Source organism: Danio aesculapii, chromosome 2, assembly GCF_903798145.1.
Source record: "Danio aesculapii chromosome 2, fDanAes4.1, whole genome shotgun sequence".
Classification (NCBI taxonomy): Eukaryota; Metazoa; Chordata; class Actinopteri; order Cypriniformes; family Danionidae; genus Danio; species Danio aesculapii.
In genome coordinates, this window is record NC_079436.1 from 29,988,849 (window position 1) to 30,094,639 (window position 105,791).

Consider the following 105,791-nt stretch of genomic DNA (forward strand, 5'->3'; position numbering starts at 1 on the left):
ACATTTTTGCCTGCCTGCACTCTCTCATTGCAGGATTCAATGTGACTACGATCATTTTAATTCACCAATTTATTTTTTGTTAAGCAAATTAACTAAACTAAAAAGTAACTCGCTTTACATTTTTAAAAACGTAATTAAAATATTATTACGTAATTTGGAAAAAAGTCATGTGTTACTTTACTTGCTACTTAGAAAAGTAACATAATTACATAGCTCTCATTACTGGTAATGTGTTGGGCACTGATCAGACATCACAATTATTTGTGAAAGCTATTTGTATGTTTTCAAAATGTGTATTAAAAAATCCAACGTCTGTTCTTCAAGTGTTAATTCAACCAAAAATAAAAATAGTCAATACTCACCCTCATGTCATTCTAAACCAGAGACCCTTATTCATCTTACATGAAGATATTCTGGATGAAATCTGAGAGCTCCCTTAACCTTCATAGACAGCAATGCTGCTGATTGGTTCAATAAGGGGTTACAATAACCAGGCTATTGGTTATTACAAATATGGACAAAACCCAACGTTGGGTTAAAAATGTCAACATAGGCTCATTCTGAAAACATAGCCCTATATACATTTCTGAAGATCACGAGTTATGCAGCCAGAGCTACATAAAGGTATGATGTCAATCCTTTTCTTGCATACCAGCTGACTGCTTACCTCCTTATGGATATTCCACTATTAGTTTGTCCGTTAGCTTAGCATGTACGTCGGCGGACTTGGAACGTGGAGCGGAGTTGATCACGACAATGGGAGTTGAGTCCGGTGAAGAACGGTTCCAGAAAGCAGGTAAGACAAAACCAAAAGCTAAACATAAAATAAACAAGTAAATAACGGTGAGAATGTGGGAAAAATCAGGGGGCTTTTCCTTTTCTGTATTGCTTTTTAAAACACTGTGGTTGGGTTAAGGGAGGTGAGTGGGCAGGTCAATCATTGCTTCTTAAAGTACTTTTGATTGGGTTTAGCAAAGCGGAGAGTGGGGGGATTTGTCGGTTGGTCAGTCAGTCAACCAGTAAACAGCGGCCTCTGGTGGATTTATGTGAGAACAGCTGGCGGGAATGGAAATTTTAAATCTGAAAAAGGGTATACAGTGGCCTTTGGTGGATTTGCAAAAACAAAAACTGCAAAAAACGTAGCTCCTGGGATGTATTTTGCTCTCTCCAGAATGTATATAGGGAAACGTAATCAGAATGAGCCTGGGTTGAAAAATTTTGTGTAAAAGTTTGTTTAAAATACCAGTACTTTTTCGTATTTATCTGTACACAAATTGTGGTTGACAACACCCTGTAATTTTTAGCGTACAGAATTACAGAACTGTGTTGTGCATCAATCAGAATGTCCAACCTTCACGCTACCGTTTAAATGAAAAACAAGGTTTTAAACTGAAGCTATGAGATTGTTTCAAAGTCGTCAGCCTACAATGTGCTCATCAGTTTGACAATAACTAGAAGTGAGGTGTGCTCAGACTCGCTGACTTAATGAGAAGTAAGTAAAGGGTACATAACAGGAACCAGCAGATGCTCTTATTTATTATTTACATACAGCCACTGACATCCTTTAGAAACAGCTCCTCATAAGAGTTGGCATCAAGGTCTACAGCTTACAAGACAGCCAGGAGCCTCACAGAACACAGGACAACTGCTCAAACTGCTCTCTGGTGCAGTATAGATCCTCCAAACAGTAGCATTTGATAAAATAACTAAATTACTGAGACGATGTTTACTTCATTCGAATAGCTGACACTGCCCTGGACGAGATTTGTTTGTATTGTCTGAGCATTCAAAGCTGGATTGCTCCTCCGGGGACTATTTTAAAAAATCTAATATTACAGCTGATTGTGGGACATTACTCTGCTACAATTGCTGTCCCACACGTTTCAAACCGGAGTAAATTTATGAGCAACTTTTTCAACAGATTGGACATAAATTTTATGATGGGCCACACTCTGTTAAGCGGTCTGAAAATCACAGCAGATGGGGTACGAAAAAGCGCTTTAGATGCAGAAAAGTGAACGCTGGAATGTCAATATGCTCTGGCCAAGTTTGACAGCATAAAGCATCGTCTGCGATAGAGCCAGCATGCAAAGTGAACTATTGCATTCAAACAACCTGTTCAGAGGCCATAAACGGAGAGTCTATTTGAAGACGCATGCAGACAAAGAATACACAATGATTTTTACATACACTTTATATGACCTAAACAATATTGGTAATGCTTTAGTTTAGTGTCCTTGACACATGTAACATTTACTTACTGAAGTATTTAAATTATGCATAATTAAATGCAGCTAATTCTAAACCAAAAATTTACCTTAAAGGGGTGGTCTACTACGGTATCATATTTTAAACTTTAGATGATGTGTAATGTAGATATGTGAACATAAACAACATCTCTTAATGTAATATGCTCAAAGTTCAATGCGAAGGAAGACATTGGCTTTTACAGACTTAGCTTAGCAAAGCCTACAGCAAACAAAGTTTAGGCACTACAAAAAAAAAAATACATCCAGGCTAGTGAGATCACAAACACTTCATGTTACACACATTCACCATGTGTATACACCATGCACAATGAAGGGGCGTGGCCAGAGGCGCTGTAATGAAGCAGAGAAAGCTAAAATGCCGCCCAAACGCTGCTATTTCCACAGAGCTTGTTCTGTTTCTATTTTTGGGCTTCCGAAGGACACGACGCAAAGAGAGAAGTGCTTACAGTTTAATTTTAATTATGTTCCAGAGAATTATAAAAAATATATAGCTAGCATTTGACAAGGGATAGCTTCCAGAATCTCTCCCAGTTCAGTGCAGGGTTCGGCTAAAAACTCCTTAAAGAAGGAGCGGCTCCAACCATAATAGACAAAGCTATGGATTATGAGCCACAACCTGTAAGTATTTTTATTTGTTGAAATTGATCTATTACATGTATAGTTTCTAGCATTATCTGTATGTTGTAGCAAGGATGTGAACAACGGGAAATGCTGTTTGGCATTTTGCTACAAATTCATATTTATCCATCAAACCAGCCTGAGCTCACGAGAAAATGTAAGTATTTTATGTTTTGTCAGTTTAGTGGCTAATTTAAATGAATTCGTACGAGTTCAGATGTATGAAAATGTACAATTTTAAAAAGGAGGCGTAGCACCCAACCCCACCCATAAATCCAACCATCATTGGGTGATGAGCAAATCGTACGAAATAGTATGAATTAGATCATATGAATTGATACAAATTAGCCACTAAAGCAAAAAGTTAGAAAATGTCATGGGATTCTGATTCAGGCACAAACTGATATTCTGACAGACGATATTTACACAGCAGAGGCACACCGCTTGTAGGGGCATGACACTTTTCCTGGTGATGTGGAGCCGATCCGTGAAGCACAGAACATTATATTAGCTGACCAATCAGAGCCTCTTGAGAGCGGGTCTTTCGGAAAAAAATAGGAAATATGACAGTATTTTTCATGTTGGCAGAGTAGCAGAATATAATCAAAGTAAGATCAGTGGTGGAAAGAGTACTGAAAAATCATACTCAAGTAAAAGTATCATTACTTGCCTAAAAATATAGTGCGAGTAGAGTAAAAGTATCTGTTGTAAATATTACTAGTAAAAAGCAGACATTTCAAAAGTACTCAAGAGTAGTGAGTATTATTCTGTGAAAAGCTGATGCATTTACATGTAATTTGTGGATGTGTGTAAACGTTACATTCTGTAGTGCACCAGGCACACAACATCATAAGATGCTAATATAAGGTTAGATTTAGGTCATGGCATCAAGTGACCAAAATTCAATCCAGCATCTAATGACAATCTTATTTTGATGTCCAATAACGACGTCAAATGATTTCAGATGTCAGATGATTGATTTTAGTTTGTAATTGAAAGTGACCAAAATCCAACATCTTAAACCAGCGTCATACTGAAGTCAAATACTGACATTTATTCGTCAGGTATTACAACTAAATTCCAACGTCTGATAGATGTCATAGTGGTAACGTCCACACAACATCAAGCTGTAACATCAATAGACGTTAATATTTGGTTGCTTTTAGGTTGGACATTGGACACTGACATCGACCTGACGTTGATTTCTGACGTCAACCCGATTTTCATTTCATTTGTAAAAATGTACTCAAGGGAAAGTAAAAGTACACATTTTTAATACTACTTAGTAAATTACAATTTCTGCAAAAAAAATAAACTCAATTACAGTAATTTAAGTATTTGTAATTTGTTACTTTATACCACTGAGTAAGATATATGAAAAAATAACATGATTTTTTACAAATGAAGCATGATTGCTTTGCATCTTATAAACAAAACTAAGCCTTAAAAATACACTCGGGACCACCCCTTTAACTTTACAATAAGTAGGCCTACATTATATTACTCAGTTCTTAAATATAAAAATAAATGGTGGCAAGGACATTGTATAATAAAGGGTAAATGTAACCCAATGTTTAGTATAATGGGTTTTGTCATACATGATTAAAAAATCTAAATCTCAGAAAAAGATTATTAAATTAGCTAGATTTTAGGTTAACGTTATCTGAATATTGTTTAAATGATAATTATAATTTTGTATAAAACAGCATAAAATATATAGAAATATAAAAATGAAATTATAGATTGATTAAAAAAATATTAATATTAACTTAATTTTACTTAAGTGATGATAATAATAATAATTCATTTCTAAACATTAAAATATTTTATGTTATTTATTTAAACACATGCTATTTTTTCATTTATTCCCAAAAAGTAAACTCATGACCTTCTACATAATTATTACTCTGAAAAAAAAACCATGTTATTTGGAAAACACTGTAAGCTCAGCTGATTACAGTGTAGCTTAATACAATATCAAATTAAGGTGTAATGAAGATTGATGGCAGCATTCCAGGTGTAATGGAGGCACACCGGAGCTCAGAAGCTAATTATCTTTTAATTATAATAACTGTAACTATCATGCCATCAGCAACATCACCTTCTCTTACAAGCATCTCTGCATGCTTATCATTTCATCATCGTCTTTAGAAAAATACTCATTTTAAGACAATATATATACTCCAAAATTAAAGCTGTCACTAGGGTGTTTATTTCTTCAAAAGGTACAGTACGTTTATGGATGTGTAGTAAATTCCACACTTAACAGAAGGTAATTTTTTTTTATTTGCTTTCAATGGTATAAAAGGGAAATTGGGCTCCAAAGCTTGCTTTGCTGGGGGTTCACTGTGAACCTTTCTTTGATAGATTTGAACACTAAACTATGTCTTTCTCTATAAATCTTGGAAAGAGGTTGATCCTTCAGAGATGGAAACAATATTTGTTCCAACATTTAATGTGGGGTTTAATAAACTAGTGAACAGTATAAGAGATTACTATTATTATTATTAATTTACCATAAATAAAAATATGACTGGGCAGCACAGTGGCTCAGTGGTTAGCACTGTTCCCTTACAGCAAGAAAGTTGTTCATTCGAGTCCTGGCAGGGCTAGTTGGCATTTCTGTGTTGAGTTTGTCTGTTCTTCCCAAGTTTGGCTGGGTTTCCTCCGGGTGCTCCGGTTTCCCCCACACTCCAAAGACATGTGCTATAGGTGAATTAGATGAACTAAATTGGGTATAGTGTCTGAATGGGTGTGTGTGTTTGTGTGTGAATGAGTGTGTATGGTTGGAGGGGCATCCGCTGCGTAAAACATATGCCGGAATGGTTGGCAGTTCATTCCGTTGGGGTGACCTCTGATAAAAATCAGAGACTGAGCCAAAGGAAAATGAATGAATGAAAAAGATGACTGTTCAAGAGAATTTGGGAATCTACCTGGTTTATGTGTTGTTTTTATTGTTTTTTGTTTGTTAACTTATGCTATTTCTTTCTGTTTTATTTCATGATATAATCATTGTGGATTTTTGTTTTACTAATTATTTTGTATCTTATCCCTGACAACTGCTTTATTCTGAATATTTTATTTAACCAAACTTCTGTTCCTCCTTCTGGAGTTATAAATCATACACATTTGGAACTTTATAGTTGCTAATGCATGCACATAATGTACCAGTTTGAACAAAGATACAAATACCTTTTGAAAAATGATAATTTGCTTTAGGCTACTTTTATTTTTCATCAATAAAACTATTATTTGAGACACAAAATGCTACACTGTAAAGAAAAATCCTGGTTGCTTTACATTTTTTAGCTGAATCAAAGCAACTTTGAGTTCATTGAACTTATATTATGTTAAACTGCCTTAAATTGCTTGTGAAACTTATAAAATTAAGTTAGAATATGAGTTGGGACTTTCACGACTAATTGATCGTATAATTTTTTACAGTGTAGGATAAAATCTCAATGGCAATATGTTAAACCACTTAGTCACACGTTACAATATAAGGTTTTATCAATTGATGTTAGTTAATATAATTATTAACATTAACTAAGAATGAACAACACTTGTAGTACATTTATTCAGTTACTTATTCAACATTCAAATGAAACGTTGTGTTTGTTATCATAGTTAATTCTCCGAGTTAACACAAACAATGAACAACTTTTACTTTAACTTTTGCATGAACTAATAAGATGAAAAAATACATGATTAAATGTGTTGCTCATTGATTGTTCGTGTTATAAATACATTAACAAACATTACCTGGAACCTTATTGTGAAATATTACCAACCAATTGTTGACCATTGGCCGCTTTTGTACTTTTATTTCTGACGGTGTAGATTCTAACACCCTTTTTCTACCCTCACAATGTTCTAATAATCTACCTCTCGGTCTCTAATCTTGCTCGGCACCGGAAGCGGCTGATCTCCTGATGCAGTTAAATGCCCGGCCGAGATGGCGGTGGCTTCTTCTGGAGCCGTTTCTGTCCCTCTTGCCTGTAAAGGGCAGCTTGGCGTGAGTCCGCAGCGCTCGGGCTGATTACGGAGCGGCGTATGCCATGTGTCAGTGGGTCACAGATTGGACCGGTGCATTGCCACTCGGGCTCTCCCAGCATGCATCTCCCACAAGGGGCACGGACATCAAAAAGCGCCCGTGTTGCTCTCATGCTGGAGAGATGAGGAGGCTGTGCCTTTACCATCTGAACGGAGACACAAACACACATACCGCAGCCCAAAGATAGATGCGGCGACATGAAATCTGTTCCCGCTGATACCGAGAGAGAGAGAGAGAGAGAGAGAGAGAGAGAGAGAGAGGAAGACAAAAGCAGAGCCAGAAAACTGATTTGCATTTGCTTAGTGGGTCATTTAGGATTTCTCACCCTAAGTAACACGTTTAATTGAGATAACAAATGAGAATGTGTTTGTGATGAGGTGTTAAGTGCAGAATATGGTCATTAAATCATTCCTGTCACTGCATAAAACATACTCGCAGCAATTTCTCTTTCCTCTCTGTAGGACAATAATTGTTCAGTGCATTATGCTCAATGCCAGAGATCTGAAGAAAATTTCTGGGATGAGCCCACGCATGAATTCAGTTACTGAAGCTGTTTCTGTTTTCGGAGAAATTGAGTAAAAATGCGTGCCAGACTATGGCAACACAGTGGCTCATTAGCAAGTCAGGTTTGTGGCCTTTCATGTCTGAAGTTACAAAGATCTCATATTCCTGCTCACTTGTGCCCCATTTCCACTGAGTGGTACGGTATGGTTTGGTTCGGTATGGTTCGGTTCGGTATGCTTTTATGGTCGTTTCCACTGTCAAAAGGTTGTAAAAATGCATGCCAGACTATGGCAACACAGTGGCACTCACTGTAAAAAATTTATCTTGAGGCTTGTAATTTTCATAAAAAAAATTGATGAGGTCATTAAAAATAATGTGCATATTTTCTTTAAGAAATTTATATTCTGGATTTATTATAAAATATTGAGAAGATTTAGCTAATATAACGGTTATATATATATATATATATATATATATATATATATATATATATATATATATATATATATATATATATATATATATATATATATATATATATATTATACATACGGTTCGGTTCGGTTTGCTTTATGGTTGTTTCCACTGTCAAAATGTTCCTAAAAGCAAACCATACCATACCACTTTGCAAAGGGTGCCAAGCAGGACAAAGGGTACCAAAAGGCGGAGCTAGACGCGCAGCTGAACGCTATTGGTTTACAGAGATACGTCACTCGCAGAAGCAAAGAATGAAGACAAAGGAACCGCCATTTTTAAAAACACAGCCGAGACATTACACCATTATAAATAATATATACATATAACAAGCTATGGTTGACCCGAGCTCAATCAAACATTGTCATCGTCTTGATAAACACCCACAAAGCCAAGAAGGACAAAATCTGCCGTGTCCTGTTGTTGTTTTACGAGCCCATCTAAAGGTGTGATCGGTTTGACTTTCTCCAGGAAGCTCACGATCGTGTCTATATTTGAAATGATGAACTTCTTGAGCTGATGATAATAATGTGCACATGATTTCAGGAGTGTTTTTGACACCCAATCCTTTCAGAAATGGACAAACGCGAGAGTGAAGTGCACTCTCTGATCTGCAGTTATAATCAATTTATGTTCATAGAAAAGTTAGTAATGAACATTTATACACAAATATTTATGTGTCTAAAGCATGTTGTGAGAAGTACTGTTTGTACCCTTTAGTACCCTTTACTGGTCAGTGAAAAAAGGCCATTGGGTTCTGGCTTGCCACCATCTATGACATCCGATCAAACCATTTTCAGTAGAAATCAAATCAAAAGTCAAATATCTTGATACCCAAAGAGTATCATGATGTTTATTCATCTAATGCACAGTAAATATGCAGCAAACTGACACATATACACATGTTTTTAGGGGAAGTTGGATATTTTTTTAAAAGAAATTAATACTTTTATTAATCAAGGAAGCGTCAAATTGATCAAAAGTGACTTTAAAAAATTACAATACCACATCAAGATTGCAGATGGCACAACTGCGGTAAAAGCAAAGGCTATAAATCAGCAGAGAGTGAATTAATTGGCTTACAGACTTGTGTAAAGTCAACAACCTGTTTCTAAAGGTGAACAAAACAAATTAGATGTTTGTTGACTTCAAGAGATCATGTATCTGATGGTGGGTCTGATTTTGTCAAGTAGGATGCGATCCTGCATTAGCATGTTGATCCTGGAACGTCATTTTTGTTCGAATGTGTCAATACCTACTCCCTATACCCCTAAACCAACTCTAACTGTCAATTATTCCAAAAATCAGAGCGAAATAATAATTGGATAACAATCATGTTGAAGAACTGTAAGCCTAAACTTAACGTAAACCATATCAATTAATTCTGACAGGCTAACTGGAATGCTGTTCCAAGATCAACAGATGTTAATCCAGGAACATGTCCTACTTGGTGAAATCATACTAACCCTCTGCTGATGGCACCATTATGTAAAGATCGTAAAGAGCATTCAATTCCTTGATGTTCTTCCGGTCTCTTAACACCAGAAGCAAAGAAAGCTCAGCCTCTTCTCTACTCTCTACAGAGACTGAAGAAAGCCCATCATCCACCCTTCTCCTCCTCCCCCCTCAGAGTATCTGCATTATACCAGGGTTGAGAATTACACATCACAAATGGCAAAACCCTACAGTGGGTCAGGATGGCTAAAAAAGATCATCGAAGTCCCTCTCTCCTATCACAGATTTATACAGCACCTACTGAAATTGGAGGGACGCACACCCCTCACACCAGCTCTTCAGCCTTCTGTCATCCAGCAGAAGGAAGCATTCAGGCCCTCACAGTCAGACTGTGGGACAGTTTCTTCCCACATGCCATCAGAATACTCAACTCAATGTGTTCTGGCCTTACAGCTATTCACAAAAATACATCCCACTATAAATAACTGAACATATACAATTTAACGCAAACTTGCAAATTTTCTAGCAGGCCTGCACAATCAGTAGCTCATACAATATTCACAAAAAGCTTATACTGTGCTTTGTCCAGTAACGTTGTTTTATGTATGATTGTTTGATGTTCTTTAAGATATGCACACAAACTTTATGTACTTGTTCCATGTTCAAAATATAGATACTACAGAATAGTTTAATAGTTAAGATGCAAAAAAAACATCTGAAATCTATCTGCCATCTGATTTTTTTGAAGAAAGAGCATTTGTCTTGGCCTCTTTTGTGTAGGTTCAGTAATTTAACTTTTATGAATAGGTTATTTTCATTCATGTAAAATAACTGAACAAAAACGACTGAGAAAAATGCTCATTTTAGAAGAACATTTCAGATGGTACTTAGAGATTTTTGTATCTAAACTGTTCATAAAGATAATATACAGTTGAAGTCAGAATTATTAGCCACCCTGAATTATCAGCCCCCTTGTTTATTTTTTTTCCCCAATTTCTGTTTAACGGAGAGAAGATTTGTTCAACACATTTGTAAACATAATAGTTTTAATAACTCATCTCTAATAACTGATTTATTTTATCTTTGCCATGATGACAGTAAATAATATTTTACTAGATATTTTTCAAGACACTTCTATACAGCTTAAAGTGACATTTAAAGGCTTAACTAGGTTAATTAGGGTAACTAGGCAGGTTAGGGTAATTAGGCAAGTTATTGTATAACGATGGTTTCTTCTGTACTATATCGGGAAAAAAATTGCTTAAAGGGGCAAATAATTTTGACCTTAAATGTTTATAAAAAAATTAAAAACTTAAATTAAAGAAATAAAAAAATAAGACTTTCTCCAGAATGAAAAATATTATCAGACATACTGTGAAAATGTCCTTGCTCTGTTAAACATCATTTGGGAAAATTTAAAAAAGAAAAAAATTTCAAACGGCTGCTAATAATTCTGACTTCAACTGTAAATATATAATTCTGCTGTTATATAGATATTATAATTTCTTTTCTCTTACATATGCTAGTTTAAGATAATTTAAGTATATAAGATAATATTAAGATAATTTTCCTACACGTATTCCATGTACTTAATATCATTTCAGTTCTATACAGCTTGTTCTACCCATTAAAACAAAATAGTCCAGGCAAATATAGTTTAAAGCCTAGTCCTGGAGATTTTTTTAGCTGTGTACGAGCTATATAGAGCTAAAATGATAATAAAGCCTCTCTTCCTTATATAATTGTATTTTTTTAAAACTTGTTCATGTTAAGAAATGCTTCTTGAGCATCAAATCAACATATTAAAATAATCTCTGAAGGAATCAGTGACACTTAAGACTAAAGCAATGAGGAATTAATAATATTTGAAGATAACAAAATAGAAAACAGTTTGGTTACACTTTTTAAGGTGTCCTTGTTACAAAATAATTCTGTATTGTACAAATTGAGAAGTTAGATTTATGATAAGAGGTTGCTTCTTATTTTACAGTATGTCTACTTAACACTTTTATAGTGTAACTAAGCAAGCACTGGATAATGCAAGGAACCTAAATGGGTTAAGGTTAGCTTCACTAGTTTAGAGAAAGTACCTAGTTATAATCCACGTTTTGTAAAAACTATGATAAGTTCATAATATACACACGGAACAGGACCCTGTAAAATGTAATAGACTTAAAGGGTTTTTAGATGTAATTTTGCATAATTTGCTGTTAATACTTGTAATACGAAGAGAGCTTTTGAACATTAAAATCTTTATCATTACTCCTGTTTTAAATGGATCTTGAACAATTAGAGGCGTCACGGTGGCGCAGTGGGTAGCACAATCGCCTCACAGCAAGAACATCACTGGTTCGAGCCTCAGCTGGGTCAGCTGGCATTTCTGTGTGGAGTTTGCATGTACTCCCTGTGTTCACGTGGGTTTCCTCCAGGTGCTCCGGTTTCACCCACAAGTCCAAAGACATGTGGTATAGGTGAATTGGGTAAGCTAAATTGTCCGTAGTGTATGTGTGTGAATGGGTGTGTGTTGATGTTTCCCAGTGATAGGTTGCAACTGGAAGGGCATCCACTGTGTAAAACATTTGCTAGGTAAGTTGGCGGTTCATTCCACTGTGGTGGCATCACATTAATAAAGGGACTAAGCTAAAAAAAAATGAATGAAATCAATGAACAAGTAGATACATTCTTAATAAGCACATTACACATCTGTTATACGTTTCATACTAGTAACTACATTTAATTTTGCATAACTATGTGCAACTAACTCTAACCTAACTTGTTTTATTAAAATCTGAATTATGAGATTCAGTATCTTACAAGTTAATTTTCAAGGTTTATATTTAAATGCTTCAGATTCGTTTTGTAAACTAATAAAAATTCAGTCCTCATATAAATATGGCAAAATACTATTTCAAATATGAATGTGGCCAGAAAGTGATGCCACAACAGCCAGCAAGTGTCCAGCTAACCAGGCCAAATGTTGCTTAAAAACCTCCCCACCATGCACCTCGGGGAGATGTTTGAAAGAAGCCCAAGCTTTAACCTAGACAAAGCGTGGCTCCTTCACAAACGATTTGATTTGTTGAACATTTTGAAGTCACACCACCATTCGCATTTTCATATGCGTTTAATTTCTTAGTCATGGTTCTCATAATTGGGCATATGTGCAGTATGATATTGATAGCATAAACAGTTTAATGATTAAGTACACCGACCTTGCTTCACTTTTGCATATGAGATTAAAAAAAAGACCGCCAGCAGGCAGATTCATTATCAGCCCGTTTAATTCACACCAGCACCCAAGACATGAGTAAACAGTGAACTGTCTATGAAATCATGATATTTCATATTCAACACAGTAATTACATAATTGATTTAAGACTGCTGCGGGTAATATCTCATAGTATGAGTTGTTTATATACTTGCATTGCTAATGATGCAGCATTTGGCTTTGGATATCCACTTAGAATTCTTAATATTTTAGTGACATTTTAAAAATATATTTAAAATATATAGGAATTCAGTTTGATTTAGCAACTTTCTATGAAGATTTATGTTCGTAAAAGACAAATGAGAGAATTATGCGCAGAAACATTTTCTGCATTTTGTTCCCCAAATCCAAAGTCATGTTTAGTGACCTAGCAGCGACATGTGCTGTTGAGTCATGTTTTCATTCTTAATCATCTTTATGAAAAAGAAAGGTCAGAAACATGCATTAGACAGCTTTTAGCCTTTGGGCGATGTTACTTACTTCCAAGCCAAATCAAATGACAGGAAGACAGACAGGAGAAGGAAAATGTTTTTCTTTCCTCTTTTTTTTATTTAAATATATTTGCAATAGAAGGTCCATGTTCTCAACATGAGGTCAAACATCAAATCAAATTTTTTAAATATTATCTAGCATAATCACTGGATACCCACTGATATCTCACACTATGTATACTATTATACAATGACACTGTCTTGATCGCTGAAAATATGTGCTAGTGTCTTTTTAAGCTCTGCTTTTGGAAGGAATATTCTACTGTTTAACACTTAACACCCACATCATTCTCATACCTCATCACATTTGCATTTCACCTCCAAATAATGCTGTCTTCACAGTTTTTAATTGTGCCCATGGTAATAAATTGCCTAATTTCCATCTCGTTTCCTAGCCATGCTTTGAAAAATACATAAATGCTATAAATGTTAAACCTTTAAAGTTCACTCTAGCGTTAGACAGAGTCTTAAAAAACATGTCATGCCTTAACTGCAGTTACAACAAATCTGGATGACATCTCGTATTGATCTCTATAGGAGGGTGTTGCTTTCATCCTTTCTGAATCTGCACCCTATCAATAGGCTTAATCAGATATATCTGAAGATTTTAAATAATGTTTATAAATATACTCTTAAAAATACAAATTTCTAGATTATGAAGTCTGTAGAGGTTGCTAGTGTGCATTAAATATCTGTGTGGGGCTCAATATGTATGCTGTATGAATGTAACTGATAATTGTTTTGTATGTTTATAGGTTAGCATAAATAATAATGCACTTTTTGACTGACAGCATTTGTTCAGGACCACGGACAGCGACACATTCTTCTCCTTCCACCACTCGCTCTTAAATTACTTTATTCCCTTCTTGCCAAAATGTTTTATATACAAACATTAAATACATTCCTTGTGTTTGTGATATGGCATATTTACATTCAAGTAATATAAAAACGCAAGATATCATTGCTCATCTATTCATTAAGCCAAACAACATCGATTAAAGAGAAATGGCTGTTTTTGTACTTTGCTCATATTGAACATCAAATTTATATAAGGTTTATACGAAAAATAAATACAGTGACGAGCCCATAACGAAACACGATTCGTGCAAAATATGCTCCTGAATGCAAAAAAGTCATTGACAATAACATCACACTCTTTCCCAAAGCAATATGCACATTAGTTAGTCCAGATATTGTCACTGTCCTACTTTCTTTTGAATCTTACATATAGTTAAACGCAGACACACACACACACATACACACATACATACATACATACATACATACATACATACATACATACAAACTTGTTCCTTCATATCCTAACAATAATCATAGCATTCCATGTGCTCTCTTCTAAATGTCTCTTGGTCTTCATTCTGGGCTTTTTCAGTTAAAGAGGGAAAACAAGAAAGCCGGAGAACGTGGAGTATTTCCAGCCGCCCATAAGGTTTCCTCTCTCCAGTTTGAGATAGAGTCTGTCTTCACGCTCCAGGTGAAGCAGAACGCTGTTACTCGCTGCCTCCCGGGTCACGTCTTGATCACCGGCAAACGCTGATATTATTGGATATTCATTATGCATCAGATTGACCTAATGAGCACATTGGAAACACATGATGTGAGCAGATGCATTGCAACAATTCAGATCAACCTTTAATCTATTAAAGTGAGTAGTATCTGTTATGATTAATATATGAGTTTCTAGAAAATATTTTTAATTGCAGATGACAATTACCTTTAGGTTTCCTTCATTAATACTGGTCATTTTTATAGATACTAGTCATCACTAGTTTAATCATTAGTATTTTTTCCAACACTGAAAACAAGTGACTTCGCTTCTTTTAAGTTGCTAGAAATGATCAATGTACTCACTACCATCTATTTAGTACATGCATAATGTGTAAGACATGAAAGTCTACCCTATATTATACTAACAGGCTGTATCTCATTTACCATTGCTTTAGTCATAGAAAATGACTAGTCAAAAATGACATACAGTTTAATTAAAATCCCAAATAACTATTACATTTGTAATAAAGTTTCTAATTTATGCTAATGTTTATTCAATTTGAATGAATTAATTAAGAAACTAGGCTAATACGTTAAAAGTATGAACAGTAATTACCTATTAGTAAAACTGAAAAAGGGCATCAGAAGCAGAAGCAATACAGTCAGAAATGAATAATTAATATCAGCACTGATCCATGTAATTAAACGGCGAAAACGTTCCGTTTGCTAACAAAATTCAATTAGTTTGTGATTAGTTTCGTTTAAAAAAGTAAACAAACCCACTCACCTGAATTGTCTGTCGGTTGTACACCTTCACAACGTGAAAGCTGAAGCTGTAAATGCCTCGCCGAGGGGCTTGGAAAACACTCGCCTTTAAATCGAAATGATTTCCAATATTCACAAGTACCTGCAAAAAGGTGTTTGTTCACTTAGTTAACGTGGGGACAACTGTATGCCATGGCGCACAAATATGCGCAAATGTGAAAGCAGGGTCTGACCTGATCAAAGTAGATTGTCATGGACTTGTTACTCATTTCTGACGGTTCATGGTTAGTTCCTCTGACTGCAGAAAATGCCACTTTAGCACCAGCAGCTCGGACGGATATCCCAAACGACGAGGTCACTCCTCCTTCGGCGGACGGGTTCGAGTCACAAACAACTAAACATTTCCCTTCCAAAACTACGGGTTCCGTCTCATTCTGTCCGAGGGAAAACGCCACACCGCATCCCAGAAGAAGGGTGGAGGCCAGCACGGCCAATGAGCCCGGTTCCCTGGCTCTCAACATGACTGTGAAAGACCTGAGCCGAAATACTAACGAGCACTCTTTGGAGATCTGTGAAGACGACAGTACCTCTCTCTCTTTCTCTCTCCCCACTCTCTCACTCTCTACTTCCTCTCTCCTCTCTACACACTCTCTCTCTTCTCATCCACATTTAGCATATATTGGAAAACGCCCTGATTTTTAGCATGTGCTAAAGATTATTGCGCAATAATCTCAGTGGGTAAAAGTATGTATTAAACTACACGTAAGCATAACATTTGAGAATCGATTAATTGATAAAGCATTGCTATTAATGTAGTCACATATTAGCGCTTAATTCCATAATACTGTATTCAATTAAATGTAAAATTCTACACTGTCATTTTTTTGCATTTATTAAAGCATGTAAAGCATTTATTAATGACTTAATAAATGGTCATGTAATTTATTACAATAAAAAATAAATAAATAAATAAAAGTGGCTGTCCACTGGCGATATCCCACCGTTTGGAGCAGAGGTTCATAAAGTAATATGATACTATTGCTCCATCCAGTGGTTGTAAAAAGATATTAAAGCATGATGTTAAAACATGAGGAGATTCATAACTGTTTAGCACTTTGAGCAAATTCACACATGCAAAAAAAAAATGTTTATTAAATTCAATATGTTAAACCAGGCAAGATAATGACTAATCATAAACTCAAGCTAAAGACTAACAGTAGTTGACATTTAGTCTAACACATTTAGAGTTTTATTTTAGCAACATTAATGCTTTAGCTTAAAAGTTATGTAAGAGAAAGTATTGGGTCTGTTAATGCTCATCAATTTGGCAATTTTATGTTCAGTGGTCTTGCAGTGCAAGTTTGAAAAAAATTATATAAATATATACATACATATATATGAATAGCATGATGAATAGCATTATACAACAGGACAATTTTCCAAGTCAACCTGAGCTGCAGGAAAAAAAGAAAGGTAGCATCTACTAAAACTATGGTTATACTGATAATTAAATGAAAAACTGCAGCCATCATTTGTATAAATGTTGAAGAGATAACATGACAGAATTATTATTTTTTTAAAATTTTATCTTAAGCCTCATGGAAGATTCAGAATTTACATTTGTTTACACATACATACATTTTATTTTACCAGTCTACGTCTAAATTCTTATGACATATTGTAAAATTTTTACACTAACTACCTTAAATATGTAATAAAAGTCAGCACTAAATGCTGTGGCAAATTTACAGAAATATATATTAATTAAACTTGCAGACCACAAAGCGCCATCAATTTTTAATTAATAGCTTTGTTCTTGGCTAATTTGGTCATTGTCCAAATGAAAGATTAGAAATGTAGCAAACAAAAGCAAGGTCTCTTGTAGTGTTTCCTTGTGTTCTGCAGCAGCATTGTTTCTTCTGTTTTAACAAGATGCTGATGAAAAGCAGCACCACAAGGAACAGCAGTTAAGCAGAAGGCAACTGGGACCATATTAGTGTCTTATTATTCACTTTTTCCTCCACATTTTTTGTACATGAAGTTTCAGCTTTAACCGCAGTCTTGTCTTTTGCTACGGCTAATATGCTGCAATACAGTGGAGACGAAACCTATTGTTCTATTTTCATTTCTTGTCTTGTTTAGTAGCATAAAATATTAAACAGTCAATTTAAAAATATATTAAAATTAGTATTTTGTAAAACCAAATTACCTGTCTGTAAAGGGTGGGCAATATGGTAAAGTGCAGGCAAACATATGCGTTCACTATATTGTTTTATTTCTTGCATCAAAACAAAGTATAACAAAGCCTTATTTTCGCTATATTATTTCAAGATCGTGTCCTGTATTGTTATTTGTTTTCTGCACAAAGAAAATAAGATTGCCATGCATTTTTCCATGTTCACAGATGACTAAAACATCATGAAGTGTATTAATTTATAGAGGTATACCAAAAACACCTGTATTTGAGCATCACAGTGCAGCCTCAGAATATTAATTGTTATTTTAAATCTTTATACTTTGCCATTTTTTTCAAAGCATTTGTTTAGGCCAGGTTTTTAATAATTTACAATATTATAGCAGTTAGTTTGATCACTAGACTGGCTATTTTAATAAGATCTGAAATGAATGTTTTTAATTTGATCAAAAATATAGTTTACCCTAAGTGAGCATGTTGCATGTATTTTCACATTTTATGTTAACAAAAGATATGTGAATTGAAACATTAAGTAATCACTTTTTGTGAATTTAATTTCCTCTCTATCAGACCATAGCAAATGAGAAAAACATGTGCATTTACTGCTATTCAGAAGTTATATTAACCTATAGGCCTATAATAATTTTGAGTCTTACGGGTCCTTGATAATTTTTAACTCTGAAACACTTCCCTAAACACTTTTTGTTGTTTGTCAGTGTAGTTTGAAATTAATCTGATTATTTATTATTAGCAATGAATTAAGTTGTAGATTTATGTCACTTGATTGGATGAAAATTGCCAAGTAAAGTCATTTAAAAATGTTTTTTTTTCACTAAAATATCTTAACTACATCTTATGTAGTTACTTATTTATATGGAGCCAGTTCAGTCTCAAAAATAATGCATTTGCAAAAATAAAACTCATACGCACAGCAGTTCACGTTTACAAAATTCAATTCATAAATTAAAAACACAATGTGTGAATTCACAAGTAAAACAATAAATATTTTCCCAAATGAATTCGATTTGTGCAATTATTAATTGTAATTTCAATTTATGAATTTGTTTTTTAAATGTGAATTGTGTATGCATTTTTTTATTTTGTAAATGTATTATTTTTTATTTTGTAAATGTATTATTTTTGAGACGGATCTAGTTCTATATATTTCATATTTGACAAATTGTGTTTTGAAATTATAAATGAAATTTGCATATTTATGAATTGTGTTTTGAAATAATGAATTGAGTTTTGAATTTACTAATTGTGCTTTGTATATTTATAAATTGTTTTGAAATTACTAATTGGATTTGTGCATTTATGCATTGTGTTTTGAATTAACAATTTCAATTGTTTAAATGTGAATTGTGTTTGATTTTTTTATTTTGTAATTTCATTATTTTTGAGACTGATCTAGCTCCATATATGTCATATTTGACATATATGTCACAATAGACAATTTGTATAGACGTCATGTTTAATTTATCACGATTCAAAACGAGGCTATGTGGCAAAATTGTAGATGTATACAATTTCTATCAGAACATTATCTGAAGTCTTCACAATTCAATATTCCTTCAGCTGAACAATGTTAAACCAGCATAAGCTCCCTCAGCCTCGTTTTAACAATCTATTGAGGGTTTTGTCTAATAAATATTTTGATTCTATATATGCCTAGTTAAATCATATTTACAATTTGTACTAATGACGTGAGTTTACCACAAACAACTGAACAAAGTAGGTTATGCCATCATTGCACGACAAGTAAACAAAGGGTTAACATCACCTGAACAAACTACAAAAACAAATTCACGAGCATTTCAGCAAAATCTTGCCAAATATGAGAAAAAGGGATCGTGTTAATCCACTCAGGGTGTCCGCAGGTCTTCAGTGCACAGACGCGGATTACGCAGATGTGCTCAACCTGTTCCATCAAACAAGACTTCAACTACCGTGAGTTCGCGAAAGAGCCACAACAGTTTTTGCAATGAATCTCACAAAATCTGGATCGTATCCTGTATTCTTCTAAAGACGGGCAGCTTTATAGGCTAGTGTAATCACATTTCCTTAAATTCATCTTTCGCTTCGCCACTTCAATTCGCATTTCATGGAATTCAAAGTTGAAGCCCTTGCGGAGAATCATGGTGCCGCGGGTGAAACTGCTTGTTGGTGAGTAAATATCAAAACAAAGCTTGAACCTATGATAACGAGCATAAATGTGAAGCTTCAAGTTACTGCCTTCGACCAAGTAGCCAATTGTCTGATTACGTAGCTACCTTATTATATAGTTAATGCCTAATTTTGTATGTTTTGTGTGGTTATGTTTGCAATATTCACATGAACATAAACATACACATCCGAAGTAATGATAAAGTTGCAAAACGCAGATCAGCATGTTATTGCTCGTAGTTGAAAGACTACTAGCCTATTTGGTTATAACTAATATATACTGTTTTTGCTGAATTTGATTTACTGAACCCATTATGTTATAATTGACTGAGAATAGTTTTTACATGATGCACTGTCAAGACAAATATATACACATACATGTGATAGAGTGAGAGATCTCATTATACAAATACAATAGATAGCATACATAGAGTACACTAGAGATGTATTTAGACATTTTATATTTGAAAACTGCTTAAAGATTAAGCATGCTATTCTGACCATTATTAATTCTAACAGTTGTTGCAAGTATTGTCAATCTTGGATTTTCTGGAGCACCAACAGCACCCCCGAAGAAAGCTATAGGTAATTTTCCTTCATTAACACTCACCTCTAAGTAAGACAGGTATTGTGACCTCATGCAAAAGAAGTACTGGTTTATTTCAATACTTAATATTGTCTAATACAAATCCTTTTGAGCAAATACTTAAATTTTTTTGTTTGTTTTAATGCTTTGTTTCTTAAGTTAAAAATAACTCAGGTGTGACTCCTGTGGGACTGTGTGGTTCTTGGATCAAAGAAACCAGCGGAGGAATTTTCACATCTCCTAATTATCCTGAAAAATATCCTCCTGACAGAGAATGCATATACATAATTGAAGGTTAGCGAGCTTTCCTTTTGACCCCTTTTAATCAGCTACTTATGAACATCTAACTAGAGGTTTTTCTTATTCCATAGCTGCTCCAAGGCAATGTATCGACCTGTATTTTGACTATAAGTATGCTATTGAGCCGTCATGGGAGTGTAAGTTTGACCACATTGAAGTCAGAGATGGCCCCTTCAGTTTTTCTCCTATCATCGGCCGCTACTGTGGACAAGTGAGCCCGAACTATGTAAGGTCCAGTGGACGATACCTTTGGATAAAGTTTGTAGCAGATAGCGAACTGGAAGCCACTGGATTTTCTGCTCGGTACAATTTCAGTCAAGGTAAGAATTCTAGTACTATCATCAGTATGTGCATTTTAATTTCAACAAAGTGTTCATCCATTATTGTTATTTATTTATTTATTTTTTGCAAAACCTGATAGTCATGTTGTTAAGCTTGATTTGAGAATGATCTAAAGAGCTTCTTCTGTTCTTCTGCTCTGAAAATTTACTTTGCTTAATGACAAATATGCAGACTTTGAAATATTTAATTTTAGATCTTAAATTGTTTTGTTTTAAAAATATCTAGATGTGTGCAGCGGTATAATGTTGGTTTGATAGTGGTGGTTTATTCTTAGCAAGATTCTCCGTGTTTTGGTAAATGTGGTGTTCTGTGCTCAGGTCAGATGGCCCTGCATTTGTAGTGCAGGCACACATGCAGCAGCTGAGTGGGGGAGGTTTGTGATGTCTCTGATCCCAGTTAATGAAAGCTTGTCTTCAGAAGAGCACACTCGGTCTGCTCCATGTCCTGAGCTCTGTCCTTCTACTTCAGCGTGGCCAAATCCTATTGAAATTTACACTCTTTAAATTAAAGCTTCCAAAAGTAGCTTTTACAGAGAGATGAGTTAGAGGAACTGTTTTGGGTTTCCTTTATAACTGTGGGTTCATGGTTTCCCACAGATGACAGAAATTAATCTTTATTATTAAAAGTGTAAGTCTTTTGTAAAAAATATATCTGAGTACATATTTTGCTTAGTTAAATGTTCTCTGACTACTCCAGTGACGGTGATCTCCGCCTTGACTAAATTTGGTTGATCTTCACGGTTATGTGATGTGTGGTTGATCGTAATTTGCGATTATGAAAGTGTTCATCAGAGCTCCTTATTAGACATTGAACAGTAATGCTAATCTCCTGTGTCAAGAAGTTGCTAACTAAATTTGTGGACGAGAAGGTCCAGCAATAAGATTATTATTCCCAGCTTCTGTATGTAATGATCACCTTTTAATGAAATAACCATAGAAAAAAATGCTCAATTATTTCAATCCAAATTTGGCTAAAATATAAACCTACCCAAACACTGGGTTCAAAATTGGTGGGAATTTTTTAACCCAAGTGGGAAAGTGATATTATACCCAAATTTATGTTGCATTGTATGTGTGCTTACTGTATTTAACAACCCAGCATTTTTCAGTGTGCCCTAACTTCATTTTCACCAATGCTGTGACATTTACGCACTGCAGAAATTCAGCCACCTTCGTTATTTATATATAAATACTATTTAAATAATAAACACACTTTTATTAAATCTTAAAAACATTAAAAGCAATTATTTTAAAGTCATTTCTGGGTTACATGTAGATATGAAAAACTGTAAAATATCATCCTGCACATCATAAATCAGAGATTTGTCAGAGACCTACATCCATGCATGCTGTTACATCAGTATAAATATTAATCTTAGTTGAGCTGTACCAGAGGTAAGAAAACACGAGAGGATTACTGAGAATCCCAGAATGATTTTAAGTTGAAACCCAAAAGGACCCTGACAAATCATATTGATTATTTCTGTAAATGATGGATCAGATCTACATAGATATAATCAACTGGCCAGAGCCTATTAACTGGTCAAGCTTGAAATACTGTGCAAAATAATAAGTTCAGACAGCCTCCTGAAAACACACCTAGATCTTATTACTTTGCTTCCTGTCACATTGGGCAGCCTAATCTGTGTGAGGCTGGTGCAGGGATTATTAATCCATGCACAATCATGACTCAAGCCTCAGGACATCATTCTCATTCCCTAATCCTGGGGGGTTCAGTTATTATGCTAAAAGAAAATGATTGCGTTGGGACAGAAGTTCCTCAGGGTCAGAAAGAGAAACACACCATATGTTTTATTTAACTTTGTCTGTGAAATCATTTAAGTTATATAAAATGTTCCTGGTAGGGAATAATGCAGTTTTATTCTAAAATTTGGGATCAGTAATATTTGTATCTGAAAGAAGTGTATAGAGTTCATTTATTTGATTAAATTTACAGTAAAACAGTAGTATCGTAAAATGTTACTTTAATTGTATCAACGCTGTATTTTTGTATATTACTGAATTTCATTTATTTATGTGATGGCAAACACTTTGTTATTGCTTTGTTGTCATATGATCATTTTGAAATCATTTGAATATGCTGATTCGGTGCAGAAGAAACATTTCTGACTACAGTCAATGATGAAAACATTATAAATATTTTCACTGTTAACTTTAATCAATTTCATTCATTCATTCATTTTCTTTTTGGCTTAGTCCCTTTATTAATCTGGGGTTGCCACAGCGGAATGAACTGCCAACTTATCCAGCATGTTTTATGCAGCGGATGCCCTTCCAGCTTCCGGGGGGGAGGGGGGGATGAAAGTAGCTGGGCGGGGGTGTCGTGGATGACAGGGAAGAGGGTTGGGGAGGCGCGGAAAAAGTGAACAGCGAACGGGGGAGAAGGGCAGATGAGGAGGGGGATCGGTAAAATGAGGTGCCGGATCAGATTTCAGAGGTGCCGGATCCGGCGTGTTCTGGCACAAATTAAGCCTTGCTCTTACGTCAGATAGTCTCTTGCACAGCTGGATTTTATACTCTTGAAAAATAATTGTTTGCATTGGCCAAAACTGATTGGCTGAAGTCACACGAGGATTTAGCTTGGTCTTAAAGCATTTTTTCGATGGGTTATTTTTACTATTTATGATGGCATAGCAGTCAAAATAGGACAAATGAGCTCATCTATGGGACAAATTCTTGAACTTTGTCAGTGAGGGCTGGGTTTTTCGAACCCCCCCTGGCTACGGGCCTGAGATAATTTTTTGGTTATAATGGCATTATTCAAAACGTTTTTATAACGTTTCAGTCTCATGTTATATTAAAGTTCTCAGAAATGTTATCAGAATATTCCATCCATATTATATTAATGTTCTAAGAATGTTTTTCTATCAGCATTATGAGAACATTCATCAAGAATATCTAACGTTCTAAAGGCATTCCATGAACATTGTTCTAAGAATGTTTTTCTATCAATGTTACAAGAATGTTCTAAAAACAATATTTTAATAAATGTATGTGCCACTATTTGCATTTAACTTTTAAGAAATGTCACAGAATGTTCGGAGAACAATGCCTGTTAGCTGAGTCTAGTCTATTTTGCATGCTGATTTCCAACATAAAATACGGATGTCCTGGCCAGACGAGAATGTTTAACGAGAATGACTTCTCTGAAACCATCTTCAACAGAAAAATTATTAGTGATATCCGTTGTTTTGTTTTGCTTTTGTCATCACGACATAAACCAGCTTTTAAACTCATGCTAATCTGTGAGGATCCAACAAGACGTCAACACCTTTTGACAGTTTTGACAATATTTTATGTTAATTATTGTATGTGAAAATAACATTAGTTGCTATTTTTTTGAGTCTTGTAAATAAACAGGTTCAAATCCTTAATCACTTTTTTCTGTTTGTTTCACAGATCCTGAGTTCAAAGACCTTGGTTCTCAACCACCTCTTCCAAGTGAGTGAAATGTTTTATGAGTTTATCTTCTCTACATATCGAAACTAGTTCACAATGATACATTACTGTGTTTTCATGGTGTAGTTTGTGAGTTTGAGATGAGCGGGCCAGAGGGGATTGTGGAGTCCGCCATGGTTTCCAAAGAAGGCAAAGCGCTACAGACAGAGGCTGTAGACTGCAGGTGGTTCATCAGAGCTCCTCCTGGCTCCAAGGTAAACTATCATTCATATATTAAATAAATTAAGTTGATCTTTATCAATTTGTGCACTGACAACAACACACAAAAATAATTCTTAATTAAAGTTTTTTTCTGAGTGTACAATCTCAAAATACTCATAGAAATTAATATAAACTGACTAGTTAAAGCAGTGTTCTTTTATCTGTCAGATACACACAGCAAGGTTATACTTAAAGCACACTGAAAATGAACAAACTCACAATGTTTATGCAGACTAAACTGATATCTTTATATGCAGTTTACTTACTCTCAGGGCCGTTTATATCAAAGTTGATATTTAGCCACAACATATTGGTATTTCGTAACATCAAATTTTTACGAGGTGAGTCGTTAGCCCAACACTCAACTCACTAGAGGACCAGGACATACACACAGACCATAGACAATTTAGCTTACCAAATTCACTTATAGCGCATGTCTTTGGACTTTTGGGGGAAACCAGTGCACCCGGAGGAAACCTACGCCAACACTGGGAGAACATGCAAAATCCAAAAGAAATGCCAACTGACCCAGCCAGGGCTCGAACCAGTGACCTTCTTGCTGTGAGGCAACAGTGCTGACCACTGAGCCACCATGCTGCCTAATATTCAGTTTATTGTTTGTATTTTTTAATTATCAATTTTATGCACAAATAAATGCAAGTACTGTGGATTGGTTCTAGAAAACAGATGAAGTACATATAAAGCTTTATAATAATAATAATAATAATTATTATTATTATTATTATTATTATAAGTTAAATTATTATTATTATTATTATTATTATTATATATTATAATTATTATTTTCTTTATTCAGCCAGAAGATCACATTGAGACAGTACTGTCTCTTTTTCCAGGGAGACCTGGAAGAAGAGCACATGAAGTTTCCCATAAAAATCACTAAAACCAATACCACAAAATCACCATTCGTAAAAAGATCAGATCATAAAAAACAATTACAAGTATCCTTTAAGACGTTGTACAGAAGATGTTTAAAAGAGTCGGAAGTGTGTCCAGATTAAGCTGATTTTGCATGTCATTCCAAGCCCTAGAAGCATAAAAGGGAAAAGCATGTTTACCAAGTTCTGACAATACTCATGGGACTGTTAAACGAATACAGGAACCAAATCTAGTGCGTTAGTTATTTATGTGAAATGTCAGCAAATTAGAAAGATAGGATGGTAGTTTACCTAAGAGAGCCTTTAAAGTAAATAAGTACAAATGTAATTTTCTCCTTAGATATAAAGATAACCAATCAAAGGAATCCTAAAAAATAGAGTGATTCGTCTGTGAGTCTGCACCTGTGACAAAGCGTAATGCAGAAAGCGTAAAACAGAGTCTAGTTTTCTGAGTAGCGGGTGCATGCATACTGTATATAGATGATCACCATAATCGATTATAGACAAAAATGTACTCTCTACTAATTTCTTACAGGCCTTATAAAGAAAACATTTTTTGACTAGTATAAGAAACATCATTTTGGCCTAAGCTTTTTTAATATGTTGTCAATGTGTATATTAAAGGCTAATCTCTCGTCAATCCAAATACCTAGATATTTATAAGAGCTAACTCTTTCTATTTGTACACCGTTCGCAGATGTAATTGTCTGGTCTGTTACCTTAGTGCGGCCACTAAAGTCTTTTTTAATTTAAAACCAATTTTAAATCCTGCAACATACACTGTAATACTTGAAAAGCGCTCTGTAAATACTGTAAAGCTTGGTTTAATAAAGAGTGTGCTGCTGTATATATTGTATCATCTGCATACAGGTGTATTTTAGCTGAATCTATTCCATGACCTAAATCGTTAATGTAAACAGAAAATAACAACGAAGCTAAAACAGATCCTTGGGGAACCCCAGTGTTGACTTTAAGAAAGGATCAATTATAATTTTCAACAGTCACACATTGAGTGTGTTCTAAAAAATAATTTCAAACTTATATCTTATGACTTTCCTGGTTTCTGAAACAAATATAATCTTTAAACTCTAAATTGTTAAAGAACAATAATAGAGAACCATTGGGAGTGTTGTGAACCAAGCGGACTGAGCAAGTTTATCATAAGCTGCCTTTCTATTTATAATAATGCCTGAATATGGAGTAAAATTGTCAAATTGAAGGGTAAGTTCACCCCAAAAATGACATTTGTGCCATTAATAGTTACTCACCATTTATGTTGTTCCACAATTACCATTCCTTAAATTCAGATATTAATTGTATGTAATTTTAGATACAGATTTTAAATTTGGAGTATATGGCAGCAGTGCAACACACATTTAAGTGCACAGCGCTATCTAGAATGCACCTCCTGAACTGACGCTGAAGAGATCAAAAAAGTCTTCTTGTATTTTCATAACATTACGATTGAATGTATAATGTATTTGGTATTCTGGTTCCATTGCTTTCTATGAAGGATCAGAGAGCTCTCTGAATTGTAAATGTATATTAATTTGTGTTCTCATCGTTGATTTGTTTTTTTCTCTAATAGATGTCAGAACATAGACGCTGTGGCTAAAACAAGACTAAATTTGGAGTGTCAGTGATAGGCCTCTAACAATAGTCCAGAAATTGACCAATCATTAAATAGACAGTAATGAATAAGACGACTACATAGACGACTAGACTATTTTGGAACTATGTTTAGACTTCTTTTTTTTCCAGAAGATTATTACTGACAGCCAAAATTCAGCCTTGTTAATATTAGACATCTATTAAATATAAAATTGCAAAAAATATAAAAAAACAAATCTATTCCACCACCATCATCATCATCTCAGTTACAAATAAATGCAAATTTAAATGAAACTGAAAATGACACAAAAAAAAGATGTCTGCAAAATTGGTGCAAATAATTTATTTGAGTTGAATTTAAACAAACAAATTAAATTTAGTAATGTTCAACTTAATTTGTTTGTTTAAATTCTGCCCAAATAAATTGTTCACAATCACTTAAAAAAATAGTAAATCCAAGGAATCATCTTTGAATAATGTTTTTAAGTGTACTTGTTTTTATGTTGAAAGAAAAAATCAAGATTTCTGTTCCACCCCAGACTGGTTGCTGGCCTAAAAACAAACACAAATGTCTTCTGTACAGATCTTTTTGCGCTTCCTGGATTACGAGATGCAGAACTCGAATGAGTGTAAACGTAACTTTGTGGCGGTGTATGACGGGAGCAGCTCGGTGGAGCACCTGAAGAATAAGTTCTGCAGCACGGTGGCCAATGATGTGATGCTGCTGAATTCATTAGGTGTGATTCGCATGTGGGCTGATGAGACGAGCCGCAGGAGCCGATTCCGTATCCTCTTCACCACCTTCCACGAGCGTGAGTCATTCAGTCAGGTTTTTTTTAACATAACACATTTCTGTAGCACATATAGCTTGCTTTCTAGCATTGATGTCGTGATATATGCCTTATCTATTTATTTCTTTGCTTTATATTTGGATTATAGCCGTTCTGAGTCACTTTAACAGATATTGTCCTTTTGCTTTTCAGCTCCATGTGGAAGTGACACATTCTTTTGCCATAGCAACATGTGCATAAACCACACTTTGGTGTGCAATGGCATCCAAAACTGTGTCTATCCCTGGGATGAAAATGGCTGCAAAGGTATATATTCCAGTTCATATATTCCAAAATGAATTAATAAGAAATTAAATGAGCAGAAATGTATTTACAAAGCTACTTAATGTAAGTTTAAACAGCTAGGCATGTTCATGAAAATACTGTCCAAAAATTTAAAAGATGTTTACTAATTCCAAACCTGTACATCTTTCCTTCTTATGTGCACTCTGGTCAATGAGATTTTTGTATGTAACTTGTGTTAAAGGAAAACTACTTTTGTTTAATTTATTTTTAAATCCCCTAGAGATGAACAGTTGAGTTTTAGCATTTATTTTGAATTCTTTAGGCCCAATCCCAATTAAATTTTTTTTACCCCTACCAATTTCCCTTGGCCTTTGAAACAGAGTGTGACGTGGAAGGGCTTCAAATTTACCCCAAAGAAATGAAACACCACTACAACACCCACACAAGTCATCATATGTCCTCATGAGATCGATGAGATCGACTGCTGTAGTTATTCCAGTTGCATTATTTTTGGTATATATCTTAAGGAAATCACAGAAAGCAACGTTATCAAGTTATCATGACAATATAATGTGGCAATAAGCTCGTAACTGTACTGTGCATTTACACCGTGGCCATATTCATCTATGTAAACACAAGAAAACAACATTAACATTATACCAGACACTGTAATTCCCAGGTAATTTTCAGTCACTAGACTTTTCTGTAAGGGTATTGGAGTGTCATCGAGTGACAGATGTGAAAGTATGTTGTGGGTCTACTATACAATAGGTATTATTATTGATTATAGATAGCAAAATTAATCTTTTTTTTTTTTGTTTCTTGTTAAGTGTGGCCATAAAACTCGAACACCGTTATCACGTGTGCAGCCATGCTGCCGTTGTAGAAAAAAAAAATGTCATAGCCCTTGTTTTCTAGTGTGGTCTTGGAAAATCTCTGTTTCAAAGGCTATCTAGCCCATCCTCTTAGCCCTATGCCTTCAAGCTAAAGAGAATTGAGACACCCCTACCCCTTCACGTGAATACGCAAAAAGGGGTAAGGGCAGCCAGCTAAGGAGTAGAATTGGGAATGGGCCTAATCGTAGTTTAACCCATAGATCAATAAATCATATTAGACCAGTATCTCGGTCCAAAAGGACCAATGTGTTTCGATAATTTTCCTATTTAAAGCTTCTGTTGTCACATTGTGTACTAAGCAAGGGCGTAGGTTTGCATTAGACATTGGTGGGGATGGGTGAATGAAAACCCCCCATATATATATATATATATATATATATATATATATATATATATATAATAATAATAGCATATATATATGCTATTAATTATATAACTGCTATTAAAATATAGTATTAATTAATCCTCTCTTACACAATTTATTAAGTTAAATAAATAGTCAGGCCCATAGCCAATGGTGGTTTGAAAGACCAAAAGTTGGATTATTCATATTTGTAATTTTTTTTTATTATTCAAATGGACAAATTCTAACTGAGGAAAGTTGAATGTGCTATGTAAATTTTTTTATTTACGTATAGGCATCAGTTTTTAATTTAAAACAAATTTTAATAGATTTCTAAAAAAATGTAAATGTATTGATAGATGATAATAAATTTGTATTTTAAAAATAAGTATCTCTTCAATATTCCTTTATTCAAAATTTCATTATTTATTTACCTGTAATATAAAACTTACAGTTTAAATGCCCTTTTGTAAATAAACAAATTTAACTTTAACTTAAAATAGTATGCTAAGCAATTTGACAAAATGGTTGGAAATATTTTTGGTACATCAAAAAGTGTGGTTATGATAACCAACCGACAAGGTAATCCAGCAAAAATTAGTTCTTAATATCTCACTAAAATGTAATATTTATACCTTATTATTAAATAGAAAATCAGGCAAATAACTGCAAAAAGGTTCAGTTTTTAAGGAAAAAATAACCATCCCTTTCCATAAGCTGGCTATGGGCCTGATAGTGTAATGTTAAAAGAATATTTATTAACTGATAAAGAGAGTTTAATAAAGACTTCCGTTTATTTTAGCCATATTGCAAACGAAACATGTCTCATATATCAGTATTATGCCTATACACAGGCTGTATTTTTTCTGACAAACTGTTTCAACCGAAAATGGACATGCTACTCTGAGAGATTAAAGAACTGGCAGGGATCATATACTTTTACATTTAGCTGTTTATACTGCAGTTATTTTTCAGGCCATAGTATTCACATTATTCACTATATCAGTCTACTTTAATGATAGACAGTGCGTTAAAGCTGGGGAAAAAAACACGAGCATTACCAGCATTATCATGATGGACTCATTCAGTAGCGAACTTATTTATGTGACTTACACTTTTCGTTGAAAAAACCTAATGACTACCTTTTTTTGCTGCCTCCATCATCGCTTGTGTGTGTCACCCAACACACCTTATTCTTGCATGAGAAAAAAACCAATCCATTGCATTTGGCGCTGCTTGTATCCTAACGCAGCCACACCCCTCACATGACAGAAGGGAAAGGCACAGCCAATCAAAATGTTCATATGTGTTTTGGGGGCGGTAGGACTCGATGAGAGAACCTCACTTAACCCTTTTTGCATGTCTAAATTAACGCTGACAGCGCAATTTTATTTATTTTTTTTGAGCTGATTAAATTATTGGTGGGGACATTTCAGTGGTCGGTGGATATTGGTGGGGACACATCCCCTCCGTCCACCCTAAATCTACGCCCCTGGTACTAAGACAGATGGCGTTGTTATTTTCTAGGCAAATAAGGCTAGGAATTATGTAATAACCAAGGTATTTTGCTGCCCCACCATGGCTGCAGCAGACATTATGATATTACACAGCATCTGAAAAAAGTCCCCAGCATCAAGCCCTACACTTGCCACGGTGTCTGCTAGGTCTTAAAAAGTCTTACATTTCAAAAACACAATCATAGGCCCTAAAAAGTCTTTAATTCACAAAAATGTTGTGTTGTAGTTCCTTAATAATTTTAAACAGGTCTTAATTTTCCAGTGTTCAAAGTTACCTAATCGGGCTGACACCCATCCAGTCACCAACAATCATTCTCAATATAACTTATTTTGTATTTAAGTTTTTTTTTTACAAAGAGATACAATTCACAACAGCTGTTAGACATTTTTCCAGCAAATTCTCCAAATTAGATTCCCAAATCAAGGAAAACAAATTACACAATTTCTCATGATAATTACAGTGCAATATTTCCCTTTACATAATCTTGCATTTATGCAAAATCTGTTTACAGAAGAAACGGGGACATAATATTTATAAATAGGCGTGAAACTTAGGTTTTATATAGCAGAAACGCATTAGGTTTTGTAGGAGTTATATACTCAATCCATTTGAACTAAAAATCAGCACATATATTTTTGATTATTCACGATATATATGCTTTTAACAAAGTTAAACTTTCCATTTTTTAAAAAGGAAACTTTATGTTGAAAAAAGTATGTATACAACTAGAGTTTGCTTGTTTTGACACATTATGTAAAATATGTAGGTGAAAAATAACTAGGCTGCACGGTGGTGCAGTGGGTAGCACGTTCACCTCGCAGCAAGAAGGTTGCTGAATCAAGCCTCAGCTGGGCTAGTTAGTGGTTCTGTGTGCATGTTCTGCAGTTCATTCCGCTGTGGCGACCACAGATCAATAAAAGGACTAGGCTGAAAAGAAAATGAATGAATGAAGAAATAATTAAGTTAGTTTTTTTATGAGGAATGTGAAAGATCTTTTCCACTAAGTTAAATCGTGTTTAATAAGGCAAGTAAAAATCTTTTCCATTTCATTCCTAAAAGGTCTTTAAAAGTCTTACATTTATTTCACTTGATGAAACTTCCACCAGTTATGAATCTGTGTAATATCATTGCATCTGCTGCAGCCATGGCATGTTAACATGTAACAGTTGTGAAATTCCCTTATTATACAATAAATCATTTATCTGTAAGTTTAATTTTCAAAACACTGCACCACACACACTATTTCTGCTCCTCTTGCACAGAGAAAAGAAAAGCCACGATCCTGGACAGCCTTGACAACACCAACGTGACCATAATTGGCGTGACCTGCGGAGTGGTCCTCATCCTGCTCACCGTGTCCATAATCATTCAGATAAAACAGCCACGCAAGAGGTACATCATCCGCAGAGACGAATTCGACCCCACTTTGCTTCACGAGGCCTTTGAACCGCCACATTATGAACTTTGCACATTACGACAGACGACCGCATGTGATAATGAGGATTTACCCGAGGACTTCCCCAACCTCCAGCGCACGTCCTCCAAATGCATTCACGGCCACCACTGCGGCTCTCAGGTATCCAGCACTCGGGGCAGTCGCAGTGACCTCAGCCTGCGAGACGCAGCCGCCATTCTCTCCGATATGGAGACGTCCGCACAAACCCCTTTCCCTTTGCAAGCCACCCCAAATGTCCGCAGGAACATCGTAGTGATGAAGCACAGCTACTCGCATGACGGGGCTGAAGAGTGTGACCTGGATGATGAGTTTTATGACGGTCCCACCACCAGCCGTGGCCGATCAATGGATAGAACTGTGCACCGCTCAATATCCAATGACTTTTGATGGTCGCACATGCACAGTGAAGGAGGTTTTTGTCTCTGTTCTACTTGTAGACTTGCTCTTGTTTTATGCTTGTTGATAAAATGTCCTTATCTAGTTTTCATCGTTTTGCATCCATAGGAGAATATCATCACCGTATCAGGCCCGTAGCCAGCCTGGTGAAATGGGTGGTTCTTTTTTCTCAAAAACCAGACCTTTCTGCAGTTATTCGCCATATTTTTTTTTATTTTTTATTTAATTCTGATGTTCAAAAACTGCATTTTAGTCACATTTTAAACTCTATTGTTTAGCTGGATTAGCTTGGCGAGTGATCATCCTAACCGCACTTTTTGAGGTACCAAAACACTTTCTAAATATTTAGAATAAAGAAATATGAAAAAAATGCCTATTTTTAAAACCCAAATGTGTTACATCATATATCAATAACTAAAGGGAGTCTGTTAAAGTTTTAAATAAAAAAAAAGAAGAAGCCAATTCTCATTTATTGGGCAAATAACAAACTGGTCAGCACATTCAACTTTCCTCAGTCAGAATTTGTTTATTTGAGTAATAAAAAAATGTAAACATAATGATATTAATATTGTACAGCTTCGGAAAGTACATTTTGAAGGTTCATGGATAACAAAAATAGCCTTAAAGGAGTATTAAAGGGCACCTATTTTACCCCCTTTTCAATATTTAAGGTAAGTCTTTTGTGTCTCCAGAATATGTCTGTAAAGTTTCAGCTCAAAACACCCATCAGATTATTTATTATAGCTTTCAGAATATTGGATTTTCTGCTCTGAACAACAATGTAGCTGTTTTTGTTCCCACGTGCCTGTCAGAGTGTGCCTCAATCTCCGCCTTGACTGCGTCAGATAAACAGCACAGTGACATGAAGGAAGCAGATCTACCGTAACGTTTGTAAGAAATACTACAGGAAGAACTTTCCCATTGATTATTAGATGTATGTGTTGTGGAGTTGCAACGATGAGTTGCACACATTGTCGTTACAAAGTACACACACGGGGACACACACACAGCGTACAGACACACACACACACACACACATCGTGTGCGTTTAACTTAGCCCTGTTTTTGCATGGCAAATGTGACAGGGATACACATTAAAATCCACTGCTGTATGGATATCCATTATGTTAATGTACAAAATAAATCTAATTTAACGTCCACAAACCGGGATTGAAGCTTCTTTTATCATTTTAATGACATGCGGCTGTGGTGATAAAGTAAAGACTGTAAAATCTTTGTAATTCATTACAAACATGCACTGTTTTAAAAACGTTTTAAACTTGTAAAGCTCACTCTTGATCACATTTGATGATTGATGATCACAGTGAGCTGAACAGATCTTTTAATGCCGGTTGCTTTGAACAGGTCCTGTCTTGTTGATTTGATTATACGTGTTACTATAGAGAAATGTTAATACACAGCTGTCAATCAATTTGGTGAGCCAGGAAACCACACTCCTGCATCACGTTTCAGTCGGCCTCAAAATGGAAGGGATTTCGATTCTATTTTAACGGCAGGAAATTTTTAAAAAGAGACTTATTGTCTTTATGTCACCCCAATATGACTGTGGACACACTGTACCTACACACACTTCTGTTCAAACAACTTAAAAAAGGTGACTTTCATCATAGATGCCCTTTAATAGCTTTAATATGGGCCGGTTTTGGTGCTTCGAATTGTTTTATTTCTAATTTGTTCTATCAAGAAGAAGGTTTAAGATTCAGAATAGAAGTTACTTGTAGTAAAAGATGACCTCACTTATGTTAGATTGTATGTTTTCTTGCACTGTTCATGAAAAATAATTGTTTGCATTCATTGGAAGCCTTCTTTGATGGGTTATTTAATATGATAATTGATTTATGATGACACAGTAGTCAAAATGGGACAAATAAGCTCATGTATGAAATAAATTCTGGACCTTTATCAGTGCTGGGTGCGTCTTTTGAACCACTTGACCCCCTCTTGGCTACGGGCATGATATGCATTCAGTTAATATTAAAAGTCAGTTTTCCTTTTATGTTTTATTTAATCCATATATTTTGGTCCTTTGATGCACTCCTGATCCTAATATTGAAAAGTGGTATTAGGGCTTTATTGCATATGCTTGATGTAAATAATTTTGTTTGTTTGTTTGTTTGTTTGTTTGATGATGTTTGATTGAGGATATTATTTAAATCATAAAACAGGTCATTCTTGTTATGGTTATTTTCACCATTGTGTGTTTTGTGGTGCAGAACAGACCTTTTTTCGTTCTTTGAACTGTGTGGTTCAGTTATGACGCATTTATTTGTATTTTCATTGCTTTTATGTATGGAAAATCAGTGCTTACACTTTGTTACCCTTCATGTTCAAGTTTTTCTTTCTCATATAACATTACTGATAAAATGGCAAACAGCTGCTCATTTTATTTCACAATGTTATGTAGAGCAAATGGTGCTCTTTTTAAATATATATATATATATATATATATATATATATATATATATATATATATATATATATGCCTTTCCACTTCATGTCTCCTCTTTCCTTGCTTTCTGCTGTGATTTCAATCATATAAACATTTCTAAAACTTTTCAACTTTATCATAGTAACATTTCAAGGTCTTTTAAAAGTAGTGTTTCTTTATTACAAACCTCATTTAAAATAGAAAAAGCGGCAGCAGACTATGGCAAGCTGAATTAGCATTTAATGTTCTCATTATTACCTATTCAACTGCATTCTTGATAGTTGTTAATAGTTCTTAAACGTCTAACAGTATTCTAAAAATCGACTAGGCATCAAATTGATAGGAATGAATGACTACACATATTGTCTGTAATTTGTCTATTTGATGACTAAGAATATCTCTGAGGAAGATGAACTGTGATTGGTTGTATTACATGTCAGTCAGATAGCTTCTAGGTGCTCCCTGACCAATGAAAGCTGCTGTAGAGTTCAAACTCAAACGAATGTTCCATTTCAACATCATCATCCAGTAACAGTCATGTGTTTATACCCTTTTGCTTCATTTATAATTTTTCTAAAGCACATTAAAGCCCTGCTCATGCTGAGATTTCAGCCACGAATTTGAAAAATCCTAAAAGATTCCTGACATCCTAGGCTAAAATCTGTGATCGGTGATCATTGGTTTGACATGTTTACAGACAGCCACTTAATGGCTTTTGCGATCAGATTTTTCCTCCGATGAAGTTCTGGTAATGTCAGAAGATTTCAGACACTTTCCTGCAGTGTGACAACGCTCTGCGATGAGCGTCAATCCAAGAACCAATAGGAGCGCCGAATCTGATGGCACAATCCATGCAACAATTTAAATGACCATGGGAAAATGTCAACGGACCAGGGGGGCCAAGTCGGAGTACTCACTCTAGGCTCTGCGCTGGTTCAGCCTGATATCACGAGAAAGTTTGGTGGCTAATTCATACGAGTTCAGTCGTATGAAATTGTACAATTTTAAAAAGGAGTCGTGGCACCTAACCCCACCCCTAAACCCAACCGTCATTGGGGGATGAGCAAATCGTACTAAATTGTACGAAGTAGATCATACAAATACATACGAATTAGCCACTAAAGCAAAAAGTTACGAATTGCCATGAGATTGTGTTGGCTGGTTGGGAAAATTCCAAATTGAACCAAAACACTCCATTACAATTGGCTTAAGATTTGCAAGCAAAATTCAGGACATTGCAACCTGCAGAACCTGGGAACTTAAAAAAAAAATGGGGAAATGGCAATACAGTTTTTCTATTCTGGTTTTATTATTGAGACACGCTGAGTGCAAAATTGCCACTACAGATTGATTATACTTTCTGTGAGTATTCATTTCAGAACGCGGGATAGTGAAAATGTCATGGATGGATGACGTCAAACTCCGGGGGCGGTCTCCAAACTCCGGGGGTGTCTGATTTTATGACAGCTGAAATCGTACAGTGTGACATGGGAGCCATGTTCGTGCAGTTTGACATGCTACAATCATTTAGGATTATAAAGCAATCACACTGTGTGAGCCGGCCTTAAAGCTGAAAAGCAACATGAGAATCCTTAGAAACCTTATAATCATTAGACTAGTGATCATCAAACTTTTACGTTTATTTTACAGACTTAGAGTTTAAGTATTCCAATTATACCACACTTTTGTTCTCTCAAGACTGCATGTCACTTTCAGTTAAAGTTATTTTAAAATAATTCTTAGTTTAACTATTAGAATAATGCACAGTAATACTGATATATTACAAAATCTAAAAAAAAAAAAAAAAAAAAAAATATATATATATATATATATATATATACATATATACATATATATATATATATATATATATATATATATATATATATATATATATATATATATATATATATATATATATATATATATATAAACCTAAAAAAGGATGTTTGACAATGTTTAACAGACAGTACACTGTATTCAGTGTTATATTATTTCATTATATTATTGTAGCGAGTAGGGCGGTGCTGAGAGCCATGAGAACAAAGCGAGGTCGTTGAGTGATATGTTTCACGCACCGGACTCAAGTCCCACAGTGAAGCTCTGGATCATAAAAGGAGAGACAGCAGTGAAAGACGAGAGAGGACTATGCCTGGATATTTTGTTTGTTTGCTTTTGATTTCAGTTTGGTGGCAGTCTTCATGAGAAGCTGCTACTGTTTGGTTTATTTTTCACTAAACTATTTGAAAGTTTGTCGGTTCTTCACCTCCTTCCCGATGGCCAGGTTCATTACAATTATATTATTTAATTAAAGCAAGACATAAAACATACATAGAGACAGACAGACATACATATATGTAATATTCATTCATCGTGTTTTTATGTTGGCAAAAACAAACATGATTTAAAGCTACTTTGGCTTGCCATTTGGAGTTACATCTGCACAATAGTGCCTCCCTCTGGAACGTCAAAATAGTTACAGTTATTTATTTTTATTTTTTTAAATATAATAGGACTTTAAATAATAAATAAATAAATAAATACAGAAAATATTGAACCAATGTTTGTTATATATCTGTAAGTTTCGAATTTTATTTTCTCATAAATTAATACTAGTTGCATAAATGACACAAAGCGGAACTAATGTCGCTTTATTCTGTCATCGGACAGAAAACGAGGTGCACCGATTCACATGGCTATCGTCTCGTTAAATAACGTTGACGTTTTGTGGTAGTTTTAAAAATATCAGTGCAATAAATAGACAATATATTTATTTGTATATTGCACCATGAAATCAGTACAATGATTTGCTGTTTTCTCATATGACGGCTTTGATGAAGTCTGTGAAAAGCTGCGTGCTGTCATTGGGCATTCAGTGAGGAGGTCACTGCTTATTTTCATTCCAGTATGTCTGAGATGACAGAATCAGATCTGTCCACAGAGTCTTATAAGCAGGGATCATCCGGTGAAGGTTCTTTTAAAAAAAGACTCGGTATTATTGCAACTTGTGCCGTGGGAGGCTCGTTGGTGGCTCTGTATGCGGTGACCGGTCCGTTTGTTGCACCAGCACTGAGGAAAGTTTGTCTTCCGTTCGTACCTGCAACCGGGACACAGTTAGAAAATGTTTTCGGTGTTTTAAAAGGTAGATCGGGGTCCCTGGTGGATATTGGAAGCGGAGATGGACGGATAGTGAGTATCTTGATCTTAAACATTTCATTTTTGCATTTACAGTGTCATTCAAGTGTCACAGACCTAAAAGCTGTTTTTCTTCTGTCTGGTTTGGTGAAGGTTATTGCTGCTGCAAAAAGAGGCTTTAAGGCAGTTGGCTTTGAATTGAACCCATGGCTGGTGTTGTACTCCCGTTACAAAGCCTGGAGGGAAGGTGTTCATCACAGCACATCTTTTTATATTTCAGACCTTTGGAAGGTGAGAACAGACATCATATTAATGTTGTTAGAATGTTTTTTATCAGCATTATGAGAACGTTCATCAAGAACATCAAACGATCTAAAGACATTCCATGAATATTTTTCTAAGAATGTTTTTCTAAAATTATGCTAAAAGAATGTATGGCATAAACCAGCTTTTAAGTTAATTTTTTGCAGACTCATATGTTTATATTAATTTTTTATTTTTATTAATCTCATAAATTTAACTTCAAAAAAAGTTAAGTCAATATTCAGTCGAATAACCCTGATTTTCATATCGTACAACAACTAAAAACATTACATTGCATAATAATAATAGCGATGTTTTAAATTGAAATTTGGAAGAATTAATAAATAATCCATATTTGTTATAAACTATACATAATACACTAGGAAAATCCAGTGAAATCGATTTTTAGCGGTCTATTAATTTTGTCATAGCTGTATGCACAAAAGTCAAGGTGTCACAAGTACGGTGGCTGAGAGAGCTTTACGTGCTGCAATTCAAGAAAACACATGCAATTACAAAAAATGCGACCAAATTAAGAAACGATCTTCATCCGTTCGACAGCACACGTGCTCCAAATCTTCACAACGCATACACTGTTAAAAAAAGGCACTGCATTTTCCCACTATGCAAACAATTTACTAAAACACGCTGCAAAGAATGGAACACTGTTTCAAGTGGACCCAAATACATAGGTGATCTTTTAAAGGTGAGTTTTCTGTTTGTCTACATAAACAGATTAACCTAAAATATTAGCCTAAATAACCTAAGCAGCCGGGTGCGCCATGTTTTATGGTCCCCTTGAAACATTTCTGTTGTCTTCCGAGCTATTTGAAAGCGCTGTTAGAAAATGCAGTGTGCTTTCGTAAATTGTTGGCATTGTGAGAAAATGCAGCGTGTTTTATTAATTTGTTTATAGTGTGGGGAAATGCAGCATGTTTTTTTTTTACTGGGGTTCTTTGTAATTGCATGCGTTTTCTTAAATTGCAGCATGTTAAGCTCTCTCGGCCACCGTACACAAGTTTGTTTTAATTTTTTCTTCTTTCATAGGTCAGTTTTTCAGAGTACACCAACGTGGTCATCTTTGGAGTTCCTCAAATGGTAATATCTTGAATTTTTAATATTAGTATAAAAACTGATGCAAAAACCTGAAAATATGTCTTATATATATTATTTTTTATTTTTATTTTAAAAAATGTAAGTCCTTAAACACCAGAGCCTATGTTTTCATAAATATTTTTTTTAAGTATGCATGTTTACTAACTGACTAATATTATTTTTTTACTTATGTAATATTGCACCTGAGAGACATTGTAATTGTTTTCTCCACAGATGGAGCTGCTTGAAGTCAAACTCCAAACAGAGCTCCAGAGTTCAGCCAAAGTAGTAGCTTGTCGCTTTCCTTTTCCCACATGGACTCCTAATGATGTAGCTGGAGAAGGAATTGACACTGTGTGGGTCTATAATGCCAAAACATTCAAACTTCCCAGAAATGGTAAAGACAGTGAAAGACAAGAGGTGCCACTTCACCAGCAGTGAACTACCACAACAGTTGCTTCTTTCTTCAAAACCTTTGTCTGTCATGTAAGCTTGTAACATTCAATTTTGCATTTAAAATTCAATGTCCTTTGTTTTAATATAATATTCCTTATTAAAAAGTTTTGGGGGGAATTTGTATTTCAGAATTAAATAGATTTAGTATATTTTATCATAATCTAAGAGATGTATTATGTGATATTTAAATAAGGATGACATAGACTTGTCTATTCAACATGACAACATCCTTATTCTAACCTGTACTTATTAAAAACTGATCGAAGATGCATCATTTTGCTGATAACTTGTGTAACCTGATTGGTTGAAAGATGGCAGCAAAGAATAAAAGTAAGTAATTACAATGAATAAGTTTGGGATATAAAGCCCTCAATAGTCACAGTTAAATGGAGAGCTGATTTTTTGTTGTTTTGAGTCTGTTTTTGGTCCTGGACATTAGTTCAGTTACATGGCAGTATGGATTCTACTAAAAACCAACCAACCAAAAAAAAACAACAACAACCTGACTGATTCTGTTGGAATTCTTATAATAGGCTATGGTTGGATCATCTAGAAAGACAATGATCCAAAACAAACATTAAAATCGACAACAAAAAATGGGTCACAGCACAGAAGCCATGCCATCTAAGTCTGCTGACCTTTAACTCTACATAAAACGAGTGGGTGAATTGAGGAGGAAAGAGCACCAATGTGGACCAGAGAACCTAAAAATCATGCAGCGATTGAAAAATTGTCCATGACCTCTTTTCAGGTTTTCCACAAAAAGTTCGGTCATGTCAGAAAATCAAGACTGCAAAACTGAATGAATAAGCGGGTATCAATAATTTTGGACAACATATACAGTTGAAGGCAAAATTCTATAATATAGCACTATAATATCCAAGTTTCCCAGTGATGGGATGCAGCTGGAAGGGCATCCACTGTGTAAAACATATGCTGGATAAGTTGCTGGTTCATTCTGCTGTGGCATGTATAATTAATAAAGGGACTAAGCCGAAAATGATTGAATGAATTTAAGATTTAAGAAACTGTAATATTTTTCTCTCTTCCATTATTGAATTAATAATGACTTTGTGTTCAATATATTATTTCTGTATTGTTTATATATTCTATTGAGTCATGTGACCATAGAGTGAACTCTGTTACCCTGGGGGCAAGTGTTTGCTGCAGTTCTAATAGAATAGCCATGTTAATGGCTTTTTAAAATATATTTTCACTTTTTTTGAGTGCCTTGAACTTATAATTTTGCAGTTTCTCTTCATGTATCCCTTATTCAAAGAGTAGACACATTAATTACCCCTGAAACACTTTTTGTTTGATAATTTGGATTTTCCAAGCACTGTTTAATAGAGCAAAGTTTTCACAGTATTTCCTACAATATTTTCTTCTAGAGGATGTTTTATTTCTTTTAGTTTAGCATTTTTTATTGATAAAATAAACATTTTGAAAAGTCAATATTATTAGCAATAAGAAAATATTTTTTTTCTGATTGGCTACAGAACAAACCATTGTTTTCTAATGACTTGTCTAATTAACCAAGTTAACCTCTTGAAGTCAAGTGCTATTTTGGGGATTCCGTCTGGATTTTGCCTATACCCAAATGAAAAGGCTTCCAAAATCCACATGCAGAGGTGAAAATTTGGTATCATTAAAAAAAAAAAAACTTTGAATTTTCATAAAACACTGCAGTGTTGAAAGTGCAATAAAAAAAAAAATGTTGAAAGTGAAATTGAATAAAACAATTGTATATGTTGTCTGCGTTATAATAAACCCCTCCAAAAAGAGGCGCTTTATAATTTTATTTTGTAAACTCAACTTTGAAAGTGTACCTTTTAGGTTCTGTGTGGTCTAGGTTACTGTAATTCATTTTGTTGGTTCCTGCACATGTCAGTAATCATAGGAAAAAAGAAAAAATGTGTTTATCACAATCTATGCAAAAGTTATTCTATTCCAGCTGATGAGAGAACAGAACCACTTATGAGGGTATTGAGCCAGTACTGACCGTTAAAATTTAAAGAATGCAGAAGTAAATGACATCACGGAGCCGTTAAGGAGGTTAAGCCATTCACTTTAAAAGAAATCAGTATTTCATGAAATAAGCCTGATTTTCAATCACAGAAAATCCTCAATGTTATTCTGACAAATGGTCATTTTACAAATAAATAAATATACTACTAGACTGACATACCAACAGATTAACTAGTCTACATTGTAGGGATCAAATGTCAGTACACAGTACTTTCTATATTTTTCTTTTGGAGAATGTCTTATTTCTTTTAGTTTAGCTGGAATTAATGAAGTTCTTAATAAAAACAAATATTTTTAAAGGTAAAAATTATTAGCCCCATTAGGAAAATATGTATTTTCTGATTGGCAACATAACAAACCATTGTTTTCATATAACTTGCCCATTTGGCATAACTTAATTAACCAAGTGAAGCCATTAAATTGCAGTTTACCATCTAGTAACTGGTAAAATGTGGTGTATTGTCATCATGGCAAAGACAAAAGAAATTACTATATTGTTAAATGTGTTAAAATAATGTTAAAATGTGAAAAAAAAAGTTAAACAGCTCTTGAGAAATATTTGAAAAAGAATGATCAAAATATTATACATGATACTGTACACTTCTTATATATTCTCCTCTGAAAACATTTATATTTATAAATATTTGTAAAGTTTATATTCACTTTAAAAGAATGAAATAAGCCTGATTTCCAATCACAGAAAATCCTCATTGTTATTCTGAGAAATTTTACAAATAAATTAATATACCACTAGACTGACACACAAACAGATTAACTAGTCTACATTGTGGGGATCAAATGTCCACATGCAAAACGTTGCTAACAAACCTATTACAAAAATAAGCACATGCAAATGTCTATCATGATAAAAGAAAGGTGTGTATGTGTGTTTGAACCACATGCCCTGGTGTGACCAGATTCAAAGTCCCCTGCCTCACCCCCTTAACGTATACGTAAACTACAAACATTACAAATTCGTATTGTGTTCATATAAATAATGATAATTAAATCTTAAATACACGGTTACATAAATTACGCACACCAAACAAAAGTGGTGAATGCAAATGCATCGAGTCACCAACGGAAAACGCCAGAAAGTGTCGCGTTCTTTGCGCATGCGCACTGCACTGCCGTAAATCGAAACCGTAGCAGCACATTCACATCCAGAGGCCACAAACATGTTCAGCCGAGCAGTAATGTAGTCGGCCAACAAGTAGCTGGATCAGCGCTATCCGCGAGCACTACACAAAGAAAAGGCTTCCAGTCCGGGGTTATGCGGCGTTCATGCTTGGATCGATGTCGTCATGCTGTATTTTAGCCTGGTTGTGAGCTGATAATTGTGTTTTGTTTCGCGGCGAGTGTTATGTGTTGACTGTAAAGAGGACAGTGCGTCACCGTTCAAGATGGACACTGCCGAAGAAGGTAAGCTGTCTAGACACGGAGGCTTTCAGGCTGCTGTCTGTTTGCTCGTTTTTGCTTTTTAAATGTTTCTTGACTGAAGTTTATTTGTCGTTATGTTTTGATTTGGACGCTACGCTCAACAAAAATCTGCATCTGTTCTGATCTGGCCTTTGCAAGCTAACGAGCTAATGTTTTCCTGCCAGCTTGGTCTTTAGTACAGCTGTCATCCTCCTAGCACGTCCAAATAAAGACACTCATTTGCGTTTGAACTTGATTTTAAATTCATGAGATGTCATTTATATTTTCAAAACCACATTATTCCTGTTAGCTTAACTGTAGCCCTTGTAGTGAAGTGTAATGTGACGCGCTTGTTTGTGTTATTTTGACCAGGTGTAAACGCACCTGAAACACGATAGCATAAATGTAATATATTAGATCAGTGATATCACGTATACCACGTTTGAAACACTGCTTACAATGACATCTCATTGATTTTTGAAAATGACTTGTGTCAGAGTTATAGTTGTTTTAGATTATATTCATTGTTATCCAGTTAAGATTTATGCTATTATTATTATTATTATTATTATTATTATTATTATTATTATAGCAGGAGGGCTAAGATAAGCAAGAGGTGGACTGACAAAATTGTAAGTTATACTCTTGCAAGCGTTAAATTGTTTTGATTGTATCTTAATATATTACATGTGATAGTAAGTATCAGAAAGCCTGTTTTGTGTTGTTGTGGAATTCAGTCCTTTTCATCCTTAGTTAGTTTAATGTATTGTACATGTATTTGTTTAATTTTTTTTATTTTGTGCATCTTTTCTGGTAGCTGATATATGTAGGGTTTGTCGATCTGAGGGAACCCAAGACAAACCCCTCTACCATCCCTGTGTGTGTACTGGAAGTATTAAGTTCATCCACCAAGAATGGTAAGAGCTTTGCTCTTTTTCAAATTCCTTGTCTTTATGATGTTTTTTTGGGGTCAAACGGTATGAAATGACTGTCAGCATGCCAGATTTAGAGTTTGTTTTTGTTAAACCCAGGAATAGGATATAAAAAAGTCTACAAAAACACGTGGCTTATGCCTAAAGGCACTTTATTATTAGTTTAATGTGGCTGCTATAAAAATTTAGAATATTGTAATTTGAGCAGTTACCAGTGCTGAATGTCCTGCAGTGATAATAATTCTGTGTCCTGTAATTGCAAAAATTGGGCTGCATGAAATTGATAGCACTTGCAAAAAGGGATTGCTAGCCTTAAAATAATAATAATAATAATAATAATAAAATTAGAGTATGATCTGTTGGTCACAAATGGCTTGCTGTGCACTAACAAGTGTACAAAACCTAAGCATGGCTAAGATGATTTGGTGGAAATCTAGGTAATGCACAACTTTTGGAAAGATTTTATGTTTTTCAAATGATATTTTATCTATTCAAGTCTGCATTTATTTGATCAAAATACAGAAAAAGCAGTAATATTGTGAAATGTTATTACAGTTTAAATGAAATAATAATGTGCTGGCAAATTATCCTTCAGTAAGTAGTCTAATATACAGATTTTTATGCTCAAGTAATATTTGTTATTAATTGCCTATGTTGAAAATTGGTGTGCTGCCTTATCAGTTTTTCAGGATTATTAATGAAAATGTTAGAAGAGCAGCATTTTTAATCTTAAATCCTTATATACATGAATAAAAGTGTTTTTAAAGGGACAGTTCACCCAACTATTAAATTAATTTAGTCAAAATGGGTACAGTGTCAGATTACCATCTTATTTTAAATGAATCCTGTGGTGTGATTAACAGTAGTACACACTTTTATATCAAGACACAAACAAGTTAAATACACAAGTTTTTGGATAGGTCAAAGTAGACTGTCCATGCTGTTGATCTAACTTTTGTATTTGAACAGAAGCTATTTTATGAGTTAAGACAGCAGTCTTTATCAGACAAATTTTTTAAAGATGCATTTATAGACCCAGAAAAAACATTTATAGGTGTTTTTTTTATTGATTAATTTAAATAATTTAAAAGATTTTTATTTAACCTAAGCATTTGATCTTTGATCTACTTTGATCTATTACATATTTTTAAAAGCATTGCAGTTATCATATTATGTTGATAATATGTATTGTCCAAGTAAAAGTCAATAAAACCATCCAAAATGCTGTATTCTCCTCAAACCATTAGAAATGCATGTTCATTTTTTCAAGTAAAGCATTTTTATTTGAAACTGTGGACCAATGCTTTGATATAAAAACTGTATAAGCAAAACAAAAGTTATATCTATGGCTGCTTATTAGAGCTACACAATATTTGAAAAGATATTATGATATTATGTATTTCTATGATACATATTGTGATTTTTTTTTTTTGAGGATAATTTCACCAGAAGAAATGAATAGTTCTGTTTGGAAAGAATTCATAAAACTACATTCAATAAGATCAAGGTGATTGCATCTGCAAAGAAAATATTATCAACCTATCACAAGCATTGATTAATACAAAAGAGTGAAAATTCAAATGTAATAAATCATAATTTATGGTTGTCTGGAAGTCTGGCAGGACTGCCTGCCAGGAGTAATCAAATGTAAAATAAGTGGATAGTGTATCTTCGTCATATATGCACATAAATGAAATCAATCTTTCTTAAAGTTACAAACAATTTATTTTGCCTAAATTATTTAAAAAGACTTGAAATGCTTACACAGTCACATGCCTTAAAAACACTTGCAGACGATAAACCAATTAATCAAATTATGGTTAAAATTTGCGATGACTCAATATTATGTATGCTTTGAACCGTGGTTCTTGTTCAGCTATAATATTGTAATCCTGTGTAACCCTGCAATGTGACTATTGCGGATACACACATTGCGATATAGATTCTAAAACGATATATTGTGCAGCAATTACTGCTTATGATATATTGCAGTATTATTAAGTAGAATGAAAAAATGTAAGAAAAAAGGCACCTGCAATTTGGATGACCTGAGTATGAGCAAATTATCTATTTTTATTTTTTGGTTAACTATCATTTTAAAAACACTGATCCAAACTATAACATGAATAGCATGTTAAATTGCTGTGACGGCAGCAAGAGAAAGACTGAAGCATTTTTATTGTATTGAAATGAATATATCATAAGCAGTAGGGCTGCACAATACATCACATTTTTATTGTATGGAAACGAATGAGAATTAAGCATTTTAATACATTTTTTTTTTTAACAATTCGGCTTTTCTTTCTAGGACTAAATGTCTGTCAGCACAGCAGATTGTTCCCTCTGATAGCGAGATATAGGTTAACCTTTCTATTGGGGCCAGTTATTTTTGTTAGGCTTTGTCTTCGTTTTTTGTTCTTTTCGGTTGCTGAATGGAAACAGCCAGCAACGTTTATTTGACAACTGACAAGCTGTAACTCACAAGCTCAGGGGTCCACGTCAGTTTAAAACTCACCAACTATTGAAGTCCAGCTGTTGTTATTCCTTCCATGTGGAAATGGGAAAATGAAGCAGGATTTTCAGTTCTGTTTCAGGCACGTCTGATCATCACCCTAACGCCCGCTTCCTGCCCCCCTCTTATGTTTTCACAGCTTGGTGCAGTGGCTTAAACACAGCAGAAAAGAATACTGCGAATTATGCAAGCACAGATTTGCTTTCACGCCAAGTAAGTAACCCATTCTCATTACATTCTTCAGGGGAGGTAAAGCCATGAACGACTCTATACAGTCACAATGACCTCGACCAGCCTGTTCAATAGCAGCGTTTGTGTGCTTCAGAGCGATAGGCTTCTATGGGTTGAGTCATGTGATCTGAAAGCACCGCACTCGTGTTTGTCTGACGTAGACACTTGCTGAGGTGAAAAACACTTTTTACGCCCACAGTGGGTCCAGAGTGAATCCTAATGGGTTTTAATTTAGATTTTGGCAATGCTCTTCAATCGCTTCTAGAAAAATGTAAACACAAGTGCATTTATTTGTAAAGACCTTGCATTTTAATAGGAAACTAAATATGATATGGCATGAAAAGTAGAACTTATGTGAAAAATTGTGATTATGGGGTAGTGCAGTTAGTTTGACATGAGTGTGATTGATTTAAATGTATACGCTGCAAGTAAAAGGAGGCTCAAGTTCCTTTGTTTTTATTCGGAAGGTTTTTAAAGCAACACTGCGTTACAGAATGTAAAATTGTAGAAATTGGCTGTTGACAACAAAAAAGATTAAGTATTGTGGATATTCAGCATTTTTCTGCTAAAATTGCAGAAAAATCAAAAACCAGAAATGAGTTCTGGTATAATAAATGGAAAAAATATTTAAGGGAATGTATTTTTCTTAAATTTTTCCCTAACTTTGCTACAGTAACAGCGCACAGTAGTAATACATAATTTTGTAGTAAATATTCATTGTTGTAAATATTTTAGTAGTCAAACACTTTCTATAGTTCTAATTTTGTGTTCATATTAATATACAGATGTGTAATAATTAAAAGACCTCCTGTAAATTCTCATTTTCTCTGTATTAAAGTTATATTTGGCTAGAAAAATAAAAAAATTTTGGTTCTGAAAGCTGCAAAGATATTTCACAAATATACAAAGATATTTGTTAGGGGTGTGAACCTACTCTGGTCTCACGGTTTAGTTTGGTTATGATTATCATGTCATCGATTCAATTCGATATCTCGGTGCGTTGACGATGCTTTCCATCCACAATTATATATTTTTCTTCAAGACACAATCTTTATTTAAAATTTTAAAATGTATTTATATTTATACAGTATATTATTTGTAATACAATTTTGTCCTTTAATACAAGCAGTCAGACATATGAACTGTACCTTTAATTTGACCTGCTCAAAGAAAACACTCTTGACTCTACAGACACACTTATGTCAGGATCCACAAATATCACTTTAATAGCGATAGAGGAGAGGAAAAGTTACCTTACAAACATGCAAGCAGTTCAAAGGTCCAAAGTGAGAGAAAGGCAGAGAGAGAGGGAGAGCTTTCATTTTTTTCCCTAGCAGTGAAATAGTGTCTCCTGGTTATGCTGTACTTCAGAGTAGGGCTGCACGATTAATCGAAAAAAGATCATGATCTCTATTCGACCCTACACACAATCTTAATTCAGCTTTTTCTACGATTAAGCCAGTTATATTTTCAAGGTCAGGAGAGAAGCAAGGCAGTCACACAATTCTTCACAGCAACATTGACACCTTCAAATGGCGTTAAAAGTGTAATATTGTATTTATAAGGCATAATTTACCCAAAAATGTCATTTCTGTCTTCATGTAATGATGTGTTCGTGGCTGCGAAATCAGACGTGAGCTGACCGCCAGCTGCTTCCGAGAACTAGTGTTGCCAGATGTAGCTGACTGTTTCCAGCCTAAAACCCACTGAAAACTAAAAGGCACCACTCAACAGTCTGTAGTCTCGTTGGGAGATCACAACTGTTGTAAGCGTTTGTATGTGGAGAACGGGGGCTATAGCACCTCTTTGGGGGATCATAACAGGTTTATAAGTGAAGACCGGGGCTGGCGGGCACGCCGTTACAAAACTGCCCAGTTTTACACTACTTGCCTATGGCATTTTTTTTAGGAAGTGAAAGTGAAACCTGTGCACACATTTAAATGATCATATCACATTTTACAATTATGATTACAACAAACATTGGATATGTTTTTTTTCTTTCATAGCGAACACAAAGTGTTGTGCACGAAAATAAATGTTTACTGTGTCAATATAACAACCCTAGCCTATATATAATGTTGAGTATAATGCAAGAAGGAGTCTAATAATGACAAAGTTCTAAGTTCACCAGTGAAAACAATGAATGGTCTAATAATGTTGTCAATGGCAGATGACAAGCACATGTCTTAAACATAATAAATCAACTTTATAATTATGAATGGTTATATTCAATGTCATCATTTTATGGTGAATTAACAAACAGGACATTGAAAGTCCACCATTATGACTGTACAAAATTTAGCATTTTAAGCAACAGTATACCTACACACAGGCCTAATATTATTATTGTTGTTTTACCATATGTTTGAGAATTAACAATAATAATAGGCTAATCATATTAACCTTTATTTTACATTTACAGAATCTTGAGAAAAATCGTGATCTTGATTTTAAGAAAAAAAACATGATTCACATTTTTGCCAGAATCGTGCAGCCCTACTTCAGAGTCAGTGAAACACTGTTCCGCAAGCTCACAAGCAGTGAATTGTGCGCAGTTTTCTGCGTTTTTAAGTAGTAGCATTTGAATTATTCCCTCTTGCCTCGTTAGAACAGTATTCTACCGTGACATAGCGCATATGAAATAAATAATGTCAGTTCGTAAGGTTTTGTTGATTTAAATTGCGAGCTCAGTGTTTATTTATTATAAAAGTTGGAATTCAGGTTTTTGTTAATTCTAATCATGGATCATTTAAGGAATGATCTTACGCTGGGTTATCACCAAAAGCAAAATTAAGTATTCATGTAAATAGATTACATCAATGCATACGTGCGAATATAGACAAATGTCGATCGGACACAGTGACTTATGAGAATGTGCGACATTCATGTTTAAAATAACTCAACTCAAGTGGAAAATTACGTGAAAAACAAACTAGAGCAAGCAACCTGGTGCTCGGCGTTTGGTGTGAACCCAGCATTAGACACTATTGTCAACAGTTTGTTTGCTTCCCATCTGTGTTTATGCAGGCAGTAATTGTTGCTTTGATTCTGAGGTCTTTGATGAGATAATTGAGACGCTTCTGCCTCTTCTGTGTTTCTATTTGTAGAGTTATGGCTTGTGCCATTTCAGAGCTCTGATTTGATAGAAAGATACACATTGAACAACTGTGAAAATAACTCGATAATCCTAATAAGTCTGCACTCCAGTAGTTTGTAAAGGATCTAGAGCATCTTAAATCGAAAATCCCCAGTTCTCAGTACTGAATATTACTCTTTTTCTTATTGAAATGTTTACCTATGATTAATTATAAGTCCTTTTCTCTTCTCCTTTCAGTCTACTCTCCAGACATGCCTTCACGGCTCCCAGTGCAGGACATTTTCGCAGGACTGGTCACCAGTATAGGCACAGCAATCCGATACTGGTTTCATTACACGCTTGTTGCCTTTGCTTGGCTGGGGGTTGTACCATTAACAGCATGTAAGTGATGCTGAAAGGCCGCAGTCTATCTGTGTTTTGTGCATTGCATGCTGTGTTACTCATATAATGTTCACCTTTTCCTGCAGGTCGCATCTATAAGTGTCTGTTCACTGGATCTGTAAGCTCGCTCCTGACTCTGCCGTTAGACATGCTCTCCACGTACGTACCAGACAGGACAGCTCTCAGGTTTTCTTTTTAAAATATTCATTTACGTTGCAGATCAGCTCATTGTGAACTCTGGGTATGAGGGGTTATTTCAATCCCCACTGCAGTCCCGGGTTTAACTGTGGACATGTGGTTGCGTGGTGAATTGTAATGGTTAGATATTTCTGAAGTGATGGTAAGTGAATGCTCATCCTCTGCAGAGAGAACTTGCTGGCCGACTGCCTGCAGGGCTGTTTTGTGGTGACCTGCACCCTCTGCGCCTTCATCAGTCTGGTGTGGCTGCGGGAGCAGATTGTTCACGGTGGAGCCCCTTTATGGTTGGAGCAGAACCAGCAGCAACCTGCCAATGCCGCAGGACCGCCCAATGAGGTAAAATATCAATGCAGCATTTCGTCAGACTGAATGCAGATCAGCCTCAAAATTAAACGGCCTTAGAATGCTTAATAGACTAGCTATTAAAGTTGTGTTATTAGATTGAGTAATTAAACAAATTTCATTATTACTATTATTGTACAGTTTCTTTTACTTTGTCCTCGCTACACTCGGGTGTTTACTAGCATTAAAACATTTCAGCAAAAGTTTGAAAATGGTTTTAAAAGAAGTCTCGTCACCAAAGCAGAGCTGAATTCTTTCAGTTTTCAGTGTCATAAGATTTTTCATCACTTAATTATGCTGAATAGGTGTTCCATAAGCAGTTTTTTTTCTTAATTTTTCTGATCATGATAATAGCCATAGTAGCATAGCATGGTGCTAAACACAATTTACATTTTTGTGCCTAATAGCTTTATTTTATACTATATTTTACCACACATTTCCTGCTGTTAAGTAACTATTTACTATGCTTCAATAAACTCTTAATTTGCTGCTTATGTATAGTAGTTAAAGTAGCTTAAGCTAATGTAGTTTAACATGTAGAATAGGATCATGCAGAATGTGTAAATGTACTAATAAACAGCCAGTATCTTTATAATAGGTAGGTAATAAGTAGGGCCAGACAGAATCTGCGGAAAGTTTTGCTACTTCTGCTCAGAATTTTGAAAAAATCTGTGGATTTATGTGGAACGATTTTGGGAGTATCATAAGTAAAAGCTTGAAAATGAATATAAACTTGTATATGAAGTAAAAAATAATTACTTTTATTTAATTATTACAATGCAAATGCAGCTTGATTCATTAATTGGTAAACAAAGCAAGTCTCTTATATAATATTTCTACTAAGAGACCCAAAATATTACTTTTCAAAACCGTATTGTAAATGAATCACATTTTCATATTTGTCAATAATATTAATGAAATTATTTTCAAAACTGAATTAATAGAAATTTACACAAGTACATAAATAGACTTGATGGGCGAAAAATCTGCAGAAATTTCTGCATGTGTAGATTCCGTGTGGGGCTAGAAGCCACTAGTTAATAGTCAGAATTGGGTACTTGAACTAAAGTATTACCTTTTGTATTTCAGCAAATAAAACATTCACATCTAGAACTAAGTACAGGGAGGGCCATTTGAATGAATACACCTTAATAAACTTATTGGGAATTTCACAAGAAAAAACAATGGTGTGCTTTGGTTTTAACGTAACTTTATTCTTTCATGAGTTATTTACAAGCCCCCTCACATATATTAATGCACCACAAACAGGACGTTAATATCACCAACTATTCCCATTTTATTAAGGTGCATCCATATAAATGGCCCACCCTGTAGAATATTTGTTTAATTCATTGAAATTGCAAATGGTAGTGTAACTGCAGTGGCTTAAATATGATAGAATAGAAATATTTAAAGTAAAAGCATTACAATTTGCACTGGAAAAAGTTATAACCTGGAAGTGTTACTCTAAAGAACTAAATGCCCATTTAAACAATATTTTTTGTTAGAATAAACTGGTGCATGGTCAGCGATTTTTAATTGTCTTTTTGTCTTGAAATAAGCAAATTTAGAAATCTATATTTTTTTGTCATCGAAGCTGGCATAGCATTAAAAATAAACCTTTTTTTGTGCATACAGATCATTGTTTGGCACATAAATGTGATGTGCAGAATTTTTTAAAATCCTTTTTTTGGCCAAAGAATGAACATGGTCTTTTTAGGTGGCCAATTCTTCCTTAATAAACCTTTCCACCAGCAACTTCTTTTTTTTTTGTATACAATGAGAATGACGCTCTAGTTGCTGCTTATGTCAGCTAAACTTTCTGAAGCTTGATATTCTTTAGAGACTAATTACAGAGGTTGCGCCATGACCCGCTTTGTTTACTTTGCGTCCTACTATAATTATCATTTTGATTTGAGCTCAACACAGTAGCCTGCCTGACCTTCTGTCATCCTCAAATCCCTCATTATCCCCTGAATCTCTGGAGACCATTCTCCAACTAGAATAGCTGCTCATTTCCACTTGGATTGAATCGGATTCAGTTTTCTCTCATGTCAGTGCTTTACCGCAAGTTGACTCAGTCACAGGGGACGATTCTCTTCATTATTAATATAATATCTCATCCATCAGGCCCCTGGCCAGGGTAATGGAGGTGCTGAGAACCAGCCCATGCCAGCTCCGGCTGAACCTCCAGCAGAAAATGCTGCAGCTGCTGAGGCTCCTGACCTCCCCGCTGATCCTGCTGAAGAGATGGAGCTGGATAATGAGGATGAGGATGATGGAGGAGCTGAAGATGTGGCGGATGCTAACAATGGAGCACAAGGTACAACAGGATACTTTAAACTAATTAGGAATCTCCTCAAAGGGCATACATTGATAATGATGTTTTTAAAAATGTAAAGTTATTTATCAAAAATGTAACTGAAAATGATATCTAATGTTTTAATGTAAATGTATTTATATATGTATTTTTATTTTGTATCAACTATTATTGAAATACGAAGTTGTTATTGAAGTTATTATTATGTAATGTTTCTATGTTGATCTTGCCATGAAATAGCCATAAGTTGGTGATGTGAAAATAAATAGACAGACAGAATGAATGGTGTGACTGGTGCAGGAACCCATAGGAACGTTGTATGTTTTGTGCAGATGATATGAACTGGAATGCTCTGGAATGGGATCGTGCAGCTGAAGAGCTTACTTGGGAAAGGGTGAGAATATCTATGTGCTTTATGTCACTAAATTGTAAAACAAACCAAATTCTTTCAGAGAAACAAAAATAAAAATCTGTTCTTTCCTCTTTCCAGATGCTTGGGCTTGATGGCTCTCTGGTTTTCCTGGTGAGTGAGTAATGGCATAACTCTCTAAATTGCCAATAATGATTTAATTCAGAAGAACAGAAAATCAATGGATTTGCTTTTTTATGCTTTAGGAGCATGTGTTCTGGGTGGTCTCACTCAACACTCTCTTCATTTTGGTGTTTGGTAAGCATTCATGCACATTTGTTTAAACCATATTATCGTTTAAATTAGGGCTACTTGATATTGGAAGAATTACACATTGCAATATTTTTTTTATTCTGCGACTATAAATTACGATATGAATACAATTTCTCTAGAAGAGTTGAAAAACTGGAAAGAATTTATCATTTTAAATTCATTGGGACGATTTCATTGTGGGTGCATAACAAACAATCTATAAGCATAGATAAAATCAATAAGGAAAAAATATGCTAATTAAATAAACGTTTTATTGTTTTCTGAAGAGTCGAAATGTATTCAGGTATACAGTAAGTGAATAATCAAATGTACAATAATACTGCATAGTCCTTGTTTTATAAACAATTCAATAAAATTAATCCTTATTAATTTTTCAAAGTTACAAATGGTACATTTTCTTATGCCTGAATACTTTTAAAACATTTACACCGCCACAGGCCTCAAAAAACACTTGCAAAATAATAATTTATGATCCAGACTCATTGTGTATACTCAAGATGTGACTATTGCGATATTGATGCTGAAATTATATGTTGTGCAGCCCTATTTTAAATATAGTTATGTGCAGTGGCCCATTATGAAAACTTTACCAGTGTAAACGTTTGATTAAATATTTCAAATCTAAAATATTTTCTTCTCAGCTTTCTGCCCCTACCATATTGGCCACTTCTCAGTGGTTGGTCTTGGGTTTGAAGAATATGTAAGTATCACGTTAGTTTCTTTAATAAACTGAAAGGTTTCAAAGGTTCAACATTGATAGTGATCTCTCATCTTTCTTTAGGTCCGTGCCTCACACTTTGAGGGACTCATCACCACTATTGTTGGATATGTTCTTTTAGCCATCACACTCATTGTGTGTCATGTATCCTTTCATGATCAGCAACACCTGAAATTAAAACAAAATCTTAATATCAGGAGGTTACAGAACTAACATAACGAGAATTTTTTCATGTCAACCTCTCATTGTTATGTTAGTTTTAGTCGCAAATACCAATAATTACACTGTGAAATTTCATGTTAGGGAAATTTCACAATGGGTTTTGGTCACACTTTACAAAAAGGTTTCATTTGTTAATTTTTGTTAATGCATTTACTAAAAGGAACTAATAATGAGCAATACTTGTACAGCATTAATTAATAATAGTTCATAGGCCTGTGCGATATTGCAAAAAAATGATCAAGCTATCGTGTTTCATATCATTCGATATCTGTAATTATTTAATTTTTTTTAAACAATATAATTAGGAATATTAGGATTTTTTTTTTATTTAACCACGTTTTTTTTAATTTACCAACATTACTAAGGCAAATAGTTGTAATTGTCAAAACAAGAATATTTAAACAAAATATATCTTTATAATAAAATAAAGGTAAGTGTTAAAGAGACTCTTAAACTTGATAAATAAAATGTTATGAAGTGTGTGTAATGGTAAAGTGTAAATACTGAACAATCAAAGCAAACTTTAAGGTGTGAATAATAATGATACAGTAAACCTCCAAACTCTGTCAACAACACAAATTATGATAATCAAATCTGAGCCTTCAAGTAAACAAACTAACCATGATTATTCAAATACATTACAAATTGTGTTTGTTCGCAGTGTTTGGGTGCGCTGTGTTTGTCTGAGGTAATTAGTCTGCCGTTACTGGTTCATTCGCACGCGTCCATTGGAAATGACTCCATTGGAAACCTATACCATAAGCTTAGTGGCACTGCTTCCAAGGTGCGCACTGGCCAGCCACATTTTTAAAAAAACTATAACGCTTCATACCGAAACTACTTATCGAATCTTTTTTTTTTATTATTGATATTAACAATTGTGTTTGGTCAATAAATATCGACACAGATTTTATCGCCCAGCCCTAATAGTTCAATATTTACTAATGTATTATTGAAATTCAAATTTGTGCTTCTTAACATATTCAATCCACTGTGAGTTAACATGAACAGCTTTATTTTAATAATTGTTAACAAAGATGATTAAATTGACTTATTTTACTGTATTGTTCATTGTTTGTTCATGTTAGTTAATCCATTAACTAATGGAACCTTATTGTAAAGAACCCTATTTGCTGCTAAAATGCTGCTTTCTTGACTACGCCTAAACTATTCCGTTTAATAGCTGTGATTATTTCAGTGAGAGATTTTGTTTATAAAAGCTCTAGCATTTTATTGGTTCTCACCACAGTCATGCTGTTGTAAATAATTAAGTCTACCAAAGCATCTTCTCATTGGATAAAGACATGATTGTGTCGTGATTGAATAATTCTGAAATGCAAGTGTTTCAACAATTACTAAAGCCATTTGATGTTAACTTAATGTAGATTTAATCCTAGAAACGTAAAGGCGTAATTGTAACCTGAAAACATACATTTTTCTACAGTCTTTTGAGTTATGCATGTAATAAACCTCTGTTAAATGATTAGAAACTGTACTTTAGAACTTTGTGACCTTTAAAAACACAAGATGGGATGTTTCTGTAATACAGACCTTGATGTTCCTTTCCTTAATTCAGATCTCAGGGATTAGCAGCGCTTGTGAGATTTCAAAGATCACGCCGCTTGTTAGGCGTCTGCTACATAGTTGTAAAGGTCAGTTACTGTGTATCCGCAGTAAGCATGTTCTGTTCTCTCACAACAGGTTTGCTAAACAAGTTGAGTAATCGTAAAAATAACAACTTAATACTGGTGCGGAACATTTATTGCAACAACTGGTTTTGCATAAGGTCTTCAGGATTTACTCTAATGCTGTGTTTTCAATCACACTAATACTATAATTAGGTTCCATTATCTAAGCTTGGATTACAGGCGTTGACCTAATACACATATATGCTGTGTGTGTGGTTATACTTCCGGCTAGTTTAGTATTATTCATGGATGTCTTTGTTGGGTTTCGTTTTAAATGATCATCTTTGGTTTCTTCCAGGTGTCTCTTCTAGTAGTCGTAGAGATTGGTGTGTTCCCCCTCATCTGCGGCTGGTGGCTTGATATCTGCTCTTTGGTATTTTATTTCCACTTGTTTAGGATGTGCTGAATGATTTTTGTTCATTTTGACCTTGTGAGGTCTGTAATATCTGGAAAATGCTGTTATCAGCATTCTCATTCATGTCAGTGACAGATGTTAAACCCAATTTCTACATTTAAATATTTCTAAATGAGCATTACAATTAATAGGTGCATCATTAAAGCCTTAATAAACTTAATGTAGATTTTATTTAACTCAGAATTTGTCACAAAGTTACTATGAATGTTTGTTTACCTTTTTGTAGGAAATGTTTGACGCTTCATTGAAAGACAGAGAGTTGAGTTTCGAATCAGCTCCGGGGACCACCATGTTTCTTCACTGGCTGGTGGGAATGGTCTATGTCTTCTATTTTGCATCTTTCATTCTTTTACTCCGAGAGGTGGGCATTTCTATATCAGTTTGACCACATAAAAGAACTTTCAGTTCACTTTTGAGAGATCTAAAAAAATCCTCTTATCTCTCAGGTACTGAGGCCTGGAGTGTTATGGTTTCTCAGAAATCTGAATGATCCAGATTTCAACCCTGTGCAGGAAATGATTCACCTGCCAATATACAGACACCTGAGACGATTCATATTATCTGTGGTAAGCAAACGTTGACCTCCTTTCTTTCGAACCTTATCTAAGGAGGCCATTTTACATTCACAAGTAGACATGGGAGGATAACCGGTTTCAAGGTTTACCACTGTTTGGAAAAGTGAAAGTTTTAATGCCGCTAAAATTTTCTGTTATACCATTCCTAAAGTGTATGTAAGGTTTTTTTTTTCATATATTTTTTTTATGTGTTGTAAAGAAATCAGTGTTATTGAAACTAATGAAGAGAGCAGAAGTCAATGATTTATTGTAACTATTTAGCCTGATATCATCCAAAATATTATAAATGTTTCTTAAAATAAAATAAATTGTATTCAATGGGGAATTCCTTTTTTTATTACCCAGACATTTAAAAAGAACTTATTTTAGAGCAGTAATCACAGTACCGTGAAACCGTGGTATTCTGATCCAGGGTTATCATACCGTCAGAAACTTATACCGGCCCATGCCTATTCACCAGCAGTGTTTAGTTTCAAGAATTTAGCCTTAACCTGAAAAATTTGAGTTCGCTCACAAAATGTAAGGAAATACTTTTTTAAATACAACATTTCAGCGCTTTTTGTAGATAATGCACTTTTGCACCAGACACTTTCTTACAATCACTCCATACCTCTTAAAAACCATTGTGCATTTCTGAGTGTGCTTCACACAGGTGAGTGGGCTTGACAAGTCACTCATCTAAACACTCTTCTTGCTATATGCACTGGACACTTTACTTAAACTCCATCTTGCGAGGACTCAATAAGGAAAACAATGGTTACTTGTAAACGTACCACATTTTCATATTGCACTACTTGTTTTCTTCAACCTTAAATACCCATTTTACACAATATTTTGTACGATTTTGTTCTGTCTTATGTAAAAGACCTTGTATAGTCTGTCTTACTGTGCACTCACACTGAAAGTGTCGAGAGCATCAAAGTAGCTGAAAGCCATTTATTTTTACTGGGAGTTGACGGCGATAAGCAGCAAGAAGCGTCATGGCACGTCTTCGCCAGTGTGGGTGTCGAGGAGAGTTGAAATCAAGTCAACCCTATTGTAATGAGCTATGAAGCGGTTCGGCAGCAAACAATCAGAATTTAGAAATCAACCGCTTGAGAGGAGCCCAGAGAACACAAGTCCTGTGAACTTTGGTTTCAACCACACTTGTTTGTTCCAATTATTTACGATGTTTTCTAACAGGGACATACATTTAAAAAGTTACTGGCGAGTTACTAATGTACATTAATGTTATATATATATATATATTTTTTTTTTTCTTAAAAACAGCGGGAATCTCATGCTAACTATAACGACAGTACAAAACAGTATTGATGCTTCAGGATATTTTAGACATATAGACACATATTGAATAAGTGGAGCAAAGCCACACCACAGGCAGCAGCTAGATCTTCCATTGTTAAATGAATTTGATAAAAAGTGCGGCACATTTTCACACTAGAAACCATGTTTTATGTGGGAATGTAACTGATTTGCTGCAATGGCTCCATTAAATGAGAGATCAATGTAGCGAATTTTGACGCTCTTGCCGGCGGAGCTGTGAAGGCAGACAGTGTTGTTGCCAGGCTGGCCAGAGTGAACTTTGATGCTCTCACCGCCTTCGATGTGAAAGCACAGTTAGGTTATGTGTATAGTTAAATATTTATAGTATATGTATAGTTAGTAGTATACTTCGATTACTGCTCTGGTATGTTAGTTATGTATAAAATAAATATAATATATATTTAAAATGGCTAAGTTGTCCAGTTTTGTTGATATTTATTCAATTTCATTTAAGTAGCATTGTGGTCCTATGTGGTCCGTTCCTTGCTCTTGAATGGAAAATTAAAGTTTGCTCTCTTTCTTTGTTTTTTGCTTAGGTTGTGTTTGGCTCAATAGTTCTTCTTATGTTGTGGCTTCCTATCCGGATAATCAAGCACATCTTTCCTTCATTTCTACCCTACAATGTGATGCTTTACAGGTAAATAAGCTGCATTTCCATCTCATTATCCTGAAGCCCTAAAGCTTAATATCCCCTTGTGATAGCTGCTAATCATAACTTTGTGTAAACGTATTCAGAGGTTGAACTTAAAGTCAATTGTTTCTTTTGCTCTTATTAATCTGCTCAGAGATTGAAGAACAGAAAGAGGCAAAGTTCTTTCTTAGCGTGAGATCATGTTTAAAAGAAAGGGCCATAAAATGTTAACTAATTACTGCTGTCAGGTCAGACCTTTGCTTCTTTACCTAATGAGTGTCAGAGACTCTCTGTAGTGTCAGGTGGGCTCGTTGCATCATTTGCCAGGTGTGTTACACCTGATGTCATCATTCATTCCCAGCAGACATTTCCATAGTGTGATCTTGCAGGGAGCTGTTAATGTAGTGTCCACAACAATAATGGCTTAGAAAGTGCCTTCGCTGAGTGTTTGCGTAGGGTGTTTTACCCCATTTAACCCTGCTGTGCTTTCGGCTCCGCTGAGATTTACATTCGTCACTTTGAGAGTACTTTGAACAGCTCTAGTGTTTGTTGGAGCACCGACTCTGACTTCTGTGGACATAGGCCATACCTCAAGTGTTACATAATGTTTTTTTCCTCTTTTTATATTGTTTAGAAAAAAATGATATGGAGACTTAGAAACTCAATTTTATATATATATATATATATATATATATATATATATATATATATATATATATATATATGTATGTATGTATGTATGTATGTATGTATGTATGTATGTATGTATGTATGTATGTATGTATGTATGTATATATATATATATATATATATATATGTGTTTGTATGCAATGAAAATCATTGGGGTCTAAAATGGTGGACTTTTAAGTATGATTGAATAAAAAACACTGAGATATCCTTCAGAAGAGAAGAACCTCTTTTGTCATACTGGATTGTAATGATGTGAGAGTGACAGATTTATTTATTTATTTTTTTACTTTTAATGTGTAATGAAGTTTAATGTGTAATTTCTCTTGATTGCTTTAAACTTAACATCCTGTTCTTAAGTATTTGTCTAATGGGTTTAGAATGATAGGATAGTATAAGATGGGATTTTCTCACCAAGGACTGCGACTTTGCTGATGATAAAGTAATTTTTAAAAATCAACAATATATTAGCAATGTGTTTATTTAATAACTGAAGGGTGCAGCCATTTGAAACTTCTGGTGTCATTCCCTGCCAGCTACTTTTACCAGTACAAAAGCAGTCCCTTATTCTGCTTGATATTGCAAATTGATGTTTCATATAATATTATAAATGAATGTTCATCAGAATCATGAAAATGCTGTTTTGTCACAGAAAATGTTTTACTGATTATTTCCCTGGTTTCTTTTATATTTCCTGTTTGTTTACCTATCTGAACACCCCCTTTGTGTGGTCAAATTACTTGCTGAAGCTTTTCCATTTTCTTCTTTCTTTTCTTTTCCTTTTTTTTTTTCATTTTCTTTTAATTTTTTCATTTTCTTTTAACTTCAAGAACATAAATTAAATAGCTTTTTCATGATTTAAAGCCTTAAAAGCTCTCAAATCTGAAAATTAAGGGCCCTATAACATATTGGTGCAATAAGGCACAACACGTGTTTGGTGCGATTTGTTCCTATTTTCAGATCAGTGCAACCCTAATTTTCACATTTTGCACCATGTTGTTTAAATTGCAAATCCATTTGCGCCCCTTTGTGGTCTCATGGGTGTTCTGGTCTAAAAAGGAGGTGTGTTAGGGCGCATTGTTGGCGCGTTGCTATTTTGAGGAACTGAAATAGACTGCGCCATTGATCAACTAAAAGCTGGTCTAAAGTCCAGCGCAGAGCACGTTAGTTATGCGCCTATGCAGGTCCAAGCGCTTACACATTGCTTCATACACACAGGATGTGCAGCAATACACAAATATCTTTACATATGAAAAAGTTTAAGGATTAAAATGTTACAAAAAATTATTATTTTCTATAGATAAAAAACACTACCTTCATGTCATGGGGCTTTTTCAGTTTATTCATGACAATTTGGGTTTGTATAATGTTGTTATTGTTATTAGCAGTATTATTTATTATATGCATATTTATATTAGTTTTTTTTTTTATAAAAACAAGTTTAGATTTGTCCATCTGTCGGGTTTTGGAGACATTCACCATATGAGGCATAAGAATAGGATGTGTGTTAGGATATAACTCATTATTATTGTTCATTTATTCATTTGCTAGAAATTAGAACGGAATGTAGAAATCTTTGTGCTCGGCAAACAAAATTAAATATGCAGGCTAATGGATGTCTTTAGTGGAGTGCGTATGACACCGTTTTGTAATCTGTGAAAGTAAAGGAGTAAGAAAAGAGTAAAAGTAAAATAAAGGGAAAGTATGGTCGAATGGAGGAGGCTCATTCTTTATCCTCACGCTGCAGATGGTCTGTTTAACTTTTCTTGCTAGTGAAGTGTTTAGTTTTTCCACTTACAAAGTCTGCCATGTAAATAAAAAAATGCGCCATGTGCTTTAGACTTTGCGCCTAGATTGTTAAAATGTAGCCTTAAGACTTATTCATATGATCATGGCAATTATTATATGAGGAGTTGTTGAAATGTTTCATTTTAAAGTGAAGCGATGGAGTAATTTCTGTGCTACAAGTTTAGCTAACTTCCATAAATCAAAACATGAAGATTGAAAATTGTGTGGCCAAGTATTAAATATTTATATAAAGTTATAATATTATTTGATAATAGTATATATAAACTTGTTTGCCCCCCACATGCTTTTTTTACTACATGTAATGTCTACGTTCCACATAAAGAGTTGTATTTATAGCAGCAGGTCTGACAACCACGGTCGTGTATACAGACATACAATGAGTCTGATCAGAAGGTAAAAGTTATTTCCGCATTCATCAGAGTTATTCATATACTTAATGTAAATGTCATTCAAAATGAAGTAAGATCAGATTTTATGTGCTCCCTTTACATTATATGTAGTTCTCAAGATATTATTGTATAGTTTGTCCTTCCAAAAATTTTCCCTCAAATCTTTGGTCTTAAAAAGGTCTTTATAGTATTATTAATGCTCACATGAATCTAGATATGTAAGAATTCAAAATGTTTGAAATGGATTTAAGAGTGACCGTGTGACCTTGCTATTCAAGGATGACCAGAAGAGTGTTGAAAAGGGTAAAAATTGCTGGCAAAAATGACTCAAGGTTTTTTAATCCTAAAAACCAATTAGTTATTCCTTAGGGAACCCATGAAGATATAGTCCTATGGGTGGCCTACAAATTGATGTCATGCCTGAACAGCTCTATTGCTAATTGAGAACATTGATTCTACTATTATATGTATAAATGTAATGTCTTGGGTTCTCTCCTCTCTCTATTTTAGTGACGCTCCAGTGAGCGAGTTGTCTCTGGAGCTGCTGTTGTTGCAGGTCGTTCTTCCTGCACTGTTGGAACAGGGACACACACGGCAATGGCTCAAAGGTCTAGTGCGAGCCTGGACCGTGACCGCTGGATACTTGCTGTAAGTCTCCCATACATATTTACCCTGCTGCTCAGTACGTCCATTAACCTCATGAACTCATGAATTTTCCTCCTGTGTTGTCTTGAAAAAATTGTATTGAAGAACTGGACTTTGTGTTAGGGATTGTTGAGTATTTATAAATAATTAGCTTTGATTTAATAGATTTTAGGTCAAAACACTTGCCGTGGTACATACTTTTGTTATTCATGTAACTATTTGTGCCATGCAGTTCAACCGGAGTTCACTACAGCCCCGTTTCCACCTTTGGTCTCCCAAGGCACACTACCATTTCCACCAGCTTTATATTAACATGCTTTCAAATATCTCAAGTGATCATAGATTTTGTTGACCCATTTAATTTCATCATGCTCTATATTAGTGGTCCCCACGTGTTTATAGAAGTAAATAGACCCTAATCTATTCTAATAGTATTTTGACTACATCTGGAAGTGGTTCAAAAGCTAAAAACATTTTAAATCCATTTAATGCTGTCTCCTTGTGAATGAATGAGCACGAATACATAAAGCTTTAGTTTGAGGGTTTTCATTTATATTTTTCTTGCGTCTTTTGAATTTCTTGAAGCTGTAATGTTAATCTCCATCTACCTTACTTGTGCCACACATTTTAGAGATTTGCACTCGTACTTGCTGGGAGACCAGGAAGACAATGAGAACAATGCCAACCAGCAAGCCAATAACAATAACCAACAGGCCCGTAACAATGCTATTCCTGTGGTGGGAGAAGGGCTGCATGCTGCCCACCAAGCCATACTGCAGCAGGGCGGCCCGGTAGGGTTCCAACCCTACCACCGGCCCATGAAATTTCCTCTAAGGGTACGCCAAGTCTCTCATTTGTACATTTACTTTTTTATGGTTGTCTAGATTTGATATACTTGATTTTCAGCTTAATGGCTGTTTTTCTTCTTTTTCCCCACTGTAGATTGTCTTGCTGATATTGTTCATGTGCGTGACGCTACTTTTGGCCAGTTTGGTGTGTCTTACGTTACCAGGTGAGAAGCAAACAAATGGAGTTTAAACTATTAGTTCACACTTAAATAAAAATTGACTTGAAATGACTTTTTCCCTTTCTGGATCACAAAAAAAGTGTATTGATTTCTGAGCTTACAGGATTCAAAAATGAACACAATAAAAGTGGTCAGTGAATAAAATGTAGACATAAAATAAAAGAGTTCACCACTTGAAGCTATTATATAGAGTCAGGAGCACATTAGTCTATGGACCTTTTAATGATGCTTTAAAGCTGCTTTTATATATATATATATATATATATATATATATATATATATATATATATATATATATATATATATATATATATATATATATATATATATATATATATATATATATATATATATATATATATATATATATATATATATATATATATTTTTTTTTGTCATGTATTAATTTGTCATGAATTTCTATTGTTTTACATATACTTCTCAGATTTCAGTGTTTTCTTTCATTTTATTCATTTAAACCGCTTTCTTTTTTTTTTTTTTTAGAAAAGTGCTACTTAAAACTGTAACACTTTACAATAAGGTTGTATTAGTCAGTGCTATTTAATGCAGTGCTTCTCACACATAGACTTGTGTGGGCTGCCCAGTTGTATTAACGGCCGCCCAAGTATATTTATTGACATTTATTTTTTTTTACCCTTATCAACATCCTTTACATTTGTTTTTGTATCCGCCCAATATAACCAAACATCCGCTATCGATTAGCCTAAGTAGTGGAAAATCTTGTCTTGCATACTCGTTTCGTTATGTGTCTGTGAGATCAACACTCCCACACATCTTCTGTAGACCCACAGAGGTGCGCCGGCCGGGTTCTAAATCTCGTAAAATGTCCGGGATTCAACTTTTGCTTTCGTTTTCTAAAGCTCGTATGCGTTTTTCCATAACCTTTTTACTTGAGCCTACTTTCGCTTGGCTTTGCAGCTGACTGTGTGCATACAGTTGTGAGAACAAGAGAAACATTACATAATTAATTTTTTAATCCAAATGACTCAGAATAACTTTACTACTGTATATACTCTGAGTACGAAATGACTGGTCTAAACTGGCTGCAAAATATATGTACACTATTAGTAATGGTTGATCAACGCATTTGCCTTATTTAAGTAATCTACACGTTTTAATCTTGTAATTATGGTCATTTTTAGAGATATTGTCTGTTTTTATTTCTTTTTCTGTGATTTATTTTTCATTTGCTGATTATTTTATTATTTGATGATGTTAATATATTAGGCTATTTTATTTAAATATCTAAAATGCTTTGGCATTCAAGTTTGCTTTGAACGCGAAGAGAGGGCGAAGCAGATTTTAGCTGTCAGTGGGTGCACATGGCTCCTGAATAGCATAAAAATAAGAGATATTTTGGATGTATTTTTTTACTTTAACCCATTGAAAAGAATCAGTGTATAACAGTGTCATTATAAATCAAATCAAGTATTTACTTCCATGAACAATGCATTTATTATAGTGTTTATTCTTGGACAAATAAAGCTGTTCATTTTTTTAGTTCATGTTAACTTACAGTGCATCTACCATCAACAATCATGATGTTAATAATGCTTTAATAATTCTGATTAATAAAGGCTGGTACTGTACAAGTGTTGTGCAGTCTTGGTTCATGTTAGTAAACTTTAACATTAAATAATGACCAAAAAAAAGGTGACTGTACTCTTAATAATATAAATATTTCAAAATAATTCAAATGTGTTTGATCAAATAAAGAAATGCAGCTATAATGAGACGTTCCATTTAACTTTTACCTTAACAAGTATTAGCTGTTAATAAATATTATGTAATAACATTTCATTACGGAAAACCTATATTTACTACTCTTTCATATTGAGGGAGAGAGAGCGAATGGTGATGTTGCCTCATGATTTTATCAGATCTCTGAATTGTCTGTTTGTGTTTATTGCAGTGTTCACTGGACGCTGGCTGATGTCCTTCTGGACGGGCAGTGCAAAGATACACGAACTGTACACTGCAGCATGTGGCCTCTATGTGTGCTGGCTCTCCATCAGAGCGATCACCGTACTGCTGGCCTGGATGCCTCAGGGTCGCAGAGTCATCCTGCTAAAGATTCAGGAGTGGACCCTCATGGTACTCAGTTCAATGCTGTCACAGTCTTATAAGTGTAAACATTAGCTTTTAAACTGAGAGCTTGGGGTTAATTCACTGTAACATATGTGACTTTAAAATGCTCTTATTCTATCTTTAAAAGGGTCTGATTTTGTTTTGATGTCAATAGGGTTATATGTATCAAATAGCAAAAACAGTTTAATTTTAGATATAACAGAAATTGGGGACAAAAATATACAGGGGGCATAATAATTCAGGAATGCTAATAATTCTGACTTCAGCAGTACATTGCAGTTTTACCTCTTCTGTCACTTCTCTTACATCCCTAATAATTCATTTGAATTTCCACTCTTTCAAAACCTCTCCAGATGGCCCAGTCGGTTTTAATTTGACCACTTACAATACATGTTGGAAATGAAACCTCTATTAAAGCTCTGGAGACCTTTTCAGCACTTTTGCATATACATTGATATGAACAGCAATGATCGTATTGGTTTTACTGTGTTAATTCTAACCCCGTGAGTCCTCATGCTTTCATGCAAATTGAAATTGCTTTAGCAGTGCAGAAAACAAACCCTGCTTTTCCAGAAAAAAGCCATATGACCCAATGGACCACTGAATCAAATCACACCGTGTGATGAGCTATTATGTACACTGTGTGGAAAAATATGCAGATATTCAATAGATCAGTAAAATAATGATCATACACATTCTTGAAATTATGGGCACTTTAAAATAGAGTAAAAATATTATTTAAACAATTACAGTGCTTTTTAAGAATATTCAGATCGCTGTATTGGAAGTGGTGTTCTTCACAGCAGCAAATGCTTAAACTTAATAGGTGATTTATTTTCAAACATTAATATTTCATATGTTAATCTGGCACACAACCTTAAATTCTCTGCCCATTTATAGCCTATTGGTTGTTAATTCTGTACAGTAAGGTTTCGTTTGTTAACATCAGTTAATTTAACTAAAGTCAATTTTATGACAGTCTCAGGTGATCAATAAATAATAATATTAAGTTGTATTTTTATTAACTGTTTCTCACTGCTTATCTTAATGCATTAACTAATATTTACTAATGAAACTATTGTAAAGTGTTACTGTTACCTATTCATTGTACTTTGTCATCCTTTTGCAATTAAATTTTTAAAAATGTTTGTTTACTCAGAACATGTACAGCGGGTAAAATAAGTATTGAGTTTGTGATGATTTTCCCTGGTGAATATATTTCTAATGAAGCTGTTGACATGACCCAGATTTTGGTTTAAAGCAAACATAGAAACAAACGACAAAAAAATAATAATTTAATTGTGTAACAACAATGGTATGACACAAGGACATTGAACTACCGAAATGTATTTAATACTTTGTAAAAAAGCCTCTTTTTTTGGTAATGACAGCTTCAAGACAGCTCGTGTATGAAGAATGGAGTCACATGCATTGCTCAGGTGTGATTTATTTAATTTTTTTCCTCCAGTACTTCATCAGAGTCTAAAAATCTTGACTATTCTCTGGGTCACATCTATCAACTCTGATATTTAGTTCTTATTTTCTTTTGGATTGAGCTTAGGTGATTTGCTTGGCCATTCTAGCAGCTATATTTTCTTTTCTGCCACCAGTTGAGAGTTTCTTCGGCTTTGTTTGCGATCATTGTTATGCTTAAATGTCCACTCTGGTTTCATCTTCATTCTTCTAGCCATCTAATTGGTGGGACTGAAACTTCTAATATTTATTTACACTGTAGAGAGGGAGGGCTACTGAGAGATTTCAGCTGCTGTCTGGGCTTTCCATGCCTTTCTACACCTTCATTTTTTCATGTGTTTAATACTTTGTCCTTGTGTCATTTTATTTTACTACACGTAACTTGATTTCTAAACAAATTAGTTTTGTTTTCTTTTTATGTATGGATTACTATAGCTGTTACTGACATCTGGTAAACATTTCAAGTCCACAGCACCTTTAGAAATATGTTTTCTGATAAAAGTGCTGATATGTCAATACTTATTTTACCCGCTGTGTATATTTTGCATAAACTTGTTGAAGTAATTTTCTTTGCAGCTTACCAACAGAAGCCTACCCCACAGAATGATTGTGGGTTTATCTAGAGCAAAGTCTATGTAAAATTATATATTGTAATTTGGTCAGAGAAACAGTTCAGAGCAGCGTTCTAAAACACACAAAATACCTTGATGGCCTTGATTCTTGTTCAAAATGATTAAATAGCCCAATCAGTTATAAAAAAGAAAGCCATGATAAGAGACATACTGTAGATGTTTTCTATTCATTCTGGTATATGACCAATGTGAGACGATTACAGGAACATAAATGGGTGCACTGACCAATGAGATGGGAGTTTACCTGCTTGTGAGAAATTTTAGTCTGTTTAGAAATAAAAAGTAGGAATTGTAATGTTTTTTTAACCATGTTTTCTTTTTGACAAAACAGTTGACCTACAGGTGTGAAAACCCCTTGAAATTGTTGTTGTTTCAAGAAAAACCTTATGCAAAGGAAAAACTGAGACACAGATGATTATATAATCAGCCGTGTTGGTAATTGATGATTTCTGTGTGAATTCAGATTATGAAGACCCTGATTGTGGCTGTGCTGTTGGCTGGAGTGATTCCTCTGCTCTTGGGACTGCTGTTTGAGCTGGTGATTGTAGCTCCTCTCAGAGTGCCGCTGGATCAGACTCCTTTGTTCTACCCCTGGCAGGTGAGCCATGATTAGAAGTGCTGCTCTTAAAGGTGCAGTTCACCTAAAATGATAAATGATTTACTGACAAGTTTCCTCCGTGTAATGCAGAAGGTTAATTTATGATAAATATATATATATTTTTAAATTAACCTAAATTAACAAACTTTTTTTCATGCTATTTCATTGACAAAAATCTACAATTAATATATCAAAAGCAGTCCAAATACTATCATTTATTTTAGTATTTACATAAGGTCACATACTTATAGAAACAACCTCCTAAAGGGCAAACAAGACTTTCCTTCTTTGACTGGCAACTATCTCATCTGTTCACTGGTTGTCAGTACACAAAATAGAGGATATACAGATTCGGAAAGCAAATGCACTTAAACAACTCTTAAAAAACTTTTATTTTTGGCTGTGTTTTCATGCAGATTAACCACACAAAATTTCATTATAAATACATCCATGTCAGCCACATTTTTCAAGTATAATTATAATTTAGTCTATATTTCTTCCATAACAAAACTCAGGAGCAAATTACATTTTTCTGGTGTCCTAAAGGTAACACTTTCACTTCTTCTAGCTCAAATAACCCCTTTAGCACTTTATAGTCATTTAACTAGGAATCTACTCAATTTTAAAAACTTTTTTTAACAACTGGAGTAGGTTTATTTAGCACAAATGTGTGTTTGTGTGTGTGAGCATCAGGCACTGAGATGACCATCTGAGCAGAGCTCATTAATATTCACGAACACTCCAAATATGCTCAAAACCAACCATATCATTTATTCATTCATTTTCTTTTCGGCTTGGTCTCTTTATTAATCTGGGGTCGCCACAGTGGATTGAACCACCAACTTATCCAGCATATGTTTTATATAGCAGATGCCTTTCCAGCTGCAACCCATCACTGGGAAACACTCATACACTCTCATTTACACACATACACTACGGCCAATTTAGCTTACCCAATTCATCTATAGTGCATGTCTTTGGACTTGGGTTCCTTGGGTTGGAAATGAAATTATAAAACCATTTGTAGATATTTTTTACAATTATCTACTCCAAATACCTTCTATTTAGATATCAGAGAACAATTTAACATGCTGTATTAATGCATTCCATGGCACTTTTAATGTTGTTTGTTTTTATACACAGATGAAAATGACCTTATTTTCATCTGCCATGTCCACTGTGTGTCAGTATTGATTTGACCCAGCACTTGTTTTAATGCTGTGTACTGTTCTCTATTGGGAGCTAATGAGCTGTGTCGCTGATGTTTTCCGGAAAACAGATTTTGGCTGGATTTACTCCAGCAGCAGGCAGTTTTTCAAAAGACTCCTTTGCCCTGCTAATCTAATCCATCCTGTTTGGAGATCTTAATTTCCACAGGTGCTAAGTGGGGCACAGAGGTATGGCCGTGTCAGTGGTATTGACTCTTAATTCTTCTCTGTGTCGTTAAGGACTGGGCTTTAGGAGTGCTTCATGCCAAAATCATTGCTGCCATCACCCTCATGGGTCCCCAGTGGTGGCTGAAGACCGTTATTGAGCAGGTCAGTGGCTGCTGTGACCTATTGTTTGTTCATGATCTCTGTGGTGCTTTGATGGCTGTAGATGCTTTACTGCACAAACTAAATGATTTACCTCTTTTTAGGTGTATGCCAATGGAATCAGGAACATTGACCTTCATTTCATCATCAGGAAGCTGGCGGCGCCGGTCATTGCTGTATTGCTGCTGTCTCTTTGCATCCCTTATGTGATTGCTGTGGGCATCGTGCCCCTGCTTGGTGAGTAGAAATAAATAAAAAAAACAGAGGGTTTAAACAACATTGGTGATTTTGTCATTAGACAAATTTAGGGTACGATATCTTTGTCATAATAATTAAGATTCTCACCCTGCTCTCAAGTTTTTATAAGAGAAATGCATCATAAACTAGTTTTAAAGTCATTTTAGGTCAAGCGATTTTTATTATCATTTTTTTTTTATTTGTGTCACCATGCCAATCCTGAGGAGAGCATTCAGAATAGGGTGACCCTAAATTCAATTTATTATGGGACAAGTCCTGGCTAAGATTCCTGAATTCGGCTTGGTTTTCCTGTTCTTTTCATACCTGCAGATGGTAACGATTGAAAGTAGTTTGTCCAAAAATGTGCAGATCTTGTACATAAATAATTGACCAATAGACCAATATAGTCATACAATGATCAATCTACTCTGCTTGGTCCAACCATCAAAAATCTTGATGTTTACAATATAAAAATCCTGGACAGGAAGTATCCCATAAAAATGGAGCATGTTGTGTCACCCTAATTCAGTATGAAAACTAAACTGTACTTGACATTCTCAGTAGATTGGAATGCTAAGCAAACAGAGCTGCTAGGTAGGGAAGTCAGAATTAATTGTTTCTTTGATGCACCGCGATGCAGAGGCAAACAGTTCAGTATCGGTTCAGTAATAATCATAAACAGTTATTATGTACTGATGTCATTTATCACATATGCGTTATATTGCAGTTGCTTACTATGACGAGGGAGGAGACCGCATGTAATTTAAAACGCTCCGACTACTTAAAAAGCAGCTAACTGTGCACAATTTACTGTTTGTGAGTTTGCTGGACAGTCTTACTGACAGGGTACATCAGACCCAGCTAGGAAAAAATGAAAGCTGTAAACTCTCTCTCACTCTCTGGCCCCTTTGACTTGCTGGCATGTTTGTGAGGTAATGTTTTATTTCCTCTCTTGGCTGTTAAAAAATAACGTTACTTGTGGATCCAGACACGAGCGTGGCTGCAGAGCGAGTTTTCTCCACCGCATCGCCATCTACATTAGATCAGCTGATTGCCGTGGCCGTTTAACATCAGTGTCCATGTCACTGTTCGCTGAACATTGCCAGAGCCGCGCTTACCGTTAGAGCCAATCGCAGCCTTTTTTGTTGAGCGCGTGACCAATCATAGGTGTTTAAGAACTCTTGATTAATTTAATCTGTCTTTGATAAATCTTTTTCTCGAAGAAATTTAACATTAAAAATGTATAAAATAGATGTTTAATTGTATTTTTGATCAAATAAATGCAGCCTTGATGAGCAGAAGAGACATTTATAAATCTATTGAAAGTCTAGCAATTCAAAGCCTTTGACAGGCCGTGTATATATAACAGAAATGTAAAATTTCCGTTCATCCAGGAGTCACAGAATAAACTATTCAGTTGTTGTAACAGGACTTTTTTGATTGGTTGATCCTCATGTTGAAGAGGTTTCAGCACCCACTCGAGTAGCTCCGCCATGTGTGGATTCGAGTGGTCTTCAATCAATGAGGAAAAAGTCCTGTTGTAACAGCTGCATTGTGAATGACTACTTGAGCTCTTTAAGATCAAAATTTAAATGAGATGTGAATGGATGGATGACATTGATAAGTGCTGTAAGTTGAGTTATGCAGCATTTATAAATCAGCTTTGCAAAAAAATACCAGTTTGTTGAAGTCGGAATACTTCCAGCTTTCTTTGTGGTTATTAAAGAGATCAGTGTTTTACAGCATATTCACATTTTCTGACCAATTTGTGTCAACGACGTATCAGTGAAAGCTTTTCGGCTGCATCAGTGGCTGTTTCTGGGAGTAAAGTGGTAAAATTAGCTCATCTCTGGCTGTGCTGCTGAATGTTACAGATATCCTAAATGCCTCAAAGCCAGGTGTGTTCTCAGGAACCTTCCAAAAATAAAATCTGTCTGAAAACTCAAACCATACAAATCCACGTTGTATATTTAAGTTCATCCAAAAATTCTCGTTCTGTGAGCATCATCTACTCATTCTCCACTTGTTTCAGTTTCTTCTGCTGAGTATGGTCAAAACCAGTAGCCATTGACTTCCATAGTTTTGCTGTTTGTGTTTGTTTTTGCTAAGTATGTCAGTGGTGGCTTCAAAATATTTTCTTTTCTGTTTAATTGAAATAAACTCATAAAGGTTTTGAAGAACTTCAGAGTTTGTTATTGGTTCATAAATTTTCACTATAGGTACTGTCCCTTTAAGATTTAAACTCATGCTATGGTACACCATTAAAGTCAATCACTCTTTCGTGTTCTAACAAGCTCTTGACTCTCGCCATAGGGGTCACGATGGAGATGCAGAATCTTGTGCAGAGGAGAATCTACCCCTTCCTCCTGATGGTGGTGTTCCTGATGGGGATCCTCTCTTTTCAAATCCGACAATTCAAGCGCCTTTATGAGCACATCAAGAATGACAAGTGAGTCTCAAGGAGTGTCAAGTAATACACTCCTTAGGAGTTAGTACTAGTGGATTTAATTTTAAATACAATTTTAGAAACTGATAGTTTTATCAAGGAAGTATGCATTTGAATTAAAAAATGACAGAAAAAACTCTTGTACTCTTGCAAAACATCTATAGTAATAATATGTAATCAAATATATTATTATAACTGAGGTTCATCATCATCAAAGAAGACAATTTTTGGTTTGCACTGTCATTGTTCATTATTATGCACAAGAAAGAGCAGTAACCGCTTCATTTCGGATGCCATTCAGGGATGAGCTATTAGGCTACTGTGTATATAATGTAATGATATTGTGCAGTCCTATAATGTGCATGTATGATGAAGCCGCTGACAATATGCAAGATTATGAAATCGCTTTAAATGTGCGCTCGACTGCATTTCACGCCACGTGCAATCTATGTACATTACAAATTAAGCTAGGATACACATTTGTTATTATTCTCTGCAAGTCATCTGTCCTCATGTCGTCATTTATTCAGTGCTACAGCCTAATAATAATAATAACAATAATAATTCCTTACATTTATGCTAGACACTTAAAGCGCTTTACACAGAGGGGGAATCTCCTAATCCACCAACAGTGTGCAGCATCCACGTTGATGATGCGACGGCAGCCGTATTGCTCCAGACCACACACCAACTGATTGGTGGAGAGGAGACGGAGTGATGAAGCCAATTTTAATATAGGGATCCTCTTTTTTTCGAAGGACATTCTGGGATTTTTAATGACCACAGAGAGTCAGGACCTCGGTTAATGTCTTATCCGAAAGACAGCACTCACTGAGCAGTATAGAGTTCCTATTAATATACTAGGCCGTTAGGACCCACGCAGGTTGAGAGCCCCCTGCTGGCCTCACTAACACCACTTCGACAGTAGCCTAGCCTTCCGTGTAGTCTCCCATCCAGTTAATGACTGGGTGCAGCCCTGCTTCAATTCAGTGGGAACCATGTGGGCCTAGAACCTCAAATGTAATACCTAAAAGTTTTATAAGTTTATAAATTTATACAAAATATAATTTATAATTAATTAAAACTATTAAAATGCCGGGACTAAACCGAAGGAAAGGGAAAGTGATAAACTTTTTTTAGGGATATGATATTTTTGTCAGGGTGTAATGTTAAAGTATATTAGGCTACTCAATTCCACTGGACGTAATATTTTTAATATTTGGAATTGTTGTCTGACTAGGAATAAAGAGCCACTAAATTACAGGAAAAATTATATTCTTTGGATTCAAGATTCTTTGGACTCGTCTTCCGTCTTTTTTGTCCTTGGCTGATCACATTCCTGATTTATCTTATTAAGTGCAGTATATTGAAGACTTTGTTCCTAATACATAAAATAAAACTTTTAAAAAAAGTTTTAATGTAATTAAATCAAGTTAAGCTGATTAAATCAAATAAATTACATTCAAATAAATTACAATAAAGTACATATTAAAACAATATTTGATTGTTAAATGAAGATGTTGCATATGAATGAATACATTACATTACAGTTTCTGAAATTTCTCTCGTAAGGAACTTTTTTTGTCAGTGATTTTACTTTAAAATGTAGTTTAGTTTTAATAATTTTAACTTCTATAAAATTTGTATAAATATATTGATGCATTGTATTGCTAATGTTATGATGCATACTTTTTGTTCTCATTTTGAAAATATTTCAGACATTTTTCCAATTTATGTTTTTTGTAAGTTTTGTTTACACTACATTTTTCTTTTCAACTTGTTATGCTTTCTTGCATTTCTCTATTTGCACGTTGACATGTGTTTTATGGGTTGGAAAATGCAAACATAAAAAAAAAAATAGGTTTCAAAATGAAAGTATTTGAAAAAGCCTTTGTCATCTCAATGTAAACTACACAAAGCTCATTACTGACAGCCTTTTTTATCAAGGCTTTGTGTTTTGTGCTGATGTGTCCTCTGGTTCTTATTTGCAGGTACCTGGTTGGACAGAGACTAGTGAACTATGAACGGAAGGCCGGGAAAGCCAGCGCCAGCACACACAGCAGTTCAGTTCAGGAGTAAAGAGCTGGATTGAGCATGTTCGAATGACTGAATGAGCCTTCCTCTCCTGCTCCCTCTGCTTACCCGTGATGTGTGCATTCAAACATCCATCACATCCACTAAAAGACTCCAAAAACTGATCTCTGGCCTCTCTGAGCCTGCCAGCGAAAAGGGGCGAAAGAGCCATGTACATAAACAGGTCTGCAGCCAACCAACCAACCAACCACGGACTCAACAAAACAATGTCTCACTCCTTAAAAAAGAAAAAAAAAAAGAGAAAAAAATGAAGTATGTGTATTAATTTATTAAATCTAGTTGTTACTTTGTTTGTGCTAAGACTCGACCCTCTTGGGTCCTTTCATCACCCCTCATTGAGAGGCCGGTCAGACTTCAGGTCTCTGAACAAACGTCTGGATCATAATGGAGCTGGACTGTCGCATTAGTACTTTTGTTTTGTTTTTTTATTTATTAGTTTTGAGGTTTCGATGAAATGATATGATCTTAAAGTTTTCAAATGAGAGGCTCTTGTTGATTTGATGCTATGGATAGTGTGTCTTGCGTTCATTTTTCCAATGCTTTACCCTCTCTGATTTTTTGTGCAGAGCTGATAAGGCGGGGTTTAACGGTTAAGCCACACCCATCCACTTCCTGTCATGTGGAAAAGAGGGAATTTCATTCAGCAACAGTTTGCGCGGGACTGTTGTTGACCAGTTTAAGAATATTGAAGCACAGAGTCAGTATCTAGCAGCCGAAAGCCTAGATTGCCGGTAGTGTTTATGGCTCACAGTGAGCCGCAAAGCCTACCTCTGTCTGCTAGCACTTCTTTAACTCTGGAAAAAGTCCTTTGAGTAGCTTAGAAGAGTGCTAATCGTGTCAGTGGTTGAGCTAGCATATTTGTTTGCTGTTCAAGTTGATATTGACCGTCGTACGTCCGTCTCGTTCTCAGCATGGCCTACTCAACACTTTCTCATTAATGTAACACTGGCACGTACACAAGTTGCACTTTTTTAAAAAAATCAAAAAACAAAAGAAGCGTCTTTTAAGAGCAGCAATAGTTCAGAAACCCTTTAGACCAAATTTTTTTTAACTCGCTATAATTCATCAAACTGATCAAATCGGCCGAAGCGTATGGTTTATTATGATTCTTGGTGAAAGAGGTGTCTGTTTTGTGTCTGTAGATAAAGAGGAGATCCACAACACACATTTGTAAATAATGTAACTTTACGATTGTTCGTAGCAGAGTATTTTTTTTTTTTCTTCTTCATTTCAGATTTGCTGCGTCTGTTACAGGTTCACGATTCCCTGAAGGATTTGTCTCAGACGGCTTTAGACATAGTGTTAATCAGCGCTGAGATTCTATAAGTGACCTTATAGTATCTTATTACACTGAAACTGATACTGTACGCTTCTTGATAGCTTGCGCTCCTCTGGAAGGCAAATGTTCTATTTTTATATGTGCAACTAGTGACACCGTTTTCATCTTTGATCGTCCATCGATTTGATTTCCTCAAGTTTTTTTGTTTTGTTTTCCTGAGGTCAGCTAGAATCCAGGTTAAGGTAGTGGTCCAGAACTAAACGCCTTTGTTTGTCTGGTTTGCTAAGCCTTTTCTTTTTTCATAGCATGTTTGTGTGAGAAATATTCAGTATTCTGAATGTTTTCAAACCTTCTGCTGGGAGGCTCTCGCTGTAATTACATCCTTAAAGGCAGACCTTTTTTTTTTTTGAAAACTTTTATTACAAATATTAAATCACAAAGTGTGGTATGCACTGTGCGTTTGTGTCTTCAATCAATTTAGAAATAGTTAGTGTACATATTTTGAACGATTGAAGGAGATACTCAGGGTTTACACTCAGCGGCCACTTGATGGTACCTGGTTTGACCTCATTTTGCCTGACTGATTCTTCATGCCATAGTCAGCAAGAAGTTGCAAATATTCCTCTGAGATTTTGCTCCGTTTTGACATGAGTGCATCACGTGGTAGCTCCAGATTCACAAAATGGGCACTGTGGTCATAGAGAGGTGGACACGGACAACAATACTTCTGCTGTGGTGTTTACAGTCCGCACTGTAAAAAATCCTGGGTTCCACATAATCTATTTGTGTTGGGATGACATGATGAAATTAAGTTGGCTTTTTTTCTTTTTTTTTTTAAACAAATTTAAGGGAATTGAACATAAAACAATTTAGTTACCTAAAAGAAAAAACCTCAAGAGTTGTGTTTCAGATCATTTTAAATGAGGATTTTAAACAAACATCAAGCATATTTTGTTTTGAGTGCAAGTGAAATTGAAATTTACAATGTTTATTTTGCTAACTCGCATTGTTATCCTTAATGTTTTCTATATGTAAAATATACATAAATATACAAAAATGTTTTGTAATCTTCAATCAAAGTCTGACCAATTGCTTCCACATTTGAAGTGGTGGACATTTTGTTCACGTCAACCTGAGGGCTTCCATAGCAACTGCGCTTACTGACAAGCCACACATCAATTTCAGAAGAAAGCGTCATTAACTTTATAGCTCACTGATAGACATTTACTCACTGGGAGCTGTGTTTCAGTGCATGGGCATACATTAAACACACACAAAACCAGTTGGGAGAGTAATTAAAGGAAGAGGAAAAATGTTAAATATTTTAAATTCGAATGCAGAAGCGAAAAACCACAATTTCTGTATGCGTATTGAACTGTGGAGGTCGTACCTAATGGTTCGACATTATATTGAGTATTGCGGCATCCCTAATGTTCAATATACAATACCTCAGGAAACCAGGTTTTATTCATCACTGTAGTGATGTCTGAAACCTCACTAAAAGTTCTAAAGGTCGAGAACATCACTGGATGCTCTTTTTTTTTTGTCAACAATAATAATAATAATAATTAATAAAATAAAACATTTTATTTTTTTGTCCTCTTAAGAAAAAACAAAACAAGAAACTGTCATTTATACAGATTAACAGTCAAAATCTGTAAAAAAAAAAATAAATAATAATAATAATAAGATACCTCAAAATGTCACTTAATTTTGACATTAGTTTTCAGTATTGCAAGTTTATTCTCTGTCTAAAAGAATGTTATATAATTAACCATAATTCCAAATTATAATGTTCCAAATATATGTATGTATGTGGAACGTCATAATTTTAATTCTAGTTTATATCTCACAATAATTTGAGATCTAAACTAGTTCATAACTTAAAGATTGTGATGTTCTTTGGCTCTGGTTTTCAATTATAAATTAATGTTAATTCTGGTTACATCAGGTGGGCATGTTTGTTGTAGGCATGATCTACAGTATGTCTTGCATTACTATTAAAATAGGAACTTTTCATGCAAAAATAAAACTAAGCTTTAGTAAATACATTCATGTCAATGTACACATAATATGGATGCTCAAAGTTCATGACCTTCAGCCTTAATATACAATTATGGGTTAGTCACATAATCTGACCAGTTATGTAACAGATGTATCAGATGAAAGTGACCTGCTTTTACAGTTTTTCTCAGTACATTTCTCAGATCAGAATTGAAATTCGCAAAACAGTAAGTCCATTTCCCAAAACAATGTGTACAACTATCAAAACAGCATGGATGACCTGCAAACTCTTGCTCAAAAACTTCAGTTCATCTCCCAAAACTACATTTCTGTGTAAATGAACAGAATAAATATATATTTATAATTTATTTTGCCCCACACAGAACTAATGCATGACTGCTGTTTGTGCGTGACAGTCTTACTAGCTAATAAAGTAAGCACAATTCATTCTGCCCAATCAGAATTGCGCAACTGTACTATGTGGAACGCCCACAGTAAAACAAACAAACGTAGACGAATGGTGTGAGGGCGTCTACCGCTTCAGAAGCATTAATAAACGAATTAATATCAAAGAAAAACAGCACGTAAGTAATATGTGAATATCTTGGTTTTAAAGTCACAGACACCGAACAAAAACTTGTCATTTGTAAGAGCTGTTTCAGAATTGTTGCCAGAACGAGGAAATACAACAACCAGCAACTAAACAGCACCACAGACGGCTGAATGAAGTGTCTTGCAAAGAAGTCAAATGAAAGTATTGCCAGTGACACTCAGTTTAGTAGCAAGCAATAGCAAAGTACAATTTCAGAGTTGTTTAAAGCTGTTACACGGTATGAAAAAAACACCCTAAAGGCACCAGGAGATAACTAACGCCATAACTCACTACTGTTTGCTCTAGAGAAAAAATAGTGTTTAATTTCTGAATATTTAAAAACAAATTGAAATAAATTAATATCTGTATTACTTGCTTTTTTAATTTAACTAACACACTGCATTTTAGCAAGAAGCTATACAGAATATTAAGCTGAAGCTTGAGTACAAAATTAAATTGCAAATCAAATCGAAATCAGTATATGATATATATATATATATATATATATATGTTACGTGTTTAAGTTGTTAAGATATTAAAGAGGATGAAACGTAACATTCAGTGAGTCTACTGATGCTGGATGACAGAGAATACAACGACCACTTGTTAAGTGAAACAAATTAAGTATTTAATATTTAGTGAATGTCAGACAATGAGAGAATGCATTATAAATGTAATGTTAAATAATTAAATTAAAGAAAATAGGAGTGTTGCCAAAACAAAGAAATAAATATAACAAAACGATCTAACTAAACCCCAACCCACTAAACTGACTAACCAAAGAAAAATGCAGAAACAAAACCGTAATCTTCAGCACGAAGCTTAACTAAACTTCATAACCTCAAACAAAATTACACATGTGGCAACGCCTCCTTAAACTAACTAACAAATAAATATCATAAACTGCTCACCTTACTAGAGTTCTCATAAAGTACACACTGTTAGCCATTAGCAAAACACAATTCTCATATAATCCAATTCTCACAAAGATCGTTCAATTTCTCACTAGATAATACTGAGCTGCACAAGCATATCTAATAAAGTGGTCTCTTGATAAAGAGAAAACTAGAATACAGCAAATTGTAAGCAAAACATAAGCAAAACACAGATGAACAGGCTGGCCGACACAAGTGAGGAGTCTGGCTGTAAGCCAAGCGCTCCTCAAGAACAGCGCAAGCGCACGGCTTTTATACGGAGCGGACCCGGTTCTGATTGGCGTGTCGATGGTGATTGACAGCTCCTTGGACCAATGGTTGCACACCTAGAACCAGCACATGACACACAGCGGAAGAGAAAGAAGAGCACGCAAAACAGAACAAACAAAACATACGTGAAACGTAACACTTCCCCCCTCAAAAAAAAATTATATACATAATTACAATGTATATAATTTACTCACTCCAACCCCCAACACTGCAAGCTCTGGATAGCGCATCAGCCATGACGTTCTCGGACCCCCTCTTGTGTTTGATCACCAGGTTATATCCCTGGGTTACCAAGGACCAACGCATCAGTCTCTGGTTATGGTTGTACATTCTACCTAAAAACACTAGAGGATTATGGTCAGTAAACACTGTAACAGGAAAACCACTTGAACTCACATACACATCAAAAAACTGCAAAGACATTAACAATGCCAGTGTTTCCTTCTCAATGGTCGAATAGTTTACTTGATGCTTGTTGAACTTGCGAGAAAAATAACATACTGGATGTTCAATACCCCGGGCGTCTTCTTGTATGAGCACTGCACCTGCTCCAACAGCGCTCGCATCAATCTCCAGCGTAAAAGGTTTCGTGACATCTGGTGCGGCCAACACAGGTGCGCTACATAAGAGAGCTTTTATGTTTTCAAATGCCTGCTGACAATCATCAGACCATGCGAATTTGCAAGATGGACTAAGCAATGATGTTAACGGATTCGCAACGGTTGAGAAATTCTTACAGAAATTGCGATAATAACCCGCCATTCCTAAAAATCGACGCAGTTCTTTTCGCGTAGTTGGAATGGGGAATTCTGCAATGGCATTTATTTTCGCATTCACCGGTTTCACTTGACCATGACCTACCTCTTTACCTAAATATGTGACTGTAGCTTGTCCGAAATCACATTTGGCAAGATTTATCGTGAGAGATGCTTTCTCAAAACGCATGAAAACTTCCCTGAGAGTGGAAATATGATTTTCCCAGCTATGGGAATAAATCACGACATCATCCAAGTATGCATTACAATTTTCAACTCCAGCTAACACGCAGTTAATGAGTCTCTGAAATGTGGCTGGCGCGTTACGCATGCCGAAAGCCATTACGCAATATTGCATAAAATTATCCGGAGTCACAAAAGCAGACAAATCGGATGCACGAGCTGTGAGTGGTATTTGCCAGTAGCCTTTTAATAAATCTAATTTACTAACAAATATTGCTGAGCCAATATTATCCACGCAGTCTTCCATGCGTGGAAGAGGAAAACAGTCAGGAACAGTCACAGCATTAAGTTTTCTATAATCGGTGCAAAATCTAGCAGTACCGTCACTTTTCGTGACCAGTAAACACGGTGAACTCCATGGACTACAACTCGGTTTTGCCAAACCATGGTTCAGCAAATAATCAACCTCGGCTTTCATTATGGAACGTTTCGCAGCACTCACTCTGTACGCATTCTGTTTGATCGGTCTAGCAGTACCCACATCGATGTCATGTTGCAAGACTGTAGTACAGGACGGCACATCACTGAAAAGCTTTGGAAAAGAACTGATTAACTCTTTAATGTCATTACTCTGTGAATCGGGTAGATGTAAATGAGAATCTAAGTCAGCAAGAACTTCAGAATTTGAAAGTCGAGCGCACTGTTGATATTCGTGACGCACAATCAATCCATCATCTTCAGATGAGTTAGACTCAGAATCAAGAACTTCAGATACCAGAGCAGTAGTTGAAATATCAGTTTCAGTTTCCTTTTGGTCTGTACAAATCGACTCTCTAGAGTGGTAAGCTTTCAACATGTTAATGTGACAGACACGGGACTTTTTTCGGCGATCAGGCGTGCCAATCACATAATCAGTATCACTCAATTTCTTTATCACCTTGTATGGGCCAGCAAAACGTGCAGAAAAAGCAGACCCAACAACAGGCAACAATACTAATACTTGGTCTCCTTCATTGAAATTACGCAAAACAGATGCACGGTCGAATTTCTTCTTCATAGTGGTCTGTGCGTTCAGTAAAGACTCTTTCGCTAGTGAACAAGCTTGGTGTAATCTTTCACGAAATTTGCTCACATAATCTAAAACATTCGTTTTAACACTTGTGACCGGAGATAGTATATTTTCTTCGAGTACTTTGAGCGGTCCTCGGACGGAATGTGAAAAAATTAACTGTGCTGGGCTGAAGCCTAGACTATCCTGAACTGCCTCTCTAATAGCAAATAAAACTAAAGGTGTACCCTCATCCCAGTCTTTCTCTGTGTCCATGCAGTACTTACGAAGCATTGACTTCAACGTCTGGTGGAACCGTTCTAAAGCGCCTTGGCTCTCTGGATGATACGCACTGGCTGTTCTGTGAGAGATGTTTAAGGTCTTCAGTACTTGTGCAAAAAGTTTTGAAAGAAAATTCGTACCTTGGTCAGTTTGAACTACTCGAGGTAAACCAAATGTTGAAAAGAATTTCACTAGTGCTTTTACCACTACAGGCGCAGTGATTTTCCGTAGCGGAACAGCTTCGGGAAACCGCGTCGCCGTACACATGATAGTTAATAAATATTGGTTTCCAGCCTTTGTCTTGGGCAGAGGACCAAGACAATCAACTATAACATGTGAAAAAGGTTCACCCATAACTGGTATTGGAACAAGCGGTGCTCGTGGAATTTCTTGGTTTGGCTTACCTGAAAACTGACATGCCTTGCATGTTCTACAAAACTTCGCTACATCCGACTTTAACCTAGGCCAAAAGAAATGCTTCAGAATTCGTTGGTAAGTTTTCTTAATACCCAAGTGTCCGGAAAGATCGTGATCGTGAGCCAGGGAGAGTACCATTTGCCTGTAACACAAAGGAATGACAATTTGATTTACGACTGCCCATTCGTTCGTAATATCTGGACACCACTTACGCATCAGTAATCCATTGTCAATATAGAAAGCAATTTTTCTTCTATTGGCAACTTCCATCGGAACAACTAAAGAGAAGATATTGCGCAGAGAACCGTCTTCTTTTTGTGCTGCAATAATCTTTTCTCTGGTCACTTGCAATTTCAACTCACACACTGTTTCTGGAACATCGCATTTCTCATCAGTTTTGTTCTCAGTCATCAACACATCGTTCTCAAAGCTAGGTGCCATAAAAGTCGAAGCCAGATCATCCGCATCAGCGAATTTACGGGCTTGCGCTCGCGTAACGGCGCACGCAGGAAACACATTAGGATAATCTTTTATCAAATCGTCCGAATGATCAGACAACACAGGTTTCTCACACACCTCTAATACTGGCATGAATTTACCACCAGCAAGATCATTGCCAAGAATGAAATGTACACCGGGCACAGGTAAACTTTCACGCACACCAACTTTCACAGAGCCAGTATACAAATCAGACTGCAGGTAAATTTCATGAAGTGGAACTTTCGTAACACCCATCTCAATCCCTCGAACTAGTACATGACTTCCACAGAATGTCTCATCAGAAAGTGGCAAAACGTCAGCAGCAATAAACGAAATTATCGCACCCGTATCACGGAGGATGGTTGTTTTAACCGGACTCGTGGATTTATCCACGGACACAAAACCTTCCAGAAGAAAAGGCTTATAACTGGGATCTGCATCCAGCCTATCAGAAACTGCCTGAGTTTTACCAACATCCACTGTCTTTACAAAAGCAACACTTTTAGGAACAGAATTTTGTTGCTTACGCTTTAACACAGCACAATCTGCTATTAAATGTCCAGTTTTATGGCAATAATAACAGGCCCTCTCGTCACCGGTTTTTACTATCTGATTTTTAAAACGGGTTGGACTTTTCGAAATGGAATTTGCTAATGCTTTTTCAACACGAGCAGGGGTGAATACATTCTTGTGAGTCAGTGCAAATTCATCAGCGAGAACTGACGCTTGCGATAAAGAAGTTACTTTCTGTTCGTTTAAATAAACGACAACACGTTCGGGCACACAACTTTTGAACTCTTCTAGCAAGATTAATTCACGCAACGTTTGGAAATTTGACACTTTACTAGATGTGCACCATTTGTCAAATAGCACACACTTTTCTCTTGCGAACTCTACAAAAGTCTGATTAGCGGTTTTTTTATGATTTCGAAAACGCTGACGATATGCTTCTGGTACAAGCTCGTAAGCTCTCAAAACTGCAGCTTTAACAACTTCATAATTTAAACTGTCCTCTAAGGACAGAGCAGCGCACACTTCCTGAGCTTTTCCTGATAATTTGCATTGCAACAACAGAGGCCAAATTTCTTTAGACCAGTGTAACGCAGAGGCAACTCGTTCAAAAACATTGAAATATGAGTCGACCTCTGACTCTCTGAATTGAGGAACAAGAGGAATATGTTTACTCACGTCAAATGTACTACTCGAGAATCCTGATCCAGTCGTAGAAGTGGTGACTTGCACAGGTGGCACTTGCCCTTGTGAAACTGGTGTGTCTCTAGCAACCTTTATCTCAAGTTCACGCAACTTGACTTCTTTGTCAGCCTCGATCTCCAGGCGACGAATTTCAAGGCGCAACTCCATCTCAGCGTGACGCTTTGCCACTCTATCGCGCTCTTCCATTTGGACTTTTGCCAAACGCAACTTAAGACGCGCGTCACCTCCAGACTCAGCCATAGTCGGAGTAAAAGGTTCGAAAGGTGGCAAACCTGCTTTGGATTCAGAACCCTCCTCCGCAGCAGCTTCGCTTGCTTCCTTACCATCAGAATTAAGAGTGCAGACGTCATCGCCAGGTAAACTTTGCTGACTCTCAGCAGTCGACTGCAACACACCCAGTTCACCTAATTTGTGCATAACAATGCTCTTAATTTCTCGTTTTAACTGCTGTTTAGAAACCTTAATTTTAAAGTGCTCAGCGACGCGAATTAAATCATCCTTTCTGCATTTATCTAATTGTTCAATAGTCGGTGCATTAACAAAATGTTCCAAATCAAAATCAGCCATACTCGTGATAAGTTTGTCTGACTCACAGTAACGTAGACACCTGCTCTTTAATCAAACCTTCCTGTTCACAAATGTTTCTCTGTTTCACCAGCAACAATAGATCTCACAATGCTCATCCAAATTTAAGGATATCCCAAATAAAAGGAATAATCTCACCGCTGCCACCATTAAATGTTACGTGTTTAAGTTGTTAAGATATTAAAGAGGATGAAACGTAACATTCAGTGAGTCTACTGATGCTGGATGACAGAGAATACAACGACCACTTGTTAAGTGAAACAAATTAAGTATTTAATATTTAGTGAATGTCAGACAATGAGAGAATGCATTATAAATGTAATGTTAAATAATTAAATTAAAGAAAATAGGAGTGTTGCCAAAACAAAGAAATAAATATAACAAAACGATCTAACTAAACCCCAACCCACTAAACTGACTAACCAAAGAAAAATGCAGAAACAAAACCGTAATCTTCAGCACGAAGCTTAACTAAACTTCATAACCTCAAACAAAATTACACATGTGGCAACGCCTCCTTAAACTAACTAACAAATAAATATCATAAACTGCTCACCTTACTAGAGTTCTCATAAAGTACACACTGTTAGCCATTAGCAAAACACAATTCTCATATAATCCAATTCTCACAAAGATCGTTCAATTTCTCACTAGATAATACTGAGCTGCACAAGCATATCTAATAAAGTGGTCTCTTGATAAAGAGAAAACTAGAATACAGCAAATTGTAAGCAAAACATAAGCAAAACACAGATGAACAGGCTGGCCGACACAAGTGAGGAGTCTGGCTGTAAGCCAAGCGCTCCTCAAGAACAGCGCAAGCGCACGGCTTTTATACGGAGCGGACCCGGTTCTGATTGGCGTGTCGATGGTGATTGACAGCTCCTTGGACCAATGGTTGCACACCTAGAACCAGCACATGACACACAGCGGAAGAGAAAGAAGAGCACGCAAAACAGAACAAACAAAACATACGTGAAACGTAACAATATATATATATATATATATATATATATATATATATTTTTTTTTTTTAGGGAATATTTTTGTAATTTGTTGACAGATCTTGTTGACACAGAAAGGAAAAGATAGCACTGCGTAGCACAAAGAAAAAACAAGTAGATATGTGAACATAGGACCATCTCCTTTCAGATGGACCTTCATTAGAAGTCAAGATTCACCTGGGAGGAATTTACCAATTGTAGACAGATTTAGAAACAAAAGCCCAATGGTAAAGTAAAGATAAATGCGTTATGACAAAATATTGACAACTTGTTCGGCCGTTTTGCATGTAAAGACTTAAGCCATGAACAAATGATTAAATGTTGTGGGGGGTGAGAGTATTCAACAGAGACCAAAATAATACATTTTGACCAACATGACATAATCGATTGATACGGAAACATCAGCGAATTGCACAAAATCATTTGCATGGATGTACAAAAGCATTTGAGACTTGTTCAAAGGAATTAGAAACTGCACACAATGATCTGAAGATTAACAGGTAGTTTTGAGTATTTCAATTCTGATCTGAGAAATGTACCAAAGTGACTGAGAAAAACTGTAATATGCCTCATACAGTGTTGTTAGAATGTACAGATTTAATCAGCATTTATGACAAAATTAATCCTGAAATCAGGGTGTCTGCGGGGTCTTAAAAATCTTAAAATGTCTTAAATTTCAAAAACAAAGTTTTAGGCCTTAAAAAGTCTTAAATGCACATAAATATTGTGTTGTGTGTCTTAAATCGTTTTAAAGACGTAAATATTGGAAAACCTTCATTTTCTTCTGTCCAAGTAAAGTTACAGTATGTATACCCAATCGGGCCGACATCCATCCAATCACCAGCAATCCATCTTAATAAAATCAGGAAAAGAAAACAAAAAACAATTACACAGTTCCCCATGATAATAACGGAGCAATATATTCCTTTACAGTATCTTCCATTCATGCAAAAACTATTTACAGAAGGGGCAGTAGACATATTTATAAATAGGCATGAAACTTAAAGTTTTATAACAGAAATGCATTAGGTTGAATAGAAGTTACACTCCATCAATTTGGACCAAAAGCCAACAAATATATATTTTTGATTATTTATGTAATTGCCTCCACAATAAATATACTTTTAACAACTTTAAGCTTGTCAAAAAAAAAAAGATAAAAAAAGAAATTTTATGGTGAAAAAAGTGTATACAACTACAATAATCTTGTTTTGACACTAAAGTGTCATTAAGAAATAATTACATTTGTTTCTTTTTCTTTTTTTTACGAAATGTTTTGTTTTTTAGGACATTAGAAATAATCATTAGTGTTTAGCCCTGTATAAGTCAAAAATTTCATTAATAATGGTCTTAAAAGGGTCTTAAATTTGACAATGAAACCTACAGAAACCCTGTGAAATTCAAAATACTGAAAGATTAGTGATGTAGCCTGGCCAACTAATAAACAAAAGCTAAATATACGAACATTTTCCACTAAAGTCTATAATAAAAGCAACAAAAGCTCATAACAAAATGACAAAGGTAAACTAAATTAGAAACTCAAAATAAAAAAAGAGGCTTATTTAATTGTAATTTTATACTAAATACTGAAGTTGATCATTTTTTTTATAATTTACTCCAAACAGCCTCTAGGATGTGCTGTTTCTGATGTATTTTGACCAGAAACGTCAACACAAAACATGCCTTTATACAGTACATCGTCCCAAAACCACATAATCCAAGGATTGTAGTTTGAAAGCGGCAGTTATTGTGTGGCCAAAACATTAAAAGTGGCAGTGTGTGTAGATTGTGTTTGTTATCGTTGTTTAGGACACAAATGAAAGAACAGCTTATCCACAACAGCATGTTATTTCTGCTGCATCCAATTAACCTTCCACTAATCCGGCGAGGAGGCTTGTGGAGCCAATGGTAGATCACAGTCAAAACAGACTATCAAAGTGTGGAAAGACACAGTGGATGTGCTTGTGAGTATCAAAGTTGGCTAAAAATAGACACATAGAGAATAATAATAGTACATCACAGTGCTAGTCTGAAGTTCCTATCGCATAAACAGACATCAGCAGTGGTTGGTGCTGCCATGCTCATCATTCCTGAATGCAAATTTGTTGCAACGCTTCGTAGAAGAAATGATTCTGCATTGATTCCTCAGACAGTAAGATTACTGTTCGGCACATGTAACTGTGAAAGGGGAGGGAGGAATAGAGACAGAAAGAGACTAAGGGGATTAGGAGGCTTCTCTCCAAACAGTAACCATGCCAGTCAGAGCATTTTCCGATGGAAGTCCTTTTGAATCCTATGAACTATTGGTGAATTCTCCAACAAGACTCGAACTGGATCACAGAGCAAGTCAAGTCAGGAATCATGGGATAATTTAGGTGGAAATAAAACAAGGGTATGTATATGATAACCAAAAACCAAAGCTAGACTTGCTCTTGAAGAGCAGAGGATGTGATCTGGAGAAGATGACTCTGGTTTAACTTGTTTCCACAGGTTTTCTTCATGTAATACAGTTAATCAGGTCAAGAAGTGGATTTGAGGATTAATATTCATTATGTGACAGTTTCATTCTGGATGCTGGAAGATTTTTGCTTTTGTGTTGCACCTGTCGGATTGTTAAATGGTGCTAATAACTGAGAATGGTGTTGCAGGAGGTGTAGTTCTGGTCAAGGTTCACAAACATGACACTGGGGACAACCAAGCAAGAGGCTGGACTAATGAGGAGTCCTCCATACAGAGCTCCACTGTTGTAGAGCCAAACGAGGACTCTTACTATGCAGATGATGATGAAGACCACCATTTTTATGATGATGATGATGACGACGATGATGTCTACCAAGAGTTTGAGGAGTTGGACTTTTCAAAACTACCAGATAGCAGAACCATCGCATCGGAAGACTCCTTCTACCCACCTGATGATTCGCTCAGCTTCGAGAAATGCCCGAGTCCTGAGAGCCCAGAGCCAGTCAGCTTTTTCAAAGCATGCTGCAGCAACAACGTCATCATCGTCAAGATCATGATAAGACAAGGTGTGACAGAGGAGGAGGTGCGAGAAGTGGACAAAAATAACAGAGTAAGTTTTGTGTGAATGTGTAAATGCCAATGAACTGAATGATAAATAGGACTGTTTTCAAACAGGTACCCTAAATATTCTCACTCAGGGTTGCCAAGTTTTTCACAACAAAAACAAGACTAATAAAATAAAAAATGTAAATATATATACTTATTAATAATAAAAATATATATTTTACATCAATGTATAGATTATAGATTATAGATATAGATTATAAACAGTTTCTTCTATGAAAATCACTGTATATAGTTATAAAGATTATTTTATTATAAAAATGACAGCAAATCTTACCAACTGGGATGGCGTTACAGATTTAAAATTTTAATTAAATTATAAATTAACTTTCTTTTTAAAATTACATATACATTTTTTAGTTAATATTTAGTAAGAATCCTGGAGAGTCCTGAAAACTTTCAGAGTAAGTTTTGTGTTGTCAAATCCAAACTGGTTAAGATCAGGTTAAGTGGTTTCACAACACTTGATATAAATGTTCTCTGTTAGCTCAGGGTTTAATCCATAGTTTGTGATCAGCTCTGGACTGCATGCACCTGAAAGTGTGACATCTGCAAACAGCTGTTATCAGTTTGATTCATTTTTTATGAGAGAGTCAATAATTCTCTTCTCTATTAAAGATGAAAGGTGACATTGGATACCCGTTTTACACAAGTTGATATGATTCTTAGGCTCTTAATGAAACGTCTAAGACTTACTTTGATTAAATTTCTCAACTGTCGTGTAAATAAACACCCTGTTTTTCAAAAACACCTCAGTTCAAAGTGAGCTGTTTTGCTTTATATCAATTTAAATATAAATGAGCTGCTGCTCCCCAGCCCCTGTCTGAGATCATGGCTGTGTTTTAGCATACTGATCCATTCTTGAGGACTGAAATCAGTGCAGTAAACACAATGCTTAACAAAGCCTCAAACTTCTGCTGAGTATTGTCTGTTTGACTGACATAAAGAAGTAATTGAAGCTGTTTCTAATGACAGAATGTAAGATTGTGTCAGGCTGTCTTAAGCACTGCTCACACTGAGATTTCAGCCACGATTTTGTCATCTGAGACAAATTTAGGAAATCCAAAAAGATTCCTGAAATCCTATGCTAAAATCAGTGATCTTTGATCGTTGGTTTGACATATTCACAGACTGCCGCTTAGTGCCCGTTGTGATCAGATTTGACCTCCGAGGAAGTTCTGGCAGTGTTAGAAGATTTCAGACACTTTCCTGCTGTGTGTCAACAGCTGCGATGAGCATCAATCCAAAAACCAATAGGAGTGCCGAATCTGATGTCGCAACTGAGACACGCCATAAGCAAAATTTTGGTTTTGTATGTACAGATTGTTTACATTTGCTGTGAGGAATCATTTTAAAACACGGGACGGATGGATGATGGATGACATCAAAGTTTTCTTTCGTGTTTGGCACGTTTTATTGTCGTTCAATCTGATTTTATGACAGCTGAGATCTTACAGTGTGACATGATAGCCATGTTTGTGCAGTCTGACATGCTACAATCGTTCAGAATTATACAAAAAAAAAAGTACAGTGTGAGCCGGCCTTAAGTCGTACAATGACAATCATCACATAATTTATCCATTCCTGACATTGCAGCCCTCCATTATCAAAATAAAATGTATTCAAACAAACATCTCTATATATGAAAAGCAACACTGGTGTATTTAACACATGGTCAACTGCAGTTTCTGAGCTGGTTTTTGTGGAAATCAACAAACACAGCTCTGCACATGAAAGATGAGGATCTGATCCTAAACACCAGTGAACTGAAGCTCTTTTCTTTTGAACAGGAACCTAACTAAATACAAACAGATCTACAAAAGTGAACATTTAAATCGATGTCACCTTTAAAATCCACATAAACCAGAAGCTTTTTTTTTCCGTATTGTGACGCAGTTCCTAGAGCAGGGGTTCCCAAATTTTTCAGCTTGCGACCCCCGAAATAACCGTTCCAGTGACTTGCGGCTTCCGCTATCCTCAGAGGTGGTTATAAATATACAAACATTTCACACACCTATATAGATCAATCTAACGTAATAACCCCAGGAGTCACAATCCAGTGGAAAAAGAATTGAAAGGTGGATTGTTTTTATGTTGTTTTTATGTAACTATTAACAACTATTTTATCTTCTGCAGGTTGTGGATAAAATATGGCAATTCTAGTTTAATAATATATATGATATTTTTGAAAATCACCAAGAGACCCCCCTCATTGTCTCGTGACCCCCCAGGGGGTCCGACCCCAACTTTAGGAACCACTGTGCTAGAGAAACTTAATGTCAATTGAGGAAACAGGGGGCGAGGCTTGTTTTTTTTACTGTGAGTTGAATGGAAGTTCAGGAAGATTGGGAAAAGGGTTTGAGGAGAGTTATTACAACCTAACAGACACCTCATCTCACCATTTCTGTTTGTTGTCAAAACTGACAGTTAGAGGGGTGTGGTTAAATGTGTTAGTCACGCCCAATACTTACGATATACATAATTTGACAAATAAACTGGGAAAAAAACAGGAAGTGCATTTTCAGATTTCAATATTACAAAGGCAAAATATATTTTTTTTTCTAAATGACATGCACAGATGAATTGTTCACCATAAAACTAGCAATGTGAGCTAACAAAATCATATGGTTAGTTTTGATTTCATAGGGATTAAGAGATGTCATTATCAGAAATATAATGAATTTAAACATATTTACAAGTCAGAAATAACACTGATGCTGCAAGTTTAAGGAAACCAAGATATATATATATATACATCATATCAACACAAATGAATGCAATTTTAATAATGCTTAAAAACTGTTTAAAACTATATTTAAGCATTTAGAGTGTCTTTATATATGTCATTTTTCTCACAGCTGATTGGTGCAGTTTGGGTTTGCCCAGAGCAGAAGCAGGTTGGAGCAGGTTAGTCATGTAGTTAGCATGATGACAAAACCTGCTCAAAACCAACCCACCTTTATGAGCTTTAGCACTCAGGGTTTGCTCAAACTACATGTGAAAATACCTGAACAAAAACCCAAATCGGATTTCTTCAAATTTGTTTTCATAGAACTGAAAACAGACGCACACACCATTTCTACTCACAATATTGTGCTTTCTTCATCCTAGCACAGTTTTTCATCATTAGGAGGATAAAACTTCAACACAACCATATAAATATAACTGGTACAATGTCAAACCTGTGAAATTTAAAAAGCAACCTGCGTCAAGCGGTTTTAAGTAGCCAAATTCCAAGGGAAAACTTGGCAACCCTCGTCTCAGTCCTTACATTGGTCAAAATACAGAAAGTCCCACCCCAAAACTTGTACCATTGGTTGAATCTGTGTTGCTGGTTACTAATATAAATAATATTTTGAAAAGTGCCTCAGTGTTTACAGTTTTTAATAAAGTTGAACTACATATAGCTTAATCTTTTACTATTTGCTACAAGAGTTTCAAGAGAATTTAAGATAAAAGTAAAGCTCATATACGACAGGTCTGAATACATCTAAGTGGTAAAAAGATCTAGTTTAACTTTGTTCTCTTTTTAATATTTAGCAGCACAGGGGGTTGAAACATCAGTCATAAAGATTCAGTTGCAGTAAGAAACTCATGCAGTGTAGAAAACCCCCAATCGTTATGATCTTAGCTTTGAGTTTTCTGAACATTAGAATAATGAACACATTATTTTCCAGGATCCATTCAGTAAAACCATTTGTTAAAAGAATAGCGTTCTTGGCTGAGAGAAGTCCTTTCACTCCCTTAGCCCTGAGAAGCTTATAATTATGACAATGTGGGTGATAACAGTGTCATGTTTATGCAAAGCTATTATCATATCAAAGAGTCTTTAAGCATGCATGATCCACACAGGGCTCCTCAGGGAATCAGCTCATGTGCTGACAGAGTCTCCTTCCTCCAGAAATATCGACAGTGAGCCGGAGACTTTCATCCGTACATAAATATGACATATACAAAACAGAATCTATAAGGAAATAAATCTGGCTTAAATGCCAGCTGTAAGCAAAATATGTGCCTTCTTGACAGAGAGAATTTGTATTGACTCTCTCTATATATATATATTAGTTTGCGGTGATGTCTTCATTGACTTGACACCCACTACATATTCAATATATGTAAATGGAAGTCCAGCAGTTTAAATACTGATGTTCAGGGGGTGCCAAGGGCTCAATGGAAAAAAAAGTGTAAACTGTGTGGGAAAACTGATATGATCAATATTAAGTCATGACAATATATGTTTTGATGTTACTTTAACTTATTCAAAGACAAAAGACTTATTCATGATGCTTAAAATGATAGTTTGCATAAAAAAATGAAAAATTCTCATTTACTCATCCTTGACTTGTTCCAAACCAGTTTTTTTTTGAGTTGAACATAAAAAAAGATAAAGAATATTGGGAACCTGTAACCATTGGCATGCATAGCATGAATAACAAATACTATGAAATATAATGATCACAGGTTTACAACATTCTTCAAAATAATTTATTTTGTGTTCAACAGAACAACAACAAAAACAAACAAACATGTTTGCAACAAGTGAGGATGAATAAATGATGGCGGAAATTCAGTTTTGGGTGAACTATCCCTTTAAGGTCGTTAACGTGATTCAACTTAATCATTTCAGGCAGAAACCATAAAATATGTTGAATTTGACAATATATGGGAAAGCCCTTATTCTCTTAATGTAATCATCAAATTAATTATAGTTCAAATAAAAAAAATTTATAATGTATTTTTAATTGAATACATTATACACATGTATATAACATTTTTATATTTTAGAAAGGCATTGTGACATTTGGGGATCTGTGGCATGAAATAATAAAAATAATAATAATAACCTGTAGCACTAAAACAGAAAACATCACACTTCTTCAACTGCTTGTTAATGCAAATATCTATTCAGCCAATCACAAAGCAGCAGCTCCGTGCATTTGGGCAAGTGAATGTGGTCAAAATGATCTGCTGAAGTTCCAATCGAGCACCCGAACGGGAAAGAAATGTCATTAAAGTTACTTTGAATGTGGCATGGTTGTTGGTGCCAGATGGTCTGTTCTGAGTATTTCAAAAACTACTGATATACTTTGATTTTCTAGCAGAGAATGATCCAAAAATAGAAAATCTGAGTGTTAGTTTTGTCACTACCCACACAAAATGTGTGATTTATATAAAAAACCAAACTTGACGAGAGAATGTGCACAGCTGTAAGTAAACATATTTACCTTAAATACTGACTGAATTGAGACACTTTCAATTTTAATAAATGTGAGCCATAAACATTAATAAAAATGTTTTTATTTATTCTAGTGTACGTTCACTTTTAGGAAGGTTTTTATGCAGGTTTTATAATCCAATTTAGTGGTAAAGTGTGCTGACATATAGCACTCACGGTGACCCAAGTTTGATTCCTGGCTTGAGGTCCTTTATTGATCATTACCCTCTTTCTGCTCCTCATAACCACTGTCCTGTCTAATAAAAGGTGAAAATCCCCTAAAAAATTTTATTTACACCGATAAAAAAATATCTGTAAATTTGCAGTTTTCCGGTATTTGCGATTCATGTTTTTATTTATTTATTTTATTTTCCCTGTTTATTTATGCTTCTTTATCTTTCCTCCAACAACTTTTAACCTCGAAAAGTTTGACTTATGAAGTGTCTTTTATTATGAAGTGACTTTTATTAACATTTTTAATAGTTTAAAGTGATCTATTGTCTGGGTTGGTGTTGTATATTACAGTACAAAAACCTTGTAATAAACTGCCTGTGCATTTTCTGTTATTTTACAGACTTATTTCTCTCTATATTCGATCTTATACATTATATTATACTACTAAAATGGCAAAAATGTTAAAATGTTGATTTTTCAACATTAAAAGTCGACAGAGCAGAGATCAGCATCCCAAAATACAATTCATAACCGGAAATAAATGAAAAACACTTGTGAATCTCAAACCACAGAAACTGTTAATTAACAGATATGTTTTGCAACTGATTAACCATAGGTGACTAGCAAAATGAGCCTATTCCTAAAAAGGTGGAGTGTTCCTTTAAGTCAAATCTTTGTCTCGACGTCCAGAAGTGTTACGACACTATGATCTACAGCTGAATCTCATGGGTGTGCACCTATCCAGCTAAGCTCTGGAACAGATGGGATTTTGGTGCAGCCCAATCAGATCGTAATCATTCTTGAGCTTTTAAAAGGCTCCTGAAGACATCAAAATACTGCAGGACTCTGCCAAGACAAGGATTTTTCAGCATGTCATATGAGGAGAGAAATCCTAATTTGTCCATTAAGCTCAGAACTTATAATGTAAGTGTAAAGAAATCTGGCTGTAGGCCATAGAAGGTTAAATTTGAATCTGCCACCCATTGTCATGCCAAATTATTTGTGAGAATTGAGATGACTTCCTTCCCCAATGAATCATTTGAACTCAAATTGCATTGACTGCTGCTAAACGCGTCTGTCTGACTGAAAATAGAGCCTTTAATAAATGAAGCATCACCTATTGCCTGTTCTTTTGTGCCTCAGCAGTCAGTGAGATCATGTCTATATTGAAAAAAGATACTCGTGTGCACTTTACAGCCTAGCACAAACATTTAATTTCCCAGCGGGCTTCTTGATGGCAAAAAAAACTTTAAATCAATTTGCATTTTATGATGTTAAAACCTTGACGTTCATTTGACATCCACACATTGATGCACTTTTGACTTCCAAAATAGTGACACAAAAGCTATTATAATAAACTGTAATTGATTTTGATGCCAATGATAGACATCAAATTTATGTCATTTTGACATCAAAGTGATGAGAGTTGTTAAAGTGTGAAACACTAACTACTTTAATCATAAGGTAAACACCAAACAAAACTATCCATATTGACCTCCTTCATGGGAATCGACACTTGAAGAACACTCGCTCCAATGGGTTCGCACGGCTCTCAGTTCCACCCACACTTGTCAGGGCTACCAAGCTGACCAATCACAGAGCTTGCACTACGCGTCATTGTTACGTGTAGTTACATTTTTTGAAAGGTGCGCATCAGCGTTGGCAACGGCCATGGCGAGAGCTATGCGGCCACGTGCAGGCTGCGCCAGAGCATACATGTGCGCTTAAAATGGAAGTATGAACCAGCCTTAAGACGACATATGCAAATAAAAAGTTCTTTGTCAATATCATCTGGTTAATATCAGACACCACCTGTGAGAACACATCACAGTTATTATCGTTAACTCAGTTCATCTCATTCACATCACGCAGTGAATTCATGTGCAGAGCCGGTGGGCACATGCAGATTTTTTTTTTTAGTTTTGATTAGTGTTGATTTCAAATGTTAATAAATGTTAACCTGTTAATATAAAACTTGTAGTAACAGTTTTTATAATTTTTCTGGGTGTGACTAAATTTTGGCTGGTGCAGCAAAAGTTTTTTAAGTTTAACATTAACATGTTTTTTAGCAAAAATGTTAATTTCGAGCCCTGTATTGTCAACAGTACTCTTTCAGTTTTAAAGACATATCTAAGTCAAAATGAATGAAGTTACTAGGTTTATAGTAATATCACTACAACATTTCAGATGGCAAAGTTAGATAGCATTCTCAGATCCGCTGTAAATGCTGCTCTCAGAATCACTGTCTATCTCTCCTGAATCTGTGTTTGTGTTTCCGGGCGTGCAAATCAGCTGTTGTGCATGGAATGAACTCCCCTTTTCATGCAAACCCTTCGCTACTCGACACTCTACACCTAAACAAAGCTGGAGGTGTGAAAACACCCTGCTGGTTTCATGGCCCTTTCATAAACATGTTTCTTAGGCCCCGTTTACACTAATACATTTCATTTTAAAACACATCAATTTGCTACGATTATGGTATCCGTCCACACTTCACCAGAGGGTTTGACCAACGCCAGTGTGAATGCGGGTCGTTTTCATTCTAAAGAGCCGTTTTAAAACTCAAACGGGGCCTTAAAGTGACAGTTCACCAAAAAATCTAATACTGTCATGATTTACTCACCATACTCAATTCCTTATTCTGTTGAACACTATAGAAGAAATTTTGAAGAATGTTCAAAAGCAACTGCTATTATATTCCATAGTATTTTGTTCTGACTATGGATGCCAATGACTGCTGGTTTCCAACATTTCTCAGAATATTTTGTTTTGGTTCAAATTTAGAACTAACTGAGTGTAAAGAAATGAACATTTTTGACTGAACTGTCCCTTTGTCCATTCATCATTGTTGAATTATTCTCTGTCTAGGACTGTATGTTTTGCATATATGACAAAACAAGACAGAACAGTTCCTCACACAAACACAGAAAAGGCTCTTGTGTTCTTCAGACCAGCAGGCTTTCAGCAGTAAAAGACATGTAGTCCTCCTTTAAGACTCTACAACCCATTTGCATGTAAATGTCTCTTAACTAACACAGGGCCGATCGTTTGTTTAATACAAATCTTTATTCTACTACCATTAGCACAGGGGAAATTATATGTGCAGCACAGATAAACTGCACCATTAAGCACTCCTATTTAATGACCCTGTTTATCTGTCACAGAGACATTCAACCTGTTTGCAGTGCTGAAAATGAAACCAGAAAAATATCGGGGTTTGCCTTTAGGCATGCACATCTCACAGTTTAAAGTATTAGATTTGACCTTGGAGTTTGCATTCACCTTCACTGCTGAACTTCTGTTGATCCTGTGACGGGGAGAGAGCTTTAGGACGTTAGAGAAGCTTTCCTTTACAATCATCTTACGACAGCGTGACATTTCACTTCCCTGTAATACTGTGCTGTGTAACCTCATGTGATCTTAGCGTCACTAGGATCTATCACTGCTACATCTAATCTGTATCACTGCTACATGATACAGCTCATGTAATACATTTAAGATTACCATATAGAAATCTCATATGTGCAAAATATGTAAATGTTGCAGATATTCATAAATGGATTTCACATACAGTGGGTACAGAAAGTGTTCAGGCCCACTTAAAATTTTCACTCTGGGATATTGTAGCCGTTTGCTAAAAACATTTAAGTTAATTTTTTCCTCAATGATGTACACACAGCACCCCATATTGACAGAAAAACACAGAATTGTTGACATTTTTGCAGATTTATTAAAAAAGAAAAACTGAAATATGACATGGTCTTAAATGATTTTAGCAAATGGCTGCAATATAACATAGAGTGAAACATTTAAGGGGTCTGAATACTTTCCGTACCCACTGTATATTTAAAGTTATTGTAAAAATGGCTGTTTAAATAAATTTTTTTTAACCAATTACACATATATACAAATATGTTAAAATACATTAGCTATGATTTTATATAGAGTTTGTCAGAATTATTAGCCTGTCTGAGATTTTTTAAGTGCTGTTTAACAGAGCAAAGAAATTTTTATAATATTGCCTAGAATACTTTTTTCTTCTCGAGGAAGTCTTTTTTATTTAGTTTGGCTACGATAAAAACTGGTTTAAAAACAAATTTTATGGTCAATATTATTAGCCCCTTTAAGATTGTTTTTTCCAATTGGCTACATAATAAACCACTGTTATCCAACCACTTGCATAGCTTGATTAATTGTTATAATAACCTAGTTTAGTTAAGCCTTTAAATTTCATTTAAGCTGAATACTATCTTAGAGTCACACTTTATTTTTGATGGTCGTTTGTTGACAAGTTACATTGCATCTACATGCCAACTAATTCTCATTAGATTAAAAGTAGACCGTTAGGTTGGGGTTAGGGTTAGTGTAGGTTGACATGTACTTGCAAAGTTTCTTATAGTCAGTAAAATGTCTGTTGAAGGAGCAGTATTAACAGATATTAAGCAGACAGTCTACTGATACTCAAATGGACCATCAAAATAAAGTGTTACCATATCTTGCTAAATAACTAGAAAAGGTTTTTGGTACTCTCATAATTTTGATAAAAGAAATGAGTTACCTGTTATGTTGAAAACATATTTCTTCCCTACCTTAAATAGTACTTGGGACATATTTGAAAAATAATTTACAGGAGGGTGAATAATCCTGACTTTAACTCTATGTGTTCATTAATAAAGCTAATATAATTTAATAAATATGTTCATATTTATAATTCCAATGAATGAAAAATATTTGTAAACAGCCCTTTTTGCTATATTTTGAAATATGTGTACTTATATGTGTGAAATCCAAATGTGAACTTGTGTGTCATATATGTGATTAGTATATATTTCCACACTGTAAAACCCGATAAGTTAACTCAAACAGTTTGAGGAAATTGATTGCGACAAACCATTTAAATTTCAAAACAAATAGGTTTGAATACTGTAAACTTACATTTATAGAAGTTTACAGTATTCGAACCTATTTGTTTCAAAATTGAAATGGTTTGCCGCATATATATTGAGTCATATACAAATATTTGTGTTGACATCGTCAAACACTAGTAACTTAAACATTTTATATTCAGTTAACAGATGGCTATGAGTTAATTTAACTTAAACGAATTAAGTCCCAACAAATATACTCAAATGGCTTGGTATTGCTAGTATCAGAGTTAACACAAAATATATAATTAATTCATTAACTCATTCCATTTGAGTTCTGCTTATTATAATCTGTTTATAGGTTACCATAACTATTTTAACTGAGTCAAAGCAACTTTTTAAAACATTATAAGTTAAACTAACTTATTTCATTTACTGATTTTCACTATTAGGTTTTACAGTGCATATATTAAAGATATTTAAGGTTTTAATGAAATCAAAATGTTCTCTTCATAATAGTGCTCGTTATTATAATTGATGCCTCATTTCAGTACAGTTTAAGTTGAATGTATGTCACAATTTTGGAAAAAATGTCATTCTTAACTTCCATTCTACTCTTCAAAGAATAAATGAAATGTAATGTATTTTTATTTAATGCCATGTCAACAGCCAAAGCTATTTTTATGGCAAGAACATTTCAATAATAAATATACAATTAAAAATCAACAAACAAATGAATACATGAATTAAATAAAGATTTTTAGAGCTAATACGTGATAAAAATTCTCAAATTTGTCCTGGTGTCACTTTGCTAAAAATGTCCATAAGAGAGTTCATTTCATAAAAAAGTCTTCTGGAATCATTAAAAGCAGGACAGTAGGCTAAATGTGTTTTCTTCAAAGAATAAATAAATACAAAAAAGCCTAGTTAACTGAAAGAGATGCAGACAAGAAGTTTTACTTTTTTTTTCTTGAGCAGCACATCAGTTTCATTCTAGCAATAATCACTCTGCTTCTTGATATTCTAGAGCTTAGCACCGTAAATGCCAGCAGACAAGTGCTCTGAGCCCAGAGGGAACTCCATACTAAATCTTAGCTAATAGTCTTTATGGGGCTTACCATCTGCCTGTAGTGCACTATAATCACTCACAATCTGGAGACGCACAAGAAAAGGGAGATGCTACACCAATTGCCTTTGACCTCACACATTTGTTTTTATTTTCTAGTTCTCCATGCTCATTAGTGTCTTTTAGTTTAGCTGAATTGTTTGTGATTTTGAGTATGGTACAGCATTTAGTACACAGCATGTCTGCGTTGTGTTTGTCTGTGTGTATTCAGATGTACAGGTTATTTAATTTATCTATTAGACTTTACAAATAATATTTCATTTTATTGCAGATTTAAGTGATTGTTATTTATGCTGCATCTGAATTCGCATACTTATACTACACCCTAAAACTATGTACTTTTTTGTGAAGTAAAAGTACACACTTTTGAGTGTGTAACAGAAGAGTATGCAAGCTTTTGGGACATACTACTTATACTACATACATAACAGATCATTGTGTTGCTTGGTAACGAGCCCTGTCAATCATCAACACATCATCCACATTTCTTTTTATGTTTAATTTTGTACCTTATTGGAGAAGCAGCAGCAGCAGCAGCAGCAGCAGGTTAATCTCCCCTTCACGAGTCTTTCATGCAGAGAAATCTCCTCAGGTGTTTGGATAATTCTGCATTCAGACGTTAATGTCCAAACACGTCATTATGTAAGTTCAGTATTGTTGTTGCAGATGAAATATAACACACAAAGCATGATTAAAACATGTTCCAGTGGGCTAGATTTTAATTTACAGTCATACAAACATCTTTACCAAAGCTTCTCTACTTGACGGTTGGTCTCGCGCATCCATCATGTTTGTAGTTTATTTACACTTTTCACCCGCGTTTGTAGTTCTGAATCGAATTCACGTCCTATGCGCAATGTATTGTGGGCAATATCAGCGGTTAGAGTATGGATGCTTCTACACTTCGAGTTTTTACCGGAAATAGTAAACCATATGGGAACCTTTGGCATACTCTTTTCAACATACTACAATTTGGGACATACTAATTCTACTTTCAAATACTATTTAGGACGGATAGTATGCGAATTGGGATGCAGCATTAGAGTTCTAATGTGTTCATTTCTTCCTTGTTCAATACTGTCTGGAATCCATCCGGCTGTCAGATTCATTCACTGCACCTGTACGGCCCCAATCACCAGAATTCTAATCACCTTCACCTGCCGCTCATCACCCCACTCATGCTATATAAGCCTGGGACATTCAAACATTTACTGTCTTGTCTACTTGTGAGAACCTGGGCTGCGTCCGAAACCGCATACTTCTATACTATACAGTACGCTAAAATCAGTATGCGAGCCGAGTAGTATGTCCGAATTCATAGAATATGAAAATCAGTATGTGAGAAGTACCCGGATGACTTACTACTTCCGGCGAGATTCTGGAGTGTGCATTCCATGCATGCTGCGCTATCCCATGATGCCCTGTGAGCGAATTCATGAATGGGAGCAAAGCGACGCAACTGACGCAGGTATGTCACGTGACCATGACAAAATGTCGGATGTAGTACGTCTGAATTCCATTCATACTTTTCACATTCATACTGTATAGAACGAACTTTTCTAATGGCCGAGTAGTACGTTTAAATTCAAATGCAGTACCTACTGAGTAGTAGGCGGTTTCAGACGCAGCCCTGGACTCATTTATTTCCCACCTCAGAATTCCTTACTAGTTATTGTATTTTTTTTGTTCTTTAGTTCCTGAACTGTGTTTGCAATCATCGCCATAATGTTTGTTGGCACCTGAAGTTAAGTTCTGTTTCTTTGGTTTTCTTCTGTTACGTTAGTATTGATTTATGTTTCTGTTCTGAGCAACGTCCTTTACTCTGTTTGCTTAAGTTATGATTAAAAAAATAATTCTTTCTGTGAATTCACCTTTGTCTTCCCTCTGATCTGTTACAAATGTGCTTAATAAAAAGTTCAATACAAGTAATTAACCACAACATAAACAGTGATTCAAATAAACAATGGCTTATTTGATTGTTTAACCGTAGAATCTAACAGCCACGTTTCAAAAGTGAAACTCCTTTCATTTTCTCAGTAAACGCATTGATTTTTACCATTTAAAGACAGACCTGTTGTGAGCTCTGAGGGTTTTAATGATTTGTAATAATTGTTTGTATGCTTTTTCTGTTCCATCTGTTAGCCTTTAATGCGCAGACTATAAACGTGTGCGTACGCTAAAATAGCTGGTGTTCTAGTTATGTTTCTGGTTGTTATTCTTGTTGTAAATGGGTCTTTTTTTTTTCTGTAGCTATAGTGTAAACAGCCCTTACCAATTTGATGGTGTATTTGCACTTTGACACATTGTTTTTCACTCTCATTTGGGCACAGAAAAGCACATGAATGATCCTTTCATAGAAATGTGCAGCAATACTGACTGATCTAACTATATGATATGCTTGCCAATCTAATTATGCTTCTGCAAAACACCAGTTGACACCAATTTATTCTGATGATCATGAGTTTATCGACCTCATCAGTGAGACCACCAAAGCAATATGCTTCTGACCGAAGAGTCTCTCCTGGGATCTATGTAGAATCTCACCATCCAACAATCTCTAGCCTTGAATGAACTGCTCTATAGCAGGGTTCAAGCGCTTCAGTGCCTCTGCAGTTTGCACGCTAAACACCTTCTTTTTCAGTAATGATGGACATTTAAGTAAACGACTCCTGAGATGGCTCATATTTTTCCTCTCTGCTTAACAGACGGGTCTGATAGTGGCATGTTACCAGGGCTACGTGGATGTGGTCATTGCACTGTCCCAGTGCCCACATGTGGACGTGAATTGGCAGGATAATGAAGGGAATACAGCTCTCATTAATGCTGCACAAGCAGGTAAGTGAGGCAAATCAGCTATTAAAGGCAATACGATTGTAACCAATAACCCCCAATATATCCCAATGGGCCTTTATTTGACTGCTCTAGTATATATATGAGCATATACATTGCCTGGCCTGGTATTAACCAGGAAAGAGTCTATGATTGGATCTTTACTGTAATGATTAATAGGTTCCTGGCTGTTATATCAGTTCTTTTAACTTCAGCTGATACAGTGTGTAGCTTTTTACTTTTTAAACAATTATGTTACAAGATGTTTGCCATGGTCATAATTCAGGAGTCCATCAGTCTTGAAGTCCATCAAGTCCATCAGTCTTGGTGAAAGATCAATTTACCTGAACCCCATATTCATGGCATCATTTCATCAACCCTCAATGTCACAGTTCATTTCCATCAAAAGTTGAATTCATTTTTGGCTAATACCTTGATAATGAAAGCACCCCCACTATCTAACCCCAAGACGTCGACTGTCTACTCCAACATATCCCAAAGATGAAAATGGAGCCTTCTTTCACAATCAGAAATAAATCTTGGCATTTTCATCCTGGAATATTCCAACCTATTCCTACTTGGTAACTCCAGTCATTGTGTCAGTTAGCCCACAGAAGGACCTGTTTAAGGGACAGCTTAAGGTGCCGTTCACAAATTGCATCTAAAAACATGTGTAAAGCAAATGGCACTTTACTTTTCTCACCAATTTTAGCACTTGCTCTCCTGTCGTCTCTGTTGGTGCTTGGCATCCATCAACCATTCTCTCTGAGGACGACAAACTCAAAAACCATTGCTGCAGCTCTGATAAAAGCACTGCAGTGTTTGTATGCGTTATGTTTGTCTGAGGTAATTAGTCCACTGTTTTTACTGAAATGTGTTCGTTCATATCAAGTATGAAGCTGATTTGTTAGTTCTAGTCACATGACTCATGGTGTACTTGCAGCTTTCTGAAAAGTTGATGTTTTTAACTCCTTTTTTTGCTTCCTGTTTGTGCACGCAAGCCACACAAAAAAAAAAAAAAAAAACTTGCGCATGCTAAAGACACGATACGTGAACGGCCGCTAATACTGTAGAGCAGTTTTATTGCAACTCTCCCTAGACTGCACCATTTCAGGTCCTGGAGTCTCTGCTAGGGAACTGATGTTTGACTAAGAGGACACGCAGTGTTGGGTGGCTCCATGAACGTAATTGAGAACTACTGCTGTAGAGCATGTGTCAAAGTCTAATCCCAGTGGCCCACAGTCTTGATCCATTTAGATTCAACCATTATTAAACACAACTGACCAAACTAATGAATACCTTCAGGTGTATTTGAAAACGACAGCTGTGTTGGAGCAGGGTTGAAACTATACTCTGTAAGGCTGCAGCTCTGAAGGAACTGAGACCCCAATTTTCTATGTGGTTTGGCCTACACGCAGGTGACTGCACAAGTGACTGAAACCCAAACCTTATGAAAACTGAAATTCCTCCTCCCTTTTCCTAGATAGGGTGGCATGGCAGCACAGTGGTTAGCACTGTTGCCTCACAGCAAGAATGTCACTGGTTCAAGTCCTTACTAGGCCAGTTGTTGTTTCTACATCAACAAACAAAACACAATTAAATACATAATTTGCAAGGTAATGAATACAAGGAGGCAGCCATTTAATTAAAAAAAAAAGAAGTAGTTTGTCTAGTCTGATTGAGTCCTGTCTTGCGTGAAGTGTTATATGTTCTAAGGGCTTACCTGTACTCTGCTTTGCCCAACA

At 35.3% G+C, this 105,791-nt stretch overlaps 5 protein-coding genes across 6 annotated transcripts in view; 4 read left to right on the forward strand and 1 right to left on the reverse strand.

Moving 5' to 3' along the window:
- Positions 1-13,225: 13,225 nt before the first annotated feature.
- Positions 13,226-16,000, reverse strand: cbln2a (cerebellin 2a precursor). Its single transcript, XM_056466870.1, has 3 exons — positions 15,642-16,000; positions 15,431-15,550; positions 13,226-14,725 (listed from the first exon to the last, which is right to left on the reverse strand). The coding sequence occupies exons 1-3, from the start codon at positions 15,927-15,929 to the stop codon at positions 14,528-14,530; spliced, it is 606 nt and encodes a 201-aa protein (XP_056322845.1). The 5' UTR covers positions 15,930-16,000; the 3' UTR covers positions 13,226-14,527.
- A 4,256-nt stretch (positions 16,001-20,256) lies between these two features.
- On the forward strand, positions 20,257-32,862 carry LOC130236224 (neuropilin and tolloid-like protein 1). Its single transcript, XM_056466881.1, is given in 8 exon segments — positions 20,257-20,353; positions 20,514-20,648; positions 20,726-20,974; positions 24,416-24,457; positions 24,542-24,669; positions 27,770-27,998; positions 28,170-28,283; positions 32,282-32,862. Coding segments are annotated over 8 exon segments (1,575 nt in total).
- Positions 32,863-37,993: 5,131 nt separating this feature from the next.
- On the forward strand, positions 37,994-41,321 carry atpsckmt (fATP synthase c subunit lysine N-methyltransferase). Its single transcript, XM_056466893.1, has 4 exons — positions 37,994-38,509; positions 38,609-38,746; positions 39,806-39,856; positions 40,088-41,321. The coding sequence occupies exons 1-4, from the start codon at positions 38,228-38,230 to the stop codon at positions 40,292-40,294; spliced, it is 678 nt and encodes a 225-aa protein (XP_056322868.1). The 5' UTR covers positions 37,994-38,227; the 3' UTR covers positions 40,295-41,321.
- A 2,155-nt stretch (positions 41,322-43,476) lies between these two features.
- On the forward strand, positions 43,477-77,435 carry marchf6 (membrane-associated ring finger (C3HC4) 6). Of its 2 annotated transcripts, XM_056476976.1 has the most exons (27): positions 43,477-43,759; positions 44,574-44,673; positions 47,340-47,413; positions 50,766-50,909; positions 50,996-51,068; positions 51,275-51,443; positions 53,580-53,772; positions 54,102-54,163; positions 54,260-54,292; positions 54,385-54,436; positions 55,093-55,151; positions 55,233-55,313; positions 56,975-57,043; positions 57,378-57,452; positions 57,721-57,855; positions 57,941-58,060; positions 59,929-60,029; positions 63,419-63,556; positions 64,185-64,389; positions 64,496-64,565; positions 66,514-66,695; positions 68,081-68,128; positions 69,258-69,392; positions 70,841-70,930; positions 71,032-71,164; positions 73,478-73,613; positions 75,602-77,435. In XM_056476976.1, exons 1-27 carry the CDS (start codon positions 43,741-43,743, stop codon positions 75,687-75,689), a joined length of 2,784 nt encoding a protein of 927 aa, XP_056332951.1. In that variant the 5' UTR covers positions 43,477-43,740; the 3' UTR covers positions 75,690-77,435. The 2 variants fall into 2 exon arrangements, with proteins under 2 accessions (XP_056332951.1, XP_056332960.1); XM_056476985.1 differs by lacking the exon at positions 68,081-68,128.
- An 11,842-nt stretch (positions 77,436-89,277) lies between these two features.
- Positions 89,278-105,791, forward strand: part of ankrd33bb (ankyrin repeat domain 33Bb) — a 19,064-nt gene continuing 2,550 nt past the window's right edge. The window contains exons 1-2 of the mRNA XM_056466905.1: positions 89,278-89,823; positions 103,923-104,052. Of these exons, the coding sequence (XP_056322880.1) occupies positions 89,371-89,823; positions 103,923-104,052 (583 nt within the window). The 5' untranslated portion in view covers positions 89,278-89,370. The remainder of the gene's footprint in view (positions 89,824-103,922; positions 104,053-105,791) is intronic.

What these genes read in the sequence shown, in the direction of transcription:
- cbln2a (XM_056466870.1), bottom strand. Translation starts at nt 15,929, where the DNA reads ATGTTGAGAGCCAGGGAACCGGGCTCATTGGCCGTGCTGGCCTCCACC. An exon ending in TGACAATCTACTTTGATCAG is followed by an intron (nt 15,551 to 15,641) that starts GTCAGACCCTGC and finishes ACCTTTTTGCAG; the next exon opens with GTACTTGTGAATATTGGAAA. An exon ending in ACAACCGACAGACAATTCAG is followed by an intron (nt 14,726 to 15,430) that starts GTGAGTGGGTTT and finishes TGTGCTCATTAG; the next exon opens with GTCAATCTGATGCATAATGA.
- atpsckmt (XM_056466893.1), top strand. Translation starts at nt 38,228, where the DNA reads ATGTCTGAGATGACAGAATCAGATCTGTCCACAGAGTCTTATAAGCAG. An exon ending in GAAGCGGAGATGGACGGATA is followed by an intron (nt 38,510 to 38,608) that starts GTGAGTATCTTG and finishes GGTTTGGTGAAG; the next exon opens with GTTATTGCTGCTGCAAAAAG. An exon ending in ATATTTCAGACCTTTGGAAG is followed by an intron (nt 38,747 to 39,805) that starts GTGAGAACAGAC and finishes CTTCTTTCATAG; the next exon opens with GTCAGTTTTTCAGAGTACAC.
- marchf6 (XM_056476976.1), top strand. An exon ending in TCTCTTCATTTTGGTGTTTG is followed by an intron (nt 54,437 to 55,092) that starts GTAAGCATTCAT and finishes TTTTCTTCTCAG; the next exon opens with CTTTCTGCCCCTACCATATT. An exon ending in GAGTCACATGCATTGCTCAG is followed by an intron (nt 68,129 to 69,257) that starts GTGTGATTTATT and finishes GTGTGAATTCAG; the next exon opens with ATTATGAAGACCCTGATTGT.